Source organism: Phyllostomus discolor, chromosome 2 (genome assembly GCF_004126475.2).
Source record: "Phyllostomus discolor isolate MPI-MPIP mPhyDis1 chromosome 2, mPhyDis1.pri.v3, whole genome shotgun sequence".
Lineage (NCBI taxonomy): Eukaryota > Metazoa > Chordata > Mammalia > Chiroptera > Phyllostomidae > Phyllostomus > Phyllostomus discolor.
The window spans coordinates 176,006,688-176,115,679 of record NC_040904.2 but is presented as its reverse complement, the minus strand read 5'-3'; the positions used below and the strand labels follow the sequence as shown (position 1 = coordinate 176,115,679).

The 108,992-nt window shown below is 40.4% G+C and overlaps 1 protein-coding gene and 1 long non-coding RNA gene across 3 annotated transcripts; one reads left to right on the top strand and one right to left on the bottom strand.

The window, feature by feature from the left end:
- The first annotated feature begins 12,611 nt into the window (after positions 1 to 12,611).
- LOC118499105 lies at positions 12,612 to 18,672 on the top strand. The gene is made up of 3 exons (XR_004901621.1): positions 12,612 to 14,343; positions 15,837 to 15,908; positions 18,610 to 18,672. It is a non-coding gene; the product is annotated as an uncharacterized LOC118499105 (long non-coding RNA).
- PKP2 (plakophilin 2) lies at positions 14,804 to 102,810 on the bottom strand. Of its 2 annotated transcripts, none has more exons than XM_036019178.1 (13): positions 102,460 to 102,810; positions 85,629 to 85,741; positions 84,562 to 85,256; positions 74,160 to 74,295; positions 57,284 to 57,491; positions 48,139 to 48,316; positions 33,139 to 33,256; positions 31,883 to 32,047; positions 30,664 to 30,834; positions 22,892 to 23,045; positions 21,103 to 21,292; positions 18,654 to 18,741; positions 14,804 to 18,400 (listed from the first exon to the last, which is right to left on the bottom strand). In XM_036019178.1, the coding sequence occupies exons 1-13, from the start codon at positions 102,680 to 102,682 to the stop codon at positions 18,332 to 18,334; spliced, it is 2,508 nt and encodes an 835-aa protein (XP_035875071.1). In that variant the 5' UTR covers positions 102,683 to 102,810; the 3' UTR covers positions 14,804 to 18,331. The 2 variants fall into 2 exon arrangements, with proteins under 2 accessions (XP_035875071.1, XP_028388826.1); XM_028533025.2 differs by having other exon boundaries at positions 30,664 to 30,837; positions 102,460 to 102,805.
- Between the last annotated feature and the right edge of the window lie 6,182 nt (positions 102,811 to 108,992).

Below are 108,992 nucleotides of genomic sequence, written 5' to 3'. Positions count from 1 at the left end.
GCTCTGCTCTCCTTAGTGGCACCAGGGACTTTATAACCCCATGGACTGAGAAGCTACTACAGAAATGGTGGCATAAATTGAAACAACAATTTTAATATTTCTAGGTACACCTAGAGGTAAGTTTTAAAATTATTATAATCTACCTATGTTTGTTATTTTACACATTTAAGAGAACTTGCCATTTTGTACTTGTGATTTTAATTTGAAAGGTTTAACACTAGTCTTGTGCTTTTATGAGAGGTAGTATTTATTTAGTTTGTAAATAGCATTTGAATGTTTAAAGGAATCAGGTCAAATATTTTAAACCTCTCTGCTCAGGTTTCTCAGCACTGTTATTGCTGAGGGGAGTTCAGTTTGCTAACCATCTGGGTCTGCACTGTTAGATGCAGGAGAGCCTTGAGATACGCTGAAATTAGCGATTACAGTTTAGCATGCCTAACTGAATTCAGGTGTTAATTATTTGGGGTAAATTACTCTGTTAAGTTCTTAGAACATTAATCAAAGATCAAGTAAAAAAAATTATAGAAAACTATTAGATTGTAGAAAATAACCAGATATTTCAGTTGAGCTAAATGTTTAAGAAATATATATATAAGTCACGATGTACCAAAGATCCTTTTTAACATTAAAACACTCAGCAAACAAACAAAATTAGGCTCTCCTGGGAAACTAACTTCCCCAATTACGAGAAAATAAAAGTGTTTGGAATGTTGTATCAGAGTTCAGTGAAGAAAACAGAATTCACTCCAGCTATCAGAGTAGAAAGGGCTTACTACAGGAATTTGGGCACTCATGCACCAGAGGAAGAGTTGGTGGGGCTGCTGCTTTTACGGCCTTCATGTCCGTCACTATCACGGCTGCCAACACTCACAAGGCTGGTGACTGGACACGGGTTCACTGGCATCTTTTGGGATTTGCTTTCCAACCACAACAGCAACAGGAAAATGGTCTCTATCTCCCCACCCAACTGCATCACACTGGCAAAGCTGTCATTGAGAATAGAAGGGCAGATCGAGTGCTTCCCAGATAAGGTCAAGTTAAAGGAGTTCATCGTCACCAAGCCCTTATTTTATGAAATGTGAATGGGACTTATCTAAGAAAAAGAAGATCAAAAATGTGAACAGTAAAATGACAACAAACTCATAACTATCAACAACTGAACCTAAAAAAACAAAAACAAAAACAAACTAAGCAAACTAGAATAGGAACAGATTCACAGAAATGTGGAGATCACGTGGAGGGTTATCAGCAGGGAGAGCAAGGGGATGGCGGGGGAAGGTGCAGGGAATAAGAAGCATAAATGGTAGGTAGAAAATAGACAGGGTGAGGTTAAGAATAGTATGGGAAATGGAGAAGCCAAAGAACTTACATGTAAGACCCATGGACATGAACTAAGTGGGGGGAATGGGGGCGTGCGTAGGGCTGAGGGGAATAAGGGGGGGGGATGGGACAACTGTAATTGTATAATCAATAAAAATATATTTAAAAAACAAAACAAAACTGCATCCCAAACTCTACCTGCTGTAGTTTTTTGCCTTCTTTCCCTTATGATAGAGTGGGAGGGAATTCAGAAGAGATGGGGCTGTGTACTGAGTGCCTGAAGACAAGATCATGAGGCAAAGATCCCACACACCCTTATAGGGCTATTTGTTATGACTTGGTAATGTTTCTTAAACATTACCGCAATAGGCAGGATGACTTACTGTCAAACAGAGCCCCTGTGGATATGTTGTGTTAGGCAGCTGTACATGGTTTTCCAGTAGACCTTTTAAAAATGTTTGTAATCTAAGTTAGCTGTCTACCTAATGATTCTTTTCATTATATAAAAACGATTTCCTCTTGACATTTGTGAGCAAACACATTGTAGAAAACAGGCTTTGCTGGTCTCCTAGTTACGGATTGTATTTCAGGTAGTACTTTTTCTTCCCCCCCTAGGTAATACTCCCCAGAGTACGATTCTCAGAGGAAACCTGATGCCATTAGGTCACACCTGTATCTTCCAGTTCCCTGTTGGAATTGTATTTATTTTTCTGCTGAGTGGAATTAAATTTCACAACATAGCGAAAGACTGCTCTGTAAAAGAGCTTTATCAACAGCATAAAGGGACATGAAGCCAAAAATTCACTTGCAGAATTCACTTCTTCTCTGCATTCTTACTAACAATTTAATCTTGTAGTTGGCATTTTGATCTAGGACAGGGGGTTAGAAATTTCTTCTTTTAATTTGATTTTGCTCTACATGATGGTGTTGAGAAGTAGCAATCAGAATTGTTTCATTCTGAGTTATAAAAAACAAAATAATAGTAGCTTAAACCCCATAAAGTTTTATTTCCCTCTCATGTGTGCGACGTCTGAAGGTAAGTGGCCCCGAGCGAGTTGGACAAGGTCCCTCCCAGGTCGCCGTCCTGCCACACCAGAGAGTGGCCTTCATTTCCGTGGTCCAGGTGGCATCAGCCTTCCAGGCAGAATGGACGACGAGGACAAAAACGGGGCAAGCACACGTGCCACCTGTATCATAAAGAACGTTTTGAGAAGCTATTGGATTATATTTCACATACATCGCACTGGTCAGCATTTAATCATATGCCTTCACTCAGCTGCAAGTAAGGCAGAGACATGTAGTCTTTGTTCTGGACACATGTCCTGTTAAAATTCTACTGTGTTGGAACGATTGTGAGAAAGGGTATAATTAGGGTGATGTGTGGTCCACCACGCCCAACCTGCATACAAACATAAAATATTTACTGGTTTAGAATATTCTTTAAAAAATCTTTTTCTTTTTCAGAAAGAAATTTACCTTTACTATGTAGCTGACCTGACATTATTTACCCATACTTTTTTTTTTGAGTGAGAATTTTTAAAAATCCTAACCCAAGGATGTTTTTCATTGATTCTCTTAGAGAGAAAGGGAAAGGGGGAGGGAGGGAGGAGGGGAGGGAAGGGGAGAGGAGAGAGAGAGAGAGGGAAAGTGAGTGAGAGAGAGAGAGAGAGAGAGAGATTGGTGGCCTCCCACACACGGCTGGACTGGGGATTGAACCTGCAATGAAGGTGTGTGCCCTGACCTGGAATCAAACCCAGAATCTTTTGGTATAGGGATGACGCTCCAACCGAGTAACCCAGGGCATTACCCTTACTTTTAAAATAGAATTACATATTCACTATTTCCACCTGATTCTGGGTTAACAAGAACACACTGTTCCTGCTGCAAACCTACCAGCCAGAAAAGGAGTTCTTGCACTTTTTGTCCTTGGGAGGCTCTCCTGATTTGAGTGCTTCAGGAGGATGGATTTTGGTGTGAAAATAGGCAGAACAAGGAACTGCGGGGTTGTGGATTATAGGTCAGCAGATGAAAAGTGAGGGAAACCTGAGGCTTGGGGAGGAGCTGGAGTGGGCAAGGAGGTTCAGCAGCTTTTTCCTCATCCTTTATCACCACTGTTTCATGGAGTTTGCCTTCTGCTCTAAGGTGATACCTGGGGCAATGCAAAGCAAGGGGATGAGACTATAGGCAGAGGTTCAAGCTTGAACACCCCTGGGTGGCAGACGGATCTACAAGAGGGAGGAAGTAATCACTATCTGTTATGGAGTACCTAGGTGCCAGGCATTTTGAAAACATCTTATTTTATTCCCTTAAAAATCCTATGAAGTAGTAATAATCAACTCTATTTTACCGAGGAGGTAAACTGACACACAGAAATTTATTTTTTCATTTTTAAATATATTTTATCAATTAAACTATTACAGTTGTCCCAAGTTTTTCCTTTTTGCCCCCCTCTGCCCAGTACCCTCATTCTCTCTAGCAGTCCCTCCCCTTTAGTTCATGTCCATGGGTCTTGCACATAAGTTCTTTGGCTTCTCCATTTCCTATACTATTCTAAACCTCCCCTTGTCCATTTTGTACCTACCAATTATGCTTCTTAATCCCTGCACCTTTCCCACATTCTCCCCCTTCCCCCTCCCAGATGATAACCCTCCAAATGATCTCCATTTCTGTGATTCTGTTCCTGTTCTGCTTATTTGCTTAGTTTGCTTTTTTAGATTCAGTTGTTGATAGTCATGATTTGTTATCATTTTAATGCTCATAGTTTTGATCTTCTTCTTTTTCTTAGATAGGTCCCTTTAATATTTTATGTAATAATGACTTGGTGATGATGAAGTCCTTTAGCTTTACCTTGTCTGGGAAGCACTTTATCTGCTTTTCCATTCTAAATGATAGCTTTGCTGGATAGAGTAATCTAGGTTTGCTTAGTAATCTAAGCAAACCTAGGATAGACTAATGTAGGTGCTTGATTTTCATCACTTTAAATACATCTTGCTAGGTCTGTTTTGCCTACAAAGTTTCTTTTGAGAAATTAGCTGACAGTCTTATGGGAACTCCTTTGTAGTAACTCCTTGCCTTTTTCTTGCTGCTTGTAAAATTCTCTCTTTATCTTTAACCTTTGGCATTTTAATTATGATGTGTCTTGGTGTGGTCCTCTTTGGTCCAATTAGCTGGGGACTCTCTGTGTTTCCTGGACTGTATATATGTCTATTTCCTCCACCAAATTAGGGGAGTTTTCTTTCATTATTTTCTCAATAAGTTTTCAATTTCGTGCTCTTTCTCTTCTCCTCTGGCATTCCTATGGTTCAGATGTTGGTTTGGAGGTGCCACAGAGGCTCCTTCTACTGTCCTTGTGTTTTTGTATTCTTTTTTTCTTCTTGCTGTTCTGGTTGAATGCTTATTTCTTCCTCATGATCCAAATCACTGATTTGAATCTATAGGGAACCAACAGTGCTTCATCCCCCCACTATTGGTTCTCTGTAGATTTTTCTTTATTTCACTTAGTGTAACCTACATTTCTTCCTCTATGTTGTTGCCATACTCAGTGAGCTCTCTGAACATCCTGATCACCAGTGTTTTGTACTTTGTATCTGATAGGTTGGTTATCTCTGTTTTGTTTAGTTCTTTCTCTGGGGTTTTCTCCTGTTTCATTTGGGCCATATTTCTTTGTCTCCTCAATTTGGCAGCTCCCCTGTGTTTGGTTTTGTGTATTAGGTAGAGCCGCTTTGACTTCCTGTCTTAGTAGCATGGCCTACTGTTGAAAAGACACCTGCAAATTGTGTGGGGCAGAGCTTTAGGTAATTGCCAGGGTGGGGCCATTTGCTTCACTGCTTTGTGGCTGTGTGTGTGGAAGGGGCTCAGAGAGGGGACAATGCTGCTGCCTGTGGCTTCTGGAGGTTTGCCTGGCACTTACCCTGTGTGACTGGCACCCTTGCAGCTGTTGCCCTGGTGCTAATCCCAGAGGGGGTGGGTCTGTGTGAGTCCCATTTCCATGTAGGCCCTTTAGGCTGAGTCTCCTGAAAATAGGCAGTTTCTTTCACTGTCCCAACCTCTACTGGTTTTCATAGCCAGAACTTATGGAGATTTATCTTCCTGGTGCTGGAACTCGGGGCTGGGAAGTCTGGCCTGGGGCTGGGGTTGCTTGCTCCCAAGGAATCCCTCCTGATTTGTATGCAGCACACGTGAGTGTGGGACCACGTGTTCCACCACTGCCACTTCTCCATGCCACACCCATCCCCACCACGTCCCCATGCCTCTCTGCCTGTCCCCACACCTCCACCCCTTCTACCTGTCTGGATGAATGTGGCGTCTTTAAATCCTTGGTTGTCAGACTTCCCTATGGCTCCATTTCTGACGGTTCTGAGCGTTACTTGCTTTGGGGTCTATTTTTAATTCTTTCTGTGGTTGTGTGAGAAGGCAAAGTATGTTTACCTACACCTTCATCTTGAACCAGAAGTCAGAAATTTAAAAGAACTCCCCAGAGTCATACAGCTAGTGAGAGGTAGAAGTCAGGAGCCAGAAAAACTCCTGGTAAAGATGGTGAAGTAAGTAAATGCTGTGCTCGCCTCCTCCCACGACCCATCAAAACTAGAACTAAATTACAGAATTACAGGACCCACTGAGAACCACCTGAAGACTGGTTGGACAGAAGCCCTATAACTAAGAATATAAACAGGCAGCCACGTCGAGACTGGTAGGCAAGACAGATGAGAAACGGGCTGGCCCCAAACTCACAGGTGGTATATAAGAATTGGAAGGTCCCATCTGAGGGGCAAGGGGTCCCCAGCCCAGTGCACTAGGACCAGGAAGAGGATCCCACATAACATCGGGCTGTGAAAACCAGTAGGGATTGTGTTTAAGTGAGACAGCGGGCTGCTGGGATCCTAGGTGTTCCTCCGGGGGCCCACTCACAGACTCGCTTGCTTACAAACTCTGTCACCCTAAGCTCCAGTGCAGGAGAGACAGTTTGAAAAGTGTCAGGGGCATACGGGGAGGAACTGAATTGACCAGCTTCAGGGTGGGGACTCAGGGTGTATGGGTTAGGGCAGCTCTCTCTGGATGGCAGCACTGGCAGGCCTCATGGCTCCTTTTTTGAGCTCCCCCTCAACCCAGCCATCAGGCACAGGTGGCCACCAAATCTGCGCTCTCTCTCCATTAACCTAGTTAACATCATTTGTACTTCTTGCCCTAATGATTCCCCAAGATGCCCCCCAGCCCCAACTCAAACACCCGGCCACTTTGAGCAGTCTGCCTTGGCTCGAGTTGTAGACTTTCCTAAAATCTCTCAAAGATCTACAAACCCCAGTGGCTGGCCTCAGCATGCACTGTATGTATCTCATGTGATGTGGCCTCAAGCTCAGCACAAATGGCAACTGATCTCAACCTGCATTGTAACTGCCATCAGGCCACCCCAAACCTGTTGTCATAAGTTGCAGCCAGTGTTAGCTTGGAATGTGGCTTCAATTAAGCAGCTACACAACAGTTTCCTAATCAAAAGACATAGGGTGGTTGAATGGATTAAAAAACAAGACCTGTACATAAGCTGCTTACAAGAGACCTATTTCACATCGAAAAACACACACAGACTGAAAATAAGGGGATGGAAGAAAGTATTTCATACAAATGGAAATAAAAAAAATGCTGGGGTGCCATATTTATATCAGGCAAAATGGAATTTAAAACAAGGGCTGTAACAAAAGACAAAGAAGGACATTTCATAATGATAAAGGCATCAATCCAACACGAGGATACAACTCATAAAGATCTAACTAGATACAGCAAATATTAATGGATATAAAGGGAAAAGATAAACAAAATTTATAAATGTTTAGCCAGACTCATAAAAAAAATAGAAAACCCAAGTAAATAAAACAAGGTATGAAAGAGAAGTGACAAGTGACACTACAGATATACAAAGGACTATCAGGAAATACTATGAACAATTGAGCTCTCTGGTGTGGCTCAGTGGATTGAGCACAGGTCTGAGAACCAAAGGGTTGACAATTCAATTCCCAGTCAGGGCACATGCCTGGGTTTCGGGCCAGGTCCCCAGCAGGGGGCGCCTGAGAGGCAACCACACATTGATGTATCTCTTCCTCTCTTTCTCTTTCCCATCCCCTCTTTGAAAAAATAAAAATAACTAAAATCTTTAAAACAAAAAGGAAATACTATGAACAATTATATGCTAACAAATTGGATAACCTGGAAGAAATGGGTAAATTTCTAGAAACATAAAATCTCCCAAGGCTGAATCAGGAAAAAAAAAACAAACAGAAAATTGGGACACACTGATAACTACTAACAAAACTGAATCACTAATTAAAAAACTCCCAACAAATGTATGCCTGATACCAGATGGCTTCAGAGTCAAATTTTATCGAACATTCAAAGAAATTAATACTTATCTTTTTCAAACTATTCTACAAAACTGAATAAGAGGCAAGCTCCCAAACTCATATACAAAGCCAGCATTACTCTGATACCAAAGCTAGACAAAGACACTATAAAAAAAGAAAACTAAAGGGCATATTCCTGATGAACACAGACACAAAAATTCTCAACCAAATATTAGCAAAGCAAATTCAGCAATACATGAAAACGACCATACACTATGATCAACTGGAGTTTATTCCCAGGATGCAAATCTTGTTTAATACCTATAAATCAATTAACATGATATGCCACACAAATACACTGAAGATAAAAATCATAATATCATATTGATAGATGCAGAAAAAGCACTTGAGAAAATTCATCACCCATTCATGATACAAACTTTCAGCAAAGTGGGAGTAGAGGGAATCTATTTCAACATAATAAAGACCATATACAGCAAAACCAAGCTAACATCACACACAATGGTGAAAAGCTGGAAGCTCTTTTTTTAAGATCAGTAACAGATAAGGATTCCACTTTCTTTTTTTTAATGTATTTTATTGATTATGCTATTACAGTTGTCCCATTTCCCCCTTCACTCCCCTCCACCCTGTACCTCCTCTCCCACCCACGTTCCCCCCCTTTAGTTTATGTCCATGTGTCATACTTGTGAGTTCTTTAGCTTCTACATTTCCCGTACTATTCTTGCCCTCCCCCTATCTATTTTCAACCTACATTCTATGCTACTTATTCTCTATACCTTTTCCCCCTCTCTCCTCCTTCCACCCCCCTACTGCTAGCCCTCCATGTGCCCTCCATTTCTGTGGTTCTGTTCCTGTTCTAGTTGTTTACTTAGTTTCTTTTGGTTTTGCTTTAGGTGTGGTTGTTAATAATTGTGAGTTTGTTGTCCTTTTACTATACATGTCTTTTCTTTATCTTCTTTTCTTAGATAAGTCCCTTTAGCATTTCATAAAATAAGGGCTTGGTGATGATGAACTCCTTTAATTTGACCTTATCTGAAAAGCACTTTATCTTCCCTTCCATTCTAAATGAGAGCTTTGCTGGATAGAGCAATCTGGGATGTAGGTCCTTGTCTTTCATGACTTGGAATATTTCTTTCCAGCCCCTTCTTGCCTGTAAGGTCTCTTTTGAGAAATCAGCTGACAGTCTGATGGGAACTCCTTTGTAGGTGACTGTCCCCTTATCTCTTGCTGCTTCTAGGATTCTCTCCTTCATTTTTACCTTGGCCAATGTAATTATGATGTGCCTTGGTGTGTTTCTTCTTGGGTCCAACTTCTTTGGGGCTCTCTGAGCTTCTTGGATTTCTTGGAAGACTGTTCTCTTTGCCAGACTGGGGAAGTTCTCCTTTATTATTTGTTCAAATAACTTTTCCACTTGTTGCTCCTCCCCTTCTGGTACCCCTATAATTTGGATGTTGGAATGTTTAAAGGTGTCCTCGATGGTCTTAAGCTTTTCCTCGATTTTTTGAATTCTTATTTCATCATGCTTTCCTGCTTGGTTGATTCTATCTTCCTTCTGGTCCACTGTATTGTTTTGAGACTCAGATTCCTTCCTTTCACTATTGGCTCTCCTCCGCGTATCTTCCTGCATCTCTTTTATGGTAACCTGCATCCTTTCATCTAAATTGCGCCCGAAGTCAACCAATTCCGTGAGCTTTGTGATCACCAGTGTTTTGAACTGTGCATCTGATAGATTGGCTATTTCTTGGTCGCTCAAAAGGATGAGTCCTGGGGGACTGACCTGTTCTGCTGGAAACACGTCTTATGTCTTTCCCTGTCTCTCCTATTATTATTATTATTATTTCCTTTTCCGGTCTGGTCGTTCTTGTTATGGTGGGGGGGGCGGAGCCTTGGGCGTTCACCGGGGCTAGGCACCCCAGTTGCTATATTGTGACGTTACATGTGGGGGTGGGCGTGGGGACGAGAGGGAATGATGGCAGCAGTTCCGTTCTCCTGGACTCAGACACTTCCTTGCTTGGGATCCTGGGCCGAGAGCTCTGCCCTGGTCCACAATCACTGCCCCACTGGTTCCCCCAGCCGCAGCTTGCATACTCAGGGATCACTGCTGCGTTCTTCCGCCCCAGATGGCTGTCGCACCGATTTTGTGCCAAATTTCCCCCAACCTCCGCGCGCCGCCAACCCGCGCCAGCCCCGCGCCCGCCCGGCTCGTTGTCCCCTACCAGTCTGGATGTACGGGTCTACTTCAACTTCTTGGCTGTCCAACTTCCATTCAGATAAATTCTCTGACAGTTCTGAGTGAAATTATGCCTGTAAATTATTGTTTTTCTATTCTTGGTTGTGCAAAGAGGTACGGTGCATCCACCTATTCCTCCATCTTGCCGGAAGTCCCCAGGATTCCACTTTCATCACTTTTGTTAAACAGAGTATTAGAAGTCCTAGCTTCAGCAATCAGAAAAAAAAAGTAGAAGGCATCTAAGTTGAAAAGAAAGAAGTAAAACTGTCTTTATTTGCACATATCATGGTACTGTATAAAGAGAACCATAAAGAATCCACAAAGAAACTATTAGAATAAATGAATTCATTAAGGTAGGAGGATATATTCAGAAATTGGCTGCATTTTATAAACCAATAAGGAGCTATCAGAAAGAGAAATTAAGAAAACAAACCCATTTACAACTGTATCAAAAAGAATAAAACATCTAGGAATAAATTTAAACAAGGAGGTAAAAGACCTGCAGTGTGAAATCTATTAAGACATTGAAGAAAAAAAATTGAAATGATACAAATAAAGGATATGCCACTCTCAAGGCATTAACATTGTTAAAATGTCCATATTACCCCCCCCCCCAAGACCTACAGATTCAATGCAATCCCTATCAAATACCAATGGTGTTTTTCACTGAATCAGAACAAACAATCCAGAAATGTATATGGAATCACAAAAGACCCTGAATAGCCAAAGCACTCTTGAGAAATAAGAACAAAGTTGGAGATATCATGCTACCTGATATCAAACTATACCACAAGCCTATAGTAATCAAAACACCATGGCACTGGCATAAAAACGGACACATAAATCAATGGAACAGAATAGTGAGCCCAGAAAGAACCCCAAATCTTTATGGTCAATTAATATATGACAAAGGAGGCAATGGAATAAAGACAGTTTCTTAAACAAAGGGGAAAACTGGACAGATACATGCAAATGAATGAAAGTGGATCACTTACTTTCTTACACCATATAGAAGAATAAATTTAAAGTACATTAGACTTAAATGTAAGGCCTGAAACCATAAATGTCCTAGAAGAAAACATAGGCAGTAAACTCTCTGACATCACAGGAAGTAAAATTTTTTTGGATCTGTCTCCTCAGGCAAGGGAAACTAAAACAGTAACAGATATAAGATGGCACCATATCAAACTGAAGAGTTTTTGCACCACAAAGGAAACTATCAACAAAAAGAGAAGACAACCTATTGGATGGGAGAAGATATTTGCCGGTGATACATCTGATAAGGAACAGATATATTTTGTAAATATAAGGAACTCATAATACAACTTAACACACACAACCCCCACCCCACCAAATATCCAATTAAGAAATTGGTAGAGGACCTGAACAGATTATTTCTCCAAAATGGACATACAAATGGCCGGCAGACATATGAAAAGATGCTTAACATCACTAATCATTCGGGAAATGCAAATCAAAATCACAATGAGATATCACCTCACACCTGTCAGAATGGTTACCATCAACAAATAGCAAGTTGGCGGGGATGTGGAGGAAAGGAGGCCTCGGGCACTGCTGGTGGGATTGTAAATTGGTGTAGTCACTATGGAAAAGGGTATGGAAGTTCCTGGAAAAGTTAAAAATAGAATGACTGTATGACTCAGCAATCCTACATCTGGGTATTTACCTGAAGAAATCTAAAACATTAATTTGAAAGGACATACACCTGGTGTTCATTGCAATATTATGTACAGTAGCCAAGATAAGAAGCAACCTAAGTGTCCATCAAGAGAAAAATGGATGAAGAAGATGTACACATATACAATGGAATATTACTAATAAAAAAGAATGAAATCTTGCTGTTTGTGACAACATGGATGGACCTAGAAAGTATTATCTAAATAAATTAAGTCAGAGAAAGACAAATACTATGTGATTTCACTTATATATGGAATCTAAAAAACAGGATAAATGAACAAACAAAACAGAAACAAAACTCACAGGTACAGAGAACAAACAGATGGTTGCCAGGTCGGAGGGAGTTGGAGGACAGGGTGAAAAATGTGAAGGGATTAAGAAGTACAAATTTGTATTTACAAAATAGTCACCAGATGTAAAGTACAGCATAGAGAACACAGTCATTCATATTGTAACCACCGTGTAGTGTCAGATGGGTGCTGGACGTACTGAGGTGATCACTTCTTAAATTGTATGTAATCACTGTTGTATACCTGAAACTAACAGAACAGTGTATGTCAACTGAAAAATGTCTTAAATTATTTTTTAAAGAAAGAGGGCACCTTTCTTCCTAACCCTTAAAACTGTGAGGACTGATTCCTGAAAATAAAAAAAAAAAGTCAGAATCCAAGCCCAGGTTCTGCCTACTCAGCTACATTGATGTCTCATCGAGGAGAGGGAAAGTTTTCCCAAACACCCGAGGCTCAGGTCAACTTTCTTCCAAGACATTTTGGTCAATGATGGTGTAACCTGGATTCCATAACTAGTAGTTAAAGGTGAAAAGTGGCAGATATCAAGGAGAGAATGAAAAAGGTACAGGGGCTTCTGAAATGACTTTATTCCATCCTTATTGTTCAGGTAAGTATACCAGCTTTATACCGTCTTTTATTAGTGCTCTCCTCGGAATCACAAGTACCGCTGCGGCTGCAGCTCCCTGCCCTCCCATCGCTCTTGGCCCGCACACTTCCACGGGCTCTGCCTGGGTGCGACAGTGGCAGGACAGCGGCTCCTTCCACCTCCACCCTGTGAGAGAACACTGTTATCTTCCAGGCCAGAGGAATTCAGTTTGCTAAAAACGTTGAATTCTTCCTTCTCTGAGCGTCCCTACACAGGGCGTGCATAGGGGGTTGGGTGGCTACCCCGCAGCCCCATTTCCTCGCTCAGTAAGACCCTGACGGTTTGCGTGTTCACCCTCAACTAGGCTCGGGAGGTAGGCCGGACCCTGAGTGCAATGTGACTGGTTTTAAGACACACTGGTTTCACTTTTCACACTAGGAGCAGACTTTAGGGGTGGACGAGTGATGTCATTCCAGGCAATCTAAAATGAGAGATGTCAGATGGAGGCTTCTGGGAAAGAGCTCTTTCCTTATTATAAAACAGATCCAAGGAAAGAACGTTACTCTCTGGCCTGTGGAAGTGGCTCCATAAAGATGGGGCATTTGGAGCTGCTGCTACCATTTTGTCAAGGTGAAAAAAATCAACCAGGACCCAGAAGGTAGCAGGTCGAGAATGGCAGAGCAGAAACTGGGAAGGAATCTGGGCTCTAGAGGACTTTAATGAGTTGATGCAATACGCAAGCCTGTGCCTAGACCTGGTCTTCCTGTTACAAGAAGACCTTCATGTCTTCGCTTTATTAATAAATAAAAGCATTTATTTCTTAAGCCATTTTGAATTGAACTTTTTTTTGATATTCAAATGCAAATAAAGCACCCTATGTGATAAGCTTAAGCAGGAGATATAGAACATGAAATGGCATACTACTTAATATGTTCATACATATTGATTCTTATAAAATGCTACTTCTGCAATAGCACAGAACAGATTACTTTTTTTTTAAAATTAGGAACTGAGAAAAAATCCAATTAGAGCAAGGGGTAAAAGAAACACATTCCTGAGAAAAATTTTTGATCAACTTTCTAAATGTTAGAATTTTCATGCACAATTATCAATTCTGACAACTCCTGGCTAAAAATGAAGATTATCTTCTTGATTCTGTGCTTCTCACCCTATTTGTTGTTTCAGAGGAGCGACATACTCCAGAAGATCCTTATGTGTCTGGAGCTCCTTAACCTTCACCGTAAAGTTGATGACTTCATTTCCCAGGTGAAGCAAAGTTTTCAGTAAACTGTGAGTCTGTCACAATGAAGCCAGTTTCACTAAGATCTATGAGCAATTACTCATAACGGCGCCTCTCACTGGCTTTTAGCTCCAGCAGAAAGTTTTCCATTCAGGTATGGTGAAAGGTATAATTAAAAATGGAACCCCTCCCCCTCCTCTTCCTAAAACAAACACGCAAGGGATTAGTCGTTTCTGGGAAGAAGATCCTATTATAGCTGTGAGAAAATCCGCAACAGTTTGAACTTGTTTCTCATCCCTTGCCAGATGCGTTGTGTGTTAGCAGCATACAGGTGAAAACCAGGCTTCTTAGAGATTTAACTGCGTCTTGATGTTGAGATTTATGAGGTCTGATCAGCCGGATGCAAGGATGTCTGCTGGTGCCTCAACCTGCTTCTCTGGGCTAATGACTACCTTTCAGTCATCGTCCTGTCTGCAGATTAGCGGCACTCCAGGTGGGGACGGAGCGGAACATTCAGGAGCTAGTCCTCAATCCATTGGAATCACTGATGTTCTGATTTTCCTAAGACTCTTCATGACTAACTCTGGCTATAGCTAGATGAACTGGAGTAGACTGTGAACCAGGTAAACAGATTTTGTCCTCTTGTTTGTGGCTCTAAAAGATGTGTGACATGCAGCATTCTGCTCTATCCTTTCCTGGAGACTTCACAATGCACACTGCCTATTAAGGACACTGAGGAATCTAGCAATCAAGATCTTTTCAATCTTTGTGTAACTTGGCCCTTCTCAAATTTAAGTATGGGGTATTTCTTTTCACATAAGGACTTGTGTTCTGAGGTAGACATTCAAAATCACTTCTCTGGGCTGTATCTGTTTTCCTCATTTCTGCCTGGCCTTCTGAGGCATGGGTCAAGTGTATGTGTAAAATGGGTAGGTGAGGGGAAGGTTGGGACTTTTAACTGAACCAAATGAAAAGGCGAAATTCAAAAAAGATGGACCAAAAAATAAAAGCAAAGACACCCCTCCCCCCAACCAGGGAACTCCACAATATTTAGTTCACATTTATTGAGGACATACTGTCAGGTACTGTTTTAAGTGCTTTATAATTATAAAAACAGCTAATCCTCCAAACAACCCAATGAAGTAACAGCTTTCATTTACATGTAACAGATAAAGACAGCTGTGGCTCAGAGAGGGTGGGAAACTTACCCCAGCCAGTAAGTGGAGAAGTCACAATTTGAGCTGGGGTGGCTGGTTGTAGAATCGGTCCTCTTCAACATTTTCAGACTGCCCTCTGAACTCTCCAGAGGGAGACAAGCCAAAGAGATCCCACATTTCCTCAGTATGGAGACACAAGGCTGTCATTCCTGGTTCCCACAGAACCTTGTCACCCCCCGCCCCTCTTCATATAGCCCCTCTGCTTTCCAGCTATGAGACTTTGGAATGTGACTTAACCTTCACCTGTTAGGTTATTTCACATGTAAAATATAAAAAATATATACACGTACTTCATGAAGATGCTGTCAGCCATGCCCATTATGTCCACTCTTGTTGAGCTAGTCCCACAGGTCTCTGCCTGTTGACCCTGGTCTGCCCTCTACTCTGTCAGCCTTTAAAGGCAGGTAACACGGCACCATTCTTCAGGCTCAACATCGCTTGATTCTCTAACTGTGTCTCCCAAACTAGGGCTTTCAGGATGCCTTCCCTTCTGCTCATATTTTCAACAGCTCTTTGAGGGCCAATGAGGGGCATTTTGAGAGCTTTAATAAATCATAAAAAGAGAGAGCATGTCATCTTATGGTCTTTAAAAAGATGAATTTCATAAGAGATGAAATGGTCAGCATCAGTATAAACTAAAATGTTAAACCTAAAACAGAATTTTATTTTTAAAAGTTTGCTTCCTTTTTTATATTTTCCTTCCCAGAATGAACGTGTTAATGCAACAGTTACTGAGTCTTAAGATGGGCCAGTTCCAGGGTCGTGTTGGGCATTAGTTGAATGAATGATTGCATATTTTTCTTCTCTGTCACTTTAATAAGAACTGAGTCCTCTGATGCAAGAAGATACTCTAAGGCGGATTTAACCAGATGACCTCTAAATTCCTTCTTAATCCTCAGATTCTGTGACTTGAGGCTTCTGCAATTTTGCTCAAAGTAAACATATACTGAAGTCCTCCTCATTCCAATGCAGTAAGTTCATTACATATGTTATTTAAAGGAAATTTCATTTGTAACTGTAGTGCACATAAAATAAACATATATTTCCCATTTCCCTTTTCTTCTCAGGGATTGCATCTTCAGAGTGTGATTGCATTGGCTTTAAAGTGGCTTATCTACTCGAGCTGTTGATTTTCCAATTTGACATGTTAATTAATTCCCTCTCTATTTTGTCAGCTAATCCTTTAGTTGTTTCCATCAGGTATAAACAGATGTTTCCAGTTACAGAAATCCAGGGCAGCAATATCAGGTATTCCAGAAGAACACTAAGGATTCCTGATAAGGCAGCAGCCCTGTGGAACTCTTAGCACAGGTATATATGCAAAGGCCCAGCTCCGCTGTCAATTCCTTGGATGATGTGGGCATGGTCTGGGTCACATGGGAAACAGGAGAACTTTGTGTGTGTCCTGTGACCAAAACTGACCATCAGTCACACAAGGACCTCCCTCAGAAATGTTCAAACACAGGAAAGTGGTGAGGTTTTTGTAAACAGGGCAACAAAACAAAACATTGGGATCAAACACGGTCTGTCTTCTGTGGTCACAGACTCACTCCATTTACTAAAATCTAACAATAGCTAACTCATTTGTATGTTCTTCCACTACTACACGTTTTAGTCACTAGCTATTTCCATCTTTCTTATAGGAAGTGTTTCTAGGTAAAGAATTTAGGACTTTAATTAGGGGAGAAATATAAACAGCAAGTATTAAACTCTCAGCAATTAAAGTTACAGTTTCTAAGGTCAAATCCTCAAATGTCATGTCAATCAAACCATATACACGAAGATACACAAATTAGATACAGACACCAATGCAGGCATTATTTTTGCCTCATTTTATATTGAACTTTATTGACGCCTCCACTAGTGCCTTGAAAAATACAGAAACTTCTTAAACATATATCAATTATCTGGAGGAAGAAAGATATTCCAAATGCTTCTTGTCAAAATTCTGGAAAAGGAGAATTTCTCTCTTTAGTATTTTAAAAATTGGTATCTAAATAAGTTCAATTTAAACTAGGTTAGTGACTTCAGTCTTCTTCATTGAGCAGCTAAAATTGAAAAAAAAATTCAAGTTCTAAATGTATAATAAAGACTTACATTCAAATTGAAAATGGAAGTTTATTCTCTACTACACTTTTCTGCCACAATGAAGAATTTTTTCCTTCTTATTGTATTTTCTTTTAACAAACACTGTCAATTTTTTTTTTAAGAAGCAAAGTATAACAGAACTGTAGTTGAGAGGAGTAACATTAGTACGTCTCCTATCTCTTCTGGGTGGCCAAGACACATTTCTTCTCAAAGCAACTTCTTCGTGTTTCTTCTGCTGAGTTTCCTGGGCTTAAAATAACAGCTGGACGAAGGTCGCATGATACTTCTGTGCTATTTTTTAAATGCGAGGCAAAGTTGGGCTGGTTGATAACGTAACCCACTAAAACGCATGGTGCTTTGGGAGCCCTGGGCTGGCCCAGCTGTGTGAGAGGCCCTGGTTCCATCGGTAGCTAAATATAGAGTCCATTCTTTCAGCAGCCCAGTGCGTGGCTGAAAAGACCCAGGAATCAGATGACACTGAATGCCACTGTTCAGAAGAGATTTGCATTTAATGCTGTTAGTATAGGTAAAGTATTTCCTTGGGCAAAAACCTCATTAACTCAGTAGTTAGGGGAAACATTACATTTCATAGCCATTGTTGCCTTCTTTGTGGAAAGATTTTAAATCTGCTACTATCGCTATCTTTCAATTCTTTTTCTTACACTCAGGCATGTTCTGTGATCTAAACGTAAGTTCATTTAAAATTAGAGAAAAATTTCAAGAGGATAAAAACAAGCACAAAGTAAAAAACCAAACAAACAGTTTTGTCATTAAATTTGCTCCTGGGTAACTTAGGGAATATGTCTCATTTCCATTCTGTTTCAACACTGCAGAACCATATGCTCACACCTCAGCGGTGATGCAATGTGCATACGAGGGACAAAACATGGGAACCAGAAAATACAAATGTATATTAAACTTTTAAAAAACTGTAATATTATAATAGCTTCTTTCCTTATTTAGTCCATTAATGTCCATTCCACAGGAAGTCCCATTTCAGTTCCAGGAGGCCGTGCACTGCGAGCCCGGATCACAAAGACCACTGTGTGTGGGCAGTAGACAGCCTGCTGCCAGGATCTTCTGGTGGCAAACTTGTGAAAATCTTCTGGAAGCCCCAAGAAATCATATTCTGATTATTTGTTGTCTGGATTCGGGGGACCATGGAAATAGAAAAGGATAAAAACAGGACATACTGTTCTTGAGGTTTCTTGAACTGGGAAGTAGAAAAATAGGTGTTTTCCTTTGGGGTTTTTTTGTGGCTGAGAATGGCGAGGTTGGTATTTCTGAGAGCACTGCCTCACTTGCCTCAGTCTTTAACAGAGTGGTAGGCTTTGGAAGTCCGGCTGTTGACGAAATCTGTCTTCTTAAACTGAGCCTTCGGAATAAGCAAACAAAAATGTGAACAGTAACAACAGTTTCACACGCAAAAATGCAGTTGTTAGTGATTTCTCACCAGGGTGAGTGAAGCAGGCCATTAGGATCTAATTCTGTTAACTATGACACAGGCTTTATATTTTTTAAATCTTTTAAAAATATTTTTTAAATTTAATTTTTATTGTATTTTTTCTTTCCATTACCATTTAGTCCCTTTCTACCCCCCTCCCCTCATGCCTTTTTAGCGCTCTTACCTTCTTGTAGGCATTATGGAGCTCCGTGTGCGTCCACAGAGAATATAAGAGAACAGAAGCCGCTTTACTTGCTTTGTTGGAGCCATAGCTGAAAGAAGAAAAGGGCGTTCCGAGATGAGTGGGAATGTGTGAGGCTTCTGGAGGCGGTCTCTCGTTGTTCTGTGAACCTTCTTTAATTGCTGTTGCGCAGTAGCCATCGGCTAAGTTGGGCTACTCACAATGACAGGAGAATTACATGGTAAGATTCAGAAGCTGGGGACCACTTTTTCAAAATTATTTAAAAAAAATCTTTTAGTCCTGGCCAGTGTGGCTCAGTTGGCTGGAGAATTGTCCCATAACCCAAGGTTGCAGGTTTGGTCCCTGGTCTGGGCACGTACAAGCCCTGCTGTGTGTGTGTATGGGAGGCAGTCAATGTTTCTCTGTCTCCCTCTCTCTGTCTCTAAAAGCACTGAAAGAATGTCCTCAGGGGAGGATAAAACTTCTTTTAAAACCACTAACACAGTGCTAACAAATAGTTTATACAGCAAATTTTAGGTATTTATAAGGAATATATCCCTAGACATGTTACAAATCCTTGAATTTATTCGCAGAATACAACATATATTTGTATATTTATATTGTCATGTATAGAATATATTTGTATGTTTATAATGTGTAGGTATATATACAGGAAAGAATGACTGAAAATATACGTTGCTCTCTGAGACTGAGTGACTCTATCATGGTAAGAATAACGCAATTTTTTCAAGTTAATAAAATTCTTGCTGGAGCATCTATTAAATTATTATAGTTTCAAAATGTCTTTGCTTTTATATAAAGCAAATGTAAAATGTGCTTCTGTTTTAAATCCTAGTTACCATTAAATTTGACATTGTATTTAGTTTTTGATGTTCTGCTTTTAAATTTGTCCTAAATTTTCTGTTTATGGCTGAGGAGAAAATGCTTTCTTTGATCTCCTTCTCTTCTGTGACCTGACTAGCACGTGGCTGAAATTTTTTGTTTTAACACAGAAACATATCTTTTGTTTCTCCTCACCGGAGTTTGTAAACATGCAGCCAAGAGCAGAGGATGCAAAGCTATATGAAGAAGTGCATGCTGGCTGTGCTCAGGCATCAGTTGTAAGTCTTTCTTTTCCACATCAACCTGGCGGACAGGGTGAGAAGACTCAGCTCCCAACAGATTTTTTTAGTTACTTCACGGACTTCTCAGAGTAGCTTGCTCATAGCCAAGAGACTATTTAATCTAGAAAAGCCATGGTTCTCTAATATTTAAAACTGGAAAAAGTTTTTAAACAGCAAGTGAAGGGGAACAGAATATACCACCCCGAAATATGCCTCTCTGGTATAAAGATTTTATTTATCTATCTATCTATCTATTTATTTATTTAAAGATTTTAGAGGGTGGGGAAGGGAGAAAGGATGGGAGAGAAACAACGATGAGAGAGACAAACAGAGACTGGTTGCCTCCAGCACGTGCCCTGACTGGGAATCAAAATGGTGACCTTTTGCTTTGTGGGATGACGCCCAACCAACCGAGTCACACCGGTCAGACATGGCACAGGGATTATTTTAGGTTATTTTTAAGAAAGAGCAGACAATGGAAAAGCTCTGAGAACTGAGCAGATGTTATCCATTTGTAAGAGACATTTACATTTGTAAGAGAAATCTCCATGTGTAGGGAGTGTAGCAGTAGGTGAAGGCTGACTAAATCTTTAGAAACTTTTATCAACAGAGAAGGCAAGGACTTCAATCTGCAGGACCCGTGTTCACTGTGCTTGTCCTGGTAACCGCCCTAATTGCCCCCCCCCACCACATCTTCTTTAGTGTTGGGCCATTTCTCCGAGTTATTGGGTCTCTACTGTGTATATGGGAGGTCTCAATTCAGAATTATATAAATAAAAAAGATAACCTTTGTGTCCCCTTTGGATCCTATCACTCTAAATTAAGTAAGAGTAATAATTTGGTCACACAAAGTTTTTCATTCTCTTCCTCCCTTTTTAAATGGGGAAAATTCATAGACAGAAACAGGGATGTGGAATGACGTATATGCATTATTAGATCCTCTATTCCAAAAAGTGAACCAGAGGTGGAAAGAGAAGTGATAGAGAAAACCGAGAAAGCAAGAATTTACTATCCTGCCTCTCACTTCTTGTGTTATCAGTCTCATCGGCCCCCTGGTCTGACACCGGCTCCACAGATTTCAGGGAGGAAAAGGGTATTCCCTGTCCCTGGGACTCCCACTCTGCCTACTCTGCTGTTCGTAAATCACAGCAGAAGTTCTGGGAAACAAGTTAATTCATTAGGTCAATGAAGTGCTGCAAGTATGGAGTCTGACTCTCTCCGAATACTGCCCGTGGTCCTCAGTGACTGAAGGCTCACAACTCGATGTACATGCAGGAGCCGTGGTGGGAAAGGAGAGGTGGCCAGCGGCCAGAGGCTAAAGGCCTTACCTATCGTCTGCGCTGATGGCCATAATTTTGTGTAGGCCCCCGGTGTTCAGAAGATCCCGGGCATTCTGGTAATTCGTCTGGATTATGTTGTTCAATGTGTAACAGGCAGAGGCTGTAGTTTCAATGAGAACATCAGTAGTTGGAACTGTGTCGGGAATTATGGAAACCAAATCAGGTAGAGTTTCTTTGGCTATGAAACGAAAGAAAAAGAACACCTGATTTAAAAGATTGTTTTGTAAATGCAAGATCCCAAAATGTTTTGGGTAAAGAACATTTTAAAAAGGAAACACAACTGGTTAATAAGCATATGGGATGATGTTAACCTCTCCAATACTCAAGTTTTAACAGGATTTTTAAAAAGATATTTTGTGTTCAATATATTGGAAATCTTTTCAGAAAGCAATGTGACAGAAATGTCAAGAATTTGAAAAATTTTCACATTCTTTGATTCAGAAATTCTACTTCTGGGAATTCATCCTAAAGACACCACTTTAAAAATGGAAAAAAAACCCCTTTATGCAGAGATCTTCATTATAGAATTACATATAAATAAAAAAATTTATAAGCCTAAATATCCCAATAACAGAGTATGATTAAAATACATCTGTAAAGAATTTTATGCATCACAAACAATATACATGAAGCATGTAAATAACCAGAGAATATTAGTGTCAATATTCTACATGAATAGCCCATACATTTTATTTGGGAAAAGAAAAAAAAGTCAAAGGATAATAGCCCTGAGTGAAGTGGAGCACAGAAGTGCAGAGAAGACAATGGGGAGAACACTTTCATAGCTTTGAAAGTGCCGACGGCAAGGTTTCTTTCAGATCCACTGACAAATTTCCAGGCTGTCTCTATACTTTTAATGGGCATGAAACCACCTGTCCAGTGTTGTACTGCTGCCAGCTGTCTTTGGAAGTGACATGATTAAAATATAACCAGACTTCAACATCTCTGATGTTGTGTGTGTCTGTAATTTGAGGATAATCCAGTCCATTCAAAAACAAAAAAAGCAAAATATTATTTGTAATGTTAGTGAAGTGACTGATTTATGGAGCATTAGGAAGCATAATTCATTTTAACATTATCTTCCTATTCTCATTTTATAGTTTTTGACTTGATTCACAGTTATTAGATATTTATAGGTATAAAGCCAATAAATGAAAACTTGTTATGTGATAATGTAACATAGTCATCATCTTGGTCAGTAATACAGACTCTCAAAAAAGGAGCAAAAATGTTTCCTTGTATTTATATAAATAAACCATCTATGCTGAATCCACATTTTCAGTGAGTTTTTTGGTCTTTTTTTATGATTATCTATCTATCCATACATTTCTAGTCCCACAACGGCCAAGTTTTTGAAGTGACCACTGTGTGAGTGTTATTTTAATGTTTCAGAAGAGTGGTGCTTACGCAAATCACAGAGAGAACATTTTGGAAAACAGCAACATGGATTAAAAAGACTTTTCTGGATGGTACTGCCGAGGGCTGAAAAATATCAAATATATTACTTATCTTGTTAATTATTACTATGGTGTAAAATTTCCCTTCTGCAGTAATTAAAACAAAAAAAAATTCTGGATATGAAGGAAGATCCTATTGGAGACCCAGTGAGAAAGCTTACCCTTAATGCCTGGGTGCACAAAAGTCAGGTCTAGTTATCACATTTTGTTCTTTATTCACCTTTTCAGTCCTTCATTGTAAAAAGAATGCGTGAAAGAGAATGTTTTATTGCATTTGCATTTTCAATATAGTCACATTGCATCTAGACTTACTGACTCACCAATTTCATTGCGCAGAGAAAGATTCCGAGACAAATTCCTCAGCAGGGAGACTGCAGTCTTTTTCACACTTGCATCACCTACATGCAGCATCTTCCGGGCGTGCTGAAGGCCGTTTTCCTTCTGTACCACTGCCTGGGCTACAGACATCGGCATCTGTTTTGTAAACGCATTCCATCAGTACTATCACATTGACTTCACGGTCAGAGTAAGTTTCGGTAGATTACTAGAGATTGAGGAAGATGTGTTTTAAAAACTAGAGCTGTGACAAAAATCAGTCTAAAGATACTGTTTTTAAACTCTTATTAGGGTTTTCAATGGAATCACTAGATAAAAACAGTGTATGCAATATTTTTAAATAAAATATTGGACTTGGTTAGCTCCTATGTCTTTTGCATCTTTCATTAAAAAAACAGGCCTATCTTTTCTTTCTTTTCTTTCTTTTCTATTGATCAGCTTGCCCTTTATTCACATTTCCAGTTCGTCACTGTGGCAAGAACATGATAAAGACAATGTTTTAGAATCAAAGTTACACTATACTTCTGGGTCGTTGACTTACTCATCTGTTTTTTTCTTGTTCAAATTTTGGCATTTTACATATTTTAATAATCTTATTCATTTCTAAAAAGCCAGTTTATTCCAGAAGAGACACTGGGCTTTTAAATAAAGAAATGTACTGCTGGTTAGATGATGTGTAATCATCCACGCTCTGCGTCATGGGCTGCATGTCCACTGGAGGCCAATTTCTTTAGAAACTGGGCTGGTCCCTACTTCTGGGGTGTCTGAGTTCTGACTGGACTCTTTCCAGCATCCACAAACCTCCAACAATGCTGACGCCTGAGCTTGTGTGTCAGTAACTTCACAGGTTTCTATTTGAACCAGATTTGAGCCATTCATTCATGCCAGAAATTTCTGTAATTCATGACCATTCTTCAGGGTGTATCTTCTCTTTATCTTCTTTAAATACTGCTTTCCACTGACAGATCACTGTCCATCCCATATGCCCCAGTGTACTGTTTAGAACAGGGGCTCTTCACATAGGGTCCAACGTAGGTTTCGGAGAGGGGACTGGTCCTTAAAGCTACATTTGTGTTCATGATAAACTTTCTCAGGAAAAGGGTCCATAATTTTATTTAGATACTCAAAGTCCCCTTGACTTAACAAAATTTAATAACCACTATTTTAGAATGTTTGCTTTGTTGTAAACAAGTTATACTTTGTCTTTTACTAATTTTCAAAACATTCCATTAGACTATTTGCTCTCCTCTGAGAAGGATCCTTCCCCTGTGGCTATCTAGAGAGAAGGCTATTTATTCTGTACAACCTGTGTCTTGGACACAGGGTAGGTTTAGCCTTTCTCTCTCTTCCCAATGGCTTGTCTAGATAGTTATGTCTTCCCACATATGCAAAACTCTGCTCTTCTGACTCACTGCCATCCAACTATTATCACCCCATAGCATTTTCTTTGGTATCGCAAGACCTGCCGGTCCTTTCCCAATATCTACTGGGGCTTTAGAGCCTTCTCCACTGCCTACCTGTCATAGATGACCACATCAAGGGGAGGAAGTGACTGAAAGTGGGCAAGAGGTGAGCAAGAGGCATAGTTCCTTCTCTGACCCCTCCCCCGACATACAGCACCACAATGCAGCAAGCTGGGTTGTCCTGCCCTGGAGAATAACTAAGTCTCTGCCCCTTACAACATAACAGGTGCACTGAGACAAAAAAAATATGGCCCAAATGAAAGAACAGATGAAAATTCCAGAAAAAATATAACTAAGAAATGAAGAGATAGCCAACCTATCAGATGCACAGTTCAAAACACTGGTGATCCGGATGCTCACAGAAATGGTTGAGTATGTTGCAAAATAGAGGAAAAAGTGAAGACTATACCAGGTGAAATAAAGATAATATACAGGGAACCAACAGTGAATGGAAGGAAACCAGGACTCAAATCAGTGATTTGGAGCAAAAAGAAGAAGTAAACATTCAACCAGAAAAGAATGAAGAAACAATTCAAAAAAATGAGGAGAGGAACCTCCAGAACAACTTTAAAAGTTCCAACATCAGAATCATAGGGGTACCTGAAGGAGAAGAAGAAGAGCAACAAATGGAAAACTTATTGGAAAAAATAATGAAGGAGAGCTTCCCCAATCTGGCAAAGGAAATAGACTTCCAGGAAGTCCAGGAAGCTCAGAGAGTCCCAAGGAAATTGGACCCAAGGAAGCACACATCAAGGCACATCATCATTACATTGCCCAAGATAAAAGATAAGGAATCTTAAAAGCAGCAAGAGAAAAAGAGACACTTGCCTACAAAGGAGTTCCCATAGGAATCTCAGCTGATTTCTTAAAAGAAACCTTGCAGGCAAGAAGGGACTGGAAAGAAGTATTCAAAGTAATGAAAGGTAAGGACCTACATCCAAAATTACTCTATCCAGCAAAGCTATCATTTAGAATGGAAAGGCAGAGAACTTCCCAGATAAGGTTGAGTTAAAGGAGTTCATCATCGCCAAGCCCTTATTATATGAAATATTAAAGGGACTTATCTAAGAAAAAGAAGAAGATGAAAACGATGAATAGTAAAATGACAACAAACCCACAACTATCAACAACCGAACTTAAAAACAGAAACAAAACTGAATTAAGCAAACAATCAGAACAGAAATAGAATCAGAGAAATGGAGATCACATGGAGGGTTATCAGTGGGGAGGGGGAGAGGGAAGAATAGGGGAAAAGGTACAGGGAATAAGAAGCATAAATGGTAGGTAGAAAACAGACAGGGGGAAGTTAAGAATAGTATGGGGAATGGAGAAGCCAAAGAACTTATATGTACAACCCATGGACATGAACTAAGGGGGGGGGGCAGGAAATGCTGGTGGGAGTTGGGGTACAGGGAGAAGGGAAATAAAGGGGAGAAAAAAATGGGACAACTGTAAAGGCATAATCAATAAAATATACTTAAAAAATAAAAAGAAAACATAAACTCCACTGTTAGACTCTGAACACAACTTCCTATTCTCCTTGCTCTCTCCCGAACACTCCTACCATATATTCTTCCTCAGCCTCATCAAGAACTCCTGCCCCTTTATCTCAACCTTTAGGCCCCACACCTCATGCTATCAATTCTCTCCTGCCTTAAGTTCTCTCTTACCTAGATTAGGGTATGTGAGCCATCACATCAAATACTATCTTCCCAAACCCTTACCTCTTTTATCATTCTAGCTCTTTGCCCACCCACCCACTAAAACTGAAAAAATGATTTTATACTTGGTCACCAAATATTGCTAAATAGTACACTTGCAGGTTGCTACTTCTGCAAAATGTATGGTCTCCAACCCCCACTAGGAACCAAATGTTGCTGGTCAGCTAGCTGTTTCTTAGATACCAGTGGGGATTCCTAAGCCTTACACCAGAAGGATCCTTCTAAAATTTAATTTTATTATATTCCACCTCAAGTTTAAACTCTGCAAAACTCCCAATTGCCTTGAGAATGATGTTGAAGTGCTTCAGTATGGCATGTATAGTCCTTCGTAGCCTGACATCTTCTTTCCTCTCTTTCCTTACTAGTACTCCCTAATTCTTTAGCTTATAGTAGCTTGTGTATCTGTCCTATTAGAACAAATACTCCTTGAAAGGAGGAAATGTAACTTATCCATCTTTTCTCCCCACAGTGTCTTGCATGGTGCCGAGAACATAACAAGTCCTACACAAATGTTTATTAAATGAACTGTGTGCTGCTCTCACGTTTTCTTGAAGATTTACTATCATCTCAGAGAATCAAGGCACATTAAAAAGTCATAGATAATTATTTCTTAAAATTTGTGTGTTTTTTTTAAAAATGCAAGATGTTTTTTAAGTTAAAATCTTGCTTTATACATATAACATACTATACCATTTAATGATATATAATAAAGAACTTTGATGTTAATATATAAAAATAATCATTGGAAAGTCTAGGTGAACTCTGGATCCTCAAATGACACTTTCTCAACTAGGAAAAAGCACAGCTGAGTCTTACTAATTCTGATTCACTGAGGGGAAAGGGGAGTCTGAAGTGGGATGGTCTCTAGAATCTGTTCAGTAAGGAAAGTAAACAGTCAGATTTACCAAACACAGATTTTATATTTCAGTCTTAGAGAATATGTGAAATTGTTTGCAAATGGCACTTCTAGTTCATATTGTCCTGATTATTAAGAAGGTTGAACACTCTTCAAAGGATTAATAGCCAGTTCTTTACTATCTTTGGTGAGGCTCTTGCTATGTCTCTTGTCCATTTTCCGATTGAGTTGTCTATCTTTTTATTGTTAACTTGATGATTTTAATGTTTTCTCGATACCACCGTTTTTAGCTTACCTATGTTACAAAAATCTTTTCGGGCTCTGTGGTTTGCCTTTTTACTGTCTTAACCATGTCTTTTTATTTTATTTTTTTTTAATTTTTAGACAGAGGGGAAGGAAGGTGGAAAGAGAAGGAGAGAAACATCAATGTGTGGTTGCCTCTTGCATGCTCTCCACTGGGGACCTGGCCCACAACCCATGCATGTACCCTGACTAGGAATCAAACCAGTGACCCTTTGGTTTACAGTCTGGTGCTCAGTCTACTGAGCCATACAAGCCAGAGCTTAACCATGTCTTTTGATAGCATACTAGCATAAGTTATTAGTTTTAATGTAGTCAATTTATAAAATAATTATTTTATGGTTAGTGCTTTTTTGTGTCCATTTTTAAGAATTTTTTCTCTATTCTAGGTCATGAAGATATTTTTCCATGCTATCATTTAGAAGCTTCATTGTTTTATCTTTCACGTTTAAATGCTAATGGAACTGGTTGTTGGGTAAGGTGTGATATGGTAAGGGATACATTGTGTTTTCTCCAACAGATATCAAATTAAGTGGTTTTAAAATATTTTAAAAACTTAAAAACTGTTTATTTCAATGACCTTTACAATGCGATGTTTAGTCCATGAATTATTTTATTGAGATACAGCTGACATATAACATTGTATTTGCTTTAGTACACAATGTGATGATCTGATATATGTGTATATTATGAAATGATCACCACAATAAATTTAGTTAGCATCCATCAGCACACACAGTTACAATTTATTTTCCTTCTTGTGATGAGAACTTTTAAGACCTACACTCCTAGCAACTTTCATGTACACAGTACAGTGCTGTTAACTGTCATCACCATGCTGTTCATTACATCCCCAGAACTTAAATTTGTCTTATAACCAAAAGCTTCTGCCTTAAATTTTAAATTGTATTGTACTTTTAATTTATACTGTAATTAATGCTGTACTTATAAATTTATACTTTATATTACAGTTAGTTTGCTAAATGGTACATTTTATGGATCCATTCCCTTTCCTTATTTATTATTGGAATGACCACTATATCTGAACTAATAAAGTTTACTTACTTATTTATTTACTGTTTATTCTATTACAGTTGTCCCAATTTTTCCCCCTTTGCCCCCCTCCGCCCAGCCCACTCCCCACTCTCACAGTCAATCCCCACACCGTTGTCCATTCCGTGGGTCATTCATTCATGTTCTTTGCCTAGTCCTTTCCCCTTCTTTCCACCATTGCTCCCTTCTCTCCCCTCTAGCAGCTGTCAGTCTTGAACTAATAAAGTTTATATGTAGTTTTACTGGCGAGAAATTATATCACCATTTTGTACTTCAATTCTATAATTTATCTTTTAGGAAGCTATTCATTTCAGTTTAGGGCCGTTCCCATTTGAGGCCCATGGCCATTACAGCTTGGTACTCAGTTGCGAACACAAGGTTTGTGGACTGGGTGTTCATGAACTAGATGGTTTCTGGAACTATGTGAATGGCCTGCTTTTCATGTCTTCCTATTCAATGATTCCTTGTAGAAACTATAAAACCAAGTATATTTTTTATCACACCACCTAAGTATAACACTATTAAGAAAAATAATAATTAGAAAAGATATTCACAGAAGTCAAATTTTTAAAAAAATCACCTCAACTTACAGGTACAAAAGGTCCTTAAAACATTGTCCCATGTTGCTAATGATTTCTCCCATAAATCTCCAAGCAAGTTCAATTCTACAACCTTGAGTATGGATGGATACCGGTGCAGCTTGGGCCTCCTTTCAGGGGACTGGACTGCTCTGAGGTTAGGGATGACTTTGAATGCCGTGACACAATTAGATCGATTGGGGCAGTTATGAAGATATCTCCATAGCTTGGATTCCATGTGAGATCTTGGAATGTGGGAGGCTAAAATCCAGTCTTACAGGGTTTGCTCCTGGTGAGCCATACTCAGCGCACAACAAGCTTAAACACACACACACACCCTGCAATTTAATTTCTGACATTTTCTTGTAAATTGGTGGTAATAAGAGGCCCTCTGTGGTTTGGGAAAGTGACAGAAATGGTTTTGGGAAACGGAGCATGGGAAAATGAGATGGTAAGATGATAAATTAATGTCCCTGTGTCATGTCATTCAGGTCTACTTGGTAGTTTCCCATTTCTGTTTGTGCAAAAGTATATTTTGCAGAAAATCAAACATTGAAAGTTTGTATTCTTAACCATGGTGAAAGATAAATGTTGGTTTTAGTATTTTACAATATTATTCAAAACAGGGCAAGCTTCTGTGTAAACACATTCAAGAATGAATATGGTTTCTCAAATAAAGAATAATATTTTTTCTTATCTACAAGAGTGCTTTTCCCTATGGGATGTATATACTTGGGCACTGGCCATACAATGAACTTTTTTGGGGGAATGTATTCTAATCATTTTATGATTAAGGCAATGAATGTAAGTTTAGCTGAAACAGTTAAATGTTTATAGATTCCCTAACTATGTGTAGCAAGATGCAAAATACATGGGGAAGGGACTAAGCTTCAACTGTTTTTTACATTTTGATTTTGCTACCATAAAGTAAGTGAGAAGCAGCTCTTGATTGCCTAGTTGGAAGTTCTTGGACACAAAAGCACAGATGTCCCTTCCAACTCCATCCTGCAGTGGACATCTGTTGTGTTTGCCTGCCCAGCACTCATTGTTCCTTTTGGTAATAATATGCTGCTTTCCCACGAAGGTGCTACTATTCCCTCAGCATTTCAGTCCGTTTCAGCAGTAGGAGTGGCAGCGACCCTCTCCTGATAGAACCCATGCCTCTGAAATTCACATGTGGGCACATTCCCCAGAGCCGGCCAATCAGAACCTCTCAGGCTCTGGGCCCCACAGGAACTGGTTCAGAAATGGGTGAGGATGACTAACTCTCTGAGTTCTTACCAGAACAACTCGGGAGAAGCAATTTCCTTTCGTGTAGGAACATTGGGCTGGATAAAATGTAAGCCTGAAATTGTGGGTGGCTATTGTTGCTACAGCGCGAAGAGGCCCATTAAGAATGAAACCATGAGAGGAAAACAGAACCCAGAGAGAGTCACGATTACACCTGCTGGGACACCTATGTCCCACCATGACAGAAAGGAGACCCGCCTGGACTTTTCAGTTATATAAGCCAAGGAATTACTTTTTTTTTTTTAACCTAAGCCAGTTTAGGTAGGATTCTGAGAGAGCTCTGACTCGTATCAGTATCTGGGAGTCTTTCACTTGTGGTGACTTGGCCTCACAGAAGGTGAGGCTGGGACTCTGCAAGTCTGGCAATTCCTGAGAACTCTCTTAACTGAAGTGGGAAAACATTTGTTCTTACTCACTGTCTCATGTCTAAACCAAACATAGGTACGTCTACAATGTCATTACTTTAAAAAGCAGAAAAACAGGCTGGACACTCACCGGTCCATTTCCGGCCGTGAGATTCTGGAGAGCTCCCAGAGATGCCTCCTGGGTGTAGCTGCGGACGCTCTTGGCGATCAAGGAGAGGTACATCCGTACCACGATGGAGTGCCACAGCCACTCCACGCCCCTGGGGTTGCTCTTCTCCTCGGGCAGAGGCATGTCCTGGTACTGCTAACCACACACACGGTGAAATCCAGAATTAATGCCTCCAAGTGATTTCTACCGTTCCACACCCAAACCAAGACACTAGAAACACTGTCTAGTCTAGAGAGACTAATAATTTGTTTAATAAGAAGCCCCTGAAACAGAAATTAAAAGGCAAATACGTATGATCTCCAACAGCGTAACTTTTAGCCCATGATGATGATTTCTCCCTAGCAACATCCCATACCCCGACCTTCGCATTTCACAGTGAGAAAGAACTCAGAGAATAGAGCACAGGCTGTCCTGGAACAGTGTTCAGGCTGCTGTTCAACTACAGGCTAAATCAGGCACAAACACTCTAAAGATAAGAAAAATAGGCGTCTTCCCTCAGAGTTTAGTGAAGTGGTCCAGGACTGCATCAGGATTCTAAATTTACCAGTTCTTCTCCAAGTTCACAAACACCACGATACTCTGAGGAGTGGGCGAGGCCACCTTCTTTCAGTTTTCATGAAATGCCAGTATGGACAGTATTCCTTCCTATGGGTTTTGCCTTTAGGATGTCCAACACTTGTTTTTAGAATGTCTAAACGTGAATATCAGGGTTAAGACAATGTATGTACCACTGGCCATGTGGCATTAAGCCTGTTTCCTAATCTACAGGGAATGCAGCAGTATGGTTTAACGACTAACAATGCAAATTCGGAGCCAGACTGCCTGGAATTCAATCCCATCCCCTCTACTAATTTGCTGAATTATTCTGGGAAAAGTAATTAACCTTACTGTACCTCTGTTTCCTCTTCAGTAAAGGAGAATATTGCCAGTACACACCTTGTGGCATTGAAGTAGGGATTAAAATAACTCAAAATGATGCCTGATACATGGAGTGGGCAAAAGTAGGTTTACAGTTGTTTACATGGAAAATAATACAATAATTAATGAGTAATAACACAAGAATAAACCCCGAGCTTCATGTACGCACAACTATAGATCTACTTTTGCCCACTCCTGCACACTAAGTACTCAGAAATATGCACACACGAACACTTTTCCTTTCAAAACCCTCCCAAGATACCTCTTTAACTTTCCTGCTTCGATTGCCAAAACACCCAATACTTTTGTTGTTGTCAGTCTGGATATTCCGGTTTTGAATATAGACAGTCTGCGAATATTTCTCTGGGAGCTCTGCCTCCAGCTGGTAAGAGAGGTTATGGAGAATACACACACAGTTTTCTGTGGCCTGAGAAAACAAAACATGAATATCGATCATATCCATAGAGATTGCCTTTGCAAGTGAGATATCACAGGACTTCGTTACAAGGTTTACTGGGTGCTTAGACTGCAGGGAGCCTGGGGAGTGGAATGAGTGTGGCTAGGAAGGCTAAGGCTAGATCATAAATGCTCATGAGCACAATGCTAAGGAGTAGAGGCTGAATTTTTTTTTAAATTTTATTTATTTAGTTTTAGACAGAGGGGAAAGGAGGGAGAAAGAGAGGGAGAGAAATGTGGATGCATGAGAGATACAGTGATCAGTCGCCTCTCACATCCTCCCAACTGGGGACCTGGCCTGCAACCCAGGCATGTGCCTTGAGTGGGAATTGAACCGGTGACCCTTTGGTTCGCAGGCTGGCACTCTATCTGCTAAGCCACACCAGCCAGGGCATAGAGGCTGAATTTCTTAAAACACTGTAGAGGCTTTCTAGTTTACTTTTTAAAGAGTGTGTTCAGAATGATTCTGTATTTTAAGTACATAACTTAGTAGCCACGTGGAGTTGGAAAACAGGAAGTGACATTGTCTGTGGAGACCAATCAGGAGTCGATTGCAATAATCAGTATGCAAGGTGCACAAACTAGGACCACAGAGGTAGCATTAGAGAGGAGTAGATAAACCACAGCACATTTCAGAGGTAGAATGGACATGATTTGTGGCTCAGTAGATGTTGGATGTGAGGGGAGGTAGCTCAAGATTATTCAAATTTCTATTTTTATTTGGTGGATGGTGGTAATTATTAACAAAGACTGCAAAGAGAAGGAGCAAGTTTGCGGACGAAACAAGAGATGAATTTAAGTTTACTGCTGATCATGTAACATTTGGGCTCCTTTCAAATATCTACATAGAGTTGTTAAACAAATATTTGGAAATTTAGGTCTGGAAAGTAGAAAAATGGGACTGAGTAGATTTTATTATTCCTAAGCACGTAGGGGAAATCTTAGGCTCAGTAAATGAGTTCATGAATAAAGCTAAACCCAAACAACTACTTCAGGAACACTCTGAAGAGTCATAGTAAGATACAATAATTCATTAAGTAAAATATTTAACTCTTGCATTACCTTGTCATCTGGCTGGTAATCTGCAATGGTTCCTCGGACATAATGGACCAGTGAGTCAATGAGTCCATCACAGCTTCTCATTACCTTCCTCCCGTCGGGGCCAGCTGAACTCATATTTCTAACAGGAAAAACAGAAACACAAAACCATAGGACTTAGGCCATGTATCCAATAGGCCTTTGTTTCAAAGCTTTACTTGATGGTGTTTCCCAAGGGCTTGGAAAACTGGCAGATTTGTCAAGGTGTGACAGACTAGTCCTGGAGTCTATGTCAACTGCTTGACAGTCAATTAAATTTGGACACATCTTCTAAATATATTCATATAACATAACACCATCCTTAAAAGTCTCCTGTCGACTTCATTCTAAGCAACAATATCACAGCATTATTTCCTTAATCATCACCCCATTTTTGGGAGGGTATACCTATGAAGTGAAGATTTTGCAATCAACAGAACAAATGACATCATACACTGTGTAGCCAAGTCCCACCTTGTTCTGTGGCTTAACTGCAATGTACAAAAAGTTACTAAAATCCATCTGGTCTCAGTTTCCTCATTCATAAAGATAGGGTGTTGTACTACATTATGTGAGGATTCTGTAGGTTTCACTGTAAACTGTTATTGACAAATATTAAACCACATGCTCTAAAATGTGATGATTCTATACTTAAAATGGCAGAGAGGTGACACAAAAAATGCAGGGTTTCAGAGTATGTTAGATCTAAGTCAAAAACATGACCTATAAATATCCCTGCACTTAGTCTATTTCTAATTTTGCTAAGCCATGACACCTTTCTATAAACAGTAACTAAATCTACAAGTGGAGGCTGTTTCCTTATAGAGAATGGAAGCTTATTGAATAAAGTAATGCAGTTGGGGATCATGCTTCCGATTCAGATCATGCTTATATTCAGGTATTATTATTACCATGTTCCTTTGAATTAAGTTTTTCTTGTTAGAATTAGCCATTTAAAAATATTTTCACCCTCAAATGTTAACATCTTTGTCAATAAGAATGCCCCCCCCCAAAAGCACAATGCCTTTTGCTAACTTCCACTTCTAAGAACAATTCCTATAAAATTTATCAGACTGGTTCCCTTTCTGGTAGGTAGAATATTCAAAGCACATTAAAGGTATGTTCATAATGTCTCAGTGTCATTCTGAACGTTGAAAGAACAACAATTCTGAGAACTTTTGGGGTCTTATTTTATTCATTAAAAAATACCATATTGAACTAAGTGATTTCAAAAAGACTTTCCGCTCCCAAATACTACTTCAGTACACACTACCGAAGGACAAACGTGCCCAGCATTGTAGCAAGTGCTAAAGGGAACGAGGGCACACGCTCTATACTCCGCCCCTACTCACATCTATAGGTCACAACTGATGATACTTGACTGTTTTTAAACCGCAAAAATGCAATTTCATTATTCGACCTAATTGTTGAAGAGATAAGACTAACTCACCTAAAACTAAGGATATTCTAACAACTGAAGTGTTGCTGAACTGTTACAACCAAGTTTTTATTTTAACAAAATCCCTTCTGTGACTTTGGTTCTCATTTAGCCATGCTAATTAAAGATTCACTTCCTTACTTAATTTTTACTGTGCCTGAACAATTTTGGCACTTTGTACATTAAAAAAAGAAGGCAATGAAAAGGTTCATAAACTGTTAATGAAACCGTTTTTAGGACAGTTTTTTCCTCAAGAAGTTCATTTGAACCAAGATCCTCCATCTACTCTCTGACCCGTCTTCTTAATTTACACATGGAAAAACTGAGGTCCAGAGACTTTCGGTTTCTTTTCCAGGTGACAGCGAGTTAGTGTGCAGGTCTGGACAGGAGAGCCCTTCTTCATTCTGCGTCCTGGGCGGCTCTGGAGTGGAGCGATACTCACCTAACATTCACTCAGCCTGCTGTTTGTTTAGCAGATACCGTATGTCCTCAATTCCAAGACAATGCTGTCATGTTTTAAAGTTTCCCTTTGACCTTGTTAACCTCGGCTTGGAAAAATGGCTGTGGCTTAAGATGGCTCTGACAAATCAAAGGTTGGTCTTTCTCACTAGCTAAACCCACTACATACCTTCCAGGAGGGTGACTTAGCTTTGTTTAACTTCAGGGTGTTTATTTTGAGGGAGAGTGGTGATTCAGTTTGGCAGGACTGACAGTTCACACGCACTAACTGCTGTCTGGTAGTTTGGTATTATCCAGACTCTGCTTGCTTGAAATGGGACTTATCAGGGCTTTCTGGCAGTTGATACCTTTGCTGACAGAAAGTGCATGGAACCCCACTGCTTCAGTAAATATCAAAGATAGTTCCTCCCTTACTCAACCACCCAGAAATATGAATGATAAGGGTGTATCACTTCACAGCACTGCATCTATGAATAGAAGTCACTGGTCAGAAAGGAATTTATTGTTGTACCAACAATAGTTATTAGAAAATAATATATCCATCTTAAAGCATCTTTTCCACAGCTAATACTTCAGTTTGTGGGAATCAGAGAATTAACATGGCTGATGTTAGGCAGAACTGATCCAAAATTTTACAATGCATCTTCCGAATCCTGAGAAATATTTACCTATAATTGTTTGCTATGTATAGCCCAATAGAGGCTTAATATGGAAAAATATCTCAAAACTATGAACAAAATATATCAAAACAATTATCTTGTTGAAACGTAAAAGAGGAGGAGCAAACAGAGTAGTTACTCGATAAATATTATTAGAGTTATCAATGAATATACTGGAAATGTTTAACTTAGTCACTACTGTTTGAATTAGATTACATGACGAGTTTTTTAGGCTGGTATAAGCCAAAAGGAATCTGAGTAAATATGTGGGTACCTTTTAGGAAACTAAAACTGTATTGCATTCTAAAACTATCGCATTCTGAAGTTTAAATTTTAAAACCAGGTCCTTAGGCTGGGAATTAAGAGTTTGTTTTCGTCCCTCCTCCCTCTTCTCCCTGCCACCCTCCGCCCCAGGAAGAAGAGGTGGAGAAGATAAAACAACTTTTCAGATAAAGGCAGAATTATTTTGGAGCTCTTCACCTCTGCTGGGCCTGAAGGAGGGCATACCAGCTTGAACTGTATCTTGTGTTTGATATTAAGGAGAATTTCTCTGGTAATATGACTTGTAAGTGATGGGAAAAACAGACTCTGAACTCTGTACATCTCTGAACAAAACTTTGTGTACTTAGGATTCAGGTGTTTTATCTGAAAGCAAATCAGTGATTCAAGACCCCCCCCCCCCCCCCCCCCCCCCCCCCCCCCCCGCCCCAATCTCACTCGTTCCTGGAAGTCACAATGAAAAGGACAAAAGAGAATCAGACACTCTGGGCCTTACTAGAATTAAAAGAAAGAATGGTATGTCTTTGTTGAGATTAAGGACAGTGTGACTAAACCTTAAATCTCATATAGCACACCAAAGGATGAACAATGTCAAATGATAAAAGTAGCTGCAATTTCAGTGTGTACTAGACACTATTGCAGGAGTTTTACAAATACCATGCTCTGTAATTTTCACAAAATTCCTGACAATAAGGCTTGCTAAAATCTCATTCAGAATCCTGACCTGTAACTCTGTTTAAAATCAGAATTATCTGCTTCTAACAGGACTTTACTGGCGCTTCCACAAAAGGGCTGAGTGTGCCTGGCTACGGGCAGGTGTGTTGTCGGTCAGCCAGCTCACCAGCACTGAGAGCCCAAACTCAGAGGATGGCCAGCTGGCCTGGCAAAATGATGTGTTGATATGAAATGTTTAAAGTGAAAGGGTGTAATTATTTCCAGGACATGAAAATAGCAGACAATAATAGAGTTGGAGTGCATCTTTTCAAGACATTTTGCCAACAAAATAAGTCACTCTAAGAGGCAAAGATTTTTTTTAATGGAACCATTTCTGCAGATAATGGGGCAGTTTCTTACTAATATGCAATATGTATACATGTGTGCATCGTATTCAAGACCTGCTGCCTATGGGGCCAGTCTTAAAGTTCTAACCAGGACATTGAGACAGTGATCACCTCAATAGGTTTTTAAAAACTGTGGGTGCATCTTCCTGTTCACCCACAATCTTAGGCTTCCTGATATCCTGTGTTGTAAATGGTGCAGTAGTACCAGTCCATAAAGACTTGGTGAGTCCATTCTAAGACTCAAGAGGCACTTGATAAGACACTGGCTGATAAGGAGGCATCCTTCTTCCTCTTGTTATTTGAGATTTAGGTCTGGGCTCTCATTTAACTCTCAGCTGATATGTCTCAGACAGTTGGGCCTTGTCTGTGATTAACCCAGAGAAAGCAGCAGTGGTTGCACAGAACAAAAGAGGAGCCTCATTTGAACTGGTGGAGCAAGGAAAGTCTCTGCCCAAAGAAGGGCTTGTCTGTTATTCTGAAGTCAACATCAGATCCTGAGGGTATCCGCAGACAACAGCCAAAGTCAACTGTTGTATCTGCGAACAGAAGCAACAGTGGGAGACAGAACAAAGCTCTACAACCTACACGTTTTGTTCCTTCCAGGACAAGGAACATTAACTGAACAAAGATATGTCAGCATCTGTTACACATCAAGAAACCAGAACGTAAAGGAGAAAATCTATCCTTGAAATCCTTTAGTTCTGCTTTTCTGCATTTTTTGGGTCTTCCAAAAGTGTTCTGAGTAGTCGATGCAGCCAGTAATCGTCTGGTTGGTAGGCAACAGTCATTTCCCCTTGATTGAGCAGGCTGTTCAAGGTAGAGTGCCAAATTCCACTTCAAAAAAATTATAAACAGCAAATGAGTTTCTAAAATGTGTGCAGAAGCCCCTGGAACTGGAGTGGACATTCTTGACCACTAAAGGAGGTGTCTAGTTACCAGACCAGAACTGATGGAGATGCTGCAGACCTGGAGCAGAGCAGTGCAGTGGCCTGCACCTCACGACAGGGACAGATTCTCACCACAGGACAGCAAGAAAGTCATCAGCAGCTTTACCTGAACATGTCAAATCACTCGTTTTTTAACTAATGATGGATTAAAAAATTTTAATAGTAGTTCTGACTATGATGATAGCTTTTGGGTTTTTTTTTTTTTTTTTTTTTAAAAAAAAGAGTTTCAGTGTCATAAGATATAGTTAATAAAATACTGTCTTTTTAAAAAAATTTAGCAGTGAGTTGGCAAGTTTTTTATTTTTTAATATATTTTATTGATTATGCTATTACAGTTGTCCCATTTTCCTCCCTTCACTCCCCTCCACCCTGTACACCCTCTCCCACCCATATCCCCCCCTTTAGTCATGTCCATGTGTCATACTTAAAATTCTTTAGCTTCTACATTTCCCATACTATTCTTACCCTCCCCCTATCTATTTTCAACCTACCATCTATGCTACTTATTCTCTGTACCTTTTCCCCTCTCTCCTCCTCCCACTCCCCTGTTGCTAACCCTCCATGTGACCTCCATTTCCGTGGTTCTGTTCCTGTTCTAGTTGTTTGCTTAGTTTCTTTTGGTTTTGCTTTAGGTGTAGTTGTTAATAATTGTGAGTTTGCTGTCCTTTTACTATACATGTTTTTTCTTTATCGTCTTTTCTTAGATAAGTCCCTTTAACATTTCATATAATAAGGGCTTGGTGATGATGAACTCCTTTAACTTGACCTTATCTGAGAAGCACTTTATCTGCCCTTCCATTCTAAATGAAAGCTTTGCTGGATAGAGTAATCTGGGATATAGGTCCTTGTCTTTCATGACTTGGAATATTTCCAGCCCCTTCTTGCCTGTAAGGTCTGGTCTCTTTTGAGAAATCAGCTGACAGCCTGATGGGAACTCCTTTGTAGGTTACTGTCCCCTTATCTCTTGCTGCTTCTAGAATTCTCTCCTTCATTTTTACCTTGGCCAATGTAATTATGATGTGCCTTGGTGTGTTTCTTCTTGGGTCCAACTTCTTTGGGGCTCTCTGAGCTTCCTGGATTTCCTGGAAGTCTATTGCCAGAATGGGGAAGTTCTCCTTTATTGTTTGTTTAAATACGTGTTCAATCTGTTGCTTTTCCTCTTCCCCTTCTGGTGCCCCTATAATTCAGATGTTGGAACGTTTAAAGATGTCCTGGAGGTTCCTAAGCTTCTCCTTGTTTTTTTGAATTCTTATTTCTTCATTCTTTCCTGTTGGTTTTTTTTTTTTTTCTTCCTTCTGGTCCACTCTATTGTTTTGAGTCCCATTTTCCTTCCCATCACCATTGGTTCTCTATGCATCTTCTTTCACCTCTTTTATGATAACCTGCATTTTTTCATGTAATTTGTGCCCAAAATCAACCAATTCTGTAGAGCTTCCTGATCACCAGTGTTTTGAACTATGCATCTGATAGATTGGCTATCTTTTGGTCACTCAAAAGGATGAGCCCTGGGGCATTGATATGTTTTTCTGTTTGAGACATATCTCTCTCTCCCTCTCCTTTTTTTTTTTTTTTTGTGTCCAGTCACTCCTGTTATGGTGAGGGGCGGAGCCTTAGGTGTTCACCGGGGCCAGGCACCCCAGTCACTAGATTGTGACGTTGTATGTGGTGGCAGGGGCAGGAGGGAAGAATGGCGGTAGCTCTGATCTCCTGGGACCTCCATCCCTGGGGATCCTGGGATCCTGGGCTGTGTGCTGTCCCTGGTCCACAATCGCCACCTCACTGGGTCCACCAGCTGCCGCTCGCTGCGATCCAGTGCGCCCCGGATGCCCCACACGCTCCCGGTTGCCTTATGTGCCCACTGTTCTCCGCTCTCCTCAGCCGCGACCCGCGCCCGGCTGCTCCTCTCCGCTCCCCGCTACCGGTCTGGATGAACGGGTCTACTTCAACTTCTTGGCTGCCTGACTTCCATTCAGATAAATTCTCTGTCAGTTCTGGGTGTTATTCTGCCTCTAAATTGTTGTTGTTCTAATCTTGGTTGTGCGTGGAGGTACGGTGTATCCACCTATGACTCCATCTTGCCGGAAGTCAATAAAATACTATCTTAAATTGTAAGCTACACACAATTATTTTTAAACATGAAAAAACTTAAAAATTGCTGACAAAGTCATTCTTGGGAGTTTCTCTTTCTGTTCAAGACAACGCAGAAACTAACTGATGAAGAAAGTCAAACAAGTACAGCTGTCTCAATATAATAAAAATAATTCTTTGGTCTCTTTTGCTGATTCTTCTTCCTCCATATTTTCCCTATTCATGTATTTTTTAAAATAATTATCCCAGGCCCAAACTAGGCAGTCAATATTTATGGACTGATAGTTAACAATAGTTTCTTTAGGAAACAGAAATGCCATGTATTTTCTGCAAAGTATAAGTTTTTTTTTAATGTATTATTTATTTGTTTTTAGAGAGGGGGAAGGAGGGAAAGAGGGAGAGAAACATCAATGTGTGGTTGCCTCCCCTACTGGGGACCTGGTCCACACCCCAGGCATGTGTCCTGTCTGGGAATTGAACCTGTGACCTTTGGCTTTGCAGGAAGATGCTCAATGCACTGAGACACTCCAGCCAGGGCTGATTATTTGATTTGTTTGCTTCACTAATTTAATTATTGTTGAGAGATTTCAAAATAATGACCTAAAACCCTTGAGCCTTAGCTTATAGAAACATCATTGTTAAAAATGAAGATCTTATTTACCCATTTAAGTATTGCCTTAAATTTACTTAGAGACATTTACAAAATAATTTAATTCATTAAACCACATTTGTATATGTAAAATACCTAATTTATAAAATGAGGTTATGACTTACAGTGTAACATTACTAGAAACATTGCCAATTCCACTATTTATGTTTATATATCAAATATAAAGGGTTTAAATAACCATGCAACTGAAATTGAAGCTGATGATTCAATTGTCTTTGCATTTCTGAAGAGTCACTCTCCAGGCTGAACTATGTAAATACTTCTATCAGGTTTACACTGTCAGCTTAGTTTCACGTTACATAATTTATCAAAGGTAAATAACTACAAATATTGTAAGCAAGCAAATTCTCGATCTCAGGTCTATATCCTTACAGAAAGAAAAAAATTTTTGATATTAGGGGAATTAGACCCTCATTATATTAAGTATCTTTTAAATTAGCTAAATAGTAATTTAGGATTATGTACAAGGCTAAACAAACAAAAAAATCCTTTTCTGTCATGAGTATTCAAAATAACAGATGGATGAGCAAAAGGAAATAGAATTAAAATGGATAATTAAGAAAATGCACATTCAGGAAAGTTCTGAAGTTTGATATCCAGATCAGCATAAAAAAGTGAAATTCAGTATAATAACAACATTTGTGGAGCAGACAGATGTAATTAAAAACATTACAATTTTACATGGGGAAATTCTGCTAACTCCATGGTTAATTAGGAATGTAGCTTTTCTTTTTAAAGGTAAGTTTGATTCTTCTGAGTATTACCTACCCCCCCTCCCCCAGCTAGGTTTATAGTGATACGCAACAGTGAAAATTTCTTTTAAGACAATTAAAAATTTTAGTACATATAACTGTTACACATTTATCAAAACACATTTACCATACCATGACACATGTGGGGAAAAGCGAAGGTTAAGTCAGTTGTAGGAAAACACGTATGACCAATTGCTTTTCCTCTTTAACTGGCATACATAGGTGCACAATGTAAATAAGAAAAAGCAGTATGTTTTGTAATGCACTCTATAGTTTGATCATTTTTTCCTATTACCCTAAACATAATGGCAAATTCTGGGGTAGTTTTTATAAGGCAGGAACAGTTGTTAGTCATATTGTGGTGAGAAGATTAAGGCAGCAGTTTTATAATCCTCTCTCAATATGACCGTTATTGAAAAATGACAGGGCTGATGCTAACAGAACGAGGAGCTAGGGAATGAGAGAAACATTCAAATACCTACCCAATTCTCTAAGAGCTCCGTAAGTGTGACTCCCAAGTCAACATCTTCCCACCAAAACTCCTGGGCAGCTTTAGTTAAGCAATTCAATGCTTCCCTAAGTCCTTTCACACTTCTTTTATGTTACCCAATGTAATATGATTATCCCTTCAGGTGCCTATCTCTCCCACTAACCCTAGAGTTCCTTCAGGGCAAAGGAATTTCAGTAGCTTAAAAAGTGCTTTGGATATAACAGGCACTCAAGAGACAGTGAGAGGGAGGGATAAGAACAAGAGGAAAAACAGACCAAGTGGTAAAATCCCAAGAGGGCTGGACTAGTTGCCTTTCTCAAATTTCTATATTTGTGGAAGAGTCACTGGCACTTAATTTCTTCAACTGAAGAATAGACCACTATCACAGGCTGCCTAGATGTTTTTGTGTTTGGCCCGAAGTGTTTTCAGAACCTTGAATCTCACTGCTCTTTGGGGATAAGCACTTTTTTCCCCCTGTCTGGTTTGAAAGCCCCCACCATTCCCCATGGCCTGGTGGGGGCTTGGTCTGGTGGTCATGGTCTGTCCATTTAAGTGCCTGCCAGTCCCCTGGAGGCACATTGATTTCTGACCTCTAAATTGTTTCCACTTTCTTTTTCTTCTTTTTATAATCCTCACCAGAAGATATATTTATTGATTTTAGAAAGAGAGGATGGGGGAGAGAAGGAGAGGAGGGGAGACAGAGAGAAACATCGATGTTAGAGAGAAGCACGGATTGGTTGCCTCCCATACACACCCTGACCTGGGTACCAGCCCCGACTGAGGATGGAACCCACAACCTTTTGGTGCACAGGAGGACGCTCCACCCAACTGAGCCACCCAGCCAGGGCATTTCTACCTCTTCTTTAAGAGAATACTTAGGGAAGAGAAAGAAAGAAGGGAGAAAAGAAAAGGGAAGAATGAAGCCATGAGAATGATATGGAAGAATCGACAATAATAAATGTTTGGTAGAAATTTTGGACATACCTTTAACAACCACTGGTTTTATTTATGGCACATGCAATCAAAGGTTTTCCAAGTGTGACAGTCAGTGAGGTAGAGCGCACGCACTTGACAGCCATGTCACACCAATTCCCAAGCAGTTACTCATCAGAAATAGAAAAGCAGGGGCTCACAAGGAGAGTGTGCGTGGGAGAGGTGTACATTCAAAAGAGGCAGCTAGTGCTTTTTTGGTAATTTACGACTCCATGATTGTCACAGAAGTCCTTTGAAATCTGAAATATCTGGAAGAGTATCCTACTGACTGCAATAAATTATCAAATTATTTTAACTGTTAGACTTCTTGCCCCAAGTAAATGAAAACAATTTTTAATAAAATGAGGTATTTTAGGTTTTCTTCACTAAAAAAAAAGAGAGAGGATGATGCTGAAGCTTTATAGTACCTTCCAAGAAAACAAAGGACTTGTTTTTTTTTTTTTTTGAAAAGGGATGTATATGGAAAAATATGCCTATATCCTTAACTATCCACATTTTGCTGTTAAAATAATTAACTAATGGAAACCCAGTGCCTGCAGTGTACTGATAAATGTTTAACAACCAGCTTTCTGGGGGCAGGGAAGCAGGGACATTTCTGACTTAGAGGGTTTGCCACTTTCTGTGGTATAAATACTCCACCATGGCTGATTTCGAGCTGCCAACATGATGTCACACGTGTGGAGTTAAGAAGAGATTTTTACCTTCTCAACATACCTTTCCTGTTGATATAATTATTTGTCTTCACCTTGAACTTACTATATTCTTATCCTCCCCACACTAGCTAATATTGCTGACAGGAGACCATAATGAACTCCTTAACATGACCTTGAGGGCCCCAACAGTCTGGCCTCAGCCTGTGTTTCCAACTTCTGTTTGATTACTGTACATCACAAATTTGATACTCTTGCCAGACTTGATCATTCACCTAATTTGTCATACATCTCCATTTGCTCACTCATTCATTTATTCTTTTCCTTCATATACTTTATACTTGCATACTATGAGCCAGAAACCCTGCTAGGGGTTACAGATTAAAGATTTTAAAACTGCAAATGCTTGTCTGCCTTTGTTAAGAATGAGCATAACGTGCAGGAGAACAGCAAACAAAGATGAGATTTAAAAAAAAATCCCACCCTGGCTGGCGTAGCTCAGTGGATTGAGTGCGGGTTGCGAACCAAAGCATTGCAGGTTCAATTCCCAGTTAGGGCACATGCTTGGGTTGTAAGCCACGGCCCCCAGCAACCGCACATTGATGTTTCTCTCCCTCCCTCCCTCCCTCTCTCTCTCTCTCTAAAAATAAATAAATAAAATCTTAAAAAAAATCCCAACTTGGCACTAGTGAGTTTGAGTTGAGCACCTGCCATTTTCTATTGAAGTAACCCTGACTGGTACACCTGCCACAGTTAAGAACTCTGCTGTATACGGTAAGGCAATAGGAGCTACAGAGAACTTTTAAAATACAAAATGTCTTAAGATTTTTGAAAAGCTCAAAAGTGCATTAAAAGAGCAGTCCCCATGGACTGCACAGAAGATGAATTTGAGGGAGACCATTTACGCACCTCTTTCGCTGTTCAAGAATTCAGTCCTTCTCCTTAGAGAATTTGTGACTATTTAAATAGTCCACCAAGGCCTGGCTCACCTGGCGCCTCTTCTTCAGTGTCTTCTTATCTCATTTGGAGGGCATGAATGGCCCTTTGTCCTGCATTCCTGCAGCACTGCGCTTGGACCTTAGACACCAGCAGTACATCAGAATCACCTGGGGGCTTGTTACCATAGCAGTGGACTGCTGGGCCTCACCCCGAGAGCTTCTGATTCAGTAGCTCTGGGCTTGGAATTCACCCAAGAATTACAAGTGTGGTGACTCTGATGCTGCTGCCCTGGGGGCCCCCCTCTGAAAACCAGAGCTCTAACACGTTCCACTGCAGCAATATTCCGGATCGCTGTCTCATCAGCGTCCCCGGCTAGGTACAAGTTCCTGAGGACTTTCTAATTTATCTTTGTGAAGCTCTCAGAAGCTAACATAATGTATTATACAAAAGTGCATCTGATGTGCATTACTGTGTGGCTGGAAATAAGAGCAACATCTTACCATAATAAATTCCCTCAGTTAACACCCAGGTTCCCTCAAACAAAAAAGAAAGAAAAGAAAAACTGTAACTAGAAAAAAAGATCGAAAGGCAGAATACAACTTGACTTCTTTAGAGCTGCCCAATTTTGATTATATCCTCTGATTTCTTTTAGTCCTTAGACATAAAGGGCACTGATTATTTTCAATTATGAGAAAGCTCGATACATATGATCCTAGAGAAGTTAAGACTGTCATTTTTTCTTCCTTCTACATGTGTTTCTGTTTCTTCTTGATTTAGTTGGTATCTGACAGCCCAAGGGAAAATAAAAACATTTCAAGCATTTTTCATCCTAATATTTAGAAATGCTGATTAAACTCACTTCTTTGTAGCTATTTTTATGGCAAGACATTCTGTCACTTTAGGCAATGTTGCTTTATAGCTATTTAAAAACACACAGGAATAAATTTAAATGAAGAAGTGAAAGCTATAAGGCATTGAATAAGAAACACATAAATGGAAAGGTATTCTACACTTGGGGATTGGAACAACTAATACTGTTAAACAGTCCACACTACCTAAAGCAATCTACAGGTTCAATGCAATCCATATCAAAATTCCAATGGATCAGTTGGTTGGGCATTGTCCTGCAAAGTGAAAGGTTGCTGGTTCAATTCCCAGTCAGGGAACGTGCCTAAGTTGTGGGTTTGTCTCCAGCTGGGGGTGTGTATGAGAAGCAACTGATGGATGTTTCTCTCTCACATTGATGTTTCTCTCTCTCTTTTTCCCTCCTTTCCCCTCTCTTTAAAAGTAAATAAAATCTTTAAAAAAATTCCAATTGCATTTTTCACAGGAAAAAAAAATTTGTAATTTGTATGGAACTACAAAAGACCCCAAACAGCCAAAACAGTCTTAAGAAAGAACAACTGTAGGCATCATGCTTTCTGATTTCAAACCATATAATAAAGTTATATTAATTAAAACAGTATGATATTTTTTTAAGAAGTATGGGTATTGGCATAAAACCAGACACAAAGATAAATAGAACAGAATAGAGAACCTAGAAATAAAACCACCAATATACGGTCAATTGATTTACAACAAGGAGTCAAACATACACAATGGGGAAAGAAAAGTCTCTTCAATAGGCAGTGCTGGGAAAAGTGGTCAACCACATACAGAAGAACAAAAGTGACCAACATTTTACTCCATATGCAAAAATGAATTCAAAGTGATTTAAAGACTAATAATGATAAAACTCCTAGAAGAAAATACAGGCAGTAAGCTCTCTGACACTGATTGGTCTTGGAGATGATTTTTTAGATTTGACATCAAAATTAAAGACAACAAGCCCTGGATGGTGTAGCTCAGTGGATTGAGCATGGGCTGCGAACCAAAGTGTCGCAGTTTCGATTCCCAGTCAGGGTACATGCCTGGGTTGCAGGCTGTGACCCCCAGCAGCCGCACATTGGTGTTTCTCTCTCTCCCTCCCTCCCTTCTCTCTATAAAAATAAATAAATAAAATCTTTAAAAAAATTAAAGGCAACAGCAACAAAATACAAACAAGGGAAACTACATCAAATTAAAAAACTTCTGCACAGCAAGGGAAACCATCAAGAAAATGAAAAGGCAATTTACTGAATGGAAGAAAAGTTTGCAAATTGTATATCTGATAAAGGGTTAACATATAAAATGTAAGATATCAATAGCAAAAAACAAATAGTCCAATTAAAAAAGGGACAGAAAATCACAATGGACATTTTCCCAAAGATGTACAGATGGCCAACACGTACATGAAAAGATGCTCAACATCACTAATCAGGGAAATGGACATCGAAACCACAATGAGGTATCACCTCACACTTGTTAGAATGGCTGTCATCAAAACGTGAACAGGTAAGTGTTGCAAGGATGTGGAGAAAAGGGAACCTTTGTGCACTGTTGGCAGAAACGAAGCTGGGGCAGCCACTATAGCACATGGTATGGAGGTTCCTCAGATCATTAAACTTAGAACTGCCAAATGATGCAGCAATTCCACTTCTGGGTATTTATCTGAAGGAAATGAAAACACTCAAAAAATAGATGAACCCCATGTTCATTGCAGCATTATTCACAATGGTCAAGCTACAGCAACAACCTAAGTGTTCACCGATGGATAAATGGATAAAGAAAATGTGGTATACATGTGCACAATGGAATATTACTCAGTCATAAAAAGATAAAGAAAATTCTGCCTTTTTTGACAACATGGAAGGACCTTGAGGGCACTGTGCTAAGTGAAATAAGTCAAGCAGAGGAAGGCAAACAACGTATGATCTCATAGAATCTAAAACACCAAGCAAACCGAAATCGTAGATACACAGAACAGACTGGTGATTGGCAGACGTGAGAAGAGGGCTGTGGGGACGGGGGCAGGGCAGGGTGTTGACAGAGTTGTTGAAGAGAGTCAAAAGATGCAGATATGAACTTCAAGTTATAAAAGAAATAAGTTCAGGGGATGTAATGTACAGCATGGCAACTATAGTTGTAACTGTGAGTAAATCTTCAAAGTTCTCATCACAACAAAAAACATTTGTTAACCATGTATGGCGATGGATGCTAACTAGACTTATCGTGGTGATCATTTCACAGTATATACACAGTCACGAATCACTACGGTACACACCCAAAATCAATGTATGCCAATTATCCCTCAATAAAAAAATGAAAATAATAAAAACACTGGTTCAAGAAATTTTTTAACCTCATCATTAAATTAGATTTTTGTAAGTTAAAAATAGCATGAAGCATAACCCCTGTGAGAGGAGGGAGGCCAGTCCACATGGACTCCTAGGTGTTGAGATTAGGTTATTTGGGTTCTCTGCTGCAATGGACACCTTCTCTCTATTATGGGTAGCTTCTAAAATCAATCATGTCTGGAAACAATACTCTATTGATACTTGAACCTTTCTCATTATCTCTGCATCATGGTTCTAGTAGTTAGAAGGATGTTTATAATTTCCACAACATCTCAAGACAATGAGGTACAGTTTTAGACAGACATGAATGCAGTATTGAGGAGGCGGAGTACAGTGTGCAATTACCTTAGGCATCCCGTGACATTGTAGAATATGTCAAAATCCAGCACACCGTTTGCTTTGGGGTAGTCTCCCTCTGGCCACCCCGAATAGGGGATGATGATGTTTTCGGTCAGGATAAGCAAGGCTTCTGTTATCATGAGATTCTTGAGTTTGTCACTGGAGGACAAGTTCCACAGCAAACCTGGAATTAAAACAGTACCGGTGGGTCAGAGGACTGCTGCAATGGCCGGTGACAGCCAGGGCTGTGGCTAGTTATTAAAAAAAAAAAGGTGGGCTGGGGAGGCAGCCCCTTTTCCAACAGAAAAAGCTTCTTTATAGCTAATTAGATGGTAATGGAAGCTGATCCATAAGAGCAAGTAAAAAATAGATAAGGGGGAGGGGAAGAGAGATGACCATATAAAAACTATGCAGGTTTAAATTCATCAGGAATGTCAATGAAAGCCAGAAACCCTTAGACATTTATTGCTGTTTCTCTTAAGCCCCCGCCATAAAGCTGAGCACTGAGAGAACCATTTTTGAGCTCACTAGCTGGGAGGCTTGAAATGACCCTGTTGTAACTAAGACTTCAACTTTTTTGAAGGGTCCTATTTTTTTTTGCCCGCTTAGATGCCTGAAAGAAATGCACCTCCCTCTGCCTCCTGCTCCCGACTACCTGCAACTTCCACTTGACATTTGCCTCCTAATAATCGCAGGAAGGGCTTGCAGCAAGCCTCCAACTGTGCTTTTCCTGTCAACAGCAGGCTGATTAACAGCACCAATTACTACTTATTGACTCCTACCGAGTGACAGATTTAATGTCCTCGTGGAATGTATGCTGGTTACCTCATGCATTTCTCATAGTTCAGCACTGAAGGAGAGACAAAGTATTTTATCTATGTGCCAATTTGATGGCCTAAGCATTGGTCTAAAGCTGGAACCACATCTGCTCACTTAACTTTCCCTTGCCTTTTGAACTCTGCCCCCGCCCCCCACCAGAGAGAAAGGGTATATAAGCCAGCTCAGAAAAAAATTAAGATAACAGGATACTGTACACTTTCCAGGTCATCTGTGAGGCAGGCTGAAGCTGGGTACCGAGAAAAAAATACAAAATGGTATACACGAGTACATTTAGGATTTGTTACTTACAAATTTTTCGTTCAAATACTTCTGCTTCCGTGGAAGGACTACACACCTATTGCTTGCTATTCATTGCAGTGACTCAGCAGCATAAAGCTGCTTGGCCATCCTTCATTCCTCAGTGAGTTTTTCTAACTCGTTAGCATCCGGGAAAGGAGAGAGGGGGAACAGAAAGAAGGGATCTTCATTTTCTTCCTATTCACTCTCCCACCACCAGTCGATACCTCCTGCTTGCTAACTTTACTGCTTTGTCTGTGTAACGGAAAGAGGAAGCACAGGTATGCAGGACAGTCTCCTTTATGAAGAAAAAGCAAACATGGAGATCTTGGCTGGATTATGCGGTGATATCATCTCTCCTAACTTTAATTAACGAAATAATACAGTTAAAGCGTGGTAGCTATTCAACCATACTTGTATTTGGCCCATCAATTAGAACATGCTAAGTCTAATGCAGTCTTTTGTGCTTAAACAGTTTACTTTGGCTGTGTACAAATAGCTAATTTCTAAACCCAAATTTCCACCGCAGCCTACACTTAACTTACATTAGCCACTGAGACACTGGGTCTGGTGTCTTGTAGGGACTGGAATTCTGGCTCATGAGGAAGTCTTTCCCTGACCAAGCTAGCATTTGGGTTAGTCATCAGCAGTGCCCCTCAGCCACAGTTTTGCAACACAATGACTTCATTCCACCCACCTCACCTCAGAGGCCCCGGAACTGTAAAACTCCGAAGGTGGTTGAAAACAATTAAAGGCAGATCTGAGGTGGAGTTCTGGTTACTAAGATACAAAAGAAAGTTAGAAAGAAAAGAGAGAAAAGGGAAAATAGCTTCCTGTTCTACATAAGCAAACAAATTAAGCGACTCTGCCTGTGGTGTCGGAAGGAGACTTGGTTTGGGGTGGTGAACACACAGTACAGTGTATAGATGATGTGTTGCAGAATTGTACACCTGAAACCTGTATAATTTTATTAACCAATGCCACTCCAATAAATTCAATCAGAAAAGAGTCTCTGCCTGCCAGGGGCTTAAAAGCGTGAAGCATAATGACACTTCCCTGTTATAAAAGACCACACAGGGCTCTCAAAGGAAAAGTACACCTTACAATAAAAACCAGAGGAGATTAATTTGAACAAAGGGACTGGAATTTTCCTTCAATAGTCAATGTTCTTTATTTACAGCTTGACATGCAATGATTATGTCTACATTATTTCTATGGTTGGCAGTGTTTTAGTATATATAATTTTTGAATCTTTAACATAGGATGTTATATAGAAACAGCATACTTGCCAAATTTCTGTGTGGCACAAGCTAGGGAGGAGCTTAAATGTTCCCTAGAAAGTCAAGATTATACACACTTACACACACACCCTCACACATGTACACACAACATCAATGAATGACCAAATACAAATGGGGAAAAATGTATGACAATATAAGACAAAGAGTTAATACTCTTAATACACAGAATCCTTATAAATTATTAAAAATTCAATGACTAGTAGAAAAATTATTCCAAAGCCAAAAGATATTTGAGTCTAATATACATAGGAAAGCATGTTCTCCAGTAACTAAAGAAATGCAAATTTAACAACTAAATATCATTTTCTGTGATTATAGGAGGTGAAACGAGAAACAATGAGTGGAAATTTTCAGGAAGGAGATTTTGGCTCACTGCATGTATAAACTTCTACGACAGCACTGAAGAAAACAGAAAAGGTCTACTTGTAAGACCCAGCTCTATCACTGGAGCTGATAAAAATGAGCCCATCTTTTACCAAAATATTGATAAGAAGGTTTTATTCTGAAACCAGAATTTTAGACTAGACTAGCAGTTTCCAAATAAAATTAGCCACTGGCAATTCAGAATTGCATGCATATTCCTGGGCCGTACTCCACACTGACTTAGCCAGTACCTCAGGATGAATTCCAGAAATTCATGTTTTGTTTTTTTTTCCCTTCAGAAATTCATGTTTTAAAAGTGATTTCCACCCTGGCCAGGTAGCTCAGTTGGTTAGAGCATCATCCTGATGCATTGAGGTTGTGGGTTTGATTCCTGGCCAGGTCACATGCAAGAGTCAACCAATGAATGCATAAATGAGTGGATCAACAGATCAATGTTTCTCTCTCTCTCTCTCACTTCCCCTCCCTTCCTCTGTCCCTCTCAAAAATAAAAACTAAAAAAAAAGATTCCTATTTCTGGTACTGCAAAACTAATGGGACTATCTGACCCTGAGTAGATGTCCCTTTTAAGGATCTGATTCTAGAATCTCTGATATAATATTTAGAGTTTAGGTTTTCATTTGTTTCACCTCTAACTTCTGGCCAATTTATTCACAGTGCCTAAATTTCAATTATGGTTCTCTGTTGCCGCTGCTCTGCCTGCAATTTTCTATCACTAAGCTCTCATTTTAGCCAAAGGAGAAGGAACTGGATTCTAGCAAGAGATATACTTTGAATAATTAGCAACAATGGCAACTGAATTATCCAGAAATTTATCGCCAACTGTGCTATTTGCAAAAAAAAAAAAAAAATAGCTACCTAACTAGTAAAGGGATCTTACAGATATTAAAACCCATTTTAGTTAATATGTTGCCCTCTAGGACCAGAAGTATAGTTATTTAACTAAGTCTGCATGACACTTAGATAGCAAAATGTACAAATTTGATAATTAAATGATTCCTCATTTTTAGTACAGGAGAAGGGGGAGCAGGTAGAGGAGAAAGAAAACTGGGGTTTTAACCTTGTTTTCCAAAGTGATCATGAAGCATGAGGGTTTTTTTTAACAATCTCCTTTGCATGGATATACTCCTCCTTTCACCTAAATTTTATAAATGTTACCTGGAATACCACATATCATAAAGGTCATTTATTCCAAGTTATAAATAAACCCAGGGTACCTTGTGTACATTACAAATACAGAAAGCACAGTATAAAGTTATTTAAAGAAAGTACATAAGGGATATTTTCATACACTATGCAAAGGTTAATATGAATTTGCAACAAATTTCACTGGTAGTTCATCCCCTGGCTCTTCCTCTGTGATATGCAGAAGAGGGACAAGAATCTATTGCTTCATTCTTATCACCTGTTTTTATCCAAGGTGGACCCTGCACACTACAGCCAGGGCCCATTACTCAGTGACCTTGAAGATGAATCTCTGAGACTAGTACGCACTGTTCCCACTCCACAGTGCACTACCACACTCACTGGTAAGGGAGCAGGAACAGTCTGATGGGGGAGAAAGCTTTGATTCTGAAGCTTTTTCATTGAAAGAGGGAAGACCTTCCCTCCTAGGCTGGTACAGAAAATCAGAAAATGCCAGAAAGATCAGTGTTTTGACATTCTTTTCAACAAACAAAGCTCTGATCCTAAATTTAGGCCCATGCGCGCACGGACGCACACACAGTTCTTTTAATAACTTGGGCAGAAAAATCAAGGTCTTATCTGAAAACACATCCAATTCTTTTATTTGTGTATAATCTAAATATTTCCGGGCCACAAGTCTCTTTTTTTAATACTTGGTCAGACATCCACAGTTGTTCAGAAACTTACATGAGCACCACAGTTGTTACTGCAATAAACAGACAGGCATGAAATATGTGGCAACCTATTATTAAAGGATGCAAAGGTAGTTCAGAGAAGTCCCTTCAAAACTGCGGGGACAGGCTGAAAGTAAAGACTAGAGGAATGGCATTTGAAAACACTTGAGAAAAGTGATATTTGAGACAGCTATTGAAGGATGAGAAGGTTCCCTAGGTGTGGAAGAGGACTCCAGTCCAAGACAACAGTGGCACAGATACCGAGACAGAAAGGAAACATGAACGGACCAGCAGATCCTTTAGGACTTTAGAAGTTGGGAGGGAAGCGTAGGAGAGGAGACCCTGCTGCCCGTGGTCACCAGGCCCACATCCACAGAGCAGACTTTATCTTACAAGTAATGGGGGGCATAAAGAGACAGTATTTTCTTTTTAGAAAGAAATCACTAGTGGAGTAGTGGACTGCCTGGGAATGTGCAATACTGAATCACATGGGCTAGGTACGAGGCTAGGGCAAGAGCGGACCAGAGAGAGGAAGAGGGCCGAACCCAGACAGTAACGAGGAGAGAGAGAGGGTCAAAGAGAAGTGAGAGAGAGCTCCCCGCTCTGAGATTCTCAAAGACAAGCCCCTTCCCAAATATGAGTAAAAACAAGGTCCCCTGGCCCCAAGATGTAGGTGGGAGCCACTTTGATACAGCAAAACACTCAGATAAAACTAGTTCAAATCTTGGCTTTATTCTTTCCTAGCTGTGTAAGTAACCTTGGACAATTCACTCCCTGCCCCATACCTCACATTGATCAATATACAATTCATCAATAAAGCCTTTTGGAGCTGGCAGGAGGAACCGAGATGAAAAATGAAAAGCCCACACTTAGTGGCTAGCACATAAAAGGGGCTCCATAAAAAGATGTTTATGAAATAGACAAGGAGAGATTCACATATATGATTACTCATTTTGTATTTCTAAACAAAGATATAAATATGTCTATTTAAGTCAACAACTTATTTTTAAGGCCAGGAAAGCACTTACTTAACTTTTCTGTTAATAGAGCTAAAGGAAGTTATTTATAAGGATTTGTATCCAACATTCAAGTATCAAGTCAAATCAGTTAACATGTATTGAACACCCTCTGGTAGGAATGTTTGTTTTGTACTAGAAAATCCAGGGTCTTGAACAATTAGCCTCCATTTAGTGGTCTCTATGGCATCGATACCACACAATGTTCTCTGACCTGCTTCCTATTGCTTACACAAAAGAAGAGGAAGCCTGGTTCAATGGATTACTTCCTTGACACACACCCATACCACCTCATACAACCTCCCAAACTTTCCAGCAACCACATTACCCTAGCCTCAATCGCCCTTCTCCAAGCTTCCTCTAAGTGATAAGTAGCTTCCTTCTGCTTCTTTGCTCTGCCAGTAGTGATGTTCACTTTGCTGGGGATAACTTCATTCTTCTTTATAGACACCAGTCCAAAGCCTATCCCTCTCTTAAGGTCCACAATGAAACATACCTCCTATATGAAGTTTTTGACTGTAAAACATAATCTGATTCTCTCTAGTGGTTCATTACTATATTTTAATGAAGAAAATGTTAGGTTCTAATCTAAATATAAGATGTCTTTTTTAAAAATGTCAACCATTACATAATTGTTCATGGTTTGGTAGCTGGAAAATAAAATCCACGACCTCTCTGGACTGTGATTTTCACTGCATGGCACTTGCAGGCTGCCCTGGAAATGCCGGCTGCCCTGGAAATGCCGGCTGAGTGAATGAATGAGTGAGATGCCTTTTCATTTCTGCAGGTATTTTAATACAATTCAGAAACACGAAAGGAACTATACTGTGGGACATGACAGAATGCTAGCAGAAGGGTCACATGCTACTAACCTTTCTTTGGATGGTTTTACAAAATTAAATTATACCAAGATAAAAAAATCTTATATTTTAAGGTAAAAATGAGAGGATATAAAGTTTTTACAGAAAAAAAAACTTACATAATAAAGTGAGGATGACATGGCACAAGATGTTCAATTAAAAATCATATTTGTGAAGTACCTCCTTTTTAAATAAGTAAGAACACTATGAACTATTACCATTAAAAAAGTTTATATAGTAAAAGGTTCATTTCTTTGGGTTTTAGTTTTTTCATATGTAAAATTGAGACTAAATATCCATTAATGCCTAAAAATATCTCAAAACCTAAAGCTTTGTTATACTTAAATTTTATTACTTTTAAAACACATTTTATTAATTATGCTATTAGAGTTGTCCCATTTTCCCCCCTTTACTCCCTTCACCCTGTACCCCATCTCCCACCATCATCCCCCTCCACCCTTAGTTCATGTCTGTGGGCCACACATATTAAGTTCTTTGGCTTCTCCATTTCCTATGCTATTCTTATACTTCCCTTGTCTATTTTGTACCTACCATTTATGCTTCTTGTTCCCTGTACCTTCTCCCCGTCTCTCCCTTTCCCCCTCCCCGCTGATAACCCTCCATGTGGACTCCATTTCTTTGATTCTGTTCCTGTTCTAGTTGCTTGCTTAGTTCATCTTTTTTTTTTTTAGGTTCAGTTGTTGATAGTTGTGAGTTTGTTGGCATTTTACTGCTCATAGTTTTGATCTTCTTTATTTTAGATAAGTCCCTTTAACATTTCATACAATAAGGGCTTAGTGATGATGAACTCCTTTAACTTGACCTTACCCGGGAAGCACTTTATTTGCCCTTCCATTCTAAATAGCTTTGTTGGATAGAGTAATCTTGGATGCAGGTCCTTGCCTTTCATGACTTGGAATACTTCTTTCCAGCCCCTTCTTGCCTGCAAGGTTTCTTGCAGGGTTCTTGCAGGCAAGAAATCAGCTGAGATTCCTATGGGAACTCCCTTGTAGGTAACCCTCTCCTTTTCTCTTGCTGCTTTTTTAGATTCTCTTCTTATCTTTCATCTTGGGTAATGTAATTATGATGTGCCTTGGTGTGTGCTTCCTTGGGTCCAACTTCTTTGGGACTCTCTGAGCTTCCTGGACTTCCTGGAAGTCTATTTCCTTTGCCAGATTGGAGAAGCTCTCCTTCATTATTTTTTCCAATGAGTTTTCAATTTGTGGCTCTTCCTCTTCTCCTTCAGGTACCCCTATGATATGAATGTTGGAACTTTTAAAGTTGTTCTGGAGGTTCCTCTCCTCATTTTTAAAAATTGTTTCTTCATTCTATTCTGGTTGAATTCTGTGAGCATCCTGATTACCAGTGTTTTGAACTCTGCATCTGATAGGTTGGCTATCTCTTTATTGCTTAGTTCTATTTTTTCTGAAGTTTTGACCTGTTCTTTCATTTGGCCCATATTTTTTGTCTTGGCACTTGTTATGTAGTAAGGGATAGAACCTTAGGTATAGCCAGGGCAGGGCCACCAAGGTCACTGTGTAGTGGGGCTGTATGTGGGGGAGGGGTCCAAGAAGGAACAATGCTGCTTATACTTAAGATTTAAAAGGTATGTGTATCACCTGGGACACTGAAGCTATTTATAGTTTCCTCAAGGCAATACTACTGATGAGTGTGTTCAGGAATGTTTCTTACACTCTGTGATTCGTGCAGGGAGCTACAGCAGAGAGCTGATGGTGGTGGCTGGGAGGGTGGGCCCCAACATCAATGAACCAACCATGTTCTCCTAGATCCTACTCATCACTCATTTAAATGAAACTAGGCCTCCCTCTGTGCTTCAAGGATCACTAAAATTGTTGCTTTAATTCTATCTTATTAGTTCATATTTTTAATCCATTAGGCAGAAACAAGATATTTATTTGTTCATACCAGTATTTGAACAGAAATATAAAGTACAGAACTGGAAAACACATTCATTCACTCTCTCTTTTCTCTGTTTTTGAGGGGGGGTGGACAGAGGGCTAGGTGGGCTAGGGAGCTGGTATGTTGAGGGGTTCAGGTGGTGAAAGGACTGGGAAATAGAGCTTCTGGTATTTTGACTAATTTGATCAGACTGATCCTCTACACTGGGATACAATTTGACTCCCCAATGTACTTTCTTTGTATTGATTTAGCGAATAGAGTGTTGAGTAAATAGTAAAAAGAATTGGGTGTGGTTCCCGTTTGGTTTCTTCAGAATGTTTTGGATACCTTGGACAATACTGAAATTCCACAGATTCTTAAACTTATCAAGTTCACTGTTACTGAATTTATGCAAAATTTCCTTCTGTCTTGTCAATAAGTTGTTTTTAAGACATGTACTCAAAGGTGCACACAGTTTCTAATTAAAAGCATTAAGCAAAAGCCTCCGAATAATCTCCCCCTTCAAAAGAAAAGGAATTTAAACCTGACTTAAACCTGGGGTCCTAACCAGCAGGGGACAGTGTTCCTTGAAAGTCATCTGTCAAATAACAATGAACCCAGGAATCATTTGTTCCAGGAAACTTTAAAAAAAAGCAGAAGACATAACACATCCAGCTGGGGTGCACCCTGTAAGGCCTTTAATAGTAAATAAGCACTACCTGTTATTTGTTTTTTAGTCTCCAGGTCTCTGGTTTGCTTCAGCACCTGCAGCAGCCGAGGTACCCCGTTGAGCTCAGCTACCTCCACTTTGTTGTCATTGTCTTCAAACACCAAGTTCCTCAGGGCCCCACACACGGCTCTCTGAACATCTTCATTCTGAACTTTTAGGAGCTGCAGAAGCTTCGGGATGCCATGAAGCTGATTGACCTGGGGAAGAAGTGGATGCATATTTCAGATATTTATTAATGTTGATGTGACATTGGAGACAGTCAATGGAATGTGAATAAAGAGATAAAGTTGATTATTAACTCCCATCAGTCAACAACTATGTGCGGCACAACCTGAGACTCACGGTGTATGATATACTGCTGCTGTAAGGCATCTCTCATCGAGGAGCTTACAATCAATTAGGAAGTTAAAATGAAAACCCATGAAAGATTGAAGGGAAAAGTTAAGAGGTAAAAAGTGGGTAAGGGATAGCTAAGTGGACAGAAAGAGTTAAGTGATAAGAGCCTTGAGCACAATAAAGACGAAGAGAACTGGGAACTTGAGGAGTAAGGCAAGTTTTATGGAAGAACACCACATTGCATGAGTTTTCTAGGACAGAACTTTACAGTCAATAAATAAACTGCACAGAAATCACCTTCATCAATGGTAGCAGTAAAAATTCATTAGCCACAGTAACTGTAGCAGCAATGAAAACTAACCTAAATATAAGGTATTTTTACAATCAATTGCTTTGAGCATTTAAAACAATTTATATAAATTAGTCAAACATTTAAGTAAATAACACAACTTTACACTCTTTTATGCCCTACTTTAAAAATATTTCTTCTATGCAAATATGCAAGGGGCAGAACTAGGAATAAGAAGAACAATAGATGGTTTAGATTCTGAAACCTATGGTGGTTTGAGAAAAGACCAAGTAATAGCAATCTGGGCAAGATGATTTTGTGAGCTAGGCTGCAAATATCTGAAGAAATCAAGAGGTGGACACAGGGTTGCCGCAGAGAAATGTTAAGTTGCAGACTGAGAGCTTTCTTTCTCATGGGCTTCCATTAGTATCTGATTTAACATTTTTTTAGCTTGGTAAGAACTTTGGGTAAAGATCTTAGTAATTTGCACCACCTTAATGCAGAAATGTGTAGGTAACAAGCTGAGAAGGGGCATGAGTTTCCCCTGCAGATGAAGTTCCTCCCCAGGAATAACGCCCTCATTACACAGCAGTTCATTCTGGGTGGAGAGCTGCGCCCCTGGCCCAGGGGCATATTTTCACATTTTCTATGTATCATCCAACTCTAGCCTCCCTTTCATACAGATAAATGGAATTTAAGATCCAGTCTTCCAGTAACACTCCCATTTATTGGCTCCCTTTGGAGGAGACATTTGCAGAACAGGAGACAATTGGAGGATGGACCACAGCAATTCTGATGGGTGATGTCTAGAGCCATTTTAATATACTTGTATAATAATTTTAAATAATAAAGGTTTCGTTTTATAGCTACCACCTAAATCTGGTCCAACAGATCATCTATTTGATTACTTCACCTATCCCATTATTACCTTTCCGTAAAAGCAGAAAGGCACAATCTATTTTTAAAGCAGCCTGAAACTCACATGTTTCCTTAATTCTGTCAAATTCTATTTCACAGTTGGGTTTTAAGGTGGTTAAATTCCCTCCATAAACACCATACATGCCAGTGAGACTAAATCTTCACAGCAGCGGAAACATCGACGCAAAAAGAAAATCCCATTCATCCTAAAGGTACTTTGGTAGTTTTAGAAATATTTTACTACTTAATTTATAATTTATAAGTTGCCTTCTTTAAAATGTGATGTGACGTGGCTTACTGACCATACTGCCTTTCCAGCTGTGATGACAGCGTTAGTGAGGAGTGGCAGCTGGAAGCCTCCACTGCCCTGACCCCCTGACCGGGGAGCACAGACGGCAGGCTTCTGTTTAACAGCCTCTGACCCATCCTCGTAGCCTGCCACAGCCACTGCCATCCCCTTGGCTCTCAGCACTTGCAGACACACCAAGCTCCGGTAAATGCTGAAATCCGACATTTCTAAAGTAGAACCACAGTTCTACTTTACTGTAGAATTTGACTCCCCAGTGTCTGGCACCTACCCCACCATTAAAAACAGTTTAGTTAGGTGAGGACTCTTATCCTTCTTATCCAGCAAATGGATATAAATCATATTAAATGAATGAAGCTGATGACATTTCCTCATTGTACAGAACTAGAAGGACCCTGGTAATGAATCCTATACACATTAGGACTAATGTCCCATGTGCTGCTGTTGCCCCTTTAAATTGAGGGCAGCAGCTGGAACCGGAGAGGTTACATCTGTTTCCCAGTTAGAGTAAATCCTCAGGGGATTTGTTCTTCCTTTGGGGAAAGGAAAAAAGAAGCAGACCCACATGCATGTCTCAGAACTTCAAAGGAGCTTTCATTTGAGATGGTTTCTAAATATATGAAGGGGCAAAACCACATATTAGAATTTTAACTTTCTCTTTGCCTCTACTCTGATTTTCTTCCCTGTCAACTCCAAAAAGAGGAAATGAGTAGGATTTCTGGTGGCAAATCCACAGGGGGAGCAGAAGGCCTCTGTTGGGGTCAGGGCTCCCTGTGCCCAGGTGCTGTCGCTCTCACTCCCTTTGCTGCTGGCAAGGCTGGGCCCCTCTGCCTGTCTTCTGGCAAAGTCCTGCTCCTCCTGCAGGAGCTGGCTCAAATGTCACCTCCTCCATGAAATGTCACTCCCTTTCTCTGCTTTCCCTCTCTGTAGAATTAATCACTCCCTATAAATTGGTAAATCTTTAGGAAGGCAATTTGGCAATTCATGTCAGAAAGGAAAAATATTCTGTTCTAGAAATCTCTGTTAGGAAGCAATTTCAAATGCAGACACAGACTAGTAACACACAATAACAGTAGCTACCTTATAATAGTGAAAAATAAGAAACCATAAATGTCCAACAATGGGGGAAGACTGGTTAATGATCACCTGTCACATATCCACAGGTTGAGGTGGCCATGGGAGAGGCAGGACAGTGTCTGAATTGACGGGTATTTTATTAGTCATGCAGTTCCCTCATCCATCGAGGAGGGACTGTGTTACGATTAGCAATTGTGTGCTACGATGCGGTAGTTACTCAACCCCTCGTAGCTGCTACTATCACTGCTAATGCGCCACCATCAAAATGCCTACAAACTATTAAAGTTCCAAGAAAACTCTTATGAGATAATGGTACTGAAAAAAAAGTTGAATAAAATAACTGCATTTCTATTCATAAACACAGACATAAAGAAGGGAATGCAATTAGGGGGTCTGGGAGAAATGGTGGGCTATACCTGATGAATGGGGCATACTATTCTGTATATTTTTAAACACGGCAAACATATTTTTGCATACTTTAAAAAAATCAACACGGAAAGTCTCCACGAACAAAGCCACATATTCAGCTGACAGCAGCTATGTACACACAGGGTGGGGCAAACGTAGGTTTGCAGGACATGAAACAGAGTTTATTCTTATATTATTATTTATTCTTGTATGGTATATTTTCTATACAAACAATGTTAAACCTACTTTTGCCCCACTCTGTATATGCAATAAAAAAATCAGAGAACAAAACCAAAATGTTAACAATGGTGGGATCATGGATATGTTTTTTTTCTTTTTTAATATCTCAAACTTCTTATGAATTTGTATTGGATTTATAACAATACTTTACAAAACAGTTATGGCAGTCACAGCTTCTGCGATGAGATCTGAAGTAGGCATAAAAATAAAACTCAGTTTAAGAAGGGTCTTGCGAATTAAATTATGGAATTTGTCCTTTATCCTGCAGGCACGCAGGGCAGCTACTGGATGGTCTCCTGGGTCCTGCCAGGAGAATGGATTAGCGATGGACAAGAATGGAGGAAGGGAGACTAATTAGGAGGCAGCTGGCTTAACAGAGACGATGGTGACCTGGATGAGCTGTACCCCTGGGTCAACTTCCACTCGCAGAGGAAATACTCTTCTCTGAGTTATTATTCTGGGCAGGCGTCCAACCATTATCTGATTGCTTTCTCACACCAACTCTTTGAAGCAGGACTATTCCACTTTTGCGTAGGAAAGCTGAGGCTTAGACAGGCAAACTATCTTGCTCAAGGTCACCCAGGCAATTAGGGTGCTGGGATTCAAATCCATCCATGAGTGACTCCTGAGCCTCAATGCTCAAACTGCCACCTATTTTACCTCCCAACCCAGCAGGAAGAGCAAGTTTAGAAGGAGGGCTGGGTAATGGAGAGGAAAAGCAAAAGAGAATGTGTTCATTTTTTGGTAAGTTGATGTTGAGCTTAGTGGGAATTCTAGGAAATAGATAGACATGTGGTTTGGAACCCAAGAAAGAGATATGGGCTGGAGATGCTGTGAGTTAGCCACTTCCAGACCACACAATAATGGAAGCCACAGAAGTGGATGAGGCAGGTCAAAAGATGCTGTTGAATAAGAAAAGCCCCGACAAGGCAGCTAAGGAATATATAAGGGACAGGTCAAGCATAATTTTTTCATAGAGGAAACCTGAAGAAGCCAGAGGGACAGAAAAAGAAGCAGGAGACTCTGGACCAAAAAAAAGAAAGTTTCAAAAAGGAAAGAGGGATTGATGGCATTAGTGCTAAGAGTCCTAACCATATAAAATAAGAACTAAAAAGGTGCCAATGGTTTTAAAAGTTATGACCTAAGTGCTGGCTGGTGAGGCTCAGTGGGTTGAGCACTGACCTATGAACCAAAGGGTTGTTGGTTTGATTCCCAGTCAGAGCACATGCCTGGGTTGAGGACCAGGTCCCCTCTTGGGGGCATGCAAGAAGCAACCACACACTGATGCTTCTCTCCCTCTCTTTCTCCCCCCTTCCTCTCTCTAAAAAATATATATATATAAAATCTTTTTTAAAAGTTATGACTTAAAATTGTAATCTTTATGTCCAAATAGTAATTGTCTTTTATACATAATTTAAAAACTATAGCATCGTGCTTATTAGCAGGATTCTATTAATATTCTTTGGGTTAAAACATCACAATTCTTAGATTTTCTGCAAAGCCTATGTTTTTAGTTTTCAATTTCATTATTCTCAAAACTAGTCTTTGTTCTAGCTTTATCACAGAATAAGAGTTAAAAAGGCAAGGATAGCTTTAATTCTATGTTTAAGCAATAACATTTATAATCAAATTAATAATTTCAAGAGAGTGGAAATCTAGCCCAACTTGGGTAACAAAAGAAAATCCAAGTAATGCCATTATTATAAAATGAAAGTAACACTGCCCAGTATTTAAGACTGGAAATAAAAAAGATTTACACATTTATCTGAGTTAGCCATAAAAAGGCTAATTTTTAGCCCAATTCTCCTGCAAACTACCCCCACCAACTTTCCAGGAACCTTGAAAGAAGATTCTCCAGCCTCACTCAAGCCGGTAGACAAAAGTGCCCTCACCAAAACCCTGACCGCACTCTCAGGAGTGAACCAGAGCTACATGCAGGTGCTTTTGTATGGCTAGAATGACCTGATCTGCAGGATTAACCACATCCTTCTGTGAAATCTACTGATTCCCTGAGTGCTCTCAAAGTGGGTCGGTTACTCTGTGTTGGGCTTTGTACTCCTATTTATACTAGTCGAGATACATGTTTATCAAGAATAGCTCAGGTTACTTTCCCAATGTATTTATGTCAATTGTAATTATTATTGTAATAATGTAATTTATTCTTTAAAAAATAAAATACAAGTATGAAAAAAAACTTTTGTCTCTCTGAAAACTAATCGGAATGCTTTCAAAAGATTAGATAAAGGCGAAGAACTTAAAACATATAAAAATATAAAACGTAAAAATTGAGAAGGATTTAACTCACATGAGTTAGTGCCATTAAGTTTTTATTTCACTTAAAAAAACTAAAAATGGCAGATAATAAAGGGCATGGTTTATGTAAGAAAGATCATTACAAACTATATGTGTTAATGTGCATAATTTTAAAAAAGATTTTCTCTGTAACTGATTAACTGATAACTATTAGTCCTGATCCCAAAAAATAAAAAAAAAAATTCTACTATAAAGAGATGCTTTTCTTTTGCTTGTCAGATTAACACAAACAAAAAAATATCTCATGGTATTCATGATGCTGGTAAGAGTATAAATTTGTATAATTTGGGGGAGGAGTTGTTAATCGAAATTAAAAATGAGTCAATAGTTACAAGGGTGAAATGACCTACTGCCTGAAACAACTTTAAAAACTGGAGAAAGCATACAGTGGTTCATAACTGGACATGGGGCAATGGTGGAAAGTGATCTGTAGGAGACGGAGAACAAGCAAGGTGAGCCTAACCGCTGCCTCAGATCCCTGCCCTGAGGGAGCTCCCAGGCCGGGGTGCTGCAATGAGGGCGATAAGTGGAATTCAACAAGCAGAGCCAAGGAGACAGAGTGTAGATCCTAAGAAGAACAAAGAGGTGAGTATTTGCAAGGAAGGGTACCAGAGAGATGGCTTCACAAAAAGAACCCCTGAGATCCGCAAAGGGTCCCACACCAGTATTCAGTAGAGTATTAATTAGTGCATGTGTGTGAGAAAACTGCCCGAGGACAGAGAAATAACCCCCTAAAAGGATTTTAGGAAACAAGAGCTCCTCATGCTCACACCAGCCATGAATCTTGCCTATCCTGGCTCAGCCAGAAAACCTCCTGATTCACAGCGCATTGGGTAGTGTTCTCAGAAGTGTCTCGCTTTAAGAGTAAGTGGGGCCACTCTGGTTCCACTGAACAAATGTTCAAAGCATAGCTGGAAAGGATCAAACTGTTTTCAAGTAACTTAACTGCATCCTAGAACAAAGCTCCAGAATATTTACAGAAAACTAAAAGTATACAGCATCCAACAAGATAAAATCCATAATACCTGGGATTCAATAAAAAATTTCCAGGCATGCAAAGAAGAAGAGAAATATGATTCATAATGAGAAGAAAGACCAATCAACTGAAACCTAGGTAGGGACACAGAAGATACAAATAAGACTCAAATTTAACTTATACAGATGAAAACTATAATTTATGAAATACAAAAATAGGACTGTTGGCCAAGATGGAGGCATAGGTGGATACACTTTGCCTCCTCGCACAACCAAAAGAAGGAAAACAACAAACTTAAAAACAAAAAATAACCATAATTGCCAGAAAAATCAAACTGTATGGAAGTCCAACAACAAAGGAGTTAAACAAGAAACATTCATCCAGACTGGTAGGAGGGGTGGAGACAGGTAGCTGGGGTGGAGGGGACTTGCAGCAAGGCAGCTGCTGGAGAACTGGGTGGATAAGGCAGTGACTGGTGGACTGGGTTGGGTGAGGTGGCAGCTGGAGGACCAGGCAGCCCAACATTTGTGTGTGGATAAACTGAGAGGAACAACTGGAGAGTGAGACAGACTATGCAACCCAGGATTCCAGCGTGGGAAAAGAATGCCTCAAAGTCTCTGGCTGTAAAAACCTATGGGTCTGGCGGTGGCAGGAGAAACTCCTGGCCTCAAAGGAGAGTTCCCTGGAGAGACCCACAGGGTCCTAGAACCTACACAAACCCATGCACCTGAGAATCAGCACCAGAAGGGCCCGATTTGCTTCTGGGTAGCAGGAGGAAGTGAATAAAAGCCAGCCAACAGCTGAGCAAGTGGAATTGCTCCCTTTTGGACCCCTTCCCCACATATAGTGCAACAACATAGCGACCTGGGTTGCCCCATCCTGAAGAATACCTAAGGCTCTGCCCCAAACAACATAACAGGTATGCTGAGAAAAAAAAATATGGCCCAAATGAAAGAACAAATCAAAGCTCCAAAATTAGAACTATGTGATGAAGAGATAGCCAACCTATCAGAAGCAGAGTTGAAAACATTGGTAATCAGGACGCTCACAGAAATGGTTGAATATGATCGCAAAATGGAGGAAAAATGAAGGCTATGCTAAGTGAAATAAAGAAAAATATACAGGGAACCAACAGTGAAGGGAAGGAAACTGGGACACAGATCAATGGTTTGGACTAAATGGAAGAAATAATCATTCAACCAGAACAGAATGAAGAAACAACAATTCAAAAAATGAGGAGAATCTTAGGAATCTCCAGGACAACTTTAAACATTCCAACATCCAAATCATAGGGGTGCCAGAAGGAGAAGAGGAAGAACAAGAAATTGAAAACTTATTTGAAAAATAATGGAGAACTTCCCCAATCTGGCAAAGGAACAGACTTCCAGGAAGACCAGGAAGCTCAGAGAGTCCGAAAGAAATTGGACCCAAGGAAGCACATACCAAGGCACATCATCATTGCATTACCCAAGATGAAAGATAAGGAGAGAATCTTAAAAGCAGCAAGAGAAAAAAAAGACAGTTATCCATAAAGGAGTTCCCATAGGAATCTCAGCTAATTTCTCAAAGAAACCTTGGGGGCAAGAAGGGGCTGGAAATAAGTATTCCAAGTCATGAAAGGCAAGGAACTACAATCCAAGATTACTCTATCCAGCAAAGCTATCATTTAGAATGGAAGGGCAGATCAAGTGCTTCCAAGATAAGGTGAAGTTAAAGGAGTTCATCATCACCAAACCCTCATTATATGAAATGTTAGAGGGACTTATCTAAGAAAAAGATGATCCAAAAATATGAACAGTATAATGACAACAAACTGACAAGTATCAACAACTGAACCTAAAAAAACAAAACCAAAAATTAAGCAAACAGTTAGAATAGGAACAGAATCACAGAAGTGGAGTTCACACGGAGGGTTTTCAATGGGGATGGGGAAGGGGGAAAATGGGGGAAAGGTACAGGGAACAAGAAGCATATTTGGTAGGCACAAAATAGACAGGGGGAAGTTAAGCATAGTATAGGAAATGGAGATGACAAAGAACCTATATGTGCAACCCTTGGACATAAACTAAGGTGGGGCAATGCTGGTGGGAGGGGAGGGTGTGAGATGGAGGGGAATAAAAGGGAAAAAAAGTGGGACAATTGTAATAGCATAATCAATAAAATATACTTAAAAATAAATATAAAAATACAGTGAATAAGATTAAGGGCATATTAAGCCTTGCAGAAGAATACTGAATTTAAAGCATAGCAACTCAAGTTATCGAAGGAAACACAGGAAAGAAAACCTGGAACAGAAAAACAAGTATGGATGAGCTGTGGGACAACTTTAAGAAGCCTGATATGTATGTAAATGGAATTCCCAAAGAACAAACAAAAAATATTTGAGGAACTAATGGCTAAAACATTTCCAACCAAAATTTCAAATGTGATGAAAGGGAGAAAATCCACAAATTTAAGCTCAATGGACTCCCAAGCACAAGAAACCTAAGGAAAATTACACTAAGGCATACTGGACCAAATTGCTCAACACCAGGGATAAACAGAAAATTTTAAAAGCAAGTTGGGTGGGCGGGTGGGTGGGGGTAGAGACACATTATGTACAGAGGCAGGAGAAAAATGACAGATTTCTTCTCTGAAAAAATTACAATACAACTCTTTCAGAGAACAAAGGAGGGGAGAACATTTCCCAATTTATTCCGTTAAGCTACTATCACCCTCAATCCAAAATTGGACAAAAATATTACAAAAAAGAAAATCAAAGATTAATATCCTTTGTAAATATAGCTGTATAATTTTTTAAACAAAATTCTGAACACAACCCAAATGTCCCCTGATAGATGAGTGGATAAAGAAATACCACTGAATATATAAAACATATGTAACATTTTATACACTCTATATAACATATACACTACTAAGCCATAAAAAGAAAGGAAATCCTTGCATTTGTGACAACATGAATGGATACTGTGTGTATTATGCAAATGAAGTAAGTCACAAAAAGACAAATACTGTATGATCTCGCTTATATGGGGAATCTAAAAAAACAAACAACCCTGAAATCATAGATACAGAAAACAGATTGCTGGTTGCCAGAGGTAGGCATTTAGACATTGGTGCTTGGAATGGGTAAAGGTGGTAAAAGGTAGAAACTTTCGTAAATAAGTAAGTCAGGAGGATGTAATGTACAGCATGGTAATTATAGTTAATAATACTGTATTTTATATTTGAAAATTGCTAAGAGTATATCTTAAAAATTCTCATTACAAAGAACCCTTGTATCCCTGTGTGGTGACGAATGGTAGCTAAACTTACTGTGGTGATCACTTTGCTGTATACCCGAAACTAATAAAACATTATATGTCACTATACCTCAATTTAAAGAAACCAAAAAGCAAGAAATGTAATGTTAGAAACTTTTCCCTTTCTTCAAACAAAAACACAAAACCTTGGCCTCCTCTGTCAATATCGTTCATTGAACTATCCTTTATGCGGGGGGCAGAAGAGAGTCTCGAAGAACGAAGATTACAATGGTGGGGTTTACGCAAGATTTGACAAGGAAAAAATGAACAGCCAGGTGGTAGAGAGCATAAACAAAAACACGTATGTGGGGAAGCACCAGGCATGGTGAGGGGTCAGGGGCCTGCCTGAGTCTGAGTATTCCCAGGAATACACATGAAAGAACAGTGCCACGTGGCTAGGAAGAAGACAGGTTCTTCCGTGGCCAATAGGAAGACATGGAATAAGTGAAGAATTTAGTGCTTCTTGCTCCATATAAAATGAGGATCCATCCTTTGGACTGTGTTCTGTAGGAATTGTTCAAAATCAAACATGGCTAGTGGGAGTATAAAATGGTAAAACCATTTTGGAAAACTGGCATTTAAAAAAATATATATATATTTTATTGATTATGCTATTACAGTTGTCCCAAGTTTTTCTCCCTTTGCCCTCCTCTGCCCAGTACCCCCCATTCACTCCAGCATCCCTCCCCCTTAGTTCATGACCATGGGTTGTGCAAATAAATTCTTGGCTTCTCTGTTTCCTACTATTCTTAACCTTCCCTGTCTGTTTTGTACCTATCAATTATCTTTCTTTCTTTTTTTTTTTTTTAAAGATTTTTTAAAATTTATTTTTAGGGAAGGAAGGGAGGGAGATAGAGATAGAGATAGAGATAGAGATAGAGATAGAGAGAAACATCAATGTGCGGTTTGCTGGGGGTTATGGCCTGCAACCCAGGAATGTACCCTGGCTGGGAATCGATCCTGGACACTTTGGTTCCCAGCCTGCGCTCAATCCACTGAGCTATGCGAGCCAGGAACCTATCAATTATCTTTCTTAATCTCTGCACCTTTCCTCCCATTCTCCCTCATCCCCCTCCAACTGATAACCCTCCAAATGATCTCCAATTTATGATTCTGTTCCTGTTCTGGCTATTTGCGTTGTTTGTTTTTTTTTTTTTTTTAAGATTCAGTTGTTAGTAGGTGTGAATTGTTGCCTGTTTAATGTTCACAGGTTTGATCTTCTTTTTTTTAAATAAGTTTCTTTAACATTTCGTATAATAAGGGCTTGGTGATGATGAAATCCTTTAGCTTTACCTTCTCTGGGAAGCACTTTATCTGTCCTTCCCTTCTCAATGATAGCTTTGCTGGATAGGGTAATCTAGATTGTAGGTCTTTCCATATCACCACTTCGAATACTTCTTTCCAGCCCCTTCTTGTCTGCAAGATTTCCTTTCAGGATTCAGCAGATGGTCTTATGGAAACTCCTTTGTAGATAGCCCTATTCTCTTGCTTTTAAGATTGTCTCCTTATCTTTAAACTTTGGCATTTTAATTGTGATGTGTCCTGGTGTGGTCCTCTTTGGTCCAATTGGCTGGGGACTCTCTGTGCTTCCTGGACTTGTATATATGTCTATTTCCTCCACCAAATTAGGGGAGTTTTCTTTCATTATTTTTTCTAGTAAGTTTTCAATTTCTTGCTCTGCCTCTTCTTCTGGCATCCCTGTGATTTGAATGTTGGTACATTTAAAGTTGTCCCAGAGGTTTCTAAGCCTACATTATTTTTTCAATTTTTTTCTTCCTGCTGTTCTTATTGAATGCCTTTTCCTTCCTTGTGTTCCAAATCATTGATTTGATTCTCAAGTTCATACTCTCCACTGTTGGTTCCCTGTTGATTTTTATTTCACTTAGTGTAACCTTCATTTCTTCCCTTATGTTTTTGCCATACTCAATCAGTTCTTTGACCATCCTGATTACCGGTGTATTAAAACTCTGCATCTGATAGGTTGGTTATCTCCATTTTATTTAGTTACCTTTCTAGGATTTTGTTCTGTTCTTTCATTTGAGTCATATTTGTCTCCTTAATTTGGCAGCCTCCTTGTGTTTCTGTATCAAGTAGAGGTGCTTTGACTCCCGTCTCTGAAAAAGCACCCGTAATTTGTGTGAGGTGGAAACTTAGGTAATTGCCAGGGTGGGGCAAGCTGCTTCACTGCTTTGTGGCTCTGTATGAGGGGAGGACTTGGAGAGGGGACAATGCCACTGCCTGGCTTCTGGTGGTGCGCCCAGCAGTTGGCCCAACTGTAGTCACCTCACCCACTCCCCATATGTGACTGGTGCCCTTCCTCCTGTTGCCCTGGTGGTGAATCCCAGAGTGGGTGTGTCTGCGAACGTTCTAAGTCTGTGAAGGCCCTTTAAATGGACTCTCCTGAAAATCTGTTAGTTTTTTTCCACTGCCCCCAACCCCCACTGGTTTTTACAGCCAGAAGTTATGGGGATTTAACTTTCTAGTACTAGAACCCTGGTCTATGCAGTCTGGCCTGGGATCGCTGGTCCCCAAGGTATCCCTCCTGATTTTTATCCACCACATGTCAGTGTGGGACCACCTGTTTCCCACCACCTCTCTGGTGTGTCTCTGAGCCACCCAGCCCATCTCTATGACTCTGCCCCTCCTACCTATCTGGATGAATGTGGTTTCTTTAAATCCTTGGTTTTAGACTTCCACACAGCTCAGTTTTCTGATGGTTATGGGTGTTATCTGTTTTGAGATATAGTTGTAATTCTCTCTGTGGTAGCTTGAGGAGGTGAAGCGTGTCTATGCCTCCATTTGACCAGAAGTCCTCGAAAAACTGGCAGTTTTTATAAAGTTATACATATACCTATTTTATGACCCAGCAATTGTGCTCCTGGGTATTTACCATGATAACTTTTATTCACACAAATACCTATTTACGAATGTTTACAGAGGCTTAGTTCATAGTTATCAAAAGCTGGAAACAATGTCCTTCAGCTGGTGGCAGGATAACAAACTGTGGTATATCCATCCATAGGATGGAATCCTACTCGGAAAAAACAAATTGGGAATGGACTACTCATACACACAACATGGATGAAACTCCAATATGTATGCCAAGTGTGAGAAGACAGACTCAAGGGCTATGTATTACATGACTCCATTTATCTGACATTTTGGAATGAGTAAAACTTAGTGATAGGCAGAAGATCATGTCAGGGGCTGGAGATGGGGGAAGGATTTGACTGCAAAGGGACATAAAGAACTTTGGGGAGTAATGGAATAGTTTTTATCTTGACTGTAGTGGTGGTTACATGACTGTGTATTTGTCTGACAGAAAACTGTACCTAAAAAAGGCATATACTACATGTCAATCATACTGTCATCTTGGGGAAAAAAGTGCTTTTTTAAGCTTGGTATTAAAGCCAAATTTATTTAAAAAAGATGTCTCAGAACCTAGCAAAATCTAAGGGAAAGATTTCTTTATAAAATTTCCTGATAGAACTGATTTTTCCAAACTCTGTTTTAAAGAAATGGCCTTAGAAATATTTAATGATTTCAGCTTAGTGATATGGGTGGACCTTTTTTTCTACTTAAATGCATTTTATTTTTAGACAACCTACATGACAGGTTTTTCCTTAGAAACAATGCTTCCAGTCCAAATAAATCAAGGTCAAAATAAATGAAGAGCTCAAGATAACATCAGTCCCATTTGTTCTGGTGTTGGGTGAAAAGCAGCAGCCAGCCCAGGCCAGGTGGTTCAGTGGGTTAGAGCACTGTCCCATGCACCAAAGGTTACAGGCTCGATCCTGGTCAGGACACACACCTAGTCTGAGTGGGGAGGGCACCGGAGGCAACCGCTGGATGTCTGTCTTTCACATTGACATGTTTATCTCTCTCTCAAATCAATAAACATAAGCTCAAGTGAGAATTTTTTTTTAAAAAGAGGCAGCCAGTTAGGATGACAGGTGATACATCCAAATTGCCAAACTTGTTAACATTTTCCCATTTCTAAGCCACCCTTAAAACAGAGTCATCCATGGGGTCGCACGGTTCTCACGGCAGGCCAGCAGAGCAGCCGTGCCATCTGGATGCATGTTTTCACCACGAGAGAACTGGTAGATGTTGAAATTAGCGCTAGATTTGTTTCAAAGCCCCTGTTATAAGAGCTTTACTCTTTCTGGTCTCTGTTTTTCATTTCCCTTTGATTGATTTTCTGTAATCTTTGATGGACCTCCTGTAGGCTTTTTTTGTGAAGCTTTTGGGTACCCTGCCCTTGGGGACTTTAGCAGAGACAATTCCACCAATAAGCGAGTCATCCATATTATCCTCTCTCTTACTGACCATCTGCCCCTCCACCTCCATGCACAGCCCGTCTGCATCTCCAGGATCTTGTAGATATCAGAGAACATCTCATCATGTGGATGAGGTCCTGGCGGATGACCACGATGGCTGGCGGCTGGAAGGAGAGGACAGCGGAGCTGACAGCAGGAGCGCTGAGTTCTGCAAGTGCTGCCTCAGCAATGCTGGGTGAAGGATGGGGAGGGGGCAGAAAAGCATGGCTGTATCTTTTTAACTGGGGCAACTGTATAGTAATAAAACCCTTTGTCAGTTAGAAAAACCCCCATATTCCCTAGATGAAATATCTCCAAAATATAAATAAACCCACAGGGATCACAACAGTTAGTAGCGAAAGACTGAAGGCTTCAAAGAACAACACATCCACTCGCTTCTCTTGAACAACGTGCTGGTGGTTCTAGCCAGTACAAAAAGAAAAGAAGAAATATAAGTCATTCATTCAGGTTGTAAAGGAAGAAACAAAACTGACTTTATTCATAGATGGCATGATCTTCTATGCAGAAAATCTGATAAATCTACAAATACGATACAGAGCTAAGAAGTGAATTAGTAGTACAGCAGCGTACAAATCACCTTTATTGATTGAACTGTACTTCTGTATACTAGCATTGAATAATCAAAAATTGAAATACTGTCCATCTGTAAAGGGTATGTAGAAATATGACATCTTTAAGGATAAATCTGACAAAAAACATTGAAGACCTCTAGAGTAAAAACTACAAAAAATGCCAGGAGAAATCAGAAACCTAAATAATTTGTGAAATATACCTTGTTCAGGAGTCAGAAGACTCAATATGTTTCACATGCCAATTCTCCACACACTGATCTATAGATTCAATGTAATCTCAAAAAAAAAATCCCAGAAGTTTTATAAATGTAGAAATTTACAAGCTGATTCTAAAATTCAAATGTACTGCAAAAGACCTAGTCTAGCCAGAATAAACTCGAAGAAAAAAAAGCAAAGAGGACTAACATGACCTAATTTCAAGACTTAATATAAAACCAGAATAATCCAGGCTGTGGTTCTGGTATCTACAATACAGATAAACAAATCAATGGAATAGGATACATAGTCCACAAATAGATTCACACACCGATCAATTCCTTTTCAACAAAAGCATGAAAACAATTCAGTAACCAAAAGGAAAGTCAATAAATGGTGCCTGCAAAGTTGTGCATATGCACAATTTTAAAAAATTGATTTAGAGAGAGAAATTCTAGAAAATTCAATATTATCAATAGTAACAGAAAAACAGAGCTAAGGTCGCCTAGGGTCTAAGAGTGGTTGGGGACGGGTGGGTGTAAGGACTACAAAGGGGCACAAGGAAACTGTGGCGGTCATGGACATGCTCAGTGTCTTGACTGCGATGGTTTTTTTCACAGTGCCAAAACATGTCAAAACTGTCACATGGTACCTTACAAAAGGCATTTAAAAAATGAACACACAAAACTGGCACATTTATACAACATAAATCAATGCAGCAATTTTAAAAAACAAAGGAGGGCTAATACATATTGAAGATTTCCAAGATACTAAATGAAGGCAAAGTACAGAGTACTGTAAATAATCTGCTACCACTTGTGATTTTGTTTCAAACAAAAAAGGATACTCAATCAATCCACCCAGTAATTATTTCTACAAGCATAGAATATCTCTGGAAATACACCCAGAAACTGATGAGGGAGAGACTAAAAAAGAGAGAGAAGGAAGAAGGGAGGAGACAGATGGGGAGAGTGAGACAGAGAGAGAGGAAAATGGGGGATAAGCTGGGGCTTGCCGTAGGAGAGGAGCTCTCTTTCTAGTGCAGACCATTCTGAACTATGATCCCCACCCCCACCACAGATGTATTACTTTTTTAAAACAAACATGTTTTTTGGGCTCTGGCCATTAGGAACACTTGTGGAAGTGCCCAAAGACACATGTACAAAGTTTATTATATATGATAAATGGAATTATTTAATGAAAACAAAAATTGGAAAAATTTCCTTATATTTAATATAATACAGTACACACTCACGCCACCTCCCTACCCTCTCTCAGAAAAATCTGAAAGCACATGGACTGTCAACAGTTGCCTCTGGGGATGGTTTTAAGGGGGAGTCTGGGAGACAGACAAAGAAGGAAGAGGTCTGTGTAGTAACTTGTTTATGAGTTGAGGGAACATTTTTCATAATGTATATGTTTTCTTTTAAATGAAAGACTCTTGTCCTGACTGGTGTGGCTCAGTTGGTTGGGCATTAATGTATAATCGACAATGGCCATGTTTAAAAATGTAAGTATGTCACTGGTTTCGCTTTGCAGGGTTGCCATAACAGACAGAGCTAGTTCTGCAATGGACTTAAGATGATACTCACCCTTTTCCGTGCCTCAGATTTCTGGAAGCACTCGTGCTGTATGAAGGTGGCTGCCACAGAGATCCTGGCAGGTGGTGTGTGGTCTGCGTCAAGCATGCTCACTGCCCGCTCCAGAGTCATCTCCATGTCTGCATTCCTAGACAAACAGTCACAGAGTCAGCAAAATTCCAAATCTGCTCTCTCCCACCTATCAGCCCGATCCTCCGGAGATGACTCAGCTAATACTGGAAAGTGCCTGGAACATTAGTCTTGCCTCCTTCAGCCAAAAGAAAAATCAGTACCTGAGATCAGAAAGTATAGGAAGCTAGTAGCAGAAATACTCAGTTCTGGTCAGACTAGCCTCAGAAAATCATCACTGAATTGAGCAGATTCATAATAATGGGATCTGTCCAGAAAAAATCAGCCACTGTTCATATAAAGAGAAAGGCTTGTGTGACATTGATGTAACCTGGCAGACAAAGAGAGTGGCCTGGAATGCACATGCATGAACAATGACGACCTCACTGTACCAGTCGGTGGGGGTGGTAGATGCTGTTGAGTGAGCATGTGTACAATTTTACATACATTGCATTCAAAATGACTAAGCATGTAGAGCAATGGATCTGCATCAAATTTTACGTTAAGCTTGAACATTCCTCCAAGGAAACTATTTGGATGATTCAGAAGGCTTCAGCTATGGGCAACTGGTGATTGGCAGCTTTATCATCACAATGTGCCCGCTCGTACATCATGTCTTGTGCAGTTTTTGGTGAAACATCAAATCACCCAGGTGACTCAGCCCACCTACAGCCCAGATTTGGTGCCCTGTGACTTCTGGCTTTTCCCAAAACTAAAATGACTTTTGAAAGGGCTCAGAGATTTCAGAACGTCAATGAGATTCAGGAAAATATGACAGGCAGCTGATGGTGAAAGGGAGAACTATGTAAGGTCCCAAGGTGCCTACTTTGAAGGGGACTAAGCATGTACAGTATTTCTTATATCTTGTATCTTCTTCAATAAATGTCTCCATTTTTCATATTACATGGCTGGATACCTTCTGGACAGACCTCATAACCAAAGAAACTGAACTCTGTTTCAGATAAATATGGGTAGTATGATAGTCACACCTTAAAAGGTGACTTTAAAGGCACAGTAAGACTTCAGGTGAAGTCTTCAGGTGAAGACTTCAGGTGAAGTCTTACTGTGAAATTTAAAAGAAATCTGGTCATAGAAATTAAAAATTGAAGATGGAGGAATAGGTGGATTCACCGTACCTCCTCGCACAACCAAGAACAGAACCACAATAATTTACAACAATGATTTGCAGTCATAATATCAGAACTGTCAGAGGATCTATCTAAATGGAAGTCGGACAGCCAAGAAGTTGAAGTAGACCCGTACATCCAGACTGGTAGGGGACGACGAGCCGAGCGAGTGGGCGCGGGGCTGGCGTGGGTCGCAGACGCGCGTAGGTCGGGGGAAATTTGGTGCAAAATCGGCGCGACAGCAATCTGGGACACAAGAGCGCAGCGGTGTAGCGGTGATCCCTGAGTACGCAAGCAGCGGCTGGGGGAATCAGTGGGGCAGCGATTGTGGACCAGGGCAGAGCTCACGGCCCAGAAGCCCAGGGAAGTGTTTGGCTCCAGGAGAACGGAAGGGTTGCCATTGATCCCTCTTGTCCCCGCTCCCGCCCCTGCCCCCACATATAACGTCACAAGCTAGCGACTGGGGCGCCCAGCCCCGGAGAACACCTAAGGCTCCGCCCCCCACCGTAACAAGAGCGACCAGACCAGAGAAAAAATAAATAAGTAAAATAATACGAGAGATAGGGAAAGACATAAGACATGTTTCCAGCAGAACAGATCAGTCCCCCAGGACTCATCCTTTTGAGTGACCAAGAAATAGCCAATCTATCAGATGCACAGTTCAAAACACTGGTGATCAGGAAGCTCACGGAACTGGTGGATTTTGGATGCAAATTACATGAAAAAATGCAGATTACCATAAAAGGGATGCAGGAAGACACACGGAGGAGAGCCAATTGTGAAAGGAAGGAATCTGAGTCTCAAAACAACACAGTGGACCAGAAGGAAGATAGAATCAACCAAGCAGGAGAGCATGATGAAATAAGAATTCAAAAAATCAAAGAAAAGCTTAAGACCATCGAGGACACCTTTAAACGTTCCAACATCCGAATTATAGGGGTACCAGAAGGGGAGGACCAACAAGTGGAAAAGTTATTTGAACAAATAATAAAGGAGAACTTCCCCAAACTGGCAAAGGGAACAGTCTTCCAAGAAATCCAAGGAGCGCAGAGAGCCCCAAAGAAGTTGGACCCAAGAAGAAACACACCAAGGCACATCATAATTACATTAGCCAAGGTAAAAACGAAGGAGAGAATCCTAGAAGCAGCAAGAGATAAGGGGACAGTCACCTACAAAGGAGTTCCCATCAGACTGTCAGCTGATTTCTCCAAAGAGACCTTACAGGCAAGAAGGGGCTGGAAAGAAATATTCCAAGTCATGAAAGACAAGGACCTACATCCCAGATTGCTCTATCCAGCAAAGCTCTCATTTAGAGTGGGAGAGAAGATAAAGTGCTTTTCAGATAAGGTCAAATTAAAGGAGTTCATCATCACCAAGCCCTTATTTTATGAAATGCTAAAGGGACTTATCTAAGAAAAGAAGATAAAGAAAAGACATGTATAGTAAAAGGACAGCAAACTCACAATTATTAACAACCACACCTAAAGCAAAACCAAAAGAAACTAAGTAAACAACTAGAATAGGAACAGAACCACAGAAATAGAGGGCACATGGGGGGGCTAGCAGTAGGGGTGGGAGGAGGAGAGAGGGGGAAAAGGTATAGAGAATAAGTAGCATAGAATGTAGGTTGAAAATAGATAGGGGGAGGGCAAGAATAGCACGGGAAATGTAGAAGCTAAAGAACTCATAAGTATGACACATGGACATGGACTAAAGTGGGGGAACGTGGGTGGGAGAGGGGGCACAGGGTGGAGGGGAGTGAAGGGGGATATGGGACAACTGTAATAGCATAATCAATAAAATATATTAAAAAAAAAATTCCCAGTCAGGGCACATGCCTGGGTTGCAGGCCACAGCCCCAGCAACCTCACATTGATGTTTCCCTCTCTCTCTCTTTCTCCCTCCCTTCCCTCTCTAAAAATAAATAAATAAAATCTTAAAAAAAAAAAAAAGAAATTAAAAATTATTGCTACCCTGGTAATGTCAGACCTGTAGAGGGAACACTCTTCCTCAAAAATGATTAGATTTTTCTCAAAGCTGCTCTGAATGTGTTATTTTACCTGAAAATGAGTTTTTAAAATTTCATTCTAAAAGTGTTCTTATTTAATGAAAGTAACAGTATATAAACAGTAAAAACAGGAAAACTCAGTTCATTTTGTTAAAATAAGTCATGCTGGTGTGACAAAATCCATAAGGAAAGGTAATGATTGAATGCAATTATAAACATGCTTTTTCTTAAAAAAAAACAATTTTATACACATTCTGTTACCATTTGCTTTGCTATTGTAATGACATTGAATTTACGTCTAGCTAATAGCATATGTTTGTCCTTTCCGAATTCCAAGTATTTATAGTGATGAAATCTGGTGCCGTTTGACACAGGGAGGGTATTTATAGAGGACAATTAAAACTGCTACTTGTAAAATAAAAACCAGTAACTCCCAAATGCCTCATAGAACTACACTGTTTTCTCCCCTTTTATTTCTGCCTGGAGGGTGACTAGATTACGCAGTCTGTATCAGTGTGGTTTGGCTTCCCTAAGCATTGCCTCAGAGAAATTACTCAGGACGCTAACATCTTAGAATTGGGGCCCAAGATGTGCTTTAAAGGTAGGACCCCGCTTTGGCTTCAAAGACGGTAGCCTGATTCATTCCAGGTAATAAACTCCAAAGACATCGTGGGAGGGTGTTTTCCAGCATCTGCTAGCAAGCACAGTGAGTAAATCCTCTTGTGTCGGGCTAACCCACAGTACATACACATGTGTTCTGACGTGAGTGTGTGTTGTGTTGTGAACGGTGTTTGTACACAGGTGGATGTGGCACAGGTGAGGGGGTAAATGAGTCTCATGACTAAAAACTAATACTCACTGCCTCTGAAACACATGTTCAAACACAGAAGTGTTACCTCATGAGTGTAAGGGTATTAAAAATGAGGCAGCAGAAACACTTCTGGCATCCACACTAGGAATTATGTAATGATCTCATATTTTAAAATGCGCCTCAGGAGTCAGTTTAATTGGTAAAAAATGTAGGCTATTACCATTCAAGTCAGAATTTGAGTCATTTTTTAAAAATATAAATACTTTTTAAAGGAGATGGAAATAATTGACATGCATAGACTCCAATGGCTTTGGAGAGAAATCGGAATTCTACCAATCTCAATAACAACGGCAGTTTTAGGTCTTTAGCATCTATCAGTACAGGTGTGTTTGCTGATGAAAGATCACTCATAGCATAAGAATACCCTTCTGTTTAATGCAGCTTTTAAAAAAAAAGATTCAGCCATTAATCCACTTTGTAAGTCATAAATGACTCAGAAGAGTTTGAATTTCCCAAAATAAATCCATTACTCGAATCCTTTATTTTCCTGAACATGATTCACAAAGAAGCTCTGCATTCACTCCTAGCCAATCCAATGCCATTGTACTTTATTATTAAGGATAGTTCCCACACTGAACAGACTTCCTCAGTGGAAGGTTTGCTAGAGCTGTGAGGGCATCAGTTTCCGGTTTTGTGAGTGTCTGTGATACCCAAGTCTAAAACACGTCAATGTTCTGACCTGACTCTGGCCCCAATCCTGCCATCCTCAGTCCCTTCTCTTTCCCTTCCTGTGATGGGCCACTCCATCTTCCAACCACACCACACACCACACTTTCTTTTCTTTTTTTAATTTTTTAATTTATTTTTAGAGAGAGGGGAAGGGATGGAGAGAAGGAGAGAAGTATCAATGTGCGGTTGCCTCATGCACGCCCCTACTAGGGACCTGGCCCACAACCCAGGCGTGTGCCCTGACTGGGAACTGAACTGGCGACCCTTTGGTTGACAGACCCTCACTCAATCTACTGAGCTACACCAGCCAGGGCCACGCCACACTTTCAATCCTTTTCTAAACACTGCATGCCTCTTTACAAACCTCTCTGATTTTTCTAGAAAGTCCATGCTGCCCTGGCTGGCGTAGTTCAGTGGATTGAGCACGGGCTGCGAACCAAAGTGTCGCAGGTTCGATTTCCAGTCAGGGTACATGCCTGGGTTGCAGGCCATGACCCCCAGCAACCGCACATTGATGTTTTTCTCTCTCTCTCCCTTCCCTCTCTAAAAATAAATAAATGAAATCTTAAAAAAAAGAAAGTCCATGCTTCTACTTAATTCTTGTCTATTCATCAAGACTCACTTCAAATGTCCTCACTTTTGTGAAATCAGTCTTGTGCCCTATTCTCAGCTAGAGCTATGCCCTTCCTTCTCTGTTCTCCTACAGCACTCCACCCCTGCATCCCCTTCTTTTTCTCTTTGTCCTCCTTCCTTCTTTCCCCCTTTCCTTCTCCCCTCCTGCTCATTCATCATCAAGCACTTCCCAAAGTCTGCAAAAATGTGGCTTGGAAATGGGGTTGGGGGCAGCGCAGGGAGATCAGAAGATCAGTTGTTACTGGACCTCATTATCCCCGGAGCATGCTCTCTAGAACTGAGTCTTTTCAACACATTATTAGTTAATATGTTAAAAAAATGTCAATGTAAATGAAAAATGTAGGGAGGGGGGCAGTATAAAATATCCTTGGTCAGAATACAAGCTAATATTTAGCAATAAATAACAACCTGTATTTTTTTATGTGTGGAATCCCTCAGCAATCAGCATTCCTGTCAGTAACAGGATGGCCCTGCTGCAGGCTGGTTCCCAGATGCTAGAACAGGGCTGCACCTCCAAGGCCAACGAACACTAAGTGATGAATGGAAATCTCCTGCATGTGGTCACAGAGTCTGAGGAAGTGCAGATCCCCCTGCCTCAGGAGGATTTTAGGTGTGATGTGTGGAGTGTAAGGGGACGAAAAGGCAATGGAAATAATACAATAAAGATTAGATTTAAAAAGTGTGATAAAAGCACCATTTGAAAGATGACTTTGGAGTAGATATATGTTTCTAGAGACAGTCTTGAGGGCACCACAAGAGTCTTAGTGGAAGCAATGAAGCCTTGAACTGGGCTGTTGAAAGTGAAAATAGTTGAAAAATGCTTTAAAGAAGTCGGTAAATAGGAGGATGTGGAGGGAAGTTAATATGACATCTTTTATGCTCTATGTCACAGACCTGCCTGGTCTAGACCCTGCCTAGAGACCCAGCCTCTCTCCTTCATCTCCTTAGCACACCGTTCTTCCGGTCTCTAATTGCTGTGGACACTAGTACGTACCACACAGCGCAGCACTTGATGATGCATCTTACTTTCCTTTTCACTGATCCTCTCTAGACCTTCATCTATCCCTCTCAATTTTTCTCTTATAGTTCTTACTGCAGTGCTGCGTATCCCGAGGAACCAATATTCATTTACTGAACCACCAGTCCCCCATAGGTGTAGAAATCACACTTTCAGAAAAACTGATCTAGAAGTTTCTACTTCGTGATTTCTTGAACCTTCTTCTTCAGTCAGATTTAGAATAGGCGTTGACTGTCTGCCTCTCTTTTACTTTCATGGCTTGGCTCTCAGCTGCATTAGTAACTGTCTGAGCAGCCATTCTTCTTTTGGAAAGAAAGATCCATTGTTTAATACCTTATGTCATTACGCAGGCTTATAGTTTATCTAGCTACTCTATAGGAGTGTTCCACAAATATGAGAGAACAGTTCTTTACAGGTGGGACTTTCATTAAACATAAAACAGTAGATTCTAAAAGTAGGGGCTGGGTAGACGTGAAATGTGAGACAAGGCCAAGGAGAGCAGCCTCAGGAGCAGGACTCTCAGGGGACGACAGTCTGAGACGCTGACATGAGCCACAGCAAAGCAAGGCGCAGAGTCAGGCACAGATGCCACCTGGATCATTTATTCTCCTCATTATAGGAAATGCCTCTGACTCTCCTTTCCACAGAGAGCAAAATTTTCAAAAAGAGTTCATTTCTACGATTTCTAATCTCCAGAATGGCCACTTTAGGAATCACCAAGAATAGATTTCTTGCCTTTCATTTTAAATTTCTTGACCCCAAGTGTTCCTTCTCTTTTTGAAATACAATTATTCTAGTAAGATTTACCCTATTCGTTTAAGCAATAACCTGAAGTGGTGTGGTTAATACTTCTTCTAGAATTTGAGTAACAAAAGGACCTAGATGTTAAGAAGGAAAAAGTTTATATTTCATTTCTTCCTTCTTTAATCCCTTCATTCTCTCACCAAACATTTACAGGGGGTGCTGAGAATATAAAGATGATAAGACACATAGAAAGCTCAAAGTCTAGAGGGAGAGAAGATAGGTAAATGAATAACTACCATATACTTTTCTGGGAGAGATAGCCACACAATGCAGATAACTGGGGCACCTAAACTAGGTCGAGAGGGCAGTGGTCAGGGAAAGGTGGTATCTGAGCTAAGCCAGGCAAACCCAGAGCTATTGCAGGGGGGAGAGATGATGATAGACAGACAGACGGATGGATGGATGGAGAGGAAGAAAGGATATGTATGAATGCATACCTTCCATTACGGGAAATAAAAGAGGTTCCAAGTGGTGCGATTGTTTATGTGAGGGTGTGTTTGGGGATGGTGGTGATGACGTGAGAAGATTAAGAGTAGAACGGTGACACTGGACATGCAGGGGGGAAACACGGGCCTTGTGTGCCAAGCTAAAAAGCAGGGAAATGTGGAGGGATTAAAGAAAGGTTATGAAACGGAGAGAGCAATAACCAGATTTGGGAAGCCCATTCTAACACTACCAGAGAACGGTTCAGAGTGAGTGGGACAAGAGGCAGACAGACCTATACAATGAAGATAGAAAAAATTAAAAATTTCAGAGCATTAAGGAGTAAAAATATGACTTAGTGTTATGAATTGGGGAGGGAGAAGATAAGAATGACTTCCAGGTTTAGTATGAGGAGATGGTTAGGAGTCGAAGGCCTGGAGGAGCTGATAAATTTAGTTTTGGATATACTGACTTTGGGAAGTCCAAGAGGTTATTGGAAACACAGGGTGGAGCAGAAGTAGGTTTATAGTTGTTTGTATAGAAAATAATACAGTAATTAATAAATAAAATGCAAGGATAAGCTCTGTGTTTTGCATACTCACACTTGTAAATGTAGTTTTGCCCCACCCTGTATATACAAGCCTAGAGTTCAGAATAGAGGACAGAGCTGAAGATAAAACTTTGGGAATTATCACAAGAGATAAGTGTAGTACACAGGGCCTCTCTGGAAGAGCAGCAAGACCTGGAAGAGAAGGAATACCAAAGATGACTTTATTGAGCGCGCAGAAAGTCTTTCCAGAGAAGACTAAGAAGAAAGGTCTTGGGGAGGCAAATGGGAAACCACGGGAAGAGAGAATTCCACAGACAGTGGAGTTAAATGCTGCCCAGGGGCTGAGCACTGTTAAGGACTGAATTATGTGTGTGTGCTTTGGATGTGGCTCTAAGGCAGTCTTTGGTGCATTGGGGAGAGAATGGTTTGGTCAAACAGGGGGGACTAACACAATATGGCAGGGGGTTGATGAGAGGCTGGGAATCCGTGGGCTGGTTTACGGAGCCTGGGGACCCCGAGCCTTGAGGGAAGAGAAGAATGCCAGTTGTGGGAGGATGTGGCAGGATAGCGTTGTTATTATTAAAATCATTTTGTTAAAATCATGTGTAGCACAAATCTTAGAATTAGAATCGGTATTCCATAAATTTTGAATTAGCCATTTAAAAGCCTTGATCAGCATTTCCCTTCCACAATTACCTGACTCATGTTTCTTCTTTATAAGTGAGTCCATATTGACAAAGATCTGCTTTCTATATGAAATGTTTGAAGTCTCATGCACAATTTTGCTTTATAAAAAATATTTCCTGCCCTGGCTGGTGTGGCTCAGTGGACTGAGCACTGGCCTGCGAACCCAAGGGTTGTCAGCTCAGTTCCTAGTCAGGGCACATGCCTGGGTTGAGGGCCAGGTCCCCAATAGAAGGCATGAGAGAAGAAACCACACACTGATGTTTCACTCCCTCTCTTTCTCCCTCCCTTCACCTCTGTAAAAATAAATAAAATCTTTTTTTTTAAGATTTTATTTATTTATTTTTAGAGAGGGAAGGGGGGAGAGAGAGAGAGAGAGAGGGAGGGAGGGAGAGAGGGAAACAATGTGCAGTTGCTGGGGGTCATGGCCTGCAACCCAAGCATGTACCCTGACTGGGAATCGAACCTGCGACACTTTGGTTCGCAGCCCGTGCTCAATCCACTGAGCTACACCAGTCAGGGCTAATAAATAAAATCTTTTAAAAAAATATTTCCTACTTCAAGTTTAGGCTAACCCTAACATCTCTTATCAGCAGTACTTGCACAGTCAATGAGTCTACTGTATAGCTTCACTTAAAGTGACAATGAAAGGTAACAACTTCCATTAAGCAACATTAGAATTCAAACAAAAAATCATATATTCAATGTTTTACCATAATAATACATCATGATTTCAGGATTTGTGACTTAATCATCCAGCCATTTCTCAACCTTTCTCTTTGTAACTCTCTCCTCAGTTTATAAAATTTGTACTCCAGCATTAAACTTGAATAAGGGTTGAGTTCCAAAGACTAGATTAGTCAAGCCATACAGTAAAAGAAAGACAGGCAAAGGAATGACTTTGAGTATCTAATTTTTAAAATTTTTCAGTATTGCCAAAAAAATACCCCCCAACTCACTGACACTAGAATTAAAAAGTAGAAGCATTGGGTATAAAAGGAGAGAAAGCAACATCTGAAAATGAGCTGCCTCTGCTTAGCTCTCACTCTTTCTTACAGTAGTAGTTATCAAAATAGCCTTTCAGGTTCGCTCAGCACCAGCAACAGGTCTTTTTGCCTTTCTCCTTTCTTTTTTTCTCCCCCTTTTTTAATTGCAAGAAAGTGAATGCAATTATCCATTTCTTGGTCTACCTCGGCATCAGCCCTCATTCAGCCGAGGTAGTCACCCTGCAGCTGGCATCTAATTTGGAACAACAGATGGATTAACTGTCCCATTTCCCTGCAAAGCTGCCAATATGAGCAGGTAGCCTGGTCTCTGTCCCTGAGGTAAAGAGGAGGCTAACATGTCAATTAGGCAATTGCCTGAAAAGTGGTTATTTTAATTTCTAATCTCAGGAAGCCTTTCTCTGCAGCTACAGAAGGGCCAGCTCCTGCAGTAGGGGCTGTGAAAACAGAATGTGCTGGCACTGTGTGCCCTGCAGACCAAAAATGGGACTCACCTGAGTTGGGAGTCGCTGTAAGTGGCTCTCTCGCTGTGCATGGTTCCACCTCCTCCGGCTGCCACCTGGCCAACGGTCATGTGCGTCCTCCTCCCGCCTGCATCTACAGTGACACTGGGCCCAGCTTCCCGCACCGTGCGGGTGCTGTGGAAGGAGCTCTGATGCCAGGAGGACCGAGCGCTCCTGTTCTGAGTGATGGGCTGCAGAGGCACCAGTGGCCTGCCCTGCCCAGGGGCGAGCCCTGAAGTCATGTAGTTCTCCTTCTCCAAGAGGTTGCTCAGGCTGTGACTGGTCCCAGACCTGGGGTATGTGAGCACCACTGGGTTGGGAGGGACACCGTCAAAAACGCTGTCGTTAACAGACCCATACTGGAACTGTCTGTGGTAAGTGTCATAGTAGCGCTGCCTGCTCACCGGCCGGGAGGTGAAACCCACAATTTCTGAGCGTGCATATCTCGGGGGCATAAGGAGGGTTGATCTCCTGCTGTCTTCATGCCGCAGCGTGTGGCCAGCATGGCTTCTCTGGCTGTACTGCTGGTTGCTGAGGGAGTAATGACCCCTCTCAGGGCTGCTGTCTGGAGAAATCTCCAGTCTCCTCAGAGGCTGCCTCAAGAATCTTTCTTCCACCGACCTCTGTGAGTTGTACCGCGTAGTTCCTCTCCCCCAGTGACCTTCATAAGCTGAGGTTACGCCTGACTGTGCGAGAGAGAAATAAAGTTTAAATGAGGCATAAATCAGTTTTTATCTTTGTTGAGGACTAACTATTCCAGGACTCTTATACAAGGTGCCCATTTCTCTGAGTTACATGGAGAAGTTGAGCCCTTTCTAGGTAAAATCTATTTTTAAAGAAGACTTCGTTAACTTGGTTGATGAGTTATTTGCACTAGGATTTGAAGCTTTTCGAAGTCCCCAGTTTTCTATGGTGCCCACACAAAAATCAATCTTTCTATAATTCATTTAGGAAAGAGTAATATTTGGGAAAGGCAACATTAAAAACATAATCTATGGGAGTTGAAAAACATTTTCATGGTTATCTGATAACTAGTGTTACATTCTTCGGTACCCTACCTTTAGCACGTCATAGGTTTTGGTAACAGGGGAACACCCAACAGCAAAGTCATTTTCAACCAGGTGTAGGTTGTAGACATACTCAGGAACACTGCTGGTTCGGTGAAGGCTTCCTGCAATCAAGCATGTATATTAAAATAATGTAAGTGAGCTAGTCAGTAGTTAAACATTGCATAACAATAGTACATTTTAAATTTAAGGATTCCAGCCAATAACAAGTATTAGATTTATATCAGTTTTTATAAATGCTGGTTTAACATCACCCTTGGGTATGGCAAATGGTCAAGGGTTATCACAACATTCTCTACAAGCTTTTCAAAATAAAAGTTGAATTAAAAATTAAACATACATAAGACTTACAGCTAAGATGGAGACATAGGTAGATACACTTTGCCTCCTTGCACAACCAGAAAAAGGAAAACAACAAATTTAAAAACAAAACATTATCAGAACTGCCGGAAAACCAAACTGTATGGAAGTCCAACAATCAAGGAGTTAAACAAGAAACATTCATTCAGACTGGTATTAAGGGCAGATATGGGCAGCTGGGGTGGAGAGGACACATGGCAAGATGGTGGCTGGTGGACTGGGCGGTCCCACATTTGCACATAGATAAATCAGTAGGAGCAACTGAGGAGCGAGGCAGACCTCGCAACCCAGGTTTCCAGCGTGGGAAAATAAAGTCTCAAAACCTCCAGCTGTAACAACCCATGGGCACTGCAGCAGCAGGAGACGCTCCCAGCCTCACAGGAGAGTTCACTGGAGAGACTCACAGGGTCCTAGGATGTACACAAACTGACCCACCCAAAAATCAGAAGCAGAAGGGCCCGATTTGCTTGTGGGTAGAGGGAGAAGTGACTGAAAGCTGCCAAGAACCAAGCAAGTGGCACTGTTCCCTCTTGGAACTCTCCCCAACAGTGTCACAGGGCAGCAACCTGGGTCATCCTGCCCTGGCGCATACCTAAGGCTCCGCCCCTTACAACATAACAGATGCCGGGAGACAAAAAAATATGGCCCAAATGAAAGAGGAGATCAAAGCTCCAAAAATAGAACTAAGTGATGAAGAGATAGCCAATCTATCAGATGCAGAGTTCAAAACACCTGTAATCAGGATGCTCACAGAAATGGTTGAGTATGCTCGCAAAATGGAGGAAAAAATGAAGGCTATGAAAAGTGAAATAAAGGGAACCAACAGTGAAGGGAAGAAAACCAGGACTCAGATCAATGGTTTGGAACAGAAGGAAGAAATAAACATTCAACCAGAACGGAATGAAGAAATGACAATTCCAAAAATGAGGAGACGCTTAGAAACCCCCAGGACAACTTTAAACATTCCAACATCTGAATCATAGGAGTGCCAAGAAGGAGAAGAGGAAGAACAAGAAATCGAAAACTTATGTGAAACATAATGAAAGAGAACTTCCCTAATTTGGCAAAGGAAATAGACTTCCAGGAAGACCAGGAAGCTCAGAGAGTCCCAAAGAAATTGGACGCAAGGAAGCACATACCAAGGCACATCATCATTATGTTACCCAAGATTAAAGATAAGGAGAAAATCTTAAAAGCACCAAGAGAAAAAGAGACACATACCTACAAAGGAATTCCCATAAGACTATCAGCTGATTTCTCAAAAGAAACCTTGCAGGCAAGAAGGGGCTGGAAAGGAGTATTCAAAGTCATGAAAAGCAAGGAACTACATCCAAAATTACTCTACCCAGCAAAGCTATCATTTAGAATGGAAGGGCAGATAGAGAACTTCCCAGATAAGGTCAAGTTAAAGGAGTTCATCATCACCAAGCCCTTATTATATGAAATGTTAAAAGGACTTATCTAAGAAAAAGAAGATGATCAAAAATATAAACAGTAAAATGACAACAAACTTACAACTATCAACAATTGAATGTAAAAAAAAAACAAAAACAAAAACTAAGCAAGCAACTAGAACAGGAACAGAACCACAGAAATGGAGATCACATGGAGGGTTATCAGTGGGGAGAATGGGGGAAAAGGTACAGGGAATAAGAAATAAGAAGCATAAATGGTAGATAGACAGGGGGAGGTTAAGAATAGTATAGGAAATGGAGAAGCCAAAGAACTTATATGTACAACCCATGGACATGAACTAAGGTGGGGCAATGCTGGTGGGAGGGGGGTGTGAGGCAGAGGGGAATAAAGAGAAGAAAAAATGGGACAACTTTAATAGCATAATCAATAAAATTTATTTAAAACATTAAATATAAAATAATATTTTTAGGGAAAAAGAAAGTGGAGAGGAAATTTTCACAAAAAATCCATAAATATTTGTTACATTGGGAAATCTGGCAATCACTTAAGTGGGTCTACACTAAAAAGTTCAGCTTCTTAGGTCAGAGAACTGGATTCCCAGGGCAGGACCCCAGAAGTCCCTGAGAAGGCTGTAAAGGTAGGCAATAAACAAAAGGGTGACTCAACACTACTAGATAAGATAGCTTATATAACAAGGTGGCTCAGTCAGGTCAAAGAAAACACGGACTTGCTTAACAAAGACCAAACCTGAGGTGGAGGTATTTGAACATGAGAAGCAAGAGAGGAAATCAACCTCTGCCCTACAAATGACTGCATTTTTGGAATCAGCCCGGTTGGCTTGTTCTTAGTTTGGAAGTCTAACAGCCAGCCAGCCAGCCCACTCTCTTGTAAACACTGAGTAGGACACAGCCTCCGGCTCAGCTCCGGCGAGGGCCACAGGGACTCTCAATAGATGTTTTAAGGGCTGCGGGGACAGGACGTGCTGGCACTGACTGCACTGCAGTGTCTCTTCAAACACTGCTCTCAGGGCTGGTGGTAGAAGACCTCAGAGGGTAGAAGACAGTGTCGTGACCCTCTTCTACCCCTTGATCCTCCTCCCAGCTTTTCATTTGTTCTTCTTTTATAATCCTCCACTGCTTTGGCAAAGGGAAAAACAAAAAGAACAAAGCCGGTCAAAATAATCAAAGATCTCTAAAACCTAGGAAATTTCTCCTAATTTTAGCCAAAATGATTCTGTCATACAGCATTCTTTCAGAAATCAGAGGAAAAATACCCAACTTTTCAGGCTTCAGAGATTGGGGAAAAATACTGAGAATAAAATGACCCAGGCAGTCTCTTTCCAATACAATTGGAACACAGCACCATACTTTCTGAATAAATTGTTATAAAGTCAAAGTTTCAAAGACTCAGAGTAGATTCCCAAGTTGTTCTTTGGGAGAGGAGGGACGGAGATTACTATTTCAGGGCCTACAAAGAATGACTCCACCACAAAATGTATGTGTATATGTGTCTGATGTCCTAGAGCTAAACAACCTGGAGGGTAAACAAGTTTCAGGCCCCAAGGAGTCCTGGGGCAGGCAGCTGCGGGCTCGTAAATGTCACTCTAAAGACCAGGGAAGTGGAGGTAAGCCAGGCTGACTTCTCCAAAAGGGATGGTGAAAGATCAGGTAGCCCCTTCATTTTTAACCTCAGTGACAGATAATGCCTGAAACCAGGACAATGAATGAAGGAAAGGAATGTTCTCCAAGGCCCCTGAGCAAAGGTTGTAGGTGGCCTTAGGACTCAACTCTCAATGCCAACCTCAGGCTCCTGCCCAGGCTGCCCACAGTCCCCAGCTCTGCCCTCACTATTCCGTGTGTCCCTCTCCTCCACCCTACTCCAAGCTACCAGGGAGGCAGGGCCGCAGGGGCCTGCGGGTGTGGGAAAGGAGGCTAGCAGAGCAGGTCCAGGGAACCTCCTGGCTCTCATTCTGAGGACTCTGGGGACCAGACAGCCCTCACCACTGGGGTGGGGCGTGCGGAGGAGTGCTTAAACTGTACCCACCCCCACCCCCAATAAAACTGTAGCCTTTCTACAGTGATGGCAAAGCAGAAAATCATTGGTCAGTTGATATGTAAGAAACCAAATTTATTACCTTTAAGAAAAGCAGTGTAGGGGTATCCATGTTCAGGATTTTAGAAATCCTGTATGAAAACTAAATATATGAAAGTCAGGGATGATCTAGAATGGGAAAATACAAATGGCATATACAGATGGTTGCTGGAACTATTAATTCTTGTTACTTGATAATAAAGTGGCAAATGACCAAAAGGTGCAATTTTAGGAATCCAACAAAATTTCTTCAATGGGCCCCACTAGCCTGTCACCACCTACAGTGTCCCAGCAACCGGAAGATATTCAGCAACAGTCACTGGGGGCTACTTGTATCTTTAAGCCGAAATTCCCGCACAGATTTTTTTAAATGTGTAAGAATCTTTGGACAGGACCCAGAGAAACAGGGTAGCCTATCAAAATAGCTAATGATTAAGTTTTATAATCAGGCCTGCTGAAGTAAGCATTCAACTCACACTGTTGCTTTTTGTAGGGCAACTTAGATGAACTCCTTACATTTCAATATTACTTTTCTTTCAGGAGCCCAAATTATTTTACATGTTTCTTTTCAATATTCTGTGATGCAGAGCCAGCTATTATCATTTCCCTTCATAAATAGGAAAGCAAATTACTTGCTTTGAATCACAAAGAGATTCAATATCAGGTTTGAACTCTGGGTTCCTCCTTTCCACTGGTCTCTGCTGTTTAAATACACTGGGGCTTCTCTGAAATTGCCACTTATTAAAGCCTTGAAGAGATTAGCATCATAGTTCTTGATAGGAGGACGAAAACCAATCATTCTCTTTCCTCTAGAACCTTTGCTCGCAACTCAAAAGACTCTGTGAATGTTAATTCTTTATTTGCTGACGTAAGTCCTTATAAGGAAACTTCTCCTTTAGTTTTCAGATGAATGGGCTAAGTAAGACCAGTTTGCTGGTTCCCAAAATAACTACATGTCCGGCAACCAGAAATAAAATAAAAGATTGGATCTTTAAATCACAGACTCTCTACCCTTGCCAGAAAAGTTGTGACTCCTGGTAATCAACCTGCAGGTTAACATAATAGATAGTTTCTCTGGTTAACAGGCCAATCTCAGACAACAAATAATGCAGATTAATTTGCCTAGGCAATCATGAGTTTGGGATCAGTGGATTAAAGGTAAACTAGCAGCTGTGTTCTAAGACTTTAAAGAAATTTTGAACGGGGTGGAATTTTTTCTTATAAGATAAATATTGATTGGGATTAAAACTAGTCTCTTTAAGGCTAGTCATTATTTTCTGTTCGATCAGAGAATATAATATTATATACTATAATAATGACTACTGAACATATAAAGTAATTCAGCCATGAATTATGCTTCTCCAAAAATAGACACAAGAGCGCAAACAAAAGCATATTATACATACAGGCACATCCTGCTTCTTTAAATATATCCAACGTGAAAAATGCACATTTTCAAACATGGGAAATGAGGGTGTGGCTACATTTCAAAGAATTCATTTACTTCACAAAAGGAGGTGAGTGTCTTCCTAAACCACAGAAATCTGTGGCTGTGGACTGGAGCCTCCACCCACCACCTTCCTGTGTCTGGACAAATCACTCAGGTGCCTCAGCTTCCCTTAATTCCAGCTACTAACCCAGCTGCTGAGAGAGAGGTTTACCTGAGAAAGCATACTTCCTAATGCTTTTAAAATTGTAAAGCAACATGCAGAAATGAGATATGGTTTTTAAAACAGAATTTGGATCACAAAAAATTTGTTTCTCATACTCTTTCTTGAATTAATCTTTTCTACAAGGAGGAATAAACTGGTATGCAAGCTTTAACTTACATTGTGTTGTACCTCAGAGTTTTATTCTGGTAAATTAACCAGTGGCATTGAATTTTACTTCTTTGGGTTATTTTTGATTGACTCAGGCGCCAAGGATCACAATAACATTACTGTGATTTTTTGTGGTCATTCACTTCACTTGTAACGTGTAGTATGTGTTTTTGGTGTTTCCTAAAGGTGGTGATGATTTAAAGGGAACATTTAAATTTTTTTTTATCCTCACCTGAGGACATGCTTATTCATTATAGAGAGATGATGAGAGGGAGAGAGAGGGAGAGAAATATTGACGTGAGACATTTTAGGGCACCCACTTCAAGAGAAATGAAGGAAGCAGTTACAGAACTTTGAACTCCACCCTTCTCAAACAAGAATTGTAGGGGTGGAGCTAGAGAGAGGTGGGGCTGGAGGATGACGGTGAGGGGGCTTGGTTTTGATGGAAGGATTCCAAATTGTTCAGAAGATGGCAAAGGTGTGGAAGACTGCACAGGATAATGGAATTTTCTCTTTCCTAGTCTGAATGTTAATCTGAGCAACATACTACCCCTAAGCAGCTGTTAGGAAAATATTTTGATTTCTGGTTATCTATGCTCGTATTGTCCAAAATAATAGATTATTTTAGGGTTAAAAATAAGCTGATTTCCACAATCAGTTGTTTCTTGTGAGTTTTGTGAGCAGCTTTATTACCTAATTGGTTAGATCTAATATATTTATGAAGTCAAATCGACCAGCCTCTATTTTGACACCATTACCTATATCTGGGTACATTTAAAAAATCAACTATAGCTTCACTTATGGTAAGTAGATGACAGAGAATTGCTAAAAAAACCCCACACAAACATACTCTTTACAAAACCTACTTATTTTAGAAAAGAGAAATGCATTCACAGTCAGCAAAGGATCTTTTCCTTCAAGCTTTTAGAACTCTCTGAGTGTGGTTAAACAAGTGATTTGGTCTCTTTAGCTCTACAAGGAGAATGTGCAGAGATGGAGGAACAAGAAATTTCCATGAAAACAGGTGTTGTTAAATGTATGCACAGACTCTTTTTGCCACATCTACTGAGAGGATGAAGACCATTCTCAGCAATCGCACTGTCCGACGTTCCAGAAAATGCCGACATCCCTCTGAGATGTGCGGTTATTGTGAAGGGGTGCAGAGGCACTCTCCAGAGGGACTTCAACCACATAACGTAGACGTCAGTCTCCTTGGGACAAAAAAGAGCCTTGGGGTTGACAAATGACGGGGCAATTGAAAGGGGGTGGCTACCACTGTCCGCACTACCTGCTGTCCTACTCAGAGCGTGATCAGGGGTGTGACACCAGGCTGCCGTGACAAGATACGGTCTGGATATTAACCCCTGTCAGATGCATCCATGAGTATGTGCTCCCCTTCTGTGCATTGTCTTTTTATTTTGTTGGTGATTTCCTTTGCTGAGCAAAAGCTTTTTAGTTTGATGGAATCCCATTTGTTTATGTTTTCTTCTGTTTCCCTTGCCTGGGGAGATATATCCGAGAAAAAATTTCTATGAGAAATGTCTGAGATTTTGCTGCCTACATTTTCTTCTAGGAGTTCTCTGGTTTGGGGTCTAACATTGAAGTCTTTGATCCATTTTGAATTTATTCTTGTGTGTGGTGTAAGAAGGTGGTCTAGTTTCATTTTTCTGCATGTATCCACCCAATTTCCCCAACACCATTTATTGAATAAACTATCTTTAGCCCATTGTTTGTGCTTGTTTCCTCTGCCACATATTAATTGACTACAAAGGTGTGGCTTTGTTTCTGGTCTCTGCATTCTGTCCAAAATTTATAAAGAACATACAAAACTCAACACCAAAAAGACAACCCAATTTAAAATTGGGCAACGGACCTGAACAGACACTTCTCCAAAGAGGACATACAGATGGCCAATAGACATATGAAAAGATGCTCAACGTCACTAATCATCAGAGAAATGCAAATTAAAATTACAGTAAGATACCATCTCATACCTACCAAAATGGCTATCGTCAATAAATCAACAAACAGCTCTGGCTGGTGTGACTCAGTGGATTGAGTGCTAGTCTGTGAACCAAAGGGTCATTGGTTCAATTCCCAGTCAGGGCACATGCCTGAGTTGTAGGCCAGGTCCCCAGTAGTGGGAGCATGAGAGGCAACCATACATGGATGTTTCTCTTTCTCACTTTCTCCCTCCCTTCCTCTCTCTCTAAAATAAATAAATAAAATCTTTTAAAAAATAAATCCATCAACAAGTAGCAATTGCTGTTGAGGATGTGAAAAAAGGGGAATACTTTTACATTGTTGGTAGGAAGGCAGGCTGGTGAAGCCACAGTAGAAAGCAGTATGGAGACACCTCAAAACATTAAAAATGGATCTGCCTTTTGACTCAGCAATCCCACTTCTGGGAATATATTGAAGGAACCCAAAACACTAATTCAAAAGAACACAAGCATCCCTATGTTCATTGTAGCATTATTTACAATTGCCAAGATATGGAAACAGCCCAGGTGTCCATCAATAGATGAATGAATAAAACTATGGAACATTTACACAATGGAATTCTACTTGTCTGTAAAAAAGAAGAAAATTTTACCCCTTGCAATAATATGGCTGAACCTGGAGAACATTATGCTAAGTGAAATAAGCCAGTCAAGGAAAGACAAATACCTTATCATCGCACTCATATGCTGGATCTAATGAACAAACTGAACAAGCAAAACAGAGACAGACTCACAGATGGAGAGCAGATGACAGCTAGTGGGTAGGGTTGTGGGCGAGGATAGGGAGTGGAGGGATTGAGCAAAAAGGAAAAATGTCTCGTGGACATGGACAACAGTGTGATGATTGCTGGGGAGAGGAGGGTTTAAGGGGACTAAATGGTAATGGGGGAAAATACAGTAAGATTAAATAAAAAAAAGATGAGGTCTGTGTATGCTTATTTCCCCATTAATGTCGTTATTCAGGAGACTGGTTCTCTGGTTGAAACCCGCAGTTTCTTGGGTGAAAAATGTATCTGCAGGGTTCGGATGAGGTCAGGTACTGCTTGTTCAGTATCTCAAGCACAGAAAGATGAGTTCATTCTTTAAGGACCCGGCATTGAATTTGTATCAAATTCAGCTGTTTTGATTCAACAAGCCACAATAGTTAAAATGAAGGACATGAGAAATTGCTGGATGGTATCTATGTTTTTGAAAAAGAGCAAGAGCTCATAAGGCTGGTGAATAAGATCTAAGTTGTTCAGCTACAGAAATGGCAAGATGTCCAGTGATTCCTCAGACTTAGATAACCTATGATATTGTAACGATGCAATAAAAGCCGTGTATTGGTTTGTGGGGGAAAATGGATGCTGGTATGCAGTCCAGGTGGCATTCACTGCTGATGTTGATTTAAATGCGACACTTGACACTTAATTGTGTTCACAAGCAGCTGCCTTCATGGTGTGGATTCACAACGGTCTTTTCGGTGGAAAGAGAAGTTGAAGTCTAAAAGCTATCACCTCTGGCTTTTGGTAGTAACAGCTCTCCTTCTCTGCACACCTGAAGGAATTTCACTTCTGCCATTAGAGTAAAACTGGGGACCTGCTAATAGAGTTGAGACATGGCATCTTGAAAGTTATTAGACCTCTGTATAGCAACTCGTATTTTAGTGGCTCCTAAAGTTATTTGCTAGCAAAAGTGGTAACTTAGAAAACATGAAATCTGTCAGGACCCATCAAGAACCATACAGTAGGATGCATTTTTGTTTGTGTGGGCATATAACAGAATTCTTTCCCCTGACTTCCATTAAAAAACAAACTTCTTTTATCTTCCTCTATTCTTACTTTCTAAAACAATGACCCAATATGATTTTTGGAAACTACAATTTCACACCTTGCACATAACTCAGATAAGTACTTGCTTGGGCTGGAAAATGAGTCGAATTTGTTGGTTTCAGAAGCTACGGTGAATAAATGTTTTAAAGCACACCAAAGTCTAATAAATGTTTTGAATTATTGAAAAATTCACAAAATGTGTGCAGGGGTGATTATTGTGTAATTATTCTTACAGTTAACACAGCTCACATAATCAACCCTAAGAAACAATTCAGTGTACTGGGGGTGAAGCTGGACAGTCAGCTCTGTAAGCATTCACAGCCAGTGCTGTGTCAGGGCACGGCACTGGTGGCACAGCGGTGAGCACAGCTGCTTTCCAACAAAGCTGAACAGGCCAGGGGCAGAGCCGTTCTCTTGAAAGAACGGACAATAAGCTCTACATGCCACTGTGTGACTAGTAAGAGAATATAGCAGCCAGCTGCTGGGAGTCCTTATTTTTAGAGTCCCCTAAGCAGTTTGAGGTTATCCTCTGATATATCAGCTTATGGCATTTTGGGGACAATCTTCAAATTACTGCTCTAGATAACCACACATATATATATATTTAAGAGGCCCTTTCATGGTGTCAGTATCTACAGAATGTATTTTGTTTGAGTAGCCAGAATATGTCATTATAGAATTTGTGATTATAAACTGGTAACTTAGCACACTGGTGAAGTACTAAATTGCTACAGCTTGGCATTTTCTAAATCTCTTAATTCCTGTAATTTGTCTCCTTACATTGACATTCCTGCCAATTCACTTGCTGAGATATCCCATAATGATAACTTCAGAGCTGCGATGACAAATATCATATGCTCTCACAATGATGCGACAGCTGAAAAGATGAATTTATGGAACTCACAGATTTCTTTTTTGCTTTAAAAGCTCATTACAGGTTTTTGTAAGGGGTTTTAAGTTATGAAATTTCTACAGCCTCTCAGTTGCACAGCTAACCTCTTCCCTCCCAAATGATTCACAACTGCTATCCCCTCTCTAAATCCACCAAATGTGCCAAATGGGGTTTCAGAAAACCCTTGCATTTTCCGTGTTTCCCCTGCTGAAACATCGTCTGTGACTCACGATTATCAAATCTTTAACTTGTATTTAAGATCTTCCTCTACAGTATGAGGTGGAGGAGGGGTGATGGAAAGCTGCTATTGGAGATACAACTGAACTCAGTTTTGAGGGGCTTGCAAGAGTTAATCAGGCTGAGAGAGGGGAGGGAGGAGTGCAGTAAGGGGTAGGAGTGAGAATACCAAACAAGATAAATCACACATGTTTGAGGTTGTGGGGGGGTAGTAGTGATAGTATGACATTTGAGAAGTTGCAGGCATAACATCATGAAGACCTTGGAATGCCACGCTGAATGATGATTTTACTCTTGTAGATAACAGCAAGAAAATAAATTGAAGGAAAATAAATCAGGTGATTCGATGATACTTTAGAAAATTTACTCCAGTAGCTCTGGGGAAAACGGATTGGAGTGAGGCAAGGACAGAACAGGAAGAGGCTGTCTTATCTTTCAAGTAAATTTCTACCTCCTTGACATGAAGACTCACGTCCTTTGCACTCACTTCTAGTACAGTCCTGCATCAGCACTTGACAAGGTAATTGTTGATTAGTCATAGTTCCTCATACATTCAAAATAAGCCAGTCACACAAATTCAGCGTACACTTAATCCTTCAGGCTGACATCTATCCCGTGGATTGCACAGTGGAGCCCAAATGTGAGGACTGTAGTTGCTTGTGTGTTTTTGTCTTGGAACAGGTGGAAGGTAGGTACTCAAATATTTTTTACTGTTTCTCTGTCATTCTGGGAATACAGAGGAAGGAACATTTCTTTCCCCTGAGTAGGGGCTGACTTTCTTCCTGGGTGATCAGAAAAGCTTACTATGCTCATTTTGGCAAGGTTAGTTCTACATCTGGATAACATACATTTACTGTCATTCTCCTCTCTGTATGGCTTGTGTATATATCTGTAATATTTTGGTGGCTTACAACAAGTTCCTATTATCTATCAAGAAAAGTTCCCTTTTTTCTCCTTCAAAGAACAGAGGTAATCAAGCTACAATAATTCCAATGTGATCCTTCTCAACCCCATCCCATGGATGTACTACTGAAATTTAAGATTTAGCGGGAATAATCTATTAAGCTTCTAATGGGCAATGTTTTCTTCTGAAAATGAAAGGATTGCCAAAACGTGGTTGTAATGCTTTGGCCAATTACAATAATATTGTTAAGCCAAAAGCTGATTATTCCAAGAGTAAAAATATGTGAATTCTTTTCATGGTAATGGCGATTATATTTTCTTTTTTGTAAATATGCATTTTTCTCTAAGGCTACATATTGGGTTCCCCAGCTCATAATAACATAACAACTGCTTTTATGTCAAATATCCAGTCACCAATAACAACATCACACAAAGATACACGATAGAGATCTTAATATTTCTATGGTAAGAGGACCGAAATTCTATTATTCTTACTCTAATAAGGCAGGGGAGTGAGATGGCTCATTCCAATACAAAGGTTAGGTTTTCTCCTAACTTTTTCTATTCCCCGCCTTGCAACACTGCCTTTAACTGCTTACTTCCCCAGGAGAAGTATGCTATCTATGTCTTCACACATTTGTGTACACGTGCAAAGTAGCTGGAAAACATTTATCTCAGAAGTGTATAACTGAAAATTCCTGAATGTCATCTGAGATAGAACAAACTGATCTTACTATAGGCTGTACTGACCACATCTAATTTTTAGATATTAGAGGGTTTAGCAACATATTTCTTATTCTATTTCATTAGTATATTGATAGGTTGCCAATAATGTGTGTTCTTTCAGAAAAGAAAATAAAGCTTTAATGATTGTTATTGATCAGCTCAGGAATTCAATTTTAGTGTAAAATCAATGTTAACTATTTGTAGATAAAATAAATATATATAGCCTTATTTTAATACCTGGGAAAACAATTTAAAGCGGATATCCAATACACTTCAGGAGAAGGAGCTGGTGTGAACAACAAATACCTAGAACATCTACTTCAAGTGAGCCACCCTCTATTCCCAGGACTGGAAGCATTAGCACAGGACACAGATGCCATTCAAGAACCTTCTTGAAAGCTTAAGTGGACAGTCGTCTTCTTTTTAATTTCCTGTATCTTAACTGTGATGCACAGAGCAAAGAACTTTATTATTACAATCGGTTCCATTGACTCTCCTCCTTACTAGGTCCTGCCTGACCCAAGGTCTTACCCATAAAAGATGTGTTCTAGCCATTTCTAGGGGTAGAGAGCTCAATTTTTGTAATCGCCATTGTGTTAAAGTTCTGTTTCCTTTGACTAACAATCATCAAAACAATCCCTAAAAAAAAAAGACACACTTTTTTCTTTTTTTGGTACTCACTGCAAGTGATATGCTAGACACTGGACAAAAAAGGGCCCATGGGCTGTATCAGGCAGACACGGGAGTACATTAAATCAGGTGGTACTTTGCATTCACAGCAGCATGGCCATGTCCCTACCACCCCACCACTGAGCTCCTTTCTTTTCCTCTCCTCTCCTGATATCTCTACTTTCTGAATGACTAGTCACCTTGGTTCCAGAATTGCTTCATTCCTGGAATTCCTATTTGGCAATCAAAGAATTCACACAGGATTTGAACAATGTCTAACCTCCCCATCCCCGCCACATAACACCTATTAATCACTTTTTTTGCTACCTTAGCCAGTTTTCAGTCCTTTCTCCAGAATTCTGTCTGATCACAGATATTCAAAAGATACTGGCTAGGGAAACTGTCAAAGTAAATAGCATGCCTCAAGGTTTTATGGTAGATTTCAAAAAGTTGCAAATTTTATTACGACATTGTTCATTGCGTTTTTTATGTATTACATACAATTTAAAACATGACTTTCCTCCTAATGCAGGCTCCAGAAGGGAACAGTGTAATATGTAAAGTGGTAGTACTTTCAAAGTAAGTGTAATAAGTATGATAAGGACACTTCAAAATTTCCCTTCGCTAATACTTGCAATTCTTAAATGTCTTCTCTGTGACTTTTATAAAAGGATTTAAAAAATTCCCTACAATACAGACTCATTTCACAATGCTGCTATGCCCCTCTGCCCCTCTGCCTCCACCCCCATGAGTTACAGCTAACTTTAAAACCATTCATCACAGTTTAAAAGAACAAAAGTTAGAGCGATTTACAATGAAAACCACCCACCTATATTAAGGCAGTAGAGAGAAACTGACGGGTTAAAGATCCTTGCAAGGTATTTATCAACAGATCAGCCCCATATATCTCATCTGTTTTCAGATTATCTGCTGCCTCAATCCTACAGGTATGTCAACAATTCAGAATTCTCCAGAGCCCTGGAGCTAACAAAGTTAACACCGGGGTCATTTCTTCCCAGAGTTTCTTCTGTTGATACAGGATTCTTTCCAGATGCACTGTTTCAACAATTGCTTGTCTGTTTCAACTTTAGAGACCTGATAGTAATAAGGAAATAATAAACGTAATACTCAAAAACCATCGAGAGGCCCTAGACCTTTTCAAAGAACTTTAATTAAACAACATACTTGAACCACCTCTGGTAATTGTTCCATGGCACGTTAATGTTAAATTCCTTTCAAGCCGATTACTTTTTTGAGCCTCAGAAAGCTCAGGCTTTAAAGTAAGTAGGTGTTGTTTGCTGCTTTATCTCTCTGCCTGACTTGCACTTCTGTGCACGCTGCTGAGTGTATTTCAGCTTGCTGGGAAGCTCCTGTTGCAATCAAAATATTTTAAACACTTTGTTCCTTGGTTTGAAGAGCCACTTAACCAGCTGCCCTCAGCATTAGAGCAGAAGCACGGTGACAATGCCCTTTGCTCTCCCATATCAATTCCGTGAACTATGAAGTATTTCTGCTATTCCTGCCTAAAATGCTCTTCTCTCCAGCCACAGTTCCTAGGTCCAATCCTATTGACTTTTGGGGATCTAAAATCCCAATCCCTCTAGAAGCTTTTCAAAATTCTCTTCAGTGAGTGGTCTAATTTGTCTTTCTAAACTCCATAATGCATTAGCTGTTCTTTTTTAGTGTTGCTTACCATTTTTTATTTGATAATGCATTTTTTAGAGGGAGGTTTCTTTCTTCAGACTCTTAACTCCTTGCTTTAAAGCAGGCAGAGTCTATGTTTACTTCAGCACCTGCAGTGTCCTGCATGAAGTACAGGCCCATTCGACTGTTCTTGAATTCATGAAGCAACATGAATGCACATGTTGTAGAGAAGACAGATCATGTGTGGGTTTGGGACTAAGCATCCAATAAACATTGAGAGGCTAACACATTCTACTTACGTGAAATTACTCCTTGTGTCCATCTCATATAATTGACTTAAGGATAAAATAAAATGCACACATATTTTTGAACAGGGCTAGGCACATAGTAGATATTCAGCAATGCTCACTTTCCTTCTGATCATCCCCCCCATTTATTGAATAGTTGATGTCTGGTTGCTCCTTCTGGCTAGCCATTCTCAGAGGGTACGAATGAAGGTCTGATGCGCATCCCTGTGTCCTCCCAAGCAGAAGCTAGTTTGGTTCCAGGGTGGCACTGGTTCTGCACAGACTAAAGGGATGCAGTGACTCCACTGGTCAAAAATTGACCTCTATTGTCTTGCAGTGGTTAGCCTTGTAAATGTAAATTCAGGGGTTTTTTTTTTTCATGCACTGTGTCAATTCTGTGTTATCTAGACCTCCCACTGTCTCAGAACCACTTCAATTGCCTACTCACTGGGCAATTGGAAAAGGAAAAATGGGAGAGGGCTTGGTGTCTAACAAAAATTCTACTTTGTGTTACTAACCAAAAACCTTAACAATATAACTGAGGAGTCGTTTAAAATTTCAGGCTTATAAATTTAAATTCAGTTCTGCTACCTATGAGAACCCGAGAGTTACCTAACTATTTCATGTCCTCATCTGTAAAATGGAGACTGAAGAACTTATCTAACAAGTTCTTCAATTTAAAGGGTTGTTTGGGGGAAGGGGTAAAATGATGTAATGAACACAAACTACATAGTCCAATTCTTGGCACATAGTAGGCAGTCACATGAAGTATAGTCATTACACATCTCTGTTTACCTTTCAAATATATAAATATTGACTGCCTGATCCTTTAGGATTCTTTTACAGAAGTCGAAAACAATACATCCTCTCAGGGTCCGCTGTTGCAAATTTCTAGTCTGGTCTGCCAGCGTTTTCCTTCTCCATTGGCCAAAGCCCTGTCACTTCCTAGAGAAACTGTTCATTCAACATTGCAGGAAACAAACTGATACCCCAACTTAATTAACTGTTCAGTTTCTTAACTCTTCTCTTTTCTATCATAAGCTTATAATACTTTATAATGAAAAAATTAATTAACTAATAAAGGAGAGACTGTGTGGCTCTATCTGGCTTTTAGCAGGGGAAAATATTTCATGCTTTCTAATTTTTACATCTATAATAGTTTGCCAACTGCTTCACCCTTCATCAATTACACCCTAACTACCAATTACTGACATAGTATTTTACTTATCTGAAAACCCCTCTCACCTCTTGGCGGAAGAGGTGCGGGCTGGGGTGCTGGGCCGGCGGGGCCAAAGTCCTTCCTCCTCCCCCTCTTCCTCCCTGGGGCGGTGTGATAGCTCCCTGGCTCAAAGCCTCCTAATCAATTTTTTTTTACTTTCTAGATCAACCCCTCGCTTCTAACACTGGATGGAGCGCCCCGACGTACGTGAGCGAGGCACCGCAGTCCCAATTTATAGTTTGTAGGAGCGCCAGTACTTACAGGTTTTCTTTTTCAAGATGTTTAAAAAGCTAATAAAAGCTAGGGGTACTTTCTTCTCGAAAAATGATCATACTGAATTTCTGCATAAAATTTCGAAGTGTTTACAGACTCCCGGAGACTCCAGATTAAGACCCGTGGGGAAGGGGAAGGGGACGAGGGCAGCAGGTTAAGGAAGGAGTGAAAATCATGTACTGAATTCTTTCATATGGATATGTATGTGCATTTAATATATGTAGGTACATATATGACAAAGCCGAGTAGGAGATTATTTTAGAAAAGAGTGCTCTCCCCAAGTAAGCGGGTCTGGGTCGGGAGGCGCGGCAGCTCGTACAAAGGAACCGCAACAGGTGGGCAGAAGCCCAGGTCCGCACCCTCAGGAAGCAGCGAGTCGAAGCAACGGGGAGCTGAGAGGTGAGGGAGTGAGTAGGGAAGGTGGAAGAGGGGGGTCGGGGTGGTGGCGGGGGGCTGCAGAGCTTCACTCACCATTGCCCACGAAGCTGCGGCCCTTCCGGGCCAGGGTCTGCTGCACCTGTTCCTGGATCCGCATGCTCTTCGCCGCCTGGCCGGTGCGGCCGCTGCTCCCCGTCAGCTTCAGCTTGGCCTCGGAGGGCAGAGCCAGGCTGGAGCTGTCCAGCTGCCCCAGGATCTGCTGACCCAGGACCGTCCGGATGTAGCCGCATTCAGCGGGGGTGCTGAGGGCTGCCATGGGACCTAAGGAAGCGACCGAGCCGCGCGCCCGCCACGAGACCTGCGGCTGAAGCTGCAGCGGAGCTCCGGGCACTGGTGCGAGCCCCGCCTCACCGCCTCGGCCCGCCTCCAGCCCCGCCTCCAGCGCCGGTGGGAGGCCGGTCCAGAGGGGAGCAAGACCGAGGGGACGTAGAGTCCAGCCTCCCCGGGGGAGGGGGCGCGGCTCCCACCAGGCAGGCGCACTCCGCGCGGGAGCGGGGGCGGAGCCGGCCGCGGGAGCCGGCACCTGGCGAGTTGGGCCCGCCCCCGGGGAGGTAGGGGTGGGCGCGGGCGCTCCAGGGTAGAGCGCACTCTGGGATCACCTAGGACACTGCGTGCCAGATCCGCGCCCAAGTTTGGCTGCCTCGCTCGGCCTCCGCCCGGCCTCCGCCCAGCCTTCGAAGGATGTGGTTTCCGCTGGATGGCGTACGGGACGCCTTCCGGGCAGGTGTGCCCTGAGGAGTCATGTGTCTTACTGGGCTGAGATTTGTTTGCCTCTGGGAACCCCTAGTGAGTAAGCACATCTGGTTAGTCAGTTTGTGTCAGACTGTTTGAAACATTTCGTAGTTTTCCTGTACCTGAGGGTGAGAAAGGACTATTTAGTCAGACAGAAAAAAAAAGTAGAAGGAAAATGTGCCAAGATGACATATGTGAAATAAAATATTTTTTATAATACGGTAGTTTTTTTTCTTAGTACAACTTCAGGGACTATGTGCTTTTTGCACAGATGCAGTGTCAAAAACATATGTTCTTCCTCATTGAGATCTGTTTCCTCTTACGAATACATGTTGTACCCAGTACACTCTCTGCTCACTGACTCCTCTCTTACGAACACACCCACACAGAGAAACTACAGTAAGAGGCGCCAGGGAAGAGCACACGTTTAATAGGTGATACGTTTTAATAGCCCTTCTACTGTTGATTAAGTCCTTTTTATGACAGGCTCTGTAGGAGGCCCATGGAAGGGGCCTCTGACTTCTGCATTTTCCACAACTTATATTTATCATGCTATTAATTATGTTTCACACGTAATTGACTACTGAGAAGTTGAGAACTAAGCTCAAGGGTCCTTGACCTTACTTACATTTTATAACCTAAGCCACTCGTCCTGATTTTCCTCTTTGGATTTGGGAAGCAGGAAAAAAGTATGTATCCCTGGTATTAAGATAATTTTCCTTTGACTACTTGAGTTTTATGTTCACTTTCCCTCAAATCACTCAGGAACTGTAAAACTCCACTTACTCAGGTCAGGAATGGCTGGGGAACATAGCTTTCCCCTTCTTCCCCTATTTTCCTAGTCATGACCTTTATTTAATCTTTACAGATACCCTTAATGCACAGGTACCTGAGTTTCCAGGGAGCAAGGGAAAATCAAGGGGCTCCAATGCTGAGCAAGGAAATGGTGATGGTTCTGCCACCCTTTCTCATCCAGCCACATGGCTAAGTCCTTGTGAAATGTAGTGGTTCAGTGAAGTTATGTGGATCTCGGGTCTTGAGAAACGAATTCCTCCCATCCCAGCAGGACCAGTCTGGAGGTATAATCTACCACCAGTGGTCATAAGTGACCAGGTCATTTATGTGCCCAAATGAAAACATCCAATCCTGATGCTAAGATTCTGTTGAAAAGAGAGGGGTGAACAGAAGGGGAAGTGATGATAGAAACTCTGTTCCTATCCTCTTCTTCTCCCTCTCCTTAATCATGGCATCTTAGGGCAGCTCTGAGGGTACTGCTTTGAGAGGTGGTTTCAATACCTGCCATTATAGGGCCAGCTAGGATATCCTGTGTGTGTGTGTGTGTGTGTGTGTGTGTGTGTGCATGCCCGGAGAGCCATAACTTACAAAGTCTGCTCTGCCTCCATCTATATCCCTCAAGAGGGGAGTAGAGAGGTATTTTTTTTTCATCTATTTATTTGATTGAGCTAAACCTCATTTACTTTTTTCTCTCAAATTGATTTTTTTCTTTTTAAGTATAATATTGTAATGGACTGTCCTATTTTGTAGGTACCAATATTGAACACGTAGAAATGTTGATTTTGGGTAGTTGGGTGATTTGACAGGAAGAAAATGGTCAAAAACAAACTGAGTGAGGCAGATATGGGTTAAATCTTAGCTTGCCTTTTATAGGTAGTGTGGCTTTAAGCAAGTTTCTTTACATTTTCAAAATGGGAGCAATAAAAATACCTGCCATGAAGTGCTACTGTAAGGATTAAACAGTAAGTAGTTATAAGAAATCCTAGCCCCGGCGGGCATAGCTCAGTGGATTGAGTGTGGGCTGTGAACCAAAGTGTCGCAGGTTCGATTCCCAATCAGGGTACATGCCTGGGTTGCAGGCCATGACCCCCAGTAACCACACATTGATGTTTCTCTCTTTCTATCTCCCTCCCTTCCCTCTCTAAAAATAAATAAATAAAATCTAAAAAAAAGAAATCCTGAATAAATAATTGCTCAATGATCTTTAAGAAACATTTGCCCCCACCCCAGAGACCCACTATTGGGTTTTCTCACCTTCTTCAGGTCTCTGCTCATGTCAACTTATTTGAATGAGATACTTATATGCACAAACACATGGCACTTATTTTCATTATACATGCTTTATGCTTTGCTTATTTAATAGTTTTCTTACTGCAGCATAAGCTCCATGAAGGGGATTTTGTTCACTGTTCTTCTCCATGTCCTAGAATAGTGCACACAGTAGACAATAGGTATATGTTGAATGAATGAATGAATGAATGAATGAATGATGCATAGGAGCTCTTAGCGTATATCATGATATATAATGAGTGCTCAGCAACTGTTAGTAATGATTATTTAGGTTTTCATACTCTTTTGGTAACTTATTTTTAAAATATTTTATTTATTTTTAGAGAGGGAGGAAGGGAGAAAAACATCAGGTACCTAGTCCTCAATCCAGGCATGTCCCCTGGGTGGGAATTAAACCAGGACCTTTCAGTTTGTGGCATGATGCCCAACCCTCTGAGCCACACCAGTCAGGGCTGGTAACTTATTTTTTAAAAAATCAGATAGATATCATTATGTATTCTAGGTGTTCAATTAATTAGCTAGGTAATACTCCCTATAAATAAAAAACAACACTGATACTTTTTAAATACTTTCAGAATTCAATGATTCAGAAAAACAATCCTTTTGAAAATAAGATAAACATACAAACTCATTAAAAGGCTCCCTTTGGAGATGAGAATCCTGTTCTAGGAGCAACAGTTAATTACAGGGTGAGGAAGTATGCAGACTCTGGCATGGCGCCCCCAAATGTCCTCTAGATGTGCTTCTATTCCAACAAAGTGCAGGCCCTGCCTTGTTTCCTGGGACAGCTGCCTAGCCCACTTCCTCAATTGTGAGCGAGTCCTGGGATAGCTGTGAGAGGCAGCTTCTAGCCAACGAACTGAAGCATGGAAATGAAATGCTATGAATACTTTTGTGGTAGTTGGCTAAGCTGCAATCTGCTACTTCCTAATATGAAGGCCCAGTTTTGAAAACTTTTATTTCTTTTGTTTTATCTTTACCAACAGCATTTGATAAAAGAAAAGGGTAGAACCACAGGAATGTAGAAGTAAAATGTAAATAACAGATAACTGAATTATGAGGCTACAGTTATCTTCTGCTGGAAACTTACAATAATGATGGGGAAATTCTTGAGTTTTATACTTGCATTTTAATTTGATTTACACACTGTAGCTTTAAAGCAGTAGTCTTTAACTGTTTTCAAATGTAGAGCTAAAGCTTCCTAGGAGTAACTTTATTTCCTTTAACCATATATAAATTTCAATATGGGAAATTTCAATACATGAAAAATTCTGGAAGTTACTAAAAGACCACAGTATACATTTTTGAGCAGAAATAATATTTTAATGGATAACATAAAGAACATGAATGTCATCAAAACTCTTTAATTCATATTTAAAAAATACTCATACATTTTCATAACTGTCTTCTCTCATAAAATATTATCCTGTTACTATTTGTAGGCTATTATTACCTATTGCTTTTAAAAAGTATTTTCTAATTTAGTGTAAGAGACCTGGCAGCTAGAAAATTTAAAATAAACCTCAGGTTTTTTATTTCCTTTTTTAGCACATGGATATGTTGCCAAGGCAATGGGTAGCAGTTTTATCATTAGCCACATATAATGAAAGTGGCTCAGGACTGGAAGAGGAAGCTCTGAACACCACTCCCCAATGGGGACTTTACTTAAAAAAAACGATTCTATGTATTTATTTTTCAGAGAGTGGGAGAGAAACATTGATGTATGAGAGAAACGTTGATTGGTTGCCTCTCATGTGGCCCCACCTGGAGTTGGCATGTGTCCTGACCTGGAATTGAACTGGTGACTTTTTGGTTTGGGGGATGATACCCAGCCCTCTGAGCCACACCAGCCAGGGCTCCAGTGGGGACTTTCAGAAGTAATGAGGATTAAGGTGTTTCTCTTTAATGCAGATGTTCATTTTGTCTGCTATTTTGGATATGTTGTGAGTGTGTAGGTCTGAAAATTATTCTTTCTGAAAGACCTCAAATATGGTGTGGGAGGTGGAAACCAGGTGGGCAACCACTAGGGCTGGCAGTGAGCAATTTCTTCATAGTTACTGAAGCTTTCAAGACAGTTCCTTTAATCATGACTCATGGCATGTAGGAGCCCAGGAGATCAGTGGAAATGATCCACCTTCTGGGTGGATGACCACAGCTGCTGCATTAATGGTTGTCAGATCTCTCAACTGATGGCCAGGGAGGCTGAAGGGAGGGGACAACTTGGTCAACCACATACTCTTGTCATCATTAGAGACCATGGTCCTCTCTTCGTTGTCTCTGCCCTGAATCTAGCAATGAGATAACTAGCAGATGCTTAATAAATAATGAGTGTAACCTCTCACCTATAGGCATTTTGATTAATTAGTTTGCCTGTGTGTGGGCCCAGGTGCAGCTTAACGAAAGGATCCCAAAGGAGGTGGCCTGGCCTGAAACAAAACATCAAAGTGACTGGAGTGCCCAGGGGAGCACATGGTTAGTGATTTTTAACCTTATGAAAGTAGCATAGTAATTCAGAAGAGCTGATTTTTTAAAATAAATTTGTAGAGGATCTAGCACCTCAGTGTCATGTATTTAAATTACTAAAGTTATTGTACTACATACTTTATTTGGAAGTTATTTGAATATAAAATATTGATATATACGTGCATATTTCTTCATAAATAATCTGCATTTAAAAATTTGTCTCCTTTTTTTCATGCACAGTATTTCCTTGAAATTCTCCAAACAGAAGTATTACATCTCACGTAGAAAAATAATACTAATAATCTGACCTTGATTTTAAAAGCTGCACCAACCCATCTTGTTTCCTTCAAAAACATCATCAGAATAGTAGGTGATACAAGTGTGTGCTTGAAGCCAGAGCTGAGTTTGGTTTGTTTCTTTACTGTGTGACCTTGAGCAAGTTATTTAAATTCACAGAGCCTCAAGTTCTTTATTTATAATGAGGTGTCATTAATAGTATTGGCCGCACAGGATTGTTAAGAAGATTCATTTAGATAGTAAATATAAAGCACATAGATTTCTAGTCCATACTTAGTATTTCAGTTATCTATAATTGCAAAATATCCATTCCAACATTTAAGAGTTTAAAACAAGAATGATTCCATCTCATGATTTTGTGGTTGAGTCCACAATACTTCTGTGATTCTGGCCTGAGTTCACACGTGTGGCTGAGGTTAGCTGGAGGCTTGGCTGGGATTGGATGTTCTGAGAGAGCCGTTCTCACCAGTCTGGGGCCTCACCTGGTACAGCTGCCTTAAGAGCTGGGATGGTTGAGCCTATCTGCCCAGGTGGCCTGTCATTCTCCAGTGGGCTAGTTCGGACTTCTTTGCAGGGTGGCCTTCAGCGGCATTCTAAGAGAGCAAGAGCAGAAGCAATCGGCCTTTTTAGGCCTAGGCTCTGGCGCTTGCTTAATGCTATTTCCACATATATTCTATTGACTAAGCTAGTCACAAGCTTAGCCCAGATTCAAGGGCTGGAGAAAGAGAGGCCACTTCTTAAAGGAAAGACTGCAAAGTTTTATTTCAAGGGGTATGCATGCAGGGACAGGAGGAAATACTGTGGCCATCTTAGCAAACCGTCTAACACCTTTACCGCTCAGTAAACGGCAGTTGCTACTATTATCATCATAGTCATTACTATTATTATTTAAAATTGACATATCTCTCAGAGGTTGGCAGGATTGTTGTTATTAACTTCTGATGGCTGGAGGAACAAAGTCAAAGGAAAGCAATCTTGATCTACCCAAG

Excerpts from the sequence above, each read along its gene's own strand:
- PKP2 (XM_028533025.2), bottom strand. The coding sequence starts at position 102,682 with ATGGCAGCCCTCAGCACCCCCGCTGAATGCGGCTACATCCGGACGGTC. Across the intron at positions 32,048-33,138 it reads ATTACCAGCCAGATGACAAG|GCCACAGAAAACTGTGTGTG; the intron begins GTAATGCAAGAG and ends TTGTTTTCTCAG. Across the intron at positions 21,293-22,891 it reads TTCTCTGCGCAATGAAATTG|CCAAAGAAACTCTACCTGAT; the intron begins GTGAGTCAGTAA and ends TTCGTTTCATAG.